The sequence below is a fragment of the Sturnira hondurensis genome, unplaced genomic scaffold (assembly GCF_014824575.4).
Source record: "Sturnira hondurensis isolate 20B ecotype Veracruz unplaced genomic scaffold, ASM1482457v3 Scaffold0020579, whole genome shotgun sequence".
NCBI classification, from domain to species: domain Eukaryota; kingdom Metazoa; phylum Chordata; class Mammalia; order Chiroptera; family Phyllostomidae; genus Sturnira; species Sturnira hondurensis.
This window is the reverse complement of record NW_028093210.1, coordinates 3,468,371-3,609,835: the sequence shown is the minus strand read 5'-3', so window position 1 is coordinate 3,609,835 and position 141,465 is coordinate 3,468,371. Positions and strand designations below refer to the sequence as shown.

The window sequence follows — 141,465 nt, the reverse complement described above, 5'->3', positions numbered from 1 at the left end:
TCAGGGTTTGCAAAAAAATAGTGAAAACAATGATCCCTCACAAGGCAGAAAAGAGGCCAAAACTTTATTTTCCAAGTGGACAGGGTGACTTCAGCCAGGGCTGAAGCACCCACTGGAAGAAAACACTGAATCCTCTTTCTGCCAATGGGCCAAGCTCCCAGCTCCACACTCTAGCAGGGATCCATTCCCTCCCCAACCTATACCTGTGCTCCAGTTTCCCCCACCCCTTACAACCCTGGGACATTTCAGGCGCTGTCCACACGTCCCCCATTCTCCTCCTCCCACCAGCCAAACTCGAAACGCCTAGAAGGGGGTGAGACACCCAGGAAAAACTCCCTAGAGAGTGTTGCAGGTCCCTACTACTCCCCGCCCAGTAAGAGACAGTCCCTCTACTACTCCCAATCCAATTCTGCGCTTAAGGCCCTTGGCAGGGGTGGACTTCTCTGTAACCACACTCAAAACATCGCCTAAACTGACTGGATCCCTCTGCCACCATCTGGTCCCCACACTGCCACAGCCAGTGAGTCTAATGTGGACAACGGATCAGATCTATTAAAACCCCTCAATGGGCTTTAACCCAGCATCCCCAGGGCTTGTATCTTCTTCCTAAGGGCACTTTTCACACTTGGAATTCATCTGCTCCCGAGAGTTTTGACATACGCCCACACCCAGCCCCGCCACCAGCCCACCCCTCTTGGGTTTCATCTCTCCGCTGTACCCGGGCTACGTCAGAGCTCGGTACAGTCAGGACCCAACAGCTGCTCAACAAATTAAACCGGGGCCCAGAAAGCATGAGCAATCGGGGCAAGATCATTCAGAGCACTGGTGACTGAGCCACCCCTCTGCCTGGGGCTTCTCCTCAACTCCCTGCCCCGGCCCCCGTTCCAAGACCTCTCTCATGTCAACCCCCGAACCCCGAGATCCAGACCCAGCAGGTCAACCGGAAGCGGCGCGTGCGAGTCTGTAAACACAGCTCGCAACGCCCCACCCCATTGTTCTTCAGCCCCCGCCTCCGCCTGCCACGTGACACAACCCCGTCTGCTCGGATTCCGTGCCCGCCCCCGACAACGTCTCATTGGGCAGCCAGCTTTGTTTACCTTATATGGCCAGGTCCTAACACCCTGCGGTTGCTCATTGGCAGAGATGCGGCCTCACTCATAGACGTCACACGGGACCGAACGAGGCAAATATACTGGGGCATTCTGGGAATACGAGTTCTGGGTCTCCCCGGAACTGAGTCCGCACGGTCCTGCAATCCGTACGTTTAAGGCCAGCTTTCCGGCAAAGCACAACAGATTTTGCGTGGGAACATGGAAGGGCCACAGGGAAGGAATCTCGAGTTAGCAAAGACTGTCGGCCTCGCTTGTCTCTCCCAGGCGCCATCCCTACCAAATCTCAGCAGTTCCTTGGGCCTGTGTACCTGGTCGAGCGCCAGACCGGGGAGGGACCCTCTCCACACGTGCGGGATGCACCGGGGGGAAGGGGGAGGGAGTTGAAGAGACTCGGAAGGCTTTCCGGAGGTGGTGATTTTGAGCCAAGTCCTAAAGCGTAGATTCATTTATTCACTGAACGAATATATACTGTATGCCCAATCTTCGAGGCCTTGAGGCCCAGTGCTGTGTATCTGTGCCACAATTGCCATAGTGCGCCCCTGACCTGAGGGTGCGCCCACTCACAGCTGTCAACCAGGGGCTCGGGAACCAGAGCCTTGACAAAGACTCCTGTGGCCTCCGCTCGCCTACACCCGTTAGTGTCAGGACAGGGGCGGGTCGGCTCTCTTCAAGGTCCGCCTCTGCACACAGTAGGTGCTAGGCCCGCGACTGCTCGACTCGCGGCCCCAATAGAGCGCGGGCGGGCGCATTCCGGACTACATCTCCCAGCATGCCTCCCGCGGCCTCAGAGCGAGGCGAGGCTCGGTGAGTCAGAGCCGCACAGTAAATATTTGTATTAGCCGGAGCCGGCTCGCTAATGGTGGACGCGTGAGCGGAGAAGCGCGCGGCGGCGGGAGGCCGGAGCGGGCATCGCAGCGGCGGTGGCGCCATGTCCGTGAACATGGACGAGCTTAAGCACCAGGTCATGATCAACCAATTCGTCCTGACGGCCGGCTGCGCGGCCGACCAGGCGAAGCAGCTGCTGCAGGCGGCCCACTGGCAGTTCGAGGTGCGCGAACCGGCTCGGTCGGGGGTGGGTTGGCCGTCCCGCGTGGAGGCGCGTGCTGCGGAGCCTGTGCGGTGGAGACGGATGCGGGTGCGCGCTCCGCCGGTCGCGCGCCAGGGTTCGGGCCCCAGCGCGCACACTGGGCGGCGTACAGTAGGGTCCGGCGGCGCGGCCGCGTCTACGAGGCCCCTGGATACGCAATTCCGCGTTGGGTGAGCAGGGGGAACGGCCTGCTCCCTCTGGGGCCTGGAATCTCAGACCCCAAGTCCCCTGGCGATGGGGATGCGGGGTCCCCCACTATTGTTCCGGGTAAGGGCAGGCCAGGGCGGGGCGGTGCTGGGGCCAGGACTGGTAGTGGGGCGGGCGGCCGGAAGGAGGACGCCCTGGCTTGGGCCAAGCTGGACACGCGCTGGCCCCCTTCTATCTCCCCGAGCCGCGGGGTTGGGGCAGGAGAGCCCTGGGGCCCACTGGCAAAGTAGCCCCGCGTGTAGGTCTGCGTGCCTTGTGGGCAGCCCGGAGGCGCGTGTGCCAACGTACATGTGCACTTGTATTTACGCACGCGCCACGCTGCGTGTGGGAATGTTGGCGTGTGTAAACACGCAGTCTACCCGGGGCGCGGGTGCGGAGTTTGTGCTCCTTGCACATACACGTCGCCGTGTTACAGGTAGTGTCTGTGCATGTACACTCAAATGTACAGTGCTGTTCTGGGGCTCTCCTCTGTGCTGGCAAGGACATCTACCTGCACCATACAGGCGCGGTGTGCGGTTCACTGGCTTTCAGTCAGCTGGGCAGGGGGTGGTACTACCCCAGTCTGGCCCTCATTCCCCAGGCCCCTGACCCATAGAGCACTAGGGCCCACGGCTTGTGCTGCCAAGAGGCCACCGTACCTAGCTCTGCAGCCCCAGAAATAATTCAGGATGGTATCTAGGGATGAGGCTGGAGTCCCTTGAACTCCATTCCTCACAGATGTAAGGAACCAGCCCCAGTCCAGTTGTAGTGTCTGTGCCCAGCAGGGCCCAAAAACCTGGTTCCCTGTGGGGAATCCGCCCAGGGGAGGTGTTTGGGCTTGAGGGAGGGACCAGGAGCCAGGGGAACTTCCTGAGGGCTGGAAGAGATTGGAATTCCCACCCTGAGTTTGGGACATTCTGGGAACCCAGTGGTCACCCAAAGGATCTTTGCACACCTCCTTCCTACCAGAGATCTGATGACTGTGTGGCCCTCACACCAAGAGATGCTCTTTTTCTAGGCAGGTCTCTTCCCCTTCCTGACCTCACTTTTTTCCTCTGTACCTTGGGGATATGAGTTGACCTCTAAGGGGTGAATGCCTGCCTCCCCATTCCCAGGCTGGCAGCCCCACCCTCCAGGAAGCTAGCTCCCTAATCAGCCCGATTGTGTCTGGGGCTGGATGTGGCAAAACTTGCAAAACCACATTCATGGCAGTTTGCTTGAGTCCCACATCAGCATACATGGCTCCTTTCCTGCATGGGGCTGGGCAGGCAGGTGTCCAGGGGACAGGCACTCTTTAGCTCAGCCCATAGAGCCTGGCACCAGCTTGATGGTCACTCAGGCAGTGCAGATTGGTGTTGATTGATCACAGGAATTGAAAATACAGTTCTGAGGATGGAAATGTCTGAAGAAAGACTCTGATCCCAGCAGGGGCAAGGGCAGCTTACAGACAGGGGGCTGTAATGACCCCCAGTGGTAGGACCCCTGTGCCCAGGGGTCTGTGAGTTTCAGTTTCATTGTCTGTAAAACAGGATATGGGTACTAGGAAGGTTCACTTAAGGTGAAAATGGGTCATGAGCCCCCAAACCTTAGGTCTCAGTGTGGGAGTGAGTGAGAGGTTCCTGGTGGCTGACCCCCTTCTGCCTTCCCAGCTTCAGCTGGCAGCCTATGGGCAGAAGGGCTGACCCAGCCCGCTGGAGGCTGTCTTTTTGGGTCATAGTCTCTGTGATTCAGGTGTTAATGGGGACAGAGGCTGCAGGGGGAGGGGAAACTTCTGCTTTAAGGGGTGGGACAGAGGTTTCTTCCTGGAATCCTTACACAGTGGCCTCTGGAGCTACTTTTAGGAGAAGAATGGTTTGGGTGTGTCCCTGGGATTCCAAAGGTGGGGCTAGGGGTCAGGAGGCTATGGTTAAAAATCAGTGCCCCTCTTCCCCTAGCTTCCACACCCTTGTTTGGAGACACAGGTAGGGAGTTTCAGCAGGAAATGCCCAGAATAATTCACTTGATTTTACTTTAAGAAAATTACAAAACCCCCAGGGAAGTCCTGGGAGCCAGGCTGGGTTTCTGGGTATATTGGGGGCAGGGGAAGAGATGGGCAGCACAGGGCTCTGGGGAGGCAGTCAGAGGGGGTGGTGATGGTGGGCAGAGTAGTAGGGGCTGCTCAGAGCTGGGTCTGGGACTTGGCAGAGCCTGGCAGACCCTTCACACACTTGATTTCCTCCCCCAGCACTTTCGCAAGAGCAGCTGGTTCCCTTATTTTCTTTGACGCCCTCCTGCAGGGGCTGAGCCCCAGGGCACACCAAATGTCGGCGCCTTCCTGGGGGCTCCCAGAGGCCGTACAGGAGCCCTCAGCCCCTTCACTCCAGTCCCCCAGAGCCTCCAGATGGCTGATCTTACCCAGACCACCTCTCCTCCCCCTTTCCTCACGGTCCTGGGTGTAAACCCCACCTCTGCTGTCCTCCTGCTCTGTCTGTCACCTTGAGAACATTCTGTTGGGGGCTCACATTAGCTGGACAGGGGGTGCAAACCCCGACCATCCTACTTCTGGCTCTCCCAGCTGGAACGTGGATAGCTCTCTGGGGGTCCCTGTTGCAAGGGAGGGGAACCTGAAAACCACCTAGTTCAGCCCCCTTGTGGTGCAGATGTAGAAACAGGCCCAGAGCAGGGTGACCCAGGGTGACTTGGTTATCCAAGGAGAGGGACAGGTGGGTCACAGACTCATCATCTGGGGGCCTTCACCAACTGGCTCAGAGGTAAGGAAACAGGCTCAGAGAGGAGTAGGGACTTAGCACCCATGGAGTTGGTGATAGCTGGGCTGAGGTCCCTGGGAGGCCTTCCTCAGGAGACGCTTAGACCCCACAGGTCTAAGTGCTGTGTGCAAAGTGGAGGCACCTGGTGTCCAGGTGGCAGACAGTGTCATGAGAGTCTCCACCATTCCTGCTCAAGGGTCTCAGGAAGTGGTGGGAGTCGAGTGGTGACAGGCACTCTGCCTCAGCTCACATCTCCTACTTGGTAGCCAGGCCCAGGGCTGCACCAAGCCTCAGAGCGCCTGGAAAGAAGGGAAGCAGCGGGGTTGGGCAGGGTACCAAGGGTGAGCTTGGGCTTTTCTTCCCACAGACGGCCCTCAGCGCCTTTTTCCAGGAGACCAACATCCCCTACAGTCACCATCACCACCAGATGGTAAGTGTCCCCTGCGGCCTGAGAGGTAGATACGCAGGGGTCTGCTAGTTCAAGCTGCTGTGGAGCTCTGCCTTTGTTCCCAAAGCTTCTACCCCTGGGATGAGCCACCAGCAGGTGTGCAGGACAGCCCAACTCAAGACCCCACCTTTCCTCTGTGAGCCCCTGGCTGGTGGACTGTGGGGGGAGCCAGGTGCATCCAAGTCGGGGCACAAAGTCTCCCAACAGAGGCTGGGCGTGTGTCTCCAGCTAGGAGCCAGTGGATAGCTCGGGGGCCTTCCAGAAAGGGTGCTTACTCCTGCCTCTCTGCTCTCCTCCCCACAGATGTGCACTCCCGCCAACACCCCTGCAACGCCCCCAAACTTCCCTGATGCCCTCACCATGTTCTCCCGTCTCAAGGCCTCTGAGAGCTTCCACGGTGGTGGCAGCGGCAGCCCAATGGCCTCCTCGGCCACGTCACCCCCGCCGCACTTGCCCCATGCTGCCACCAGCAGCTTTGCAGCACCCAGCTGGCCAATGGTGGCTTCACCCCCAGGGGGGCCACAGCACCACCAGCCTCAGCAGCCGCCCCTGTGGACTCCGGCACCCCCTTCCCCAGCGTCAGACTGGCCACCCCTGGCCCCCCAACAGGCTGCCTCAGAACCAAGGGCTCACCCTGCCATGGAGGCTGAGAGATAAGGGAGGCCCCTCCCCCCTCCCGGAGGCCTGGACCCCGTGGGGCGGGGGAGAAGACATCTCCACGGGCCCCCTTTTACCCTCCTCTGTCTGCACCCCCTTTCCCTGGAGCCCTGGAGGGGAGAGACTGGACCCCAGTGCCAGCACACAGGCTGCCCTCCAGTGCACGAAGTGCAGGCTCACAGTACCCAGCTTGCATGGATTTGGTTCAGTCATCTGGGTGCTCGTGGACAGAACTTCAGAGACCAAGCAGCCTTCCCCAGAGGACTCACCCCACCTCAGGAGTCCGCGGAGACTTGCCTGGCTCCTGCTTGGAGTTCCTTGGGGCCAGCAGACCTAGATCCCCACCCTCGTGAATGCAGAGCCTTCTCCGCATGTGTGCGTGTGGCTGTGTCTGTATTTATACGTATGTCACTATTCAAGAAGCAACCTAGTTGATGGGGCAGCTGGACTTTGCATGTTAGAGTGAGCCCCTGAGCTCCTTGCCCATCGTTCCCCTCCCCAGGGTCCTCTCCTCTCCTCACCCCTTAAACAGCCAGCTTTGCTGTTCCTTGCAGAGAAAAGGATTGTGGGAAACTCCAGGACTCTTCCCACCCATCCCCCGGCGCCTGCCTGCTGGGACTGCCTGCATGCCTCCCCCAGAGCCCAGGGGTGCCCCATACCCATTTCCTTTCCCCCTTTTAACAAAGGAGAAGAAAGAGTTCCAAACCACCACCAGGCTCTGTGGTCTTGCCTTGTATCCTCAGCTTTGCTGCCAGCTGGCCCTGTGTGTGTGGAGGGTGGGGGGAGGGCACAGACAGCCCAGAACAGAGGGCTATCCTCCAGTCCTGCCTGGCTTCACACTACTGTGTGTTGCTGTCTTTTCAACCACAACATGCCGTGGAATCTTCCTGTCTACCAAAGGTTTTTCCCGTGAAGTTAGTTTCTGGCCTGTGTTCCCAGAATCCCAGCCTCTGTCTGCCCACCCTTCCCCCTTCCTGGCTAGAGGGATCCTGACTTCCAGGGCTGACAACTGCCTTCCGGTCTGTCTGAGTTTCACATAAGGACCTTTCTTCCTGTCTCAGGGCCCCAGTAGTTGGCTGCGGGCTGGACCCTCAAGCCCAACCTCCAGCAAATGTTCTGGGTGGGGAAGGGCCCTCCCCTGGGGAGGCGCAGGCCGCAGTGCCTGTAGTCTGCAAGCTTGACAGGGATACACCGGCCTGGGGCAGAGTCCAATCAATGCTCAAACCATTGGTCACTAAGGAGACAGGCCACTCAGGGGCAGTGTACAGTGGATCCAGGCTGCTTCCAAGCTGGGCTGGGGCAGGTATCCAATCTAGCCCTAAGGAAGAAGCCAGATGCCCCACTCTGCCCTGGGCTGCCCACACTGAGGGAGAGGGTCCTTGTGGCCTCTGCAGTTCCTCACCAGCAGACCTCTTCCCTAATTGGGAAGAACTCGGTTAGCATCTCAGCCCTGTGTGGATTGTGCTGGGTTGGAGCATTTCTTCTATTTCAGAAGGTCTGCCTGGCACAGCTCGGCACTCGCCACCCGCCACCCGCCACCAACAGTCCTCTCTTGCTCCCAGGTACGGGGCTGAGCTTTCTGACAAGGATGCCTCTGCCCTGCTGGAATCTGGACAGGCCCGTGATGAAGCCCACCTGGGATGATTGTTTACTCTCTGGTTGTCACTGGAGACCAACCGCTGAGCCCCCACTTGAGCTGTTGCTTGCATCCCCAAAGTTTGTCCTCACCATGAAACCCACTTTCCAACAGCCTCTTGGAGTCCGGAGAGGGCACAGCTCTGCCTGGGGTACAGCTTCTCCATTCTTTTGGATGGAAGAAGATTCTTGGGAAACTGATATAGCCCCTTTTCAAGTGGCAGGAAAATGCTTTACAGAGGCAAGCATTTCTGGGTTACCAGCTGTGTGAGGTGAGCATGCCTGGGCTTTCCCAGAGAGCTGGCTACCAGGGTGGCTGTGTATTTTGGAACCATAGGAGACAGTGAACTGTGGAATTTGCAGTCCTGGAGACCGGGGGGCTTGCCCCCCGGTGGGCCCGCCCCCCGGTGGGCCCCTGCAGGTCTGTACAGAAGCGCACGCTCACTGTTCAAATGGGTCCACGGACCAACAGCATTGCCTGGGGCTTGCTAGACCTTGGGTCCCAGTTTAAGAAGCATCTCTGCGGTGCTGGTCCATTGGAGGTGAGGCCTCTTTCTGTTTGTGGAGACCTTGTGGGCTGGGCTTGGAGGTCTCAGAGGGTCACATTAGATTGGAAGGGACTTGAGGTTCCTGTAGATACCATTTTCCCACCCTGGGCCCTGTGGACATGGGTGCTGGGCCACTCTATCATGGGCATGGCCTGTACACTGTGGATGTTTGGCCAGCATCCCAGCCCTACCCACTAGGTGCCAGTGGCACCCTCATGCTGTGACGACCAAAAATGTCTATGGACATGGCGAACTGTCCCTTGGGGGTTCTGTGAGAAGACAAACAGGCCCAGACTCCTGGTCCCTCCATGTCAGAATCTCAGGGGAGGCCCTGACAGTATCATTTTAAACACTCCCAGGATATTACTGATTGACTTGTACACAAACTAAAAACCATTCAATTGCATACTTCAAAAGGGTGGGCTTTGTAGTGTGTTCATTATGTCAAAGCTGTTATTAAAGGTAAAATAGCTCCCAAGTGCTTCCAACCCAGCACAAACTTAGGAAGCACAAGAGTCCCCGGGGTACTTAAGGCAACAGTCTGGAGGAGGGCCCAGGGATCTGATTTTTAATAAGAGCCCCAGGCAAATTGGGACCCAGGGAAGGAGGAAGCAGAGGGTAGGGCTGGAGCTGGACCTGGGTACTCAGGTACTTCCCAGCAGTGCAGAGAGAGACCTGCTAGGTGTGCCTGGGCCCCCTGTCAGCATCTCAGGACAAGGGGGTGGCCGCAGAAGTGAGCCAGACAAACTCACGGGGAAGCCATGGGGGGGCCTACATAGCTGCCACGTGCCCTCAAAATTCGAGTGTGACACGGAGAACCTGGAACCTCCCTTAACTTCCCAAAGCCTGGAAGCTCAGGACCAAAACCAAAGGCATCCATAACCATCCACTACATATTCCAGTATAAACTGGCTGAAAAGCATAGGTTCTGGTGTACCAATGGAAAACGTATTTACAGCCACATTTAGCTGAATCTCAGATGTCTCTCGGGCACCTCCTGGGGAAACCGACCTTGTTACCTCAAAGTCTAGCCACTTCTGGGCTTTGGACATCTACACAATCACCAGACGAGCTCCAAATGACTGTTTCCAAAATTCCACTCTAAAAAACACCATTTGCACCCATGAATTTGCTTAAAGGAATGTGAGTTGATCTCTGTGTGTCTGATTTCTCAAGAGGAGATATGATGGTGTGTGGGGGTGAAGGTCTGGCCTCGAGGGTGACAACAGGTCCAGTGCCCTCTGGGCTGCCCTGAGACGATGGGACAGGGTTATCCTAGGGGGTTGCAAACTCACAGTCCCCTGATGTGTGCTGTCTGGCTGTCATGGTGGCTTGGTGTTTTGTTTTTGTCTGCCAGTATTTTCAAATTAGGAGAGTCTACATGAAAAGCCTCACTTCTGGCTTACCCTGGGAGTTTGTAGTATTGCCGAAGTTCCCATAAAGGCCACAAATGGCTGAAGTCAAGCATTGCGGCAGGGACACAGCTTGCCCTTGGCCGGCCAGCCCACTCCAATGGCCACCAGCGTGTGTGTGCGTGTGTCTCCCTTGGAATCGGCTGGAATCTGAAGGGGATCTTGTTTCCCCAGGAGGATTTGAAGTAGGTGCCTTGCTCCATGGGGTGAAGCAGCACCTGGCAGACGAATGACGACTCGGAAATGCTTTCTGGGGGCAGGCAGGGCTCCTCCTTCACACTGCTTTACAGAGAGACGGGCTGGTTCCCCTGCAACATTCCCTGGACGACAGGGATGCCCCTGAGGCTGCTGAAGGTCCCCAGGGTCTTCCTGGGGATCTCTGAGAACACATGCCGCTGAAGAAAGCCACCCTGTTCCTGAGGCTGGCTCCCAAACCTGGTGGGTGGGGCCGCTGTGGCTCTGGAGGTCTCTGGGGCTTTTCATAGGGGGACTCATCTGAGGACAGACCGGCTTTGACTCTGGTTGCTTCCCTGTGTTGGTGTCGGGGAGGCCATCTGGGTTGGCCAAAATGAGATACTTTGAGGCAGAGCTATTTCCAATTCCTGCATTTGGAAAGGTCTGGCTGCCTAGCACAGCTTATGGTTGGGCAGTATATGTATTTCAAATGAGTCTTAAAAGAACACCCCTCTTTTTAAGGGTAGGGATGCTGGGTCCTCCAGGGGACGGTTGGGGAGGGCCCACTTCCAGTGTGGCCGAGGCCTCTGAGAGCCTCTGGGAGCCTGTTGGCAGAGTTCAGCTCTGCTTCCTGGGGCCATTTCTCATCTAGGGAATTCTGGAGGAGACATTCTCTGCAGATCCTGGTGAAGCCATGAGCAAGAGGAGGAAGGAGAGAGGAGAACCCCTTCTCTGGCTATCAATGTGGGATTTTGGAGGGTCTCTGCCTAGAGTCCCTAAATTCAAAGTCAGGGGTCAGACCAAGATGTCAGGGCCCCTGCACAGAAGGCCCTCCCTCCAGTGCCTCGGCCGGCCGAGGCCTTCTGGCAGCCTGCTTCTGGGTACTGGTGGCGCCTTTTTCCAGTGCAACTACACACATTTGGGACACACGTTTGCTGCTGTTGGCTGTTTATACCATAGGATTGGTGGGTTCACAGTCACTGAAAGAGAGGATGTGTTCAGTGGCCTTTGACTTGCATCGGTGGGTTTGTGGATTTGGGGGGCAGGGTGGTTACCACCCAGCATCTCCATTCCAGCAGAACCTCAAGGCAGGACACGATGTTTGGCCAGAGACACCTCCTTCCCCTTCCTGCTGGCTCATTCATGCAGCCCCACATACCCGGCCAGTCCACATGACTTCCCCCTCATATGATAGATTTATCTCGGTCTGAAGACGGAAAGTTCTAGGGACCCCTCTAACTTCTAGGCAGACTAAGACAGTTGGTCACCCTACTCCCTGTCCAGCCTGGCCCTGCCTCTGTCCCAGATTCCGAACGTGGTCCCCTTTGCAGAGGAGGAGGCTGGACCTGCGTTCTTCCAACATCGCCACTCTTCGGACTCCATCCCTGGCACTGTCCACTCTCCAAGTGCTTTCCCTGCTGGCATGGGGGGCCACCTTCCTGTGGCAGCTGCCCTGGGAGTGGACACCGCACCTCCCAGGTTTCAAGGCCTTCAGGTCCCTGCCCTGGGGCTGGGATTAGGAGGCAGAATCCTTGCCACCTGGGACCAGGCCAAAGGCTGGCTTCCCCCACCCCCACTGGGGACAGGACTGTCTTCCCATGTCGCTCCTGGCTGGCTGCAATTGGGACTGTGGTTTCCTACCTTCCAGAGCACTGAGGGGTCCGTCAGAATGCAAATGGTTACCTGGTGACACCTGGACCTCACTCCACTCCCTGAGCTGCAGGAACCAACTAGGCACTGACTCTGATGTAAACCTGAGAAATGGCTGGGAAGGCAGCTTTGAGGGGCTGAGAGTCCTGCCAGGCGCCTGTGGGTGCCTTCATTGTCAGGGTTTTAGGGGACAAGGCTGGCATGGGGTGCTTCCCTAGGAACCCTCAGCTTCCTGAGTGCCGGAGCCTGGTCATGCTTCCCTTTTCTGCCATGGGGAGGTGATGGAAGTCCAGGTCCTCATCCCTGTGTACGACACCCGAGAAGTACAGCCTCATGGGTGGGAGCTGGAGAGCTGAGGCCTCACTGTGGGACCCTAGGCAAGTCACATCAATGTCCCTGCCCACAGACCCCTGACTGCCCACCACAGGCCTGGGCGGCTTGGGGCACTTTGCCACAGTGGGAAGGATGACAGGAGGGAAGACCGGTTGCAATTCTCTGCCGAGGGTCAGCTTCGGTGGCTTTGGGTGGCTCTGGGAAGCTGGCACAGCCACCCCCCACAGAAGACACCAGGCCTTTTACCCTCAGCCACAGTCAGAAAAGTGAAAGATGGAAAATTTTATTCCGGGGAGGAGTTGCCAAAAATACTCATCTGTGACATGGCCGTGGGGTCGGAGGCTGGGGCCGCAGTGCCGGTGCCCACAGCAAGCAGCGTAGACTAGAGTCGGGGAGCGGGTTTCCATTTGTACACCGTCCTTGGAGAGTTCTAGAAAAGAGAAGTCGAGGCTGGTAGTGGTCGCAGTGAGGAAGGGGTGGGGGACCGTTAGGAAAAGGGCAGGTGCACAGTGTGCCCGGACCCCAGGGGCCATCAGACCTAGGGAGTCCTGCATGCCAGCGCCCAGGCACAGCCCCGAGCCCCCGGTCCTCCCCCAGGGCAGACCCTTGGACTGCTCACTCCAACTCACCCCACCATCCCAGGGGCCTCTAGTGGATGGTGGTGGCGGTGGGGGAGGTCATGCCCTAACACTGCATAGAGGGAAAATTTTTTTAGTTTTTATGAGATGTGATAGAAGGGTCAGAACTACACTAAGGCCAGAGAGCACAACTAGACAAGCTAGGGAGCAGAAAGGGAACAAAACTGAGAGGGAGAAGAACAGGATGGATAAGCCATCCAAGGGGAAGAACCAGGCCAGGCACGCACGATGCAGGCTGGCGTGTGTGAGCAGTGCTCTGTGATCGAAGGAGGGCCACTCAGCTGTCAGCTTGGAATGTCTCGACCTCCCAGTTTGCTGCTCCCACCAGGCACACGGGGGTTAGTATGGGAACGGGTCACACGGGCGTGCAGGACCCCAGCCCTGGATGGGACAGAGTGGTCCCGTAGTGTTCCAGGCCACTGCCCAAGTTCCTCAGGGATTAGCCAGAGGTAAATATAAGTGGTCAACTTCTTTAGATGTTCACTTTAGAACAGTAATTAATGGTGGAAATAATCGACACAAAATTTTTAAAAGTGCCCACAGTAAAATTTGGTTCCCATGAGAAAATTGATCCTGGCAGATTCAATGGCCCGAGAAGAAAATGGACAGTGGTGGAAGCGGAGCCGGAACTGATACTGATGAAATCATTTCAGCAAAATAAAAAGGAAAGTGTTTGTGAAATCACTTCAACTGTGTCGTACTGAAAATTGGTCAAGGAATTAAATTGGCTTAGCGGAAAATTCAATCCAGAAAGCTGTGTTCTTCATGTCATGTGGGATAAGAAGCACTGTGCTGTGTGTATTTATAGGCAGACAGTGAAGACAGCCACCAGTCAGAGTGAGTCCTCCCTACGTCCAGGGCCCCTACACCTTCCTCAGGCCAGGCTCCGGCCTGTCTCTGCTGGGGGGCGGGGGGGGGGGGACGGAAGGGACAGTGCAGGCGCAGGGCACAGGACTCACAGGCTGTCTGGCTCCTAGGTGGGCCGCATGCCAGCTCGGGATTCGAGGCGCTGAGACCTTGGGTGCCTGGTGGACCCTGAGGCCTGCGAGGGGTCCTGCGGGGGCGGCATCAGCGGGGGCAGCGGGGGCGTAGACGGAGGCTGAGCTGGCATCATTGGGTGGGGGCTGGAAGTAGCTGAGCGGATGCTGGCACGGGGGCGCAGGGCTGGGAGGGGTAGGAGAGACCCATGATTTGTCTCAAGAACATTCTGGGCAGGGGCTGGCCTGACTAGGAGAGAAGAAGCCCCAAGATGGAAGTGCCTCACTGCCCATCCTTAGTCGCAGGCAGCCTAGACTTCCTGGGGGTGGAGGGAGCAATCCAAGATGAAGCACAACAGAGTGGATGTCAAAGTGGAGCAGAGCACCCGGAGGAGTCCCAGCTCCCGCATTCCCCTGCCGAGGTCACTCTGCCTCAGCTTCCCCCGCGCCCCACCCCCTTCAAATGGGCTGGCCATACCCACCACTCCTAGCTGGGATGAGGCCTGGGTGAGGTAAGGGGCAGAGTGCTTTGTACACTGAAAAGCACCCACAAATGCCTGGGCCAGGGCGATATGAATCAGGGGAGCTCAGTTCCCTCCAGCCTGGCTCACAGGCCCCAGCTGAGAGGCCCAGAGAGTGCATGGACTCCCTTATCCCACCTCTGCAGCCGACTGGACACCTGGGGAAAGACACCCAGGTGCCTTCCCAGCCTGGATGTCCAGGACAGGAAGCCTGGCTGAAGGGTGAAGCAGGAGCCCAGGACAGCTGGAGGCCTACCAGGGAGCTGGGTGCTGGAGGGGGCCTCTCTGGGGGGCCTTCTTCGGCACTGGCACACAGTATGTGAAAGGTGGGTGAGGTGGGCAGGCAAGCCCCAGTCTGGGGCTGGGGGACCCAACCAGAATCCCCCTTGGGCCAGGGAGTTGGAGGAGCAGGTACTCACAGGGGTAGGTGGCACCAAAGCGCTCATACAGGTTCCGAGTCGGGGGATGTGGAACCTTCACGGCTTGGTGGGAAAGAGAGGGGAAGAGACGGGAATGGGTGGCAGCTCTTGCGGAGCTCAGCCCCCCACCAGAACACTTGTCCTGCCCTCGGCTCCAGTAGAAACCTGTTCACTCCGGTGGGACTGCTGTTTCCCCCACCCCCCTGAACACACCTACCCTTCCCATTCCTCAGTGGAAGGACCTTCTCTCCCCACCTTCTCGGGCTTCTTAAAGTTCTGATATTAGAAAAAGGGGTTTTGAAGGTAACTCAAGGCCAGGGAGGAGACAGTAAGAAGACACAGATGAAGTGCTGGCAGGACTACTTCTAGGTTAGGTGTCTGGCTGTTCTTTAGGTCTTCCCACCCGGGGGGAGGGGCGGACCGCTGTGGCACTCTTACCCCCGCCCTCCTGTCCATCTTTTATGTGTATGCATATTTTAAGTAAAATTCGCATAATATATAATTTAGCATTTGACGAACAATTCAGTGGCGTTCATTCACAAGGTCATGCAGCCATCATCTCCATCCAGTTCCAGAACATTCTCATTATCCCAAAAGGAGACCTGGTACCCATGAGGCAGTCACTCCCCATTCTCCCCTCCCCCCAGCCCTTAGCAACTGCTAAGCAGCATCTGCTGATGTGATTTGCCCGTGCTGGGCATTTCATAGAAGGGAAACCATACAGTATGTGGTCTTTTGGGTTTGGCTCCCTCTTCCACTTTTCAACCCAAAGTGTCCCCTTCTCCTCGTCCAGCCAAGAACCACCATGACTGGCCATCCAGAATCCAGGCCAAAGGCTTCTGCAGGAGAAGACGTAGGCACATGCAGGACAAGAGGCCACAAGAGCAAAGATGAGGGAGGAGGAGGAGTGAGGAGGGTCTCAGAGGGGCCAGGCAAGACACGGGTCTGGAGGAGAGGGCCATGCCTGGCGCCCGGCGAGAGGTACAGGGCTGCTGTGCTCCTCCTTACGCAGGACACCAGTTGCTCCCTCTGCCTGAGCAGCTATGTCCGTCTCTGGGCGTCTCCTGACAATTCCTGCCTCAAATGTCCCTCCTCAGAGAGTCCTTTAGACCACCCACTCAGCAGGGACCACCCCCCAGCCGACCTGTCCCCCATCTCCATGTTTCATCTGACGCACTCACTGACCGACTCGGTCACATGTCACCGTCCTTCATGGGGTGAAAACCCTAAGGGAGCAGTACCTTCGGTGTGATGACAATGGGTTTCCCCAGCAGCTTCTAAAACACCCCTGGCACCAACAAGGGCTCAGGAGACCAGGGCCATGCGGCAGCAGGAGGTGCCACACAGGCTCCCTCTGAGAAAGGACTTGGTGCTCAGCTGTAGGAAATGCAGGGAACCAACAGCCTCCACCTGTTAGTACCTTGGGGCCCGGTAGTACTTTGGGGGTTTGTTAAACCTTCAGGGTTTGTTAGCGCTTCCAGTCAAAAGTGGGAACACAGGGCCCGGTCATCTGCTGGGCTCTCTGCTCAGAAGCTCCCCATTGGTCTGGCCTGGACCTTCTCAGGTCTGTGCGCTGTCTGAGGGTCTCTTCCTGCGCCCTCCCGCTCCTTCCTCCTCTTTGTTAATACCCTTCCCTTCCAAATCTCTTGTATCCCTAACTCGGTCATAGGGTCTACAACCTCAAGGACCCAACTGGTGCCACCTGAATTCCCCATGAGCCTCTGGGAACTATATAGCTTAGGTCATGCCCTTCGAGTCTGAGTTAAGAACCGCCACCCATGTGCTTTATGTGTTCTGCTCAAGAGCAAATGCCTGGCCGAGGGGTGCTCCTTGGCCCCCACTGTGATCCCCAGTTGGTGCCTGTATCCCTCCATGAGTCAGAGGTGGAACCTGCCAACCAGCCGACCAGTGAGATTGTCAAGCAGCCTCCTTGCAAGGTAAGGGATGTGGATCCAGGAGACAGATTCAAAATGGGGCCACAGTGAGGCCCAGGAGCCCAGCTGCTCGGCTGCTGACCCCGTGCTCTCCTGGATGTTCCCTACAACCTTGGACTCTGTATGTCCAAACACAAACTCACCACCTGACCCCAACATCGGCTCCTCTTAGGCTCGCCTCCACTTAAGCCAGGAGACTCCCAACGGGAGGGAACACCTGAGCTCTGGCAAGTAGGAAACATTCTCCGGGGGTTCCGGGAGGAGCATGCAGTCTGGGCAGAAGCCCGAAGGTGAGAAACGGGGGTTCACTGAGGGAGAGCGAGTGAGCAGTTCCATGAGGTTGAATGAAGGGGACGGATGAGGCCAGGGGGCCATGGGTCAGGGCAGCCCAGGAGTCCGGACTCTGAGGGCAATGCCCTCCTAGATGTCCATGCCCTCATCTCCGGAACCCGTGAATACATCACCTCATGCGGCACAGGGAACTTTACAGATGTGATTCAACCAAGGACTTTGGAGACAAGGAGATGGTCCTGGATTATCCAGGTGGCCCGAATGTAATCACAGGGTCCTTGTCAAGGAGGTCGGGGTGAGAGCAGGAGGCATAAGAATGGCCGTGAAAGTCAGAGTAATGCCCTCTGAAGATGGAGGAAGGGGCCGCATGCTAAGGAATGCAGACCTCCGGAAGGTGGGACCAGCAAGGCAACAGACTTTCCCCCAGAACCACAGAAGGAACCAGCCCTGGGCTAATTCTAACAGCTGGATAGCAGCCCAGAAGACTCATTTCAGATTTTTGACCTCAAGAACGAAGACAAAGTAATGTTGTTGTTTTGAGTCATTCCATGTCTGGCAATTTGTTACAGTAGCCATTCTGAACTGGGAAGGGGCCTGGCCAGGGGTGTGTTTTAGACAGTTCACCCAGAGCTGGTGAGGAAGGTGTAGGCCAGAGACGTCTCCTACTCCCTCGTGTCTACCTTCTGCCACCACCTCCCACCTGAGTCCTGCCCGTACTCAGCCTGCCATGGAGTCTCTGAAAGGCCAGCTTGCTGCCTACCAGCCTCAGCTTGCCCCCCTGCCCTCCTACTGGGGGCATCACTCATTGGGGATCAGCTGTTCCTCTGCCCAGAGATCCTGACCACAGTACAGGCGTCTGGAAACCACAGGCTAGCTGGACACCTCTCGGTGACCCCGTGGGGCTGGCAAAGGACTGGATGCACAGCAGGATTCGGTGGAAACTGGGATGAACAGGTGGATGCATCTGGGACCAGGCTGGACCCGGGTGGGGCTCACACTGGCTAGTTTAAGTTTAGACAATGATTGTTTGGATTCAAAGGTTATTTGGAGTAAATAAATGAGTGCTAAGAGCACACTAGTCAAAAGATCTGGCCAGGTAGGCTTCTAATGGATATTTAAGGCTAGTTGGATTTCTTCTCCCCCAACCGCCAAGCAGGATAGAGTAGCTGAGATGTTGTGACTCAGTCCTGCTTTGCAGGTCATGGGCCTTGAGAATGAATGAGCCGTGGGGAGAAACGTCCTTTCCTCTGGAGGGAGAGGGACGCTGTCCAGTGAATGAGTGGAGACACGGCCCAGGTGTGTAACGTCATCCTGGCCCCTCCACCAAGGGTGCCCTTACCTGCTGATTTGTGCAATGCCTCCCTAGTTTGTTGGGCCCTGGCAAGATGTCAGATTCATTGCTTCAGATTTTTCTAAATTCTCCCCCAAAGCAGCATCTGGATGCAGTCCCGTACCTCTTGCTAAGCTGCCCCAGGCCTGGCACTCGCAGCAACCAGCCTTGATTCACAGCTTGGCCTCTCCTGGTCACCTCCAAGCCCCACACAAGTAGCAGCCATCTACAGATCACTTTGCAGTTAGTGCTGTGTGACCCCAGGCAGAACACAGGCAGCAGCTGGTTTTGGATGTGCCAATCCAACAGCAGTCAAGGCCCCACTATAAGGGGGGTGCTGCACAGCCCACACAGTGGGCGCATCCTGAGGACCCAACTTGGGTGACAGCGGAGGCTGTGCCACTGGACCCCACAGGACACCTATGACTTTAAGCCACTCCATCAGGCCTGGGAAACACAGTAGCTCTACCTAATACATAAAAACAAACACAGAGAAGCTGCCAAAATGAGGAGACAAAGAAACATGGCCTTAGTGAAAGAATAGAACAAAACTCCAGAAAAAAAAACTAAACAAAACAAGAAAAGCAATCTATCAGATGCAGAGTTCAAAACATTGGTTACAAGAATGCTCAAGGAACTTAGTCAGGACCTCAACAGCATAAAAAAGATCCAGTCAGAAGCGAAGGATACACTAATTGAAATAAAGAACAATTTACAGGATATCAACAGTAGAGTAAATGAAGCTAAAAATAAAATCGGAGATTTGGGACATAAAGAAGCAAAAAACAAACAATCAGAACAGCAAGAAGAAAAAAAGAATTTAAAAAAAATGAGGATAGCATAAGGAGCCTCTGGGACAACTTCAAGTGTTCCAACATTTACATCATAGGGGTGCCAGAAGGAAAAGAGAGAAAGAATTTGGAAACCTATTTGAAGAAATAATTAAAGAAAACTTCCCTAATTTGGTGAAGGAGACAGACATACAAATCCAGGAAACACAGAGAGTTCCACTCCAATACACATCATAATAAAAATGCCAAAGGTTAAAGACAAACAGAATCTTAAAAGCTGCAAGAGAAAAGTAGCTAGTTACCTAGAAGGGACGTCCCATAAGATTGTCAGCTGATTTCTCAAAAGAAACTTTGCAAGCCAGAAGAGATTGGCAAGAAATATTCAAAGTGATGGAAAGCAAGGACCCACAATCAAGATTATTCCGTGCAGCAAAGCTGCCATTTAGAAGCAAGAAACAGATAAAGGGCTTCCCAGACCAGAAAAAGCTAAAGGAGTTCATCATCACCAAACCAGTATTACAGGAAATGTTAAAGGGTCCTCTTTAAGAAGGGAGAAGAAGGAGAAGACGAAGAACACTATGAACAATAAAATAGCAATAAATATATATCTATCAATAATTAAATCTAAAAACCAAAATAAATAAACAGAATAGAAACAGAATTATAGATACTGAGAACATTTTGATCATTTCCAGAAGGAAGGGGGATTGGGGAGGATGGGAGAAAAGGTGCAAGGATTAAAAAGTACAAATTGGTAGTTACAGAATAGCCATGGGGGGGGGGGGAAGTACAGCATAGGCAATAGAATAGCCAAAGAACATATATGCATGACCCCTGGACAAGGACAATGTTGTGGGGACTGCCTGAGGGAGTGGTGGGGTAGGCTGGGTAGAGAGAGTCAAAGGGGGGAAAATTGGGACAAATGTAATAACATAAACAATAAAATAGGGTTATAAAAAAAGAAGTCAGACATTAAATGTTAGTCACCTCATTGTTATCCTGCCTGGTGATCGATCCCTGAAGCCCAGCCTGAGTCCCCTCCCAACAACATTCATTGCCAGGCCCCCAGAAAGGAGCATTAGCATAGCAGGCCACAGCCTTGCCCCAGAGGCTATGTGGGATTTAAGATGGTTGTTCCACCCTCCTGGACCAGGGGGAGGCCCATACTGGATTGAAGGATAGCCCCCAAAAAGGTGTCCCCTGGAACCTGTGAATGTAACCTGTTTTGGAAAAAAGATTTTTGTGAATGTAATTAAGCAAAGGATGTTGAGATGAGAGCATACTGGGTTGAGTTGGGCCTTAAGTCCAATGACACGTATCCTTACAAGAGAGAGAGAGGAGAATACACCGTGAGCAGGACATGCAAAGATGAAGGCAGGGCCTGCAGCGAGGCAGTCACCAGCCCAGGAAGGGATGCCCCTTTTGGTCTTGCTGGCCCAGTGCTGGAACTGAATGGATGGGTTCCCGGGAGAAGCCATCTGGAGCCAGGGCCTCAACAATGCAGCGACCAGAGGACTGATTCCACACATGTGACACTCTCCTCTGGCCCAACCCTAGCCTGCCCTTGACATTAGAATACAGCCTTCGTGGTCTGACCAAGTGTCCTCTTTATCACGCCCGACCCCACCCCAATCTCTGCACCTCAGGTGGACTCACCTGTCTGACTGCCTGACCATGCCTGGCTGGCATCCGCTCCAGAGACTTTGCACCTGCTATTCCTTCCACCTGGACTGTTCTCCTCCCACCTGAGCCCTCCATCTAGAGAAAACTTGGTCCCTCTTCAGAGGCCTCAGGGCAGTACCCAGTCCCTCTCCTTGGGCCAGCGTCCCTTGTCACAACTCTCCCATCACCAACCCAGAATCCCACCTTTGGGGTGACCACCAGCACCCCTTCCTAGCCCGCATACTTTGTCACAAACAGTCCTAGTACCAGGGCCTTCCCTTCAGGTCAGTTATTCAGCCTCACCTTCAGTTATCTGCTTACAGTCTGCTTCTTCTACTTACATGGAGACTCCAGAGCATAACCATTGTTTTCACTCCCCTTTGTCTCCCTGGCACTGGGTGCAGTGCTTGGCATACAGTAGAATCTTGCTTTTGCAAGTGGCTGTGTGAGGACCCCCCCTCAGGCAGGGATGGTGCCAGCTCTGGGCTCTGCTTCCCAGGGCCTCTGTTTATGCTGGCCAGCAAAGCCAGGACACTAGGCAGGAGTGTCCAGGAAAACGTGATGCCTCTCACCAGCCAGCTCCTTCTCCACACTGGCCAGTGGCTGTGCCTCATCCTGGGTGTTCATTCGGCCCTTGTACAGGATCCCGTCCACTCCCAGGATGTCCACCTCGGCCTGTTGGATGGCCCAGGCCCCAAGTAAGAGAGTGCCTTTGAGCCTGTGCAGTATACACAGAGGCCCAGCAAAAAGAGCATGGCCCCCCCCCCCCCAGATCGCCCACCGTCCACCCTGCGGCCTGACTCACAGTATCATAGTCCAACACCTCAGGGTCCCCGTAAGGGTAGAGTGTTGACAGGTTATATGACTTGAGCTTGCGGTTGGCGTCATTCCCAGGGCCATCGCTCCAGTCCTCCTTGTCTCCGAGGTCCTGAAGCTGCTGCAGCTGCTGCTGTTCCCTTGGACAGGGCAGGAGGGTCAGCAACCACCTGGAGACCCCTCTACCCACAAGGAGCCTAAGGCTAGGCCCAAGGACCTGGCCAGTAATGAGGGAAGACGGGAATTTCTTCCAGCTGATTCTGGGTGGTGTAGCGGAGCAGGCCTGGGGCCTGGTGGGTGGAGAGAAGCAGGCAGAGTAGGGGCAGAGAAGAAAATCGAGGCCTATGTTCCCCCAGATCCCAGCCACCCCTGGAGGCCTGGTGTGACCTGCTGAATGTATGCTCTTAGCCTCTTGGTCTCCAGAAAGAATCAGGCAAGGGATATAAGGGCACGGGGCACAGGCTCCCATGTCCCTCCCTTTGTGTGGCTGTGGTTCCTATTATTCCCCAACCTGGGGGGTGAGAAACACCTTGAAGCCATGGATGTCCAGAGGGTGAGGGATGGGGCTGGGCCCCAGGGAGCCAGCTGGGTCTAGTGGAAACCCTCAGATTTAGGTGCCAGCTCTGCCATTTACTACCTGTGACCTTGGGCAGGTTGCTTAAGTTCTCTGAGCCTCAATTTCTTCAACTGTGAAATGGGATGATAATAGAATATACCTCAAAGGGCAAAGTGTAAGGATTTAATGAGGTCAAGTATGTCAAAGTGCTTAGCACAGTGTCTGCCCAACCACAGCAAGCCTCACTGCCTTTACTTAAGTCCTCCAGCGAGAAGCAGGCATATTAATCCTAGCTCATAGAGGGTTGTGAGATTTAAATAAGAAACCCTTCCCTAGTGATTCTTGGCTCATAATAGATGCCTAGTAAATATGTCCATTCCTTTCTTCTGTGATCATCTCACATGCCTGTCTGCTGCTCTGTCTCCCCAAACATTTCCCTAGCAGATGGCTGGCAATGCCCTGGGATAGTCTTTGGATCCTGGGACTAGAGTTTAGGTCTCTGCAGAGATACTGGGTCCCTAGTGTCTTCTGTGGGGCAGAACTCCAGTCTTCTCACCTCATCTGTTGCCGCTGGAGGTACTCGTAGCTGTTGGCACTAGCTGGACGAAGCCGAGACAGCAAGTGGGCTTTGCGGATGGTGATGAGGTGTCTGTTGAACAAGGGCTCAGTAGTAGGCATAGATGGCCAGCAGAGGGCGCTGGGCTCCCACCTTCTCCAGGAAGCCACCCTCGAATTTACCTTGAGGCCGCCCTACAAGGGCTCTGGGGAACCCCGATAATCTTTGTAAGTCATTTAAAAATGTTCCAATTATCATTTAAAATGTTCCAGTTATAAAAGTAAACACCAGACACAGACTGGAGGTGGTCAGAGCTTGTGGGCAAGGGGAATGGAAGTGACAGCTAACAGGTAAGGGATTTCCTTCTGGGCTGATGGAAATATTCTGGAACTAGAGGTGGTGCCTGCATAACATTGTCAATGTACAAAATACCACTGAAATGTTCTCCATAAAATGACTAACTTATGTTTTGTGTATGTTACCTCAATAAAAATAAAAATAAAACAGGAGCCTTCTCAGGAGCTGGACCTGTTCTATATCTTGATCCGCATGGGGGTTATGAAGGTGTCTACACACATACAAAACTCACCAAGGCCTGGCCGGTGTGGCTCAGTTGGTTGGAGCAATATCCTGTAATCTGAAAGGTGGCGTGTTCAATTCCCAGTTAGGGCACATACCTAGTTTGCAGGTTTGGTCCCCATTCGGGGTGCGTGTAAGAAGCAACCGATCAATGTTTCTCTCTCTCATCGATGTTTCTCTTACTCCCTTACCCTCTCTCTAAAATCGATAAGCATGTCCTTGGGTGAGGATAAAAGAACTTATTAAGCTGTACAGTAAACATTTACGTACTTTATTGTATGTATTCAAGCCACAATAAAATTTAAAGTAATACACATTGCCTGCACTTTAGAAAGCATATAAAAGCACAAATAAGCAAAAAAGCACTGTAACCATGTGACACATATTTTGATATGTGTCCTACCAGCATTTTTTCAATGTTTATATATATTTTTTTAAAACAAAAATGGGACTTCCGCCAAGATGGAGGCATAGGTGGAAACACTGTGCCTTCTCCCACAACCAAGTTTGAATAAAACAAAGGTTTGGAGAAACAAAGACACAACCAAAGGACAGAAAATTGAATTATACGGAAGTCCGACTACATCTAACCTTTCAACGGGGACGGTAAGAGGGGCGGAGCCAGCAGCGAGCAGGGTCGGGCAGGACAGGGCCCCTGACCCAGGCTCGCAGGCAGACGGGAACCAGTTGGGGTGTGGGGCAGACCGCAGGCGCATATTTGCGCACAGTGAGACAGACCACGCAGGCCCCAGGGGGCGAGGGCTGACGGCGGTGGCACACTCGCGAGCAGTGGGACGAAACGCGTGGGCCAGGTGATGGCAGCAACTGTGGCACCGGTGAGGGCGGTGGCGGCAGGCGGCGGACATGATGCCATAGTTCCTCTTTGACCCCGCCCCCACATACAGCGTCACAACCCAGCGACTTAGTTGCACGGCAATACAGGTGAGAGCCATTGTCGCTCTTTGACCCCGCCCCCACATACAACGTCACAACCCAGCGACTTAGTTGCCCTGTTCTAGTGAACATTTTAGGGCTCTGATCCTGCTATGGAACAGGCACGAACAACCCGAAAGATGGCACAAGAAGAACTCAAAGTCCAAGAGCCAATAACTCTCAGCGACCAAGAAATTGCCAGCCTCTCAGAAGCACAATTCAGGACACTATTTATCAGGATGCTCACAGAACTGGTAGATTATAGTCACAAATTAGAGGAACAAAGTCACAAATTAGAGGAATATATGAAGGCTAAACTAATTGAAATGAAGGGAGATGCACGGGAAACCAATAGTGATGGAAAGGAAACGGGGACTCAAATCAATGGAATGGACCAGAAGGAAGAACAAAACATCCCACCAGAAAGGAATGAAGAAATGAGAATTCAAAACAATGAGGAGAGGCTTAGGAACCTCCAGGACATCTTTAAACGTTCCAACATCCGAATTATAGGGGTACCAGAAGGGGGAAAGAAACAGCCACGAGTGGAAAACATTTGAACAAATAATAAAGGAGAACTTCCCCAGTCTGGCAAAGGAAATAGACTTCCAGGAAATCCAGGAAGCTCAGAGAGTGCCAAAGAAGTTGGACCCAAGAAGGAACACACCAAGGCACATCATAATTACATTAGCCAAGACTAAAATGAAGGAGAGAATCCTAGAAGCATCAAGGGATAAGAGGACAGTCACCTACAAAGAAGTACCCATCAGACTGTCAGCGGATTTCTCAAAAGAGACCTTCCAGGCAAGAAGGGGCTGGAAAGAAGTATTCCAAGTCATGAAATCCAAAGACCTACATACACAATTGCTCTATCCAGCAAAGCTTTCATTTAGAATGGAAGGACAGATAAAGTGCTCCTCAGATAAGGTCAAGTTCAAGGAGTTCATCATCACCAAGCCCTTATTATATGAAATGCTAAAGGGACTTATATAAGAAAAAGAAGATGAAAAATATGAACAGTGAAAGGACAGCAAACTCACAGTTATTAACAACCACACCTAAAACAAAAGCAAACCAAGAGGACAGCTAGATCAGGAGTGGAACCATAGAAATGAAGAACACATGGAGGGTTAGAAACAGGGGGGTGGGAGGGGGAGAAGGCACAGAAAATAGCATAGATGGTAGGTAGAAAATAGATAGGGGGGAGGGCGAGAATAGTGGGGGAAATATAGAATCCAAAGAACTTGAGACACGTGGTTATAAACTAAGGGGGGCAGAATGGTGGGGGAGGGAGGGTGTGGGTGGAAGGGATTGAAGGGGGGGAATAGAACAACTGTAATGGTATAATCAATAAAATATATAAAAAATGGGATCATAACACACCTACTACTTGATTTTCTCATTTAAGTTACTGCAAAACCTTTCCCAGGTCATTCATATTCTTCCTCAACCGTGCTAGCCAACATGGCAGCCACTGGCCACATGGCTGTTTAAATTAACCAAATTTAAATAAGTTTCAAATTCAGTTTCTCAGTCGTATCAGCCATGTTTCAGGTGCTCAACAGCCCCATGTGGCCAGTGGCTACTGCACTGGACACCGCAGCTGGAGATCATTTCCTCATCTCGGAAGTTCCTGCTATGTGGCTTCCTTTATAACACGCTCTGTATTGGCTGAATATACTGTATAAATCGCACGGTATGTATTACTTACAGTAAATGAATTTACTGTAACTCACTTACCACTTCAGGTTGTTTCCTTTTTTTTTAAACTATTATAACGAATACTGCAACTAGGTATCTGTTGTCTGAAAGAAAAATTCTGATTATAGCTCCAAAGCCCCTCCACGAATATGGACTGGCATGGGGGTATTGCTGAGCCTCACTGGTCACCAGGGCCAGATTAACACCACAGAGGCCGCGGACATGGTGAGCTCCTAGCTCTTAAACCAGAATATTGTCAGGTGGGTCCTCAAAAAGTTAACCACAAAGTTACCATATGACCAAGCACTTCCACTCTCAGGTTTACACCCAAAAGAATTGGAAACAGGTGTTCAAACAAATACACTGCATGCATAGTCATAATAGCACTATTCACTAAGGCTAAAAGGTGGAAACAACCCAAATGCCCAACAGTGTATAAACTGACCAACTATACGTGCGGCCTACCCATACAATGGGATATTATTCAGCCACAAAAGGAGCAAAGTACTGGCACACACTACAACACGGATGAACCTAAAAACACTACGCTCTGTGGAAGAAGCCAAGTACAAGAGACAACAGATTGTATGACTCCGTTTCTGTGAAATGTCAGGCATAGACAACTCTATAGGCAGAAGCAAATTCGAGGTTGTCAGGAGCTGAGGGGAGCGGACAGTGGAAGTGATTGCTTAGTAAATCAGAGGATTTGGGGGGGACAATGAAAGTGTTTTGGAATTAAAGGTGGTGGTTGCACATTATGGTAAATGAACTAAATTCCCCTGAATCATTTACTCTAAATGGTTACTCTTATGTGCATTTCACATCATCAAATAAAGTACTAGACCATGCAGATACATGTGAGGAATTCCGACAAAGTTCTGCTTCCCCCTATAGTTTTCTTCCATCATCATCATCATTATTATTATTATTATTTTAAATCCTCACCCGAGAGTATATTTATTGATTTGAGAGAAAGGGAAGGAGAAAGAGAGGGAGAGAGAGAGACCCAATACATTCTGCACGCACCCTGAGCAGGGACCAAACCTGTGACCTCACCATGTCCCGGATGACGCTCCAACCAACAGAGCTACTCAGCTAGGTCACACTATTTTTCTTTTGGAGTTAAACCCCATCTCTAGGACAGCGGGCACCTGGACAGTGCTGATGAAGAAAGGAAGGGATGGTGGTGGCTCGATCAGGGACAGGGAGCAAATGAAACGATGTCTACCGGACAAGTAAGTGGATGTGCCTATAAATGCTCCCAGAACAACGCAGGCACTGGGGGCGGTGGGCGGGAAGGGGCTGGGGGGAGGGTGAGTGTTTGTCCGTCCGAAAGAGGGTGTGGACACCCCCTGACGGCGGTACTCACGGGCCAGTCATCATCTCCACAGGCCGGTCGCAGGAAATGCATTTCACCCGCTCAAACAGTTTCCTGGAAGACAGCCATTCATCAGCTGTGGCACCCCAGTAGGCCCTGTGAGGCTGCCCCGTCCCCAGGCAGTGTGTGTGGGGGAAGGATGCAGGTCTGTCTGTGAATCAGGGCCAGGACTTCCACCCACATCCTACACCCACTGGCCTGGGCCAGCTCGGCTCAGTTGGTCAGCCTCTGCTGACCACCATTTGCGGCCACCTGGGGCAGAGGTGAGGAAATAAAAGTGTAGTGTATCTCCCTGCCTTAATCATAATTAGTGGAGGTCTTTAAAACCAGGGACCTCCTGAAAAGCTAACCTTCACAGTAGACACAGTAGCCTTCACAGAGGCATGAGGGGTGATCGGGGACAGGAGCTCCCCAGACATTGCATCCCTCTGTCAGGGGGTGCTGTGTGGATGGGGGTGGAGGGACCTGGCTGTGTTCCCAGATCGATCCAGGCTCCCACTTGCATGGCTCCTTCCCTCTCTGAACCTCCTCATTTGTGGCAAAAGAGCTCCTCCTGGAGCCCCTCTGCCAATCAAGACCAGTGCTCTCAACCCCACCCCAAACCTTTCCACACCCAGCTGGGAAGCCCATCCCACCTCCCATGTCCATAGGTCTGGAATTCTCGCTCCCAGAAGCCTCTGGGATCCCCCTCTTGTTTCCTCCCTGGAGGATCCCCCCAGTCTCCGCAAGCTCCGCCCCTACCCAGAAGGGGCTCACTTCCTGAAGCCGGCAGCGCTGTCGGGATCAAACCGGAGGCCTTCGATTAGCAGCTTCCTGACTAATTGCTCGACCTCATTTATGTCTTTCTTTAGATCATCCAAATCCCTGTGGACCAGCTGCAATAGCCAAAGGGAAGAAAAGAATGTTTAGTCAACTAATTCATATCCTGCTACTCTCCGGAAAAGGATTTGCAGTGACCTGCAAAGTTACAGAGTGTAACAAGATTAAACAGAGAGAGTGAGGTGGTTAAGGAGAGGGATCTGACAAGCTTGGGTTATGCTTTGTACCCCGTTGACACCCTAACGCTAGAAGGCAGCTGCCGCATGACCTTGCCAGCACGAAAGGCAAAGAAACAGCGTCAGTTACTGCCTCCAAGTGATAAAGCCAAACCTATGCTCAACTACAGGCCTGCGGGCCCGAGAAACATTCCTCCCAATGGTCCCCAGACAATCTGTATTCACACATTCAACACATAATTTAATGAGTGCAGCATATACATTCGATGGCATTTAATATATTCACAGAATTATGGGACCATCAAATCACCTCAGTGGATCTTGTAACATTCTCATCACCCCCAAAAGAAGTCTCATCCCCATTAGCAGTCACCCCCCATTTCATCCTAGACCCTCAGAGGTAGGCATCCACGAATCTATTGTACTTTGTAGATTTGCTTGTTCTGAACATTGCATATAAATGGAATCACACAATCTGTGGCCTTTTTTGTCTGGCTTCTTTCACTGAGTATGATGCTGTCAAGGTTTGTCCAGGTTGTAGCATGTATTAGTGCTTCATTCCTTTACATGGGATGAATAATATTTGATTTTATTGCTAGACTACATTTTGTTTATCCATTCATCCTTGATGGACATTTGGGTTGTTTCCACTTTTTAGCTCTTACGGATAATGCTGCAATGGACATCCCAAGTTTTTACACTGACACAAGTTTTCTCTTGGGTATCTATATCTAGGAGTGAAATGCTGCGTGGTATGGTAATTCTCCGTCTGCCTTTCTGAAAAACTGCCAGACTCTTTTGTAAAGTGGGATTTCTGAATTTTTAAAGTGTTCCTTCCAGGGCCCAGATTTTGGTCTCTAAACACCATTCCCCACTGAAAGGAACCAGACTCCACAGCGGTATGGCCGATTCAGGTCTGAGGAAGAGAATGCTGACAATCAGCCTGGAACAGCTTGTCGTTTAGGATATAAGACAGATATCTCATGACAGAGGGTCCAGTGGAAGGGCTCAGAAGCCAGCTCACAGGCCAAAGATGAGACCATATGAGTGACAAAATAAATAGTAACTTAATCAAATGAATTGAGTACTGAATGTATAAAACCCCATAATTCGTGGCAATGCTCACAAAAAAGAAATAAAAAAATAAAAATAGAAACCCTCATTGGCCACTGTGTTTTGGATGTGGCTATTTCCATCGGTATGTTAGCGTGAAAACTGGTCATAAAGGAAATAATTTAGCATTGTTTCTTTCTTTCCTTGAAGGAACCATATTTCAGGGTAATCAGCTCAAATTGATGAAGGAGAGCCCTTCACAGATTTCCAGCTGATGTCTGTGAAAGCTCGATCCGTCAGGCTCTCCTCTTCCCTCATTCTGAGGGAAGTCAGCTGTAGTGTTGTGAGGCTACCCAAGTGGCCTTGAGGAGTTCATGGGATGAGGGGTGAGGAGCCTTGCCACAGCCACAGAAGGGCGCCACCTTAGAAGTGGTTTCTCCAGCCCCAGATGACACCTTGACTGCAACCTCATGGGAGACCCAAGGCCACCCAGCTAAGCTGCTCCCAAATGTTTGACCTTCAGAAACTAGATGCTTGTTGCCTTAAGCCGCTAAATTCCAGAGTAATTTGTTATGCAGCAAGTGATAAACCTGCTACGGGGAAACTCACCTTGGTGCCCAGGTCCTTGCTGAGCTGCTCCGTAGACTTCTTCCAGTCATCCTCATTGGACACGACCCTGAATAGGATGCTCTGAATCATCTCGTTCATTTCCATTGCCATCGCCTCCAGGTCAACCCGGCTTGCTTTGCCTGCCAGGGTGCTCCTGTCGGCTTTCTAGAGAGAGGAGGGACTCAGGGAAGCAGAGCAGCTGGGGTGGGAGCAAGGGGAAGCTGGGGGAGATCAGACCACTTTGGTTAGTTTTTTCAAGTTGGGACCGTGGACATGTAGCCTTGGCTTAAATTCTATCCTGGGGCCTGTGTTGACTCAAAGACAACGGTCAGATCTGAGGCACGGTCTTCCTATGACAGAGAAGTTGGTGCATGATTTTTAAGTTCACATAACACATTGCCACTAACCCTGAGTCACTGAAAATAGGAATCGACGGGACAACTTTTGAGAAGCTTCCGCAGCCGTTCCATATGAACAAGACTCTGAAGTCTCACTGCCAGGATTTGTCTTGGCTGATTGATTCCATTCCCTAGGTGGCAGAGCTGGGGCTCAGGACCGGGGAGCAGGAGGCGGAGAGGAATCTGCTCACTCACCTCTTTCAACTCCTGCTCCATCGCATTTTTATCTGCCTTGCGCATTTCTAGGTCTTTTATTTGAGCTTGGAGAATCTAAGAACAGAAGCAAAGCACATGTCAGCCAACCTTGGAAGCCTTGAGGATAGTGCCCGCCTCTCAACTCGACCCTTGCTGTGGGACACTGAGGCCAGGTGGACAGCAGGTGGGGCGGGCACATGGGAAGGCCTGGGCTCCTGGACTCCTGGTGCCCAGGTTAGAAGGGAAGACATGTGGGGCTTGGGAGAAGCTGTCATGTGGGAGACGGGCATGGCAACTTCACTGCACAGGGAGGCAGACGTGAGGAGGGAAAGAATAAGCCAAAGTTGGTGCTTCAGCTCCCCAGGTGTTTCAGGCAAGTTCATCTCTTCTGGCCTGTAGTGAGGTCCCAGGAGAAATCCCAGGCTATTCACCAGCCAAGCGCTTACATGTGGCACACAGTGTGCCCCGCTGTTGGGGGGACACGCTCCCATCCCCGCGACTCCGAGAAGAACCAACTCCCCCTATCAACTCTGCCCTCTCCCCACTTACTGGGCCCTCACAGTGGGTTAGGAAGAGCCTCACACCCACTGGGCCGTGTCCCCAGAGGTCTCTTTTCCTCCAAATCGGAAAACAGGCTTCTACTTCTCCCTTCATATCTGGTCTTTCTCTCACCCTCAGCAACAGACCCTCCCACTTTTAACCGGCGTGTGACCTCCCAGAATCAAGACTACATTTCACAGCCTCCCTTATAGCTTGGAGTGACCCTTGGGGTAAACAGGAAAGTGGGCAGGTGTCCTTCTCACTGCTGGCTTGAGTGTGGAGTTCATGCATAGAGCACCAACAGCCACCTTGGAGCCTGAGGTGACCTTGTGAATGGAAATCACATATCAGGGAATTTGAGACCCCGCTGTAGATAATCATCTCTGACTTTCTTGTTTTTCTGAGATACCTTGTTTCAGTCAGTTATTTGGGGGGGGGGGGTTATGTTATTCAAAGTTGAACCTAATTCTAATTAATGCAAAGCTCCATCACATCCTCTTGCAAAGAGAAAGTAATGTTTTCTATCAAGTCAAAAAGAAAGAGTTCTGTTCTCACTTATTTTCCTGCTGTGTTTTTAGTGGGAAGCACTCTAAGAGATGCACTCTTAGGTAGTAGATATGGCCCTGGCTGGGTAGCTCAGTTGGTTAGAATGTTGTCCTGATATGCCAAGGTTGTGGGTTCAGTCCCCAGTGAATGCGTTAAAAAGTGGGACAACGAATTGATGTTTTTCTCTCTCTTTTCTTCCTTCTCTTTCTCTAAAAATCAATAGATAAACATTTAATAAGGCGATGGACATGTGCCCATCTTGACTGGGTGGTGGGGACATGGGTATGTAAATAGGCAAAAATTGATCCACCTCTTATACTTAAAACCTGGGCATTTACTGTGCATAAAGTATACTTTGATCAAAAATGCAAATACCACTGCTTACTCTCAGACACAGAAGAGCCTAGATGGTGTCTGTCCTGTTGGCTGCTGTATCACCAGGCCCTAGAAGGGTGTCTGGTGCAGAGTGAAGGCTCGGTAACAGTGGCAGAGTGACTCAATGAATGAATAAGAGGACTTTTTCCATCACCTGTTATGTTCATAACATTTTCTCACAGACGTCCAGGTAACGCAGTAACAGCTGCTCCCGATGTGTCTGCGTGCCCTCATTTCTCTACTGGAAGGGCTCCACGGGGCCGCTGATCTGTTTCACATTTCATTTAAGATATAGTTAATGAAATATGTGTTATATACAAAGTGTTTTCTTCCAGGTTTAACTTTCATAAGCAATTACTTCTTTGTTGTGGGCCCAAAGGACAGAAAGGTAGTTGAGACAGAGGCTGCCTGATCTACTTGGTGCTGGTGGTTGGGCCTCCTCCTCCGGAGTTTCTTTCAGCAAGTGACGACTACTAGGAGCCAGGTACTGTGACCTCGCCTCCCCCGTGCCTGCAGGGCAGGGTATAGTGCTGGGTACACATCAGACACGTTTAATAAATTGGCTCATCTCCACTGAAGAAGGGCACCAATACATGCCTCAGACATGGCAACCTGGCCTCTTTGAAGCAGTGACGAAAAAGGGCCCAGCGTTGGCAAGAGACGATGTTGTGCTTGTCCTTGGTGCTCACACAGTCCTATAGCCTTGGTCTCCTCCGCATGCACAGCGCCCCAGAGCTCCACCCTCCACCTGCAGGTAGGCTGGGAACCAGTTCCCTGCATGGAAGAAGTTCTTTCACAGTCTGAGTTGCCCTGTATGGGTCCTCCCCTTTTGGCCCCTGCATCCTACTCCATTCTACCCATAGCCCCCTGACAGGAAAGCAGAAGTCCTCCTGGAAACCGCCTCGGTTGGCCGTGTTTGGGACTTCTCTTTCTACTGTGGGAGAAGGTCATCTCCTGCTGGGAATGACTTTGGTCCCTTCTCCAAATGTCTGGCCCTGAGGTCCAGCTCAGAAGGTCAGAACCCCTCAGGCTCCTGGAGAAAGTGTCTGGTGGAGTGAGCCCCTGGTAATAAGCGTTCCGTATGGCCTCCACACTTTTCATGTCAGCAACTCTGCTATTCCAAAAAGGCCTTTAGGCATTGATCGGCCAGAAATGAGGTGGTATAGGGGAGAGTTGTGAATGATGTAACAGTTGGTGCAAGAAATCCTCTGAGTCACTGGATTCTTTCAACACATTTCCAACCTTCACTCTACGCCAGGCCCCCTTCTAGGGGTGGGCGGCCCAGTGGTCAACAAGAGGGACGCCATCCAGGCCCTTCTGTTTTCATGTGTGTGCACATGGTGGGGGAGGCGGGGTTGTTTGATTCTAACTGAAGTGTAATTTATGGGCAGGAAAATGCCGCTAACATGTCCACTGGTTCCCCTGCCTCCGGTGCATATGTGAAACCCTAATATGGTCCAATATCCCGATGAATTGTCCCTTCAGCTGCCCGTTCTGGGACCCAGACCTCCGAACCTTTAACTCATCCAGGCGAATATGGATTCGTTCCACTGCCCTGTCCAGCATGACGTAGTGATCCTTTACCACTGCTATTTGGTGGCCCCAGATTCTCTCGAGTTCCTCTTCCTAAAGGGGCAGAAACAGACATCCTAGGCCTCTGCTGCTGAGGTCACCATGGGCCAGATGGGGCTTGAAGAATGTACCAGGCCAGTGTGCCTCTGACCTGCCATCTTAATCACCACGGGGACCCAGGCCCATGCACGGGCGCCCCTGCACCGGCCAGAGCTGGCGGCTGGGCTGCTGGGCTGCTGGGCTGCAGTGCCTCCTCCGCCCCTCATTGCCCCAGGCCTCTTTTGAGCTACAAGACAGATGCTGTCTAGTTCTGGGGCATAGCTGGCCATCCGCTTGTCTCCCGTCATCATGTTCTTAGTAAAAGCTCTTTCTGCTCAAGACACTGACCTGCATCCTGGATTTCTGGAGATTGCCAACCTTTTCTTGCAGTATGTCCACTGTTGTCCCAATCTTGGCAGAGGCTCCCATACTAGCTGAAAGCAAAGGAGAGCGTGGCTGTTGGGGGCAGGAATGGGGGAAGATGCTTTGTTTAGGGCCCCACCTGCTTCTGTTCCGAGATGTTGGAGGCAGCGCTGTCCGATAGAGAGATATCACGCTGTGAGCTTGGGGGCCTTTGAGGTCATTTAAAGTTTTCTAGGAGTCACATTTTAAAAATCTAAGAAGAAGCAGGTGATATTAATTTTAATAAGACATTTAAACCCAATATATCTAAAATAATATCATTTAAATGTATAATAAAAATTATTGAGATATTTTACATTCTTATTTCTGTATTAAGCCTTCAGTATCCATTGTGTGTTTCCCACTTCGAGCACATCTGACCTTGAACTCCCCCCAGGTCAAGTGCTCAATAGCCACAAGTGTTTCCAGGTTATCATATTAGACAGAGCAGATCTAAAGAACATGCTCCAGAATTAACAAAAAACCCAGCAACCCAGAATCAACTCCCCTCCCAAAAAACACCCTGAGCAAAACTATAAAGTACCTTATTTATAAATATATTATTCACTGCAAAATAAAAAGGAAGATTTAACAAAAGAGGAGAGGGGTAAAAAAATACATTGTGGGGAAGGGGTCGGTGGAGGTGGAAGGGGGTATAGGTGAGGTAAATGGTAGTGAAAAAAATAATGTAAAAAAAGTATGCTATATCCAGTTCCAGATGAGAGGCCAAAAAACCTAATGTGCAAGTCAGCACTAGGGATGTATGAAAAAATGCAGCCATGGTATGTTTACAACCTAACTGTAGCTTTCTTAACAAAAATAGCAGCTGATCAGTGGTAGACTTTGGGCTATTACAGCTTTACACTTTAAATTTAAATTCGTTAAGCTGTGCTCCAGTATTCACTGATACCAATGTAGGTGGTTTTTTGTTTTGTTTTGTTTTTGTTTTTTATTCCAGAGAGAGGGGAAGGGAGGGAGAAAGGGAGGGAGAGAATCATTGATGTGAGAGAGGACCATCAATCAGTGGTTGATTGTTTCACTGGCCTCAGCTGGGGACCATGTACCCGGACCAGGAATCGAACCAGTAACCTTTTGGTTTGTAGAACGACACTCAACAAACTGAGCCACACCAGCCAGTGGTTCTTTGTAGCTATGCAAAATTCTTTTTCTTTTCGAGGTTTGTGGAAGAGTACTGCCCATCAGGGGCAGCACTGTACATGGGTTGGACTTAGGTTAATTCAACAATTATATTTGGCAGAGAGCAAAACAGCAAGAAAATGATTTAAAGAGGGTAGGGAAATGGATCTCAGAGTGGGTTCCCAAGCCAGCAACATTTCCCCAGGAAGGGTTAGAAATGCACATTCTTGCCCACCCCCCATGCCCCTGCCAGTAGCCTGAGTCAGAAGCTGGGGATGGGCCCCACAGTCTGTGCTTTACCAAGCCCCCCAGGGGTTGCTGAGGCAGGATCAGAGTTGAGAACCACTGAAGTGGGCCACCGTGTCCCTCCATACCCCTCAGTGAGTGTATTCCCATCGTGGGCGTGAAATGAAGCATAAATCTACTGGCCCCACTGCCACCCAGATGTGCCTAGGGTGTCTAGGCGTCTCCATGTTTGCCTGGCAGTTGTTCCTAATCCCAAATCGATCATTTCATCTGGGGCCTGTTCAGCACTGTTGGACACTCTGGAGGACCTGGATTTGTCAAAACACTATACAGTAGTACTGGCTTTTATGGGCGATTTTCAATACTGATTTTGACATAAAAGTTTCCTCTTTAAGCACCTGCTTTAGACTCAAAACTGCCCCTCTGTCCTAAGATGAGACCTCACTACACATTCATTTTAAAGGACAGAGTCGACTAGAAAGAGGCTAATGCTTACACCAAAGGAATGAACGGCGAATGGCTGAACGTAAATTTTGCTGGGGCAGTTAAACAAAGGAAAGGAGGCGCTTCTTAAGGGCCAGAGCGAGGGCCTGAGCCCTTTACCACCTTTCCCAGAGCCAGTCTGGGCCTACCTAGAAAATCTATGCGCTGTTCCAGGTTGGTTGACAGCTGGACAAGCTCTTCTTTCAGGGAGTCATGTTGAACAGGCATGTGGGCTATGTGGCTCATGGAATACTTGACGGCCTTCTTCTTGTCCTCAGGAGTCACGGCTTGTTTGGCCACAAGCATGGACTGGGAGAGGGTAGTATCGGGCGGGATGAAGACAGGAGCAAGTGGAGACGACCAGAGGTTGTCGTAGTCCATCTCGTGCAAGTCTTCCATCTCAGTGTCTTTAGGGAAGGCCACAGAGCCTGTGGCCCCACGGGAAGACCCAGCACCCACGACATCTGCAAAGACCCCCAGGGGCCCAGATGCAGCCACAGTTGTTGCTACCGTGGCCAGTTTGGTGGCGGGGGCATCCTTGACGACCTTGGCGGCGATCCCGGCTGCCCGGGCTGCTGAGCTCGCAGCAGCTGCATAGGCGGCGGCGGCGGCGGCTGCAATGGCAGCCGTGGTTTTCATATGCTGAAGGGCAGACTGGGGATCCTTAGGAGGCGTTTCCTTGGGGGCCTCAGCTCTGCGGGCTTCATCCTGAGGAGTTTTCTTGTGATCTAAGTAATCTTCTTCCCCACTTTCTGAGACAACTGGGAGCTCGTGCACCCCTGCACGGTGAGACTGTGACCACGACGGATGATGAGGCCAAGCAGAGCCAACCTCTGTGGCTCGTGGTGGGGCCCTCAAGCCTGAGGGCTGAGCAGACATGGGACCCACTGGGCCTTGGCTAGGCTGGATGTAACCTAAGTCCCAGAAAGGCCCAGGGGTAGGCCAGGGCACGCCTCTGGGAGGAGGCCAGCTACCAGGCATAAAAGGCCAGAATCCTGGTGGTGCAAACTGAGGGCTTGGGGCAGGCCCAGGGGCAGGCCCAGGTCCGAATGCAGGCTCAAGTCCAGGGGCAGGCCCAGGTCCGGACGCAGGCTCAAGCCCAGGGGCAGGCCCAGGTCCTTGGGCAGGCCTCGGTATGAATGGAAGCCAAGGTGCTAGTGTGGAGTCAGGTGTCAGGCGAGGCCCGGGCATGGCCCCAAGTGCAGGCATGGCCTTAGGCTTTGGCCTCAGCATGGAACCAGGCCTTGGTCCGGGTGCAGGCCCAGTCTTGACTTCTGGCCGATGCTCCAGCACCGGAGGCTGCCCCAACCCCTGGGCCCCAGTGAGTGGAACTGCCTGGGAAGACTCCTCCTCTTGTAGTTGCTCTGGGACCTGGTAATGCCAAGTGGTGTCCAGGAGCTTGGGGAGTTGGACAGCCTCTGAGACCTGGCTCGGACCAACGCTCTCGAGGTGCGTGGTGGTCTGGGGCTGGTCAGTCTCTTGGAGCTGATCTGTAATCTGCCACAGATCGGAATCCGACAGCTGTAGGGAAGTAGCTCCCTGTGGAAAAAGTAGTTAGGCTGGCCAGGGCTGCCCGAAGCCAGCTCAGCGGTCACCCCGCCTGCTCCCTCACACCCACTTCCCCTTCCTCTATCCTCCTTCACTTACTGGGGTGAACATAGCCTCGTGGAGGTTACTCCAGAGCACCAAGTCCTCAGTTTTGGGGATGGTGAGAATCTTGTTCTGGAGAGTAGCCTAGGGGGTAGAGGAGAGAGTTGGGAATGAGGGATGTAAACCTGAAGGGTATGATGCCCTTGGGTGACTCCCTCATCCGCACTGTCCTTCGCATGTGCAGATAAATGGGCCCTCCCAGAATGTGTTCCCCTCCTTTCCCCTCCCAGTCCTAGGCAGGCACCCCTGGGCCTGGAGGTCAGGGGACAAGGGCAGAAAAATGGGACGGAGGCCCTCACCACATCCCGCTGCAGCACGTTCATCTTCCGATTCTGCCCTTTCAAATCCTCAAAAAAAGTGGCTACTTTTTCCAGGTGCATCTGTCGAATGAGCCAAACCCATGGGTTAGGAGTGCAAGTTCTGGTCCCGGCCCTGCTTCTCCCACTGCTTAAATACAAGGACTTAGGTCTAGGTGACTAAGAGTTGGAGAAGGAAGAAAAAGTGTTTCCCAGAGAGTAAGAAAGGTGTGGAAAAGGGTTTTCTAGGCAAATAAGTTTGGAAAATGTTGGGCTTAAAAAGCCTTCCATGGGTGTTTATACTGTAGGACTTCTCAGAGCCTTTAATGGACAAATGTACATTAAGAATCTCCAAGAGGTAAGCTGAGTGGGCATTGTTTCTCAACAGATTTGTCCAAGGGTTCTTTTCGTGTTTCATGACGCAGTTTCCTAACAGTGCCCTTTTTCCTCAGATGGGAGCTACCTAGCCCAAAACTGAAGTTCTCACAGTTGCTCTGACAATCAAATGTGTACACTGAACTGTGTACTGGAGGCAATAACAAAATCGTGTAATTGGGAGGCTGCTTGTAACACCTCAGCCACAATACGAACCTGAGGGGTGTGTAGAGCTGGCTTCTGAACCCAGCTCTGACTGCTCAGCTACGAGATCACACTTCAGAAATTCCATGTCCTTCCACATCATGGTAAGGAGTTAGAACATGCCTGGGTTGATGTCCTTGTAGCTACAGAGAGAGCTAGCACGCAGGCCTGTGCTAGGTTTTTTCCACTTCTCAGTGTAAACAGAGCTTTCTAGAGGAGGAAGAGGTCCTCCTCTTTCTCCTAGGTTGATGGAAGGTTCTCTTTCTCCTAAGTTGATGGAACATAAGCCTGGAGTAGCCAAGACTTACGGAATACCTACCTACCTAAATATGAAGCTAACTCAAAGGAAAATCATCACTGAGAGAGAGGTGTTGATCTGGTATGACCACCTTGATCTAGCAGTACCTGAAACCATCATGGACTTTTTACCTAAGCCAGAATGAACTAAGTTTCTGTCCCTTGCAAATGGTGTCCTAATACTGCAGTGTGAGGAGCACAGCATGGTGGAAGCCATGGAGAGTTCAGGGGGATGAGCCGAGTGGCTGGACCCTGTCAGCTCCTCTCCTGCCCCCATAACTGTGTCCTTTGACTAATAACAGGCTTCCTAGGTTTATTCTGTCACTCATCCACCAGCAGTACGAACAGCATGGCCAGCTTGGAGGATGGTGGGGAGGGTCTACCTTGTTAACCATGTCCATCAGCATGTCCACATCCTTCCGGAGGGTTTCAGTGGTGGCCTTGAGTGCACGAATGTCAGTGAGCAAATCCTGCAGGGTCTTCATGGACTGAAGAGGGAGAGAACAGGCGAAAACACAAAGTTGGGTGTGGCTGGTGGAGAAGAAAAGTTAAGCTCTCTGATGATTGCTACTCTCTAAGAAGTGTTGCTGGCTCTTTTTTTTTTTAATTTTTTATTGACTGATTTTGGAAAGAGAACAGAAGGGAGAGAGAGGAACACCAATTTGTTGTTCCACTTATTTATGCATTGATTGCTTGCTTGCTTTTTAAAATATTTTTTATTTATGTTTAGAGAGAGGAAGAGGGGGAGAAGGAGAGGGAGAGAAACATCAATGTGTGGTTGCCTCTCACATGGCCCCCACTGGGGACCTGGCCTGCAACCCAGGCATGTGCCCTGACTGGGAGTCAAACCTGTGATGCTCTGGTTTGCAGGCCTATGCTCAATCCACTGAGCTATATCAGCCAGGCTCTTCTTGGCTCTTGTAAGGCCTAGGCTGAAATGTACTTAGAGGCAAGCAAATGACACATCAACAGTGCTCTGAGCTCTCAAGTAGCCTGGATGGGAAGGAAGCAGCCCTGTGTTTGAATGTGTTCAGTAACCAGGTGTCACTCATTACGAAGCATCAGCAAGGGAGTTACGATTAGATTTACATTTTTAAAGGGTCCTCCTGGCTGCAGTTGTAAATTGCCCTGGGAAGACAACAGGGGAAGTTGGAGGACCAGTGAGGAAACTTCAGGCAAGAGCTGGTGGGTGCAGTGCTGGGCTCATAGCTCCGTTTCACCACTGGCTACAGGCGCTGCTGCATTTTTGTAAGTCCTGGATTCCTTGATTATAAAATGGTCATAAAAATGTGATAATGTATATAAAGGGCTTAGTGTATAGTTAGGCATTTGGCTAACAAAAATAACACATAGCAAAATGACAGAAGTCCTTCTTATTAGTAATTATATTAAATGTAACTAGATTAAAATTTCCATTAAGTGGCAGAGATTAGCAGAACCAACGAATGAAAAAACATGATCCAAACTCGTGAGGCCGTAAGAGACATTTTAGCTCCAAAGGTACAAATAGGTTGAAAATAAAGGGATATAAAAATATATCATGCAACCAATATCCAAAAGGGAACTGGAGTGGCTATACCAACATCAGGCAAAATAGACTTTAAGATAAGAATTGTTACTAGAGACACAGAGGAACATTCGTAATGGCCAAAGGGTTCATTCGCCGGGATATACAATGAGCAAAACATATATGCACCTAACGATGGAGTCCCCCAAAAACATGAAGCAAAAACTGGCAGAACGGAAAGGAGAAAGAGACAACTCACCAAGAATGGTTGGAGACTTCAGTGCCCCATTCCCAATAACGGATAAAGCAACTAAACAGATCAGCAAGGAAACAGGAAGGTCTGAACAATGCTGTAAACCAATCGGACATAACGGTCGTCTATAGAAAACTTCACTTAGCGACGGCAGAATATACATTCTTTTAAGCACACATAGAACATTCTATAGGATAGACCACAATAGCTTGCCATAAAAACAAGTCTCGATAAATTGAAAAAGGACCGAAATAATACAAAAATACGTTCTCTGACCACTTGTAATACAATTAGGAATCAACAGTAGAAACTAGTAGATATTCACAGATGTGTGGAAATCAAACAGCGTCCTCCCAGATGACTAATGGGTCAAAGATGAAATCACAATGGAGATTAGAAAACATGTTGGGATGAATTAAAATGAACACAACACACAATAATTTATGGGATGCAGCTAAAGCAGTGCTCAGAGAGAAATTGTAGCTGGATGGGACTATATTAACAAGAGAGATCTCATATCAAGCCTAACCTCCTATCATAAAACACATAAAGCAGAGCAAACTAAACCTACTCCAAGTAAAAAAAAAAAAAAACAATAAAGTTTAGAGTGGAAACTAATGAAGTGGAGAATAAAAAATAATAGAGGAAGTCAACAAAACTAAAAGCCTGTTCTTTGAAATGATCAACAAACCCAGAAAAGACGGTAAATTTTACAGACAGTTCCATGATCGACAGCTGCGCACGAGAGGAGAAAGATTATTTTTTCATGAGGTGCTGCTGTTGTGAGCATATGTTCGTGAAACAATCTTTCCTATAAGTCAGCCGAGTGCTGCCTGGGAGCTCCTTGGCACCAAGGAATAGACGAGTCACACAAGGTAACTATGCTATTCACTCAGCTTTTATGGAATGCAGGTTCACTCAAAGTAGGATATCAACATACAATATCCTACTCACATTCTAACAATCTAAGAGAGATATAACACATACACACACAGCAATCAATAGGGAATAATGAACCAGAGGCCCAGAGTGTCAGTCTACAGGTTCAGGAGACAGCACGGTGGGCAAGGGAGTCATCAGGGTCTCCGGAGCCAAGTGAGCAGACGATGTCCTCCATCCAGCAGGGCAGAGCCTCCAGTGGCCAGTGCCAAGGGTGATCAGCATGGCATGGAGCATCTCTCTGGTGTGTGGAGCTTGGCTGTCTCAGCAGCGGTCTTGAGCCTGCCTCAGTCATGCCTTGAAAGTGGTGCACTCCACCCTTCTGGGTCTCTTAATAGGTACCATGGCAAGTGGGGAGTTCAATGACAAGTGGGGAGTTTGCTCAGGGGCCTATCTATGGGTGGTCCCGTTCTGCAGACAGGGCTGTTTTGATCACATCTGCAGATATCTGAGGTGTGTCTCCTTGCTAGATGTATCTAGTGTGACTTAGGTGGTTTCCCTCTTTAACCAAAATGTTAAGGCCGGCTGGCCGCCATCTTGGTTGACATGAGTGACTCCACTTTGTTTTGCATACTTCTCTTGAACAGACCAATGACACTTTATTAGTCCTGCTCTCCACAGTTGCTCTCTTATGACAGTCAGTTACAGGTTTCCCAACCCAGACCCAGCCTGCTCCTCACAAGCCTAGGGACATGCCCTGGACTCCAGTCCAGGGCGGAAAGGGCAGTGGAGGGGCACTGGGGAAAGGTCAGGGTCTGGACTGTGTTGCTGGGAGAATAACCTGGAAGGGCCCACATGGCCCCTCATACTGTAAATGGGGCTTGGACTGAGCCATGTTCAGGGGAGGTGAGCCTGGAAAGCTGCCCTTACTGGAAGTGGACCCCAAGGTGTGTGGAACACCCTGCAAGCACTTGCAACTAGGCTCGTCCAGACTTGCACTTATTCTGTCTTTCTTGCTCTCTGTCTCTGAAGGGGACTTTCAGAATGTCGATTCAGGTTGGTGGACCCAGTGCTTCCAAGAGGCCTGTAAAAGATCAGTGAGGGGGTTCGAGGCAAACAGCCCCTCAGACAACCAGCTAGACACACCTATGTGGCCAGAGTTTTGGGAAATGTGAATGCTAACACCCCATACCTTCCAGACAGACCTAGCAGTGCAGTAACACTTCCTGGGACCCTGGGGAGGGTGCTGCCAACCTATGAAATCTGTTACTGCTTTACAGAAACTTTGACCCTGATTCTCTAAATCCCCAAAGTGTCTTCCATGCCCTCGAACTTGGTTAGTAAATTCTCAAAAACCAACATAAATTTCAAATTATTTTAATTGTGGGATATATAGTAGGAGTTTTGGGTTGAGAGAGTAAAATTGGGAGAGAAATTTTTTTAATAAAGATTTTATTTATTTATTTATCTTTAGAGGAGAAGGGAAGGAGAGAAGGAGAGAAGGATCAATGTATGGTTGCGTCTCATGAGTCCCCTGCTGGGAACTGGCCTGCAACCCAGGTATGTGCTCTGACTGGGAATCGAACTGCGATCGTGTGGTCTGCAGGCCCACGCTCAATCCACTGAGCTACACCAGCCAGGGTGGGAAATTTTTTTTTAAAGATTTTATTTGCTTATTTTTTAAATATTTTATTTATTTATTTTTAGAGAGAGGGGAAGGGAAGGAGACAGAGTGGGAGAGAAACATCAATGTGTGGTTGCCTCTCATGCGTCCCCTACTGGGGACCTGGTCTGCAACCCAGGCATGTGCCCTGACTGGGAATTGAACTGGCGACCCTTTGCTTCACAGGCCCATGCTCAATCCACTGAGCTACACCAGCCAGGGATATTTACTTATTTTTAGAGAGAAGGGAAGGGAGGGAGAAAAAGAGGGACAGAAACATCAATTGGCTGCCTGTCACATGCACCCCCTACCAGGGACCCGGCCTGCAACCTAGGCAGGTTCCCTGACTGGAAATCAAAGCAACGACTCCCTGGTTCACAAGCCAGCACTCAATCCACTGAGCCTCACTAGGCAGGGCATCTACTCAGCGGTTCTCAACAGTGGTAATTTGGCCCCAGTGGGCATATGGCAACATCTGGAGTCATTTGGGGTTGTCATGACTATGAGGAACCCCTGGCAGCCTGATGGGTGGAGTCCAGGGATGCTGCTTACCATCCCACAGTGCACAGGACAGTCTCCACCACAAAGAATCGCCCAGCCCAAAAGTCAGTATTGCCAAGGGTGGAAACCCCCTGCAGTCAGTCTACCTGCTAAGTAACAACTTGATGCAGTGCCTGAGCCCCTAAATCTGGTGGTGGCATGACCAGGAGCACAGCCCTTGGGCTGTGCCTATGGGTCCTCCCAAACCTCTCAAGGAGCCTCCATGGTGCCTGCCCTGGTTTTCCAGGCACCATTCACCTTGACCAGTGCCCATAAAGGGCAGCTGAGAACACACCCAGCCGTCCCAGAGAAAGGAGGCAGAAGGAGGCCTCCCCTGCCAGGTGAGGTGACCCCTGCCATTAACATGGCATTTTGGCTGCCGACCTGACGGGGCGCAGGCTCTTAGCTGAGCAGCTTTCACCATCTGAGAACAGCTACCATGGCAGCCCCTGCAATGGGTCATCATGGCAACCCTGGCAACCTCAGCCAGGCCCCCACAAGGTGACTTTCTCTAAATTCCTACGTGCACAAACAGTCTCGAAGGCCTGCACACCCAGGTCTAAACTCGTCCGTCTGCCCCCTTCCTACACCGGTTGTGTCACTCTGGGTACTCCTGCGTTCTAGAAGCCTTCGTCCATCAAGGTAAGTAGAAGGCAGGCTGCCCTGAGGGGCTGGCACCTCTCCACCTTCTGAAGCCCTCCATAATCTGCCCTCCACCACCCATGCAGCCTTCTTTGTCTTCAGTACCAATTTGTGGTCTTAAAGTCTATCTTGTCTAATAGCATAGTCACTCCAGCTGAACTCTCATTACTGCTTGCATGGCTATCTTTTTCCACCCTTCTACTTTCAACCTATCAGTGTCCTTGGATCTAAAATGTGTCTCTTGTAGACAGTGTATGGGTAGAACACATTTTTTTGTTTTTGTTTTTGTTTTTAAAGATTGATTCTGCCAATCTCTTTGTGTGTGTGTGTGTGTGTGTGTGTGTGTGTTAAAATACACATAACAATATTAAAGTAAAAAATTCAGTGGCATTTAGTTCATTCACAAGGTTGTGCAATCATCATCTCTATTTAGAACATTTTCAACATTTAGACCACAGCAGGCAAACACAAGTCCCGCAGGCCGAGTCCGGCCCTCCACCTTTGTTACACCCAGTCCGGCACCTTGTTTCTACCCGGTGGCAGCGCTGAGCTCCTTGCCCCTAGTTAAGGACTAGTTACATTTATGCGGTCCTAAAATCACATTCGGCCCTTTGAAGGCAACCGCGCAGCCGATGTGGGCCCCCGAGAAAATGAGTTTGACACCCTGATTTAGAACATCCATCAGCAGTCACTCCCATCGCCCCCACCCCCAGCTCCTGGCAACCACTAATCCACTTCCTATCTCTAAAGATTTGCCTCTTCTGGACGTTTTATATAAACAGAATCAAGCAACATGTGGTCTTTGTGTCTGGCTGCTTCCACTGAGCATGATAACTTACGGTTCCTCTGTGTTGTCCATTTGCCTCTCCTGCCTGGCATTGGCCCACCTTGGCCAGACCGGACTCTACCTTCTCCCACCTACACCAGGCATGTTTTTTCAGGGCTCTAGGTGCCTGACTTTGCTGAGGCCCCGATCCACCTCAGTTTCCCTGCTCAGTTCAAATGTCTGAATAATAATAATAGTGACCACTGATTGGGCACCTAGAGTGTGTGGAGCTCTGTGCTAAGCAACTTCCATGCATTATTCCATTTTGTCTTAATTCTTGCAACAATCCTGGGAGAAAGAAACCATCACCACCTCCCCACCCTTTCCAGTTGGTAAGTGGCAGCCCCACGTACCTCTGCCTTTCCCTAACCCACTCTTCCCAAGACGGGTCAAGTGCCGGTTTCCTAACACTGTGACGCCGAGTGGGTTCCTTAACCTCTCTGTGCCTCCATTTCCTCCTCTGTAAATTTGGGATAATAATAGGATCTGCCTCACACAGTTGCTTTGAAGATTAAAGAAGCTAACAGACACAAGTATCTTGCTTACCTGGCGAACGACGAGGCCCTCCTTCCTGTGCTTGCCACACCTGGCCTGCTGCTCCACTCGCTGGCCGGGTGCTCTTTGTCTTGTGGCCTCCCTACCACCAGTCCTGCCTCCTTGGCTAATCTCTCCCCTGAGGCCAGACCAGCCTTCTCTGGGGCAGCTTAGTTCACAAAAAGAAAGACTGCACGCTTCCTGGATGAGAGCAAGAGCTTTTCCCTGGCACCTGAGGACCCTCAGGGTGGAGCCCTAGCCCACCTTCCAGCTCATCACTCATGACCCTCCTCTGAGGATCAGCCAGTAAGACTGTCCCTTGTGTCCCAAGTGTGCCCTGTGCTGACTGCTGTCACTAGCTCCTCTAGAATATCTATCTGCTGATCTTCTAGCTTCTTTTTCTTTTCCAGAACCATCTCAAGCCAATACCCTTCTCCCAAAGCTCTGCTCCCAGTCCCCTTTACAGCGCACACCTCAGAGCAGTCCATCCGTTTGATGGATGGTCTCCATCAGCCCCTGCGTATCTGTCCTCCATCCTCGCTGTACACTCGGGGCCTGGAGCCTGGCCCACAGGCACTGCGCTGACCACACCGCTCACCCTCCAGTTTAACCAATGGGAGAATGACAGGAGAAAGGGCAGGGTGCTTATGTCCCAGTATTCGGCGTCTTCCCCAACACTACCGGCCTTGATGGGTAAGCGCGTGCTGAGTGGGGAGGCAGGAGCTTCGCGGTCCAAGGTGGGTCCCGGGTCAGAGGCTGCAACTCCCCCCTGCTCCACCGTCACTGGCAGCAAAGTAATGAACGTTTCCGAGTGTCACTTTCTCACCTATACAGTCCAGATAGTACTCTTTCCCACTCTTCACATGACTACTTCCTGTGGATTTTTACTCACTCGCTTTCTGTTTGTCACCCTTGCTAAAACATGAACTCCTCTTCACCATGACTACCATGGCACCTCCCTCGTGGGTGGTCCTCAATTATTATTATTCTTTATTGAGGCAAGATTCACGTAACATACAAGGAACTGTTTTAAAGAGAACAACTTACTACAAGTAGCACTTACTGCATTCACATGAAACCACTGCCTCCATCTGGTACAAAACCTCCATCCCCCAGAAAGGAGATCCTGTAACCAAGATGCAGTCACTCCCCAGTCCCTATTCCATCCGGGCCCTGGCAACCACAAATATGCTTTTGTTTCTATAGATGTGCCCATTCTGGACATTTTGTATAAATGAAATCACACAATATGTGGTTGTTGTGTCTGGCTTCTTGCCTCGACACTTGATGAATGCAAGCTTGGAGCTTTGGTCTACCTGACAACCCAACGGGGAGGGCTCATCGCAAAGGGACACAAGGTGGCAAGATGCCTGGGAGGAGAGCAAGAAGGGGCAAGAAGCTTGTGGAGGCCAGGCAGTTTACCTTTTCAATGGCTTCTTCATTGCCTTCCACCAACTTCCGGAGCTTTATCAGCTGCCATAGGTCCTGGGCTGGCCGGCAGGCCCCCTGGCTGGCTTCCAGCAGCTCGGAGGTAGAGGGCAGTTCCTGCAGCGTGGCCAGCTGGCTCTCCATCTTGTCCATGCGGCTCACCACGTGGTCGAAGATGTTGCTCAGCCTCTTCATGGGGTTGAGGACGGGCTGAGCATCTCCTTCCCGGGGCATGAACACAGCCTGCGAGGACTGGAGGAAGTCCTCATCCCCCGAGAGGACCTTCTTGAGCTCAGCCATTTGGATGTGTTCCAGGATGCCATGGAGCAGGAGGTGCATGGCCTTGAAGTTCACCACACCACACTGTGGGATGGCGATGTTGACCAGCTCAGAGAATGTGAGTGAGAAGCTCATTCTACCAGAGGCGTTGGCTGGGATGGGGTTCTGGGCACCTTTGGGGACAAGTGGTAGCTGTCACTGGATCCACGAGCTGCACGAACAGATGCTCAGAGACCCAGAGAAGCTGCAAGTGACAGCAGTCAGAGGGAAAATGGCCTTTGTCCTGGCCAGAGTTCAGATGAGAGTTTTTTTGTTGCTAAGATACCAAAGAATGTGGCAGTGGGCATGCTTCCAAGGGTCTGAAGTGGGTCAGAGTAGGTATTCAATTAATAGTTAATAAATGTTTGAACAAAAGGCTGGCCTTTTAACTCAAGCCCTTTGATTATATAAGACCAATGACCCTTTCCAAGAAGCATGCCGGGAAGGAAATGGAAGTGGCAGCTCGCTCCTCGGAAGTCTCTAGAATTAGAAGAGGAGACAGAGTTCTTGGAGTTGGGAAAGCCCAGGTTTCAGGAACAGAATCTGACTTAAGCTGGTTGGGAGACAGTGGCCAAAGCCCACACAGGTGCTCCAGTTTCTGGAGGAGAAAGGTGAAAGGGCATGAGGCAGCCAGCTTTCATTAGGTCTGGATCCTGCCCGTGTCCCTGCCCTCCTGGGGACGTGAGTGAGATCCCACACTTTGCTGTGCTACCCCCTTGAGCTGGGGCTCACGAAGACCCCAGCGCTCTAAAAGCACTGGCCTGCTGCTGCAGAAATTGGAGGCTGCCTGGACCCCTGTGGGTTCAGGCCCTGTTTTCGTCAGTTCTCAGACAAGAACACGACAGTCTGCTAGGCCTGGTCTCCTAGGGAAGTCTGCAACGAAGGCCCCGACTCAACCTCTGGAGCCCCCACTTCTGGTTCACCCCCAAATTCCTGGCATATAGTACACACTGCTCATACACAGCACACAGCATGAGGCCCCCTCAGGAGTTGAGTTGTCTCAAGGTCAATCTTTCTCAGCTTCTCCACAGAAAAGAAAGCAGTCTCCTATCCACTTTGGGTTTATGCGTATGACTCTTTCTTAGCAGCAGTGTGACCTTGTATAAATGACCAGCTGGGTTTTAGGGGTGTTTCACAGCCCAGGTTCAGCAATCAAGGGCCCTGTCACCAGGGTCTGATGCCAGTCCCGATAGCCAGTTGTTTCTGATAACAGCTTATGTTGCAGGGAGTTGAGGGGTTCTGTCCAAAATCAAGTGCGGCAACTGCCCTGTGGGAGGGCTTGACAGCTCACCCTGCAAGACAGCAGAGGGCCTTGGTACACTCTGGTGGACACAAACAATGTCACAGAACACCAAGCCCTCTAAGGCTGCTCTGCTCCCATGAAAGGCCAAGACAAACCAGATCAGCTGTAATTATGGCTGAACTCAGACAAAAATAAGAATACTGTCCAAACTACTAACGTGACCAGATAGCCCCCTATTCTAGCTAATATGAGTAACCACCGCTTCTTGACCAATTAGAACTTTATCTGTTTCAATCCTTCTGCCTTCTATGTAAGATTGATTAAAATGTCCAGTCATAGAATTAGCCCTGCTTCCTGGCAGTACCCAATCCAGAATACTCCCTCTAGTGGTCACCTAACATGGGCTCAAATTCTATAACAAGTCCTTCTAACTTAACCCTCTTATGAGATGCCTCTGGATTCCCCACTGTGTTGCATGACCTACAAATTCAAGGGCTGCCTTGACCTCTTTGAGCCTCACAGGGCCCTGAGTTCCCCTGTTCCTCTCAGACATGCCCCCCCGCCCCTACCCGATAGGAGAGGCTCTTCACTCAGCTGGTTCCCCCATCAGCCAGACCAGCTGCATTCCACCCCATTCACATCTGAGGGGCTTCCATCTCAGTTCCCTGCCAGCTTGAGAAACTATTCAAACAAGCCAATCACCTCTTGCTGGGAACCGCCATGCCTGGTTTCAGAAGCTGTAACCCCCCATGGCTAAGGATGAGTGACAGACCTTGGGACCCTAAGCCACTAAGAACTCAAGGCTTATCTCCCTGGCAGGGGCGCTGCCTCTGCCCCCTTTTACTTCGCCCTGCCTGGCTCCCAGTGCATGTTCCATTAGCCAATGACGGGTAAGATTCATCAAGGGAAGGATGACCTAAGGCAGGCACAATCACCAGGGGGCCCTCAGGGAAGGACGTTGGGGTGGGGCTATAGCAAAAGGGGTGAAGGACCCTCACCCCTCAGCTTGGACATAGCCTAAGTCCTCATTCTGTCTGTAAGAAGTCTCCTAATCTCTTGGCTGCCTTACTTCCCCTGCCCAACTTAAGCCTGAAGCAATGCTGGAGGTGGGTGCAGCCCTGTGCTGGAAAGGGCAGGCTCCCTGGGGCAATCAGGCCTAAGAAAGAATCGATAAAATCATGTGAAACATGCTTTGCTAAGAATGTCCTCAATTTTCTGATAAGGGTCTGGGCAGAATTTGAGTTTGTTTCCCAAAGTTTTATGGCCCTTTAGCTATTTGACCCTGACTCTAAATAAGCCTTCATAGTTCTTTGTATGTTATCTATTGTTTGATCCTTACTGCCTGACAATAATTAATGAGTTTTACCTGTATTTCTGTGCAAAATGAACTCAATAAAAGCTCATTGAGGAACAGGGTCCTGGCCCTTCTCCTTTGAGAGATCGGCCACCTTTCCTCCCCAAGCAGATCATGTCTTGGTAGACTTATTCTCATCCATGGCAGATGGGGAGCTCTGCAGGCAAAGCTCCCCCACAACCTTCCCCTTGTTGGAACCATGGGCATCCCACCCCGTTACTACAAAGCTGCAGCCCGCTGCCCCAGCTAGTTCACTCTGTTCCTTAGTGCAGCCCTGAAGGACCCTGATGTGGTGTCCTCTCCCCAACTCTGTGAGAATGAGTATATGTGGCTGATAACTGCTGTCGATCTCACCTGTCTACTACTGGCTGTCACACTACTGAGGGCAGAGGTCCCTCCCACCAGCGGAGTGAAAGGGAAGTATCAGAACACGCACGATGTGTATTCTCCCTGTGGCAAGAGTCAGTAAACCCAACTTTGCCCAACTACGGTAGGTTCCTTTTTTTTTTTTGGTAGGTTCCTAATGGTCTTGGTTGGAGAGGCTGACCCTGTGAACTTATGAAAAACCTTGCAGTGTCCAGAGCTTTTTGGTTTCTGGAACTGCAGAGAAAGGGTGTGGAACTGCATTGTTATGGAACCATAAGCAAGACTCTCCTACTTTGGCAAGGGAAGATCAGGGGAAATGGGTAGTTTAGTACAGTCACACAGCTGTAGAGGTAAGTGTGAGGCCAGACCAAGGAACTGCCCATGGGCCTTACAGAGAAATGTGAGTGATGGAACCTGAAGCAATTCTTGGTTCTTGGCGGGTAGGCTGGGGACTAGGTACATGAAAGTAATGGCTGTTTGTCACTCTGGAGGAATGCCCAGCATCTAAAATCATTCCTGTGTCTGGAGAGGTCTCCCCTTCAACAGCCCTGTGGGAGGTCAAGTGTCAGTTACTAGTTCCCTAGGTTACTCTGAAGCTGGGGCATCAGCATTTACAGAAATGCCACAGTTGGTGCTGGCAGCTCCCAAGGCCCATGGAATACGTTCCTCCAGGATCTAGGAAAATAAAGCTATTAAATCTGCCTAGGTTGCCACAGTTCAGAGAGGTGGAAACTTAGCTCAAAGAGCCCAATCTGGTCTCAGGGCTTCAAGTAAGGACTACAAGCCAACAACAAGATACTGATATGTTTCCTGGCACCTGTCACTGGGCCTGACACTGACTCTCCAGTCTTTCCTTCAACCAGTGTTTATTGAGCACCTACCAGGTACCAGATGATGTTCTTAAATACAGAGGAGACCACAGTGAGTAGGTCTAACGTGGTCTCTGATCTCACAGAGCATGCAGGCTAGTGGGGGAGATGGACACTTATTTTACATCAAGGAAAGAAAATCACTGCAAGTAGCAATAGGAATTAGTAAGATATAAAACAGGATAAAATGAGAAGAGGGGATGGGCACTAATTTGACAGGGTCGTTGGGCTAGCCAGTCCCTAAGACGGCTCCCAAGATAAGCCTGGACTCACACACACTTATGTGGTCTGCTTCCATCCAATCCCAGCAAAACTGACCATGTACTTTACACACCAATGCATCTGTGTGCACACATGCACTCATTCATTTCACATTACAGAATGGCAAGATTTGGGTAAATTGTGTGTGTTGATTGATGTTGCTAAATTGGAACATGTATGACAACAATGCAAAGAAAAGCCAATGTGTTAGACTTGAAAGAATCGATAAATTTTAAAAACCATGTCATTTTAGGTCTGGAAATGAAATGCTTCACAAAACTGAATGACCTAAAGACCTGGCCACTCCATGGGATGTTCCTGGCTTCCTGGAGGTTTTGCTGGCCTCAGGGACGGACCCAGCCTTACTTAGGTCAACAGACAGCGGCTGTGATCTGGCACTGCTCAGTTCTAACAACAGAATCCTAATTCAGGCAATTTCAGAATGAACTTGTTCCTGGGATAGACTTTGAATGGCTAGTTGGAGCCAGAAACCAATTAACATGATTGAGTAGCACTTTTTTCCTCCCAAATAAATTGAGGTTAAAGATTACATCAGTTCTATAAATTGCCATTTCCATTTATCTGCTTTGCCCAGATGAGCTTTTTTTTTTTAAAAGAGAGCGACAGGAAGGGAGAGAAAGAAAAGAAAATCAATTTGTTGTTTCACTTATTTATGCACTCACTGATTGATTGCCTCTTGCACTTGCCCTGATCAGGGATCAACCCTGCAACCTTGTCATATTGGGATGATGCTCTAACCAAATGAGCCACCCAGCCAGGGCCCAGCCAAACCATTTTTTTGTTGTTGTTGTTGTTGGGTAAATGCCTAAGAATGATAACCAGGTGTTCTTTCCTCTCTTGCTCCAGAAAGAACTGAGAGGAGGAAGGACCGATGGTAAAGGATTAGAGATTGTGGTGAATGTCTGCTGTTTCTGGCTACCTAGTATCTGGACGTTCTGCTCACTTGAAGTGGGGGTGAAGATGGAGGTGGCAGATGTCATAACAAGTCCCTCTACTCAAAAGCCGATGATCCAATCAGATCTCCCCCACCCACTTCAGTCTTATTTGTGGTTACCTGTGGAAAATCAACGAGGCAACTGCTGTCCCTGGTTCTGAATTTCAGGACCAATACTTTTTTAAAAGTCTCTTCAAATGTAAATTAGCCCTGGACTAACCGTCTGGAATTTGTGGGGCCATCAGTCTGGGGGTGGTGGGTGGAACTTCAGTAACTCAGCCACTTCTCACGTTAGGGAAGATACCTGGTCGTAGACAAGCTCCTTACCTCCCTGAACCTCAGCTTTCTCAGCTCTGCGACGGGATTAACAGCCCTTATTCCATTGGCTGAAAGGCAGGTAGAAAGGGAAGGGAGTTTTCAGAATGCCCACAGTGGTTTTGAGGGTCCAGTGGCTGCATCACTGGGCAGTGTGGCTCACTAAACTTCCCAAGCAGGCTGTCTAGTCACCCCAGGCCCAGGTCCAGCTTCCTGGTTCCTACCTTGGGTTCCTTAGCCAGGGAACATAATTCTGTGAGCAACATGACCTTCCAGTCAAGTCCTTCTCTGCTCAGGTAACCAGAGTGAGTTTGTGTTGCTTGTAACCAAGCACTCCTGACTGGTCCAAAGTGCCTATTTGTAAGACTGGCTAAATATCACAGCCAGGAAAACACAAACAGAGCTCAGTGGTGAAGGTCAGTGTGTGTCTAGGTTATAGTCTATCAAAGCCTGCACTCTCTGTGTCCCCTGATGCCCACCCACAAAAAAGGGTATGTCCAGCTGGGAGGAAGGACTATAGGTGCCCAAATTTTTTGTTGGGGGGCATAAAATATTAGTTTACATTTACACCGAGACCTGGAGAGGGTACTGTCCAGCTCCCTTAACAAGACCTTAGACAAGGTTTTCAGGGCCTCTTAAAGATGCCCAAGAATCTGGGACAATCTTCCTCCCCCCAGTCACTTGCATCACATGTCTCATGAGGCCATATTGACTTTTCCTTCTAAATATCTCCTAATTTCACCCACTCCCCTCCTTGTCCACTACCAGCCCTGGCGTCCCTTGCCTAGGACAAAGACCAAGCCACTTGACATGGTCTGTTGTCTGCTTGGCTCGGGCCGCCTCTTGCCTTTTTGATCTCAACTCCAACTCACAGCAGTTCTTTCAATTTTCTGACCAAATCCCCAATCCTTCCTTGGCTGCTGGCAATCACCATTCTACTTTCTGTGTCTATGACTTTGACTATTTACTTAGGTACCTCATATAAGTGGGATCATACAGTATTGCTCTTCTTGTGACCAGCTAATCTCAATTAGCACAATGGCCTGCAGGTTAATCCATGTTGTAGAGTGTCATAATTTCCTTACTTTTTCTTTACATTTTATTTTTAAGAATATTTTATTGATTATGCTATTACAGTTGTCCCATTTTTTCTCCCCTTTATCCTCCTTTGCCCAGCACTCCTCCCTCCCACCAGCATCCCCTGCACCCCCCTCAGTTCATGTCCAAGGGTAGGACATATAAATTTCATGGCTTCTCCATTTCCCACACTATTCTTAACCTCTCCCTGTCTATTTTGTACCTACCACTTATGCTTATTCCCTGTACCTTTTCCCCCATTCTCCCCTTCCCCTCCCTGCTGATAACCCTCCATGTGGTCTCCATTTCTGTGATTCTGTTCCTGTTCCAGTTGTTTGCTTAGTTCATTTTTGTTTTTTAGGTTCGGTTGTTGATAGTTGTGAGTTTGTTGTCATTTTATTGTTCATAATTTTGATCATCTTCTTTTCTTTAGATAGGTCCCGTTAACTTTTCCTATAATAAGGGCTTGGTGATGATGAACTCCTTTAACTTGACCTTATCTGGGAAGCACTTTATCTGCCCTTCCATTCTAAATGCTAGCTTTGCTGGATAGAATAATCTTGGATGTAGGTCCTTGCCTTTCATGACTTTGACTACTTCTTTCTAGCCCCTTCTTGTCTGTAAGGTTTCTTTTGAGAAATCAGCTGATAGTTTAATGGGAACTTGTTTGTAGGTAACTCTCTCCTTTTCTCTTGCTGCTTTTAAGATTTCTCTTTATCTTTAATCTTGGATGATTTAATTATGATGTGTCTTGGTGTGTGCTTCCTTGGGTCCCATTTTTTTGAGACTCTCTGAGCTTCCTGGATTTCCTGGAAGTCTATTTCCTTCACCAGATTGGGAAAGTTCTCCTTGGTTATTTTTTTAAACAAGTTTTCAATATCTTGCTCTTTCTCTTCTCCTTCTGGCACCACTATGATTCAGATATTGGAACGTTTAAAGTTTTCCCAGAGGTTTGTTTCTTCCTTCTGGTCCAAATTGTTGATTTGAGTCCCAGTTTCCTCCTTTTCACTGTTGGTTCCCTGTATATTTCCCTTTATTCACTTTGTATAGCCTTCACTTCTTCCTTTATGTTGTGACTATACTCAGTCATTTCTCTGGGCATCCTGATTATCAGTATTTCGAACTCTGCATCTGATAGGTTGGCTATCTTCTTGTCATTTAATTCTTTTTCTGGAGTTTTGATCTGTTCTTTCTTCTGGGCCATATATTTTTGTCTTGGCATTCCTGTTAGATAGTAAGGGGCAGAGCCTTAGGCGTTCACCAGGGCGAGGCAACCCACTTCACTGCTGTTGTGGCTCTGTATGTGGGGGAGGGGTCAGAGAGGGAACATTGCCACTTGCTCAGCTCTTGCCCTACTTTCAGTCACTTTCCCCACTACCCACAAGCGAATTCCATCCTTCTGGTGCTGACTCCTGTGTGGGTGGGTTTGTATAAGTTCTAGAGCCCTGTGCATCTCTCCGAAGAACTTTCCTGTGAGGCTGAGGGTTTCTCCCACCACCACAACCCCCACAGATTTTTACCAGGAGAGGTTTCTTTTTCCATGCTGGAACCATGGGTTGCGTGGTCTGTCTCACTCCCCAGTTGTTCCTCCCGACTTATCCGCGCACGAATGTGGGACCACCTGGTCTGCCAGCTGCCACTTCACCCACCTGGTTAGCTGCCTTGACACACATCCTTTCCACCCCCGCTACCAGTCTGGATGAATGTTTCTTCTTTAATTCCTTGGATGCCAGACTTTCATACAGTTCAATTTTCTGGCAGTTTTGTTTGTTTTTCGTTTTTAAATTGGTGGTTGTCCTTCTTTTGGTTGTGTGTGGAAGCAAAGCATATCTACCTATGCCTCCATCCTGGCTGGAAGTCCAAAATTTCCTTTCTTTTTGAAGCTGAAAAATATTCCCTTGAATGTGTATACAGTACTACATTTTGCTTATCCACTCATCTGCCAGTGGATGACGGACAGTTGGGTTGCATCCATATTTGGGGGATTATGAATAATGCTGCCATAAACATGGGAGTACAGATACTTATTCAATTTCCTGCTTTCAATCCTCTAACCCAGAAGTGGATTTGTGAATCATATGGCAATTCTATGATTAAGTTTTTGAGGAACTGCCTCCAGGTGGTTGCATTAGTTTACGTTCTCACAAACAGTGCACAGGGGTTCCCATTCCTCCACATCCTCATCAGAATGTCCTATTTTCTGTTTTTCTGATAATAGCCATCCTAGTGGTGGCTTTGAGTTGCATTTCCCCAGTGATTAGTGATGTTGAGCATCTTTTCTTTTCTTCTTTTTTTAAAAGATTTTATTTATTTATTTATTTTTAGAGGGGAAGGAGAGAGGGAGAGAAACATCAATGTATGGTTGCCTTTTGTGCATCCCCTGCTGGTAGTTAGCCTGCAAGGAACCGATTTGCAACCTAGGCATGTGCCCTGACTGGGAATCGAACCGCGATCGTCTGGTTCGCAGGCCCGCGCTCAATCCACTGAGCTACGCCAGCCAGGGCTGAGCATCTTTTCATATGGTTGTTGGCCATTAGTATACCTTCTTCAGTCTTTTGCCCATTTTGAAATCAGGTTGTTTGTTTGTAGTTGTTGAGTTGCAGGACTTCTTTATATATTCTGGATATTAACAACTTACCAGACATATAATGTTCAAATTAATTTTCTTTCAGTTCCCTTGTCCTTGTTCTAGTCCCTCCTGCTACAGGCCCTTGGCACACTATGTCTCCCTGGCTGAAACATTTTTTTCCTTCCTTCTCATTTGAGAAAGAAAGCTCCCACTGATCTTTCAGACCTCAGCATAGCCATCACTTTCCGAGCAAGGCATTCCCCACATTCCCCTGGTTGTGGTAAAGGCCGCCTACTCTGGGATCTTAGTATTTCTCATGTCTTTCCTTTGCATGCTTCTCATGGTCATTTATGTGACTATTTGATTAGCACCGTTTGCTCCAACGACTCTGTGAGCCCATGAGGGAGATGATATCTTCTCTCCACCAGGCAATAGCCCCTAGCACATAGTAGGTGCTTAATAAACACTAAATGACTGGATGAATAAAACAGAGTCATTGGTGGACAGCCTTTTTCAAAGGAAGAACCACAAGTGGAGAACACGCTTCTTTTGGCTAAACCTCTGGATGAGCATGGAAGTCTGATTTCTACCTCCTGCCATAACAACATTGAGCTGCCCCTGTTGACTCACATAGGGTGGATTAAATAACACAAAAGAACTTAAAGGTAATCTGAAAATACACTATATGATCCTTAATAATATGTTCGTGGAACCATTGTGGTCAGAAACGGAATTTACAGTTTCTTTAATCCAAACAATAATACCACTAGGCAGAGATTACCCTTATTTTTGTTTTAGCTATATGAATACAGTTTATTATCCCACTGCCTTCTAGGCACCATTGTTTCTAGTGATGAATTAGTTATTAGTCATACTTGGGGTTCTCTTGTAGTGATGATGTAACTGAACCAAATCCCTCCCCCCCAAAATGGAAGTTCGATTGCCTGTCACCAAACTTGTGAGCAAAAGCCAGACCTGTGAGGCAGATTCTGGGATAAAAGGAAAGAGGTTGCATTCAGGTGTCGTATGGTCTGGACTCCTGTTTCAAAGCTCATTTCCTCCACAAAACCAAGACGGAAGGCAGTGTCCAGAATTCCTGTTCTATTTTAAATTACACTCTTTTGGGTCTGCAGTTAGCTGCTAAGCAGTCATCAGTCCCCATCCAGGTAGCTTAGCTTGTTCCCAGCTGCTGTCCATTTCACACTCCCTCCTGGAGCCTGTGTATGGAGTCTGAATGGCCAAGGGCCTGTGGCTGCTAGGGCTGCCAGGTTGTGTGCTCCCTGAGAGAGAGTGCACAAACACAAGTGAGCACATCACCAGGTGGGCAAGAGAGAGACTTCCCACTAGAGGTCACGGGCCACGTGGCTGCTAAGGCCACGTGACCCATGCAAAGAACAGGAAAGCGCACAGTGCGAGTATAGGTCATGAGCCAGAGTGAGCAAGAGCAAGAAAGAGGGCTTCTTCTTCGTTTCCCTGGGTTTATACTATATTAGCTTGGGCGAGGGATGGACAGGGTGCTCTCTTAAAAATGGCCAATCAACTTCACAAGCTTTGACACGCTTCAGGTGGGTCCACCTCCCAACCAATCCCTTCTTTCTCCAGGCTGTACTGATAGGCCTTTTGGTCTAGCACCTCCCCTGTGCCATTTTGACTTCTATGGTACTCGTACTTTTCTTCCTCTGGTCCTACCCCCAATCTGGTAAGGGAGGATGGGAAAGGGCTTTTCTTCTTCAATCCAATTACCTTGCTGGCCATCCACACATTCAGTGTGAGAACCTCCTCCTGCCGCCATCTTGGCTGAGGAGGGAGACCTAGTACTCTGATTCATTGATATCAGACTGTCTACTGGTATCAATGAATTATTTTTCTCTTTCTCTTTTCAAGATTATTTTTGCTTTGTCTCTTAACTATGATGTAACTGGGTGCTGATCTATGTATTTTTCCTCCTTGGAGTTTGTTGAGATTCTTAGATGTGTTGATTAATGGATTTGTTTGGAGGTACATTTGGGTTTTTTTCAGGCATTATTTCTTTAAATGTTTCTTCTGTTCCTCTTTTTTCTCCTCTCCTTCTGATACTCCCAATGTTTGTAATACTTAAAGGTGTCCTACATTTCTCTGAAGCTCTGTTTATTTTTCTTTATTCTATTTGCTCTTCATTTTATGGATTGCATCATCTCTACCAATCTAGCTTCAAGCTCACTAGTTCTCTCTTCTGCTAGTTCAAGCGCTGTTACTGTTGTTTTATAGATGAGGAAATAAAGATCAGAAAACAAGTAATTTCCTGAAGGTCACACTTTGCTAATAAGTGGCATGGTCAGGACTTAAATTTAACATCTCAGCTCTCTTCCTGCTTATCACTTATTGAATCATTTGTTCATTCAGCAAGTATTACTGAATGTTGACTATATATCAGAAACTGTTCTGGGGGCTAGCAAACCCCAAACAGATAAGAGTCCTGACCTCATGAAGACATTAAATGATGAAACAAATAGGTAAATGAAGTATTGGGTTGGCAAAAAAAGTTTATTTAGGTTTTTTCCACACAATGGCTCTAGTAGTACTTAGTTGTCTTTAACTTCATTTGAAACAATTTTGTTAGATTGTATTGTGACAGCTGTCATCTCAGAGTGCATTTAAAAAACTTACCAAATTGGCGAATTTTTGTGTAGCCATTTTAATACTGAAGATGGAAAAATATAAGCAACATTTTGGCATATTATGCTTTATTATTTGAAGAAAGGTAAAAACACAACTGAAATGCTCCAAAAAATATTTGTGCAGAGTATGGAGAAGGTGCTGTGACTGATGGAATGCGTCAAAAGTGGTTTGCAAAGTTTCTTGGTACTACTGACAGTTTGGCCAAATACTTCTTTGCTGATGGGGCTGTCTTATGCATTGGAAGCTGTTTAGCAGCACCCCTGGCCTCTACCCACTAGAAGCCAATAGTGGGAGACAGCTGACATACTCAAAATATCCAAATGAATAAGGTTATCGCTGAAAATGAAAAATGTGTCTTTTATTTTATAGAAAAAATTAAACAGACTCTTTGGCCAATCCAATACTTTAAATGATGGTTTAAGTGTTATTTAAAAAACAAAGCAGGCACAAAGATAATGGTGGCAGGTGCTCAGGTGTCTGTGGAGAGAGCATCCTTAGAGCTCCTTCAGGACTAGGATCTTCCATCTTCTTCTCTGTCTCTTTAGCACCAGACCACAGAGCTCAGTACATAGGAAGGAGCTCAGTAAACATTTGCTAAATGGATAATAGGTGCAAAGGAGCTGTCAATTCTCACGAGCCATATGAATGATAGAAACATTACATAAGATATCTTAACATTGAAACCATTTATGTTTCTGTTTAGAATCATTTAACATTAACATTTGAAGGTCTGGCACACCAAATGTCGGTTAGGATGTGACCAGAACATTCAGGTGCTCTGGTGGAGTGTGAATTGGTAGAAGCACTTTTACAAAACAACGTGGCAGCGTCTATAAAGCTGAACATGGGCATGTGCTACGACCCAGCCATCCCACCCCTCGACAGGCACCCAACAGAAACACGCTCGCACCATGCACTAGGATGCCTGTGACAGCAATATCATAATGGCCAAAAGTTCCCGTGTGGGAATTACCCAGATTCCCCGTGAGCAGTAAAACAGACAAACTGTGATATAGTCACATAATGGATCAACATACTGCGATGAGAATGAATATTGACAACCGCGTGTCACAATATGGATGACTTTCATAGATATAAAACTGAGCAAAAGAAGCCATTTTGAAAAGAGCTCATCCTGTATGAATCCATTTTTATAAAAAGTACAAAAATGGAGAAAGCTAATTTTTATTGTTAGAAGCCAGGAGCGTGGGGATTCTGGTTTGGCCTAATGGTTGGAAGGCAGCGTGAGCTGCTGGGAATGAACAAATGAATGGGCACATCTGCCACGTTCATTTAGTGAAAATGCATCGTGTTGTTCACTTCTGATAAGTGTGTTTTTTTGTATGAACTGTTTGGGAATCTGCAACAATCCAAACAAATCAGTGACCCAACCATGCGGATTCCACAGGGTGTGGGTTTCCTTCCTGTTCTGTGCTGAGCGTAAAGACAGATTTTTGTAAAGAACAGCCTGAGCATGAGCGCTTCCCCTTTCACCTCGCGTGTGTGCTGGCTCGCACTGGCTTTGGTAAGCAGCTTGGGCAGTGAGAGACCGTCAGTCTAGGATCACAAGAGCGAGGGTCTGCCAGCCACTGGCTTTGCCACTCTAAGCATCCTACACCCTCCATTCAACTTTAGCTAAATGTGCGCAGGCTCCTAGTGGGAATCAAGAGCAAAAGAAGTATGTGTACGTGTATAAAGTGCTTATACTGGAGGCTGGCCAAAAGGAAGTGCTCAGGGATGCTAACTGCAACTTCCAAAATGATTACATGATTTCATTTGAGGCTTTCAAGGCCAATGATAAATCAGCTTGATAAAAGGAGGGGGCTGAGGAGGAGGCAGAGGATTATGGGAGAGAGGTACCCTTCATGATGTTCAGGCTCTGCTCCAACAGACAGAGCCCCTTTAGCCACCTACGGTGTTGGTGTTGCGTTACAAAAGCTGCACACCACGTGCTCCAACTGGCTCCAACTTGTAACAGAAGACACAAAAACAGGAGAAAAAAATCTTCTCTTAGGAGTAGGTCATGTGACTCCTTGTGGGAGGGCAGTGAATGGGAGGGGTACAGAGCAGGCTGCTTGGGTGGGGGTGGGGGATGGGAGGTGGTCACACTCTGTCTTGTTAACCTGGTGCTGGTTGCACTAACAAGTGAGGTCTGTGAAAATGCATCACGCTCAATACTTAAAATACATGCCCTTTTCCTTATAGGTTTCAATGTAGGAATAAGTCCTAATGTTAACTCAGTCACAGACCTGAAGCAAAGAGAACTGAACTAGAGGGACGAACATTGTCCCCAGCACTCAGTAATGCAGGCACCAAGAAGGGCAGACAGACAGAATTCACCACATTCCCAGCGCCACCCTTTTGCCAGCAGATGGCACTGGTTGCAGAGAAGATGGAAGAGGGCCCTCTCTCCCCATCTTTGGGCTGTTTTCAGCACAACCTGGGAGGTAAACAGCTGTCAGGAACTCCGTGCACTAGCCCCATTGAAGCAACCGGTTCATCCTGCAGCATTAGGATGCGCTGGTGGCAGGGGCCACCAGGTGCAAAGAAACCTGTCACTGATGGCAGGCATGCTGGGTCAAAAGTGCTCCAGCTGCTCCAGTTATGGTAAAATCTGGACTAAAAATAAAGGGCAGCTGGCTCTGTAGTACAGGTGTGAGTCTTGGAGGCCAGGAAGGAGCAAGTGACATGGAAAGAGCCATGTGTGCATGTTCACCTGGAGAGCAGGTGTCTGCAGAAAGCGAACATTCCCCAGGAAACGGTGAGACAAGCAGCTGCACTGCAAGACTGCCAATGACTCCTCCGGGCACAGTCGTAGGCTCCTGGTCTCCGACATGCCCCGTGAAGCTTCTCACAGCAAACGAGATGGATCAGACCAATCCAGCTCTGCACAGAGATGCCTGCCTTTAATCTGTTGCTTCATTATCTGTCTGAACTCTTCCAAGTTGCTTTGGCTATAGTCCATCCTAGTTTTATATTTTTGGCAACTGCTTAAGGTATAATTCACATTTACCCATTTCAGTGTATAATTCAAGGCTCTTAATATTCACAGAGTTGTGCCAACATCATGACGATCAATTTTAGAACATTTTCATCATCCCTAAAAGTAAATCCCTCACCCATTAGCAGTCAACACCCCCTCCCCTATTTGCCCCAGTCCTGGGCAGCGACTCATCTTCCTGTGTCTGTGGGTCTGCCTATTCTGAACATTTTGTATCAATACAATTGTACAATACGTGGTCTTATGTGCCTGGCTTCTTTCACCGAGTGTCGCATTTCCAAGGTTCACCCACGTTGCAGTGTGCGTCTGAGCTTCATTCCTTCTTATGGCTGAGTAATATGTCAACGTATGGACAGATCACAGCCGATGGATTGTTTCCACTTTTTGGCGTTGGTGTGAACAAACGCTGCCGACATCTGGCAACAGGTTTTCATGTGTACGTGTTTCCATTCTCTTGGGCATATTCCTAGGAAAAGAGTTTGGGGCGAGGAATGCTTAACCTTTTGAGGAACATTTGCCTTTAGCTTTAAGTGCAAATATAACTCACCTATCTCATTTATTCTTTGATTCCTACTAACAGCAAGTGGGAGATGGCAGCCCCATTTGTGCGTGTGCGTGTGTGTGTGAGGGAACCATAAAGCTACCATTTGCGCAGAATGCCAGCACATGCCAATCACCACGTAAAGTGACCTAACTGCAGGGAGCCATTCCATCTTGCAACAGCCCTATGGAGCTGGCATTATCTTTATCCTCATTTGGGGGTTAGAAAATTTAAGCATTTTTTAACAAGGCCATACAGCGATGTGGCCCAAGACCGGAACCCAGTTCCATCTCAGTAAACCTTAAGCTCTCATTGGCTCCCAAGCCCTCTGCTTTTTGGTAGACTCTGGAGGATCAGCTAATTTTTACTCGGCTTTCAGGGTGGTGAGGTTTGCATGTCCTGTACTACTTGACCCTCCTGCATGGGACACTGTGGACCACTCTTTGCCTTCCCTCTTCTCAGTCTCTAGTGTCTTTCCTGTATCTATCCCAGAGTCCCTTCCTCTCCTCAACAGGTCTTCCCACTTCCTATTCCTACATTTTTCAAACTGCGTGAATAGTCTGCTTAAAACACAGATCTGGTCGTATCACTCAGGTTAAAAGTCTCAGTGTTCCCCATCACTACTAAACAGGGTAAATGCTACCTTCCATAGACTGATTTGTAAGACCTTGATCTTTCTCCACCTTCTATCCTCCCACGTCACACCCTACAATCCCACCGTAAAGAACTGTTTGCAATTCCCAGAGACACTCTGCGTGTCATTTCTCTTGAACTTTCACAACCAGTTCTCACTGCTTGGAGTGCCCTTCCCCACAGAACTCTTACACATCCTTAAAGTCCCAACTTCAATGTCCCTCTTCTCTCTGAAGGGTACCCATAGGAAGTGTCTCTTCCTATGGGTACTCCCTCCTCAACCTTTCAAAGCACTTTGGTTTGAAGTCTTCAGCACAAACTATTGGATCAGTTTCCTTAGCTGGCCTGTGTGCACTTTGAGAACAGAGACTGGGATTTATTCCATTCTGTATATTTCCAGAACAAGATGTCGCTCGGCTGCATGAGCAAAGTAATATATATTCTGCATCTGCACTGTCCAATATGGTAGACACAAACCTCATGTGGCTAATGGGACGTCCTGCTGTATTAAAAACACACTGGGCCCTGGCTGGTGTAGCTCAGTGGATTGAGCACAGGCCTGTGAAGGCTGATTTCTACACGATTGTGGTTCGATTCCCAGTCAGGGCACATGCCTGGGTTGCAGGCTAGTTCCTAGCAGGGGACTCATGAGAGGAAACCATACACTGATATTTCTCTCCTTCTCTCCTTCCCTTCCTCTCTAAAGATAAATAAATAAAATCTTAAAAAACACACACACTGGACTTCAAAGAGTTAATGTGAAAAAATGTAAAATATCTCTGATGATTTTTATATGATTAAATATTTAAACAGTATTTTACATATATTGGGTTAAATTAATATATTACTTAAATTTAACTCAAATTTAACTTGCCTGTTTCTTTTTACTTTTTTAAACATGGAGAGTAGAAAAAATTGAATTACATCTGTGTTGGTCTCCCAGCTTCCTAATTGCTTCTCTTGGTACAAACCATTCTTTCCACAGCAATCAGAATGATTCTTTACAATGTCAATCAAATCGAATACAATCGAGTCTCATTATTAGTAGTTATGGTCCATAAATTTGTCACAAACACTGAATTAGCAAATATTGAACCACTGCACCTGAGACAATACAGGGTAAGGTTCCTGCCAGCCTTTGGTCACATTTGCATATGGATCAATACATAATCACATTAATGAGTGTCTCTATTTAAAGACAACTGTTTATTGATTCGGTAACACTGGACTCAACGTAATGCACGTCTGTAGGAAGCTTATCTAACACACCCATTTTCTCTGAAAGGCACATCACAGCCTTCTTGCGCTTAGGAACACTAGGCAGCGCTTCAGCACTATGCTTGGGAGCCATTTAAAAAAGCAAAATAGTGACAGACCGACTCAGAGCAGGCTGACAGCTCTGGGAGGGGGGTAGGGGGTGAGGTTAGGTTGAAGTTGAAAAGAGTAAAAGGGGGATAAATAGTAAGGGAAAATACAATAAAAAAGAAACTATTTTTAAAAATCACCGACCAAAAAGCATAACAATGAGAAAAATATGTGGCACTAAAAATACATGAAAAAGACCCTTTGTTCCCAATATTAGGGCTGAAACAATAAGAGTATTGCCTTATTAATCTCAGCTAGGAAAGTGCATATCAGGCGACATAAATCTTTTCCACTCTATGCATGTCTACAGAATGAATGTATAGCGCCTAAACTCAGATACTGCCTGGAGAAAGGAAGGTACGCTTCTTCTGATTAATGCCCTGGTCCTGGCGTGGGCAAGATGGAGAGCTAATAGGTTCCTTCCCCTATATTCCAGTCACTCACTCACTAGAATAAAGGGTCCCTAGGCCCTACCGCTTGCCTCGTGCAGGCGAAGCGCTCCTGACATCATCAGGACTTGGCACATGTCGCCCTAGCCCCTCCCACACCCTGACTTCATGGCCCCGCCCCCGTGACGCCACAAGCCTCGGCCCTGTTTCAAAGCCTGCCTGCCCTAGGACGGACAGCGCGCCGACGACCTGCGGAGGTCGTAGTTACTGCTGCTGCGGCTGCTGCACGAGCCGGGGAGACGGTGAGTCAACTGAGCCCTTGGAGTCGGCCTCTCCCAGACCCCCCCGCGAGCAGGACTGAGCGCTCCTGCCCCTCGTGGGGAGGGGATGACCTAGGACCACCGACCCCCTTGCCGCCCCCGCCCGCGGCGCTCGCGCAGTGCATGGTGGACACTGTAGTCCCCATGGTGCGCAGATTGCGTTTGGGGTGCACGGATGGACTATATCTCCCAGAGACCTTTAGGCGGGTGGTGGGCGGTGTGCGCGTAAGCCCCGCGGGGCTTGAGGTCTAGTCCTCTGAGTTGTTGGACCCCGGCCCCTGTTGGCTTTCCTCGGACTTGAGTGCTCGTGGTCTTGAGGTAAAGGGACAGAGGGGTCGGCGCAGTGTGTCCGTCGCCTTTTCCCAGGACGCTGATGCGATCCAGAGAGGTCCTTGGGGTTTTGACGTACTGTTGCTGGGCTGGCCGGCCACCCGCGGAGCTGCAGTGACTGCCGGGCCTGGGTGGGCGGAGGGACTCCGTGCCGCGGGGGGCTGCCGGCCCCTGCTCCCGGCTTATCACAGTTCCCACATCCTGTTGTAAGGCTGGCTGAGGAAACACCATGGTCGGTTTTCCGCTGTTTTCTCAAGGAAAGGGGATTGTGAGGAGAGCTTTGGCGATGAAGAAGTTCTTGCTGAGCTCCTCGGTGACCCCACTGTCTGCTGCGATCTCCTGGACCAGGTTGGGAGGCAGTGGCTTGGCCTGGCTTTGGGCTCAGTTTCATTGCCATCCATGATCTTGGTTGAACTCACGCGTCATGTGAGCCTGGGTTTGGGGACTTAACTCGTTTACGGTTGTGTGTGTGTGTGTTTTTCTGTTTTTCTTTAAATGTTCCCAGGAGGCCTCTCAACAGGTGTCAGGTAAGGAGCAAGCAGCTGTAAGTTTCTCTAAGAGTGGGCCGAAGATCTCTGCATCGGAATCACTGAGGCCCTCGGTAAAAAGGCCAATTCCTGGGGCCTCCTCCTAGAGGTTATGGGATGTGGTCCAGGACTCGCTGTTTAATAAGCTCCCCAGGCACACCTGAGGCTGAGGACCTCTATCCTGGAGTGAGGAGGATGGAGAACCCGGGGTATAGCATTTATGCCAATTTTGTTTGTATTCTGTGGCATGCCACTGGGCAAGGCAGGGCAGTGCCAAGACAAGTGTGTATTGGTATTTTGTTTCTTCCCTCAAGGCTAACCTAAGAGTCAGGTGGGAGAGATAGGCCAGCTCTGCCTTGTTCTCTGCCCATGAAAAATTTCTAACATATAGAAAAGTTGAAGAAATTTTACAGTGAATACCTGTAGAACACCATCTAGAATGTGTAACATTTTACCATATTTTATCATAAATCTAACCAACAGCTCATCTTATTTTTTTATGTGTGCTAAAGTTGCAAACATCAGTCTAGTTCCCTCCTAAATAATTAATCATGCTTATAACTGAGTAGAGTTTAGAATAATTCTTGCTTTTTTTTTAACTAACAGAAGCCCTGGGTATTTGAAAATTTGTCTTCCATGCCTGAGGAGCTGGAGGTTTTTCCATGGACTGGGCCTTGGGAACCCAGAAAAGAGCTTTACATGGTCTCTTAAAAAGATTTTGAAACAGTGGTTTTAAATCACCCGAAGAGCAGAAACGTGGATTGTGTGGCGCAGAATAATCAGGAACCAAAGTTGTTTTGAGGGGAAGCTAATGGAATGTGCCCTGATGGCCAGGTTGCCCCAGCAGATCACATTGGCAATAATTGATTTCTGTCATTAGTTTGCATCCCCTGTTTCTGCTCTGTACACTATAAGCTTGCCTGGTTTGAAAGCAAGAAAGCTGCTGGTTTTGAAAGCTGCTGGTTTCGTATGTTTTTTTAAAGCTCTAGGGGAACAGAGCTGCAGAGCCCAGTGGCTGAATTTTAAGTCCCTTGGATCCAGGTACTTTGTTCTCTGGCCACACACTATCCCCTAACCAGGGCTGTCCAACCTTCTGGCGTCTCTGGGCTACCCATTAAATGTATTGCAACACATAATCACAAAAAAAAAATCTCATAATATTTTAAGTAAATTTACGATTTTGTGTTGAGCCTCATTCACAGCCATCCTGGGCTGCACGTGACCCATGGGCTGTGGGTTGGACACCCTTGCACTTTTTTTCAGTTGTCTTATAGGGACAGAAGGGACAGGTCCTGTGAAAATACATCTCCACTTTCAAAAACACGTATTTTACTCATAGAGAACACAGAGAAGTGTGGCAGTTAAAGTTAGGGCATCTTATATTGATGTTTCTGTCCTTATGTGGAGGAGGGAATCTTGCTGGTGGGAAGCAGTGGGAATTCCTACAGAAAAATGTTGGTCCTTAGTGGAAGGAGACAGGAGAGCCAGGCCAGCAGTGGTGGTGTGAGCTTTACTGTGCCCCATGAGGGGACTTGAAAATGGGAGTGCACAGAATGGAAGTGTGCTTATATCCAGGATCCCAGAAGAGGCTGCTGTGTCCTCTCTGCACAATCAGGATTCTCCCAGAGTGTCTCTGGGAAGGCAGCCCCCTGCACTGCAGTTTAGTGCTGCGGAGGAAAGGGGTTGCTAGGCGGGGGCTTTGAGCAGAACCGCTCCCTGAGAGGGCCAACCACCGAGGGATGTGCAGGTCTGGTCACTCCTGAGCCTGCAGGCCTCCCCCCACCTACTGCTACTCTGGGAATCAGCAGGCTCTCGTGATAATGGTGGGATCCTGGGACCAGAACTGCCCAGAGTCAGCAGACCCCTCTGGAGGCTTTTCTGTTACTTCCAAGCTGTGATACAGGCATTTGCCTTCCCAGAGCCTCACTTTACCACACCTGTGATAGGTGAAAAGCAACAACTGAGGCAGGTGAAGACCTGTACTCCCGGTGTGGGCTGCAAAGACTAGGGTTCCCTAACTTCACACAAAGTACGAAACCGTCAGTGCAGGGTAAGGAAGTCCAGGGGCATTCTGGTGCTTTCCATGAAAGCAGTTATGATGTGTTTCCAGAAGACATTTCCCATCACCTTTCTGGTGCACCTAGTCTGTAGGTGCTATGAGCCCTTGTGTGGTCTGTCCACTGGGAGATCCTATGCCATCTATTTTTACCACAAGGAGGTGTCATGAGGGTCCAGTAAGAACTGTGAACATGCCAGACACATAATGTGTTCAGTAAGTCTGAATTCAGCTCTGAATTCAGCTCTATGCCAGTGTCTGCATTTTTCCTTCAAGGAAAAATAGAGGCCAGGGAAGGTGGAAGGCAGTAGTTTAAAAGCATGGATGAGTTTTCGTGGGTGAGGTCTGAGGAGAATCCTAACCCCTTATTATTCAGGAAGAAGGGAAATATGGTTATCATAGTGTTAATTAGCAGTAGCCTTACAATTTACGAGTTGAGAAAACAGCAAGGAATGAAGTTTCATTTGCAGTGTGTGCCCATTGCCTGTGCTGCGCACCCCCTGGCAGTGCTGTCCCGTGTTGTCATCATAGCAGCCCTGGGAGGTAGCACCTGCACCAGAGCTACTGAGTGACTTGCCCAAGGCTGCTGAACAATGGGGGACAGGGCTTCAGACCCAGCACTCCCAAAACAAGGGGGAGGGGCCAAGGAAAATGTGGGCTTTCCCAGCCCCAGCATGAAAACTCCCTGGAGTTGACCATGACTCAAGAAAGGATTTGGGTTTTTTCCCCCTCCTGTCTGAATTTTTGGCCATGAACAAAAGCACTTTCATCAAGAAGTGTGGACTGCACAGGGCTGTGCTCTGGCCCAGTAGGTTAGGAATAGTAGGGTGGGAAACCCAGTTAATTTAATGCCAAACCTCATGGATTTGCTTATTTAGCAAAGCTGTGCCATGTGCTCATACAAATGGGAGAGTCCTAGTGTCTGGTTGGGGAGAGGAGTGAAGGTCAAACGATCCCCTGGCGGGGAATTTCAGGAAAGGGTCGGGTTTTCTGGAAAGAGGCTGGGAGACTGGGAGACTGAGAGAAGGATCTGTGGAGGGATCCGTTGGTGGGGGCGGGGTGGATTTGGGGAAGGGCAGATTACCGTTTGGGGAGGCTGTCATGCGGTGTGTCAGAGATCTGGAACACAGGGCCAAGTCCAGACATCTCCTTGAACCTGACCAGTAGATGAGGTAATGGGTCTGAGAGCTTTCTGAGCATTAGCAATACTTGCTGACAGGTCAAGGATTAATGTGCAGAGAAAAGTCTGGACGGCCACTCAGGCATCCACCTTGGTGGTTGGGGTCCTGCTGACTGAAACAGGGCCCACAAGATGGGGAAGAGAGCTCCTGCCCGGGAGCACCAGCCAGGCTGTGGAGGGACTGGCCCCAAAGACTATTGCTGCCCTCGCAAGCTGCCAGTCTGCCTGGAGAGGCTGAGCCCTTGACCGCAATTTTCTCTGTCCCCCCTTTTCTTAGTGACTCTGTTGGCCCAGACAAGGAACCTCTGTCCACCTTCCTGCAGAGCCTTAAGCAGGGCCCGCCCAATTCCCTGAGGCCTCCTCAGTGCCCCACACACAGACCACCCCTTGTCTCACTGGGAGCACCTGCCATCACGAATTCTCCTTTGGGTTTTGCTGAGTACCTTTTGTAAGTTCCTCTCAAGTGTGAGCTGGCTTCCCAGCTCAATTTGCAGCAACCTGAGAGTTGGAACCACAGGTGATTGACTTCTATGGAATGGCTGAATGACAGAGTCAGGAATCTTACGTTTTTCCAAGTAGGTAGTTACTTGAAAGAAAAGAGAAATAAACTGGGCAGTGGTGCTCTGCTGAATAAAACTGGTTCATCTTAGAACTAGAATTCTGTGCTGCTCCAGGCGGAAGGCCTCACGTGGTCATTTGACTATGTGACCATCACTTGTCACTTGGCCATTACCCCCTCCGCCTTATGCTGTGTTGCTTGAGACTTAGGCCACAGTGTTTGTTCCATGTAGACAGCTCAGGTTACACATATGTTTACCTGCTTTGCCTGGGGAGCATGGAGGCCGCACTGTGGACCATTTCCCCCAAGTGTAGTCCAGTCAAACTGGCCAAGAAGAAGCTGTGCCTGCTGTAGGTGGGCCAAGCACTGCAGGTTTCCCCACCTCCAGCAGCCACCTATTGATATCAGGACTTTTGGGGACCCACATTAGCACACCAGGCATAGTACAGGAAGTGGAGAGCCATGGGACAACCTGATTTTCAGGCCCTTACCTCACTAGGAGGGAAGGTGGGCGTCCTTCAGTAGCTGAGGACCTGGCCCATCTCCCCATGCCACCCCCTAAGTCCCTCTGCCCTTAGCTCCTCACACTCTCCTGGCACCCAGTCTGCCCAGCCCCTGGGCTGTGTGTGTGGGCACACTCCAGACCTCTATGCTTAGCCCCTCTGCCTAGACATTTCCACAGCTGTGCACAGGGCTTGCTCCTTACTTGTCTGATCTTTGCCCAAATGCTCCCTGCTCAGAGAAATCCTCCCTGCTTAAAACAGAAGGCCTCAGCACTCCTTTTCCTGCTCTTCATTCCTCCATGGCAGCAAATGTCACTGCCTGCTGTACCATTTTACAGCCCCTCGCCCACCCCCAGCATGAGTTCCATTAAAGCAGATGGTGAAGTGCTGAGTTGTAGGGCCCGTGGTCTGTTTGTGATCTGTCACTCCAAGTGCAGAAATACAGTTCTGAATACAGGGTTGAATTCCCAAATGAACATTCATCGGTTAGGTTCTAGTCAGTCGGCCCTACTCTGTATAGTCCTTGAGTGGCCCGTGAGCTCAGAGGCACTGACATGTTCCCTGAGGAGACAGCACACGTACTCCTGAGTTCCGTTCCCCTTCACCAAGATGAAAGCAGGGGACAGGTCATTTCAGTGTTTTGTCTTTTTGTTCTGTGTATGTGAAATCCGCGCAAACTCCCATGATGGAATTTCACCCTGCAAAGCACTGCGTTGGGAGTGTAAAATCCTGTTCAAGCATATTTTGAAAAACATGTTGGTGAATGCGTGAAAAAAAGAGGGCAAAGGTAGGTGTAGTGGAAGGGACGTTGGGCGTGAGTCAGAGCACGTCTTGCAGCCAACGAGCAGCCAGTGGGTGCTTGGTGGAGATAACCCACTGTTATCTCCAGCACTGTACCTGGTCCTGCCTTTGGAGGGTGCTTAGTCAGTGCTGGAAGACTGAATGAATGTCAGATAGGACTTAGGACTTTGTGATTTTTTCATGAAGTTTCCAGACTGAGGAGTGGTCTCCTGATGTATGTGAGTCATAGAGCAGTATACACACAGCTAAAAATAAGGCAGTCTAGGATACAGCGTGAGCTCTGGCGTTTCCAAGGAGAAGATCCAAAATAGTTCTTTAATTTTGACTTGCAGGAGTAAACTCTTCAGGTCAGATGTCCATTTAGAGTGATGTAAAGTTAGTTTCACTTTCATATACTATTTCATGTAATGTAGATTTCCCCCTATTCCCTCACCTTTGGGACTTTATGTCCTTGTCACAGTTGCCAGCCCTACGTGATCATCAGTGCAGGTTGGCTGAACACCCCCCGCCACTGGGACCCATTCGCTGGACTGTTCTGTTTTTCTCAGGTTTTTTTCATTGGTTCTGTCACACAACTTCTTACTATGTGCCCCTTAAAAGGGTGTTTTTGGCAACATACAACCATTGTAATAATGGGGTCTCATGCCAAATTCCATGTTTTGCCGTGTATACTGCACACCCACATTTTATGTGTGCATTATACACGGGATTATTATACCCATGGTACGTAATCATTGTACACGTGTATAATGCACACCTGTATTTTTTCCTCAAAAAATTTGTGCATAAAGTGTGCATTATACACGGCAAAATACAATAATTACTTACCTGTGACATGTCTACTGCTTTTTCGCTTTTTTGTTTGGACTAATGCTATCCAGGTGGCCTCTGGAATCATGCCACACTGGTGCTAAGGTTACTACAACTAGTGTTGTTCACCCATCAGTACTTTGTTTAGAAGAATTGAGATTGTCCTGTAATGTTAGAAAATGAAATGATGCAGAGACACAGCCCGCAATGTTTTGAGGGAAAACGAGGGAGGCTCCAGTAGATGTTCAGGTAGATACAGCAGCTTTGAGCATGTGAAAGCAGAAAGGCAAAGCCAGTTTCTTGGGAACATAGAGGTTTGCTCTCCTTCAAGGCCTGGGGGAACTTGGGCAAGACCTGGCTACAGGCCAAGCTCCTCCCCTGGGCAAGTGAGGCCCGCAGGCATTTGTGTCTGAAATAAGACGCTTGCAGCTGGGTGGTAGGGACAGTGTAGTGGCCACGTGGCTTGGCTGCACTTAAAGGCCTTGAGCCTTTTCCTGAGTCTCAATGGTGTGTCTTGGTCTCAGATAACTGATTAAAATAGAGTCAGTCCAAAGACTGTTTTGTGTCCACTTCACAAAGGCAGAGGTAAGGAATTACTCTTTTCAGGGTTCCATTTTGATTGTCTCTGAGTGAGGCTTGTTTAGACTCATTGNGTTTGCTCTCCTTCAAGGCCTGGGGGAACTTGGGCAAGACCTGGCTGCAGGCCAAGCTCCTCCCCTGGGCAAGTGAGGCCAGCAGGCATTTGTGTCTGAAATAAGACGCTTGCAGCTGGGTGGTAGGGACAGTGTAGTGGCCACGTGGCTTGGCTGCACTTAAAGGCCTCGAGCCTTTTCCTGAGTCTCAATGGTGTGTCTTGGTCTCAGATAACTGATTAAAATAGAGTCAGTCCAAAGACTGTTTTGTGTCCACTTCACAAAGGCAGAGGTAAGGAATTACTCTTTTCAGGGTTCCATTTTGATTGTCTCTGAGTGAGGCTTGTTTAGACTCATTGCATTTCTAAAATTAGTCTGCATTTTAGTTACCAAGTCCTGCCTGTCCAACAGGCACAGACGACTTGTTTATTCATAGGTGGGTTCAGCTGTGTCTGTTTCACCATCCTCTGCTCTTTGTTCTCTTCTGTCTGTACTTATGTGCCAACAGCAGAATGCAGAACCCAGCTCTGGGTCCTGCCCTGCCGAGAAGGCAGCCCTGAGGGCTGGAGAAGAAGGCTGGGTAGCAAGTCAGAGGCCTGGGCTGGCCTCCCGGCCCAGGCTCCAGCTCGTGGCCTCGGCAATCCCTGCAGCCTCATCAGTGTCCGTTTGATTGTGTCTTTGGGGATTTTCTTACCTGCCCTCGTCTGTCAGTTTTTGACCCGTTAGCTTTCCAGGTAAGGTCTCGAGGCTAGAACTACCTTAGATGGCATTTACATCTCAATGACAGGTCTAAACCCTCAGTTTTACTGGAACCCCAGAAGGGGACCTGGATAAGAGAACTGACTCATGCTACCAGACTCCTGTGAGAGCGGTAGAAAAACCATAACACCATCCAGTGAGAGAGGAAAGCAAGCAGACAGCCCAGCGCTCCTTGGAGCATTTCTCTTCCTACTGGCAAAACTAGATTGCAGTCAGTCACCTCTCTGGACTGAGGAGGAGTTCTCATTTATACACTTAGCACAATTATAGTGTCCGTTTTGAGGAAGGAACATCAAAGGAACTGCTTATACAAGAAAAATTAGAAACTATACATAAATACCAAATTTCTGTATGTGTATTTATGTATAAACAAGTCATCTAAAATCCCACTACCCAGAGAAATCACTGTCACTTAACACTTGGTCCGTAATATACAGATGATGGTGTGTAATACACAGATGACCCTTGAACAGTGCAGGGGTTCGGGGCACCAGCCCCCACACATGTCATCATAAATCCATGTATAACTTTTGACTCCCCCTGAAACTTGACTAACAGCCTACTGTTGACCAGAAGGTTTACAGATAGTGTGAGCAGTCAACATATTCTGTATGTTTAATATACTGTATTCTTACAATAAGTAATCTAGGAAAAAACTGTTAGACTCACAAGGAAGAAAACACACAGTTATGGTGTTTATCAAAAAAAATCTGCAACGGGGACACTCGCAGTTCACGCCTGTGGTCATGGGTCACCTGTGCGTGTGAGTGCGCACTTTGAGAGCAGAGCTGCACCACATATGCCACTTTTGTGTTCCTCTGTCACTCAGCGCTGTGTCAGGACCATCTTCCTGTCAGTAAAATAGACCTGTGTTATTTTTACAGGGGGGAGCACAGTTGCATTGTCTAGGTAAACCAGATGGCTAACCAGTCCCTTTGCTTGAACATTGAAACATTGACACCTGAAAACATTCTTCCATGTGAATCTTTGCTCACGTGTTCATCTCTAGGACAAGTCCCTGGAAATGGTAATGAGCCAGAAAAGAATGTGGCAAAACTGTCCTCAGAAACGTCATGCCCCCCCCCCGCCCCCCGCTCTGCTGTGGCCCATGTGCTGGTGATGCTCTGTCAGGGGAAGTCAGTGGCTGGCCAAGGCTTTGACAGAAATTCCTTGCGATGTGAGTCGTGCGGTTATTATTGTCATCATCACGGTGCCTAGAAATTATGATGCCTTTTAGTTTACAACCATTCTTTGAGTCCTGTCTGCTTTTGATTTCACTTCTAATTAAGAGCGATCCATGTAGTCTGTTCTTTTTCCTTGTGTGCCCACTTTCCCATGCTCTGCTTGTGTCTCCATAAATACAAGTGATGCAAACAAGTATTTGTGTTTACTGAACACGGTGGCATGCTTTGAGCTGTGTGCTCTTCGTACACAGCCTCATGTGTGCCTCATCACAACTCTGCAGGTCAGGGCTGTTGCTGCTCTTTCACAGATGAGAGCACAGATTCCGGACAGGTAGCCTGGTGGCTGGCATGGGACCTAGTTCTAGTGGGGAGGATTCTGCCCTCCCAGCTTAGCCTGTGACCTCAGGGCTCAAGCCTGGCTTAGGCTGATGCATTAGCTCCGCTGAGTTGTGATACTTACTGATTGGGGAGGACCTGCAGGGCTGGGCGGGAGGAGAACAAACATGGGAAAACAAGATCTGCTTTCTGGTCCTTTTCATGTCTTGTTTTGAAGTATTAAGAATTCCCAAGGCGTCAGAGGCACCTATGTTCAAGTGTAAAAGTAAATGGTTCACAGCCACCCACAAGTGATGCTGTCTCAGAGAGGGATTGTCTTTCTCATCCTGCTTCCGTCGGGGAGGACAGTGGAAGATGGACTGTGTTCAGGATTTCCCAGTCCTGCTGGTGCTAGGATTCGGCAGCCCCAGGGCCTGCTCAGCAAGCCAGTGGCCTCTGAGGGAGGTGGTATGAGCTAGAGAAAGCCAAGCCCGTAATGGGAGCTTTTCAGTTACAGAGCACTTGTTTATAGACTGTTTCCTGTCCCCTCGTCGCCTGCTGGTCTCGTTAACTCTGCCTTCTCCTCCCAGCTTGGTTGGAGATGTGCCCTGACTTTCACATGCGATCTGATCTTTCACTAGACTGTTTCTGTATACCCCTCACTGGTCTCACTTTGCAAGTAAGTTTTGGGTTTTTGGTGTGATTGTAACACCTGTCTCCCCCACTTGATTGTATGCTTCTGGAAGGCAGGGACTGTGCCTCTTACTCCCTGCCTCTTCCCCAGCTTGTATTCTGCACAGTGGGTGCTACAGATTATCTTCATGAGCAGACGGATGGTTATTCCCGGAGACAGCACTGTCCGTCTTCCGAGGGCCTCTGTTATCTGTTAAGTGGCCACTACACAGACTGCTCTTCAGCCCCAACTGGGGGATGTGAGGGGATAGGACAGGATGTGGTATTGCCCAGCAGCCATTCCTGGCAAATAAGTGCCTTGTTCTAAGGGTACCTCATGCTGCATGGTTCTTCATGGCTTCTCCACATCCAGGTGTCAATTCTCACACAGCCTCCAAGGTGGTCACTCGGGGTGTGGATGACAAAGTCACACCTGGGCCAGGCCTCCCAGGAAAGGGCAAGTCCCACTTGGACCTGCGCACTTCACAGAGGCGGGTGCGCTCTCCTTACCCCATCCTGTGTGTGGCCCTGGAGATCCCTGGAACCTAGCAGGGTGTGTGGTTTCCCTCTGAGCCTTTGCTCCTCCCGCAGCAGTGGGCACTTCTGTTAAGCAGATGGAAGCTGCCTTTCAGTTTTCCCAGCAAAACCCAAAGCCCTGCTCTTGGCCAGATGCCTGAAACCTGCCTCCTGGGGACAGAGGAGCCCCTCCGAGGCCAGCTGGCATCCTGGTGCCATGGCTGCAGGGAGGGTGAGCCCCTCTGGGGAGGGGTAGGAACAGGCCAGTCCAGCCCTGGGAAATACAGCTGCTGCCAGCCAGCATCTCAGGTGGGTGCCCAGGGTCCGTGAGCAGAGCACGTCGCTGATCATGGATATCCAAGGCAGCCAACCGAGAGGAGTGATGGCCCTGTAGGAGCATTGCTGTTGTCTCTTCCTTTCCAAAAGTCTCGGGAGCAGAGCCTCCACTTGGCTGTGCTGCACATGAACTCTGCTTGGCTGGCTGAGCAGGCTGGGTTTGATTACAGGTCCCCCAGGATCCTGTGTGGAGCACACGCCAGGATCCCTGCTGTTGTGGGAACAGAAACTGCCCTGGCAGAGGCTCTAGTGCCTGTTTTGTTTTCTTTCCTGTTGGAGCCCTTCGCCATGAATGACAGTGAAAGTGGGTGCTGTTTATTCAGTATTCTTGTGTGCTAGGTCCTGAGCTGCTGTGGGCATTTCGCTTACACTGTTTATTGTAAACCTTGCTCCAATCCTGAGAGGTAAATGGAATGACCTCATTTACAAATGAGGAAACTGAGGCTCACTGAGGGCACACAGCTAGGAAGTAAGGGGGGGAGCTTTGTCTCAACTAATCTGATGCTTCCTTTAAAGCCTTGCACGTTGAAGCAGGCATCCCTGGGGTGGGGCCTTGGTGCCACAGCAGCAAACCCAGGGACTCACCAGGACAGTGCCCTCAGTCTCAGGGCGGTTCCTCTGCCTGCAGGAGCTCCCCTGTGTTCTGTGGGGGTTCGTTCCTCCAGCACAGCATTTCTTTAAAGGTGAGATGCAGTCTCCTGGAGCTTTCCTGAGACCTTTGGTTGCTGAAGGTCAGAACTGTTGTATTTCTATAAACATTGAGGTGATACCGTTCTGTTGACCTTTTTCATTGTGTCGGTGTTCGTGTGGATGTACAAAAGCGGTGGGGAGTGAAAGCACCGCTGAGCCCCACCCAAGGCAGGGGCACTAAACTCCACTAGTCACTGTAGCTGTGTTCACCACATGCGTACGCACACATGTGCCTGTTTCGTCTCAGAAAAACACAGTAACAGTCTTTAGCTTTATTGAATCTTGACCCTTGAGTGCACATTTTTTAATCTGTGCGATGAAATATGAAGCCCACAGAAAGCATACATGTGAAGTATGACAGCTGCCTCCGGGAAAAGCACAGGTGCAGTCTGAGTTGCAAGCTGATGGACTAGCTTTTTTGCCGCACTCCGTATCTGCCGTCACTCAGACTTAGGGAGTGAGCAGACATTTTCTTGAAAACAAATGAAGTGAACCTGCTGCTTCAAGGAAAACAACTCACCTTTGTTGTTGTTTTTTTATGTTGGCCAGTGATAGATTTGTTATTTCTATTTGTTGCCAGTGATAAAATGTGAGCTTTCAAGTAAAAATTCATTAGAATTGTGGTAAACTTGTATCTGTCATTGTGAGCCTGAGAGCTTCCTGCTACCCTCTTCCCTGAGCACGGTGGTGATGCCGACAACGCGAGTTTTCGAAGGGGATGTTGCATAATAAGATGTGTCGGCGTGGCTGATGTGCATAATTTGGGCTCGTAATTATGAACTAATATTTTCCAGTGACCCATGCATGCTGTTACAGAATCATGCGTGTGTAAAATGTCCATTGCAGTGCAAGGTAGACCAATGAGTTATAATGCAACAGCATTATGGGTTCCATATTGCAACCTTTAAGAAACTAGCACTTGTCAAATTTGGGTTTAGTGTTGAAGAATGTCTGCAGTTATCTGGAGAGACTGTTCAGACACTCCTCCATTTCCAACTGCTTCTCTGGGGAGGCTGGGTTTTCCTGAGGTACTACAGCCAAAACCACGCATCACAGCAGATCGGGTAGAGCAAGAGCCATGCGGGTCCAGCTCTCTTCTCTGAAGCCAGACATTTAAAAGGTCTGCAGAAATGTGAAAAAAGGCCAGTCTTACCACTAAATTTGTTGCAGAAAATAGTTATTTAAAAGTTATTTCTGTTAACATGTAATGAGTTTATTATTTTTAATGAATTAATAAATACTTTTTAAAATTCCTCATTTTTGACTTTTAATATGGTAAATACTGATAGATAAAACCCACAGGACAAATCCTTTTTGGATTCCTCAGTATTCGAGTACGAAGAGGGTCCTAAGACCGAAAGGTTTCAGAACCACTGCTGTAGCAGAGCTGGAGGGAAACTACGTTAGGAGATCTGCCTCCTTGGCGCGTAAGTGCCCAGTCCTGTGGAGACTGGTCTCGGTGTCAGACTGCCTCTCCCCACCCTCTCAGACTGACCCTTCCTCCAGAAGGGGGTGTTGGTGCCTTTCCTTGACAGGTCCTGTCAGGGGTGAAAAGAGTTGGGGGGCCAGGGTTGGCACCCCCATGGCAGTGTTTACACTGCAGGATTGTTTGCAGCAGTGGCTGTAGCCAGGGAGGAGCATATCCTGCTGGCAAGGGCTCAAGCCCTCCCAGCTCCCACTGGGAGCCTGCCTGGGCTGCCTCAGGCTGCCGTTTGGCCTGGCTTTGGCCCTGGATCAACACCAGTGTTCTCTGTAGTGAGCGATGAATAGTTGGGAGCAGAGCAGAATGCCAGAGGCGTTTCCCAGGGCCCAGAGGTGTCTCCCAGGGCCCAGAGGTCTTGTGCTTTGCCCTTCCCTCTGGGAAATGGGGGGACCCAGAGGAGAAAGCAGCTAAAATCAGGCACCAGAAGGTGCAGACTCTGTCCCTCCTCATGTCACCAGGAATCAAAGCTGCCCTTCACTGACCTACCCTACAATTGTACTCTTTTTAAGTTTTTGTTTTTAATTATGCAGATAATACACAAATACCTTCTTGTTAAAAAAATAAAAGCCTGCTGCTCTTGACTGTGCCTGTCAAGCGTCAATCCCAGACGCGGAGATTTCAGCCTGGAGTGTTCCTTCACCATCTCTTTGGTTTCTGTCCATGCATGCACAAAGAGAACTGTCTAGACTTCGGTGGGTTTGGGGTTTTTTTGAGACAAAATTATAATTCACAACCATACAATTCACCCTTTCAGCGTGCACTCACAGTTCAGTGGCTTTAATGTCACAGAGTTGGGCAGCCATCACCACTGTCTAATTCAAGGGCATTTTCATCACCCTTGTAGATGAGCGTTTTCACAGTAAAGCATTCTTCTCCCCTGCACAGCAAGTCTGCCAGGTACTGGGCACGTGTCGTCATCACTGCTCTGCAGGCAACTAGCCAGAAGGCAGGGGTTCTAGTCCCAGGTCCCTAGGAAGACTGAGGCTCAGGGAGGATCCATGACTCACCCAATTCAAGGCCAGGGCTACTGACTACAGAGTTCCACGCTCTCCGTGCTCCCCCCGTTTTCCCATTAACTGGTGGACTGACAGATCCTTGCTGCTCTGTGAATGGGAGAGGGGGTGGGGTCTTGGGTTCTTGGCCATCCTGGCACCCCATTGGAAGACTACATCCTTTCCTTGAAGCTGCCACTTTCCTCAGTGACTGCCTAGAGTACTGTGTTGGATAAAAGACAGGGCCTGGGATTGGGGTTGAGGTGGGGGGTAATGAAGCAGTTTTGGTTGGTTTCATGGCCCCATACCTTAAAATCCACAGCACGAGTCTCAGAACATCACTTTCATCCTCACACCTCAGAAAAACCCGCACCAGGTCCCTCCCAGCTCACCTGGAAGAAATTCAGCCGCTGGTCTGTGTATGTGAGGACTGATGAGTCTGTGAGACGTGGCTGATGGAGCTGTATGAAGATGCCAGAGAAGGAGGGGCTAAAGCTGGGCTTCTAACATTGGGGTGCAGAGCAGTGGCTGCTGGGGTGGGGTGGGGGTGGCTTTGCAGAAAGTGCCTGGCCCTGTGCCTGCTAGAGCTGTCCTGCCATCATGCCTCCACCGCCGACCCCCAGTGCCTGGCCTTGGGAAGGTGAGGTGAGACTGCAGTGGGAGTGGGCAGGCAGTGGGTCAGTAAACAGACATGGAGATAGACTTCACTTGATTTAGGGTAATTAGAATAATCCCTTCCTACGTAAAAGCACAGTGGGTGCTAGGCTTGAATTTGGTTGTGGGTGCACAGAACAGATTGAGCCTCAAAGGGCACATACAAGCCCGTCCCCTCCTCCCTCCTCTATAACGGATTCAGAGACCACTCATGGCCTCCGTCTCCTAGACACATCACCCCCTTCTCCCTTGGGTCTCACCTAAGTCTCTCCCCCAGCTCCCCTGGGCCTCAACCTATGGCCCCTTTCCTTCTAAAAGTTACCTTGCTGACCCCTTCAAGGACACAGACCTGTGATATGAATGAGTAAACAGCATGGGAAAGCTGCAGGCTCACAGCACGCACTTGGGGCCCCACAGTGCCTTCTAACTCATCAGCCACTCACCCCGGGCTGCCCCCCTGCTCTGGACTGTTCCTTCTAGGTGAGGCTTCGGCTTGAAAATGCAGTTGAGGGGACATCAGTCGTCTTTGTTGGATCCTCAAAGCCCCAGTAGCCCAGCCTCTGCCTTACCCACATTTCTGAAGCAGCTCCGTTTCCCAAGGGCCAGTGGCCTCTCAAGTAGGAGCCACTGGGGCTGTGGCAGCGTATCACGTGTTTCAGTGTTAAGTGGGAAATTTCCCAGCACCCCCAGAACTGGGCCTGAAAACAGGTAAATAGAAATTGAAGGTTCACAGGAATTCCTGTGAATTTAGATGAAAACATCTAAAATTTTGACTTGCAAGGCCACGTGACCCAGGACATGTAACTGAGCTGGGTTGACTTTCTCTGAAATGGAGGTGCCGAAGAGCTGACGTAGGCTGGTCTGACTGAATTCACACTGGTTCCGTGTCACAGCCACAGCTAGGGCCCAAGGGATGCTAACCGCATTCTGGTGGTGGTGAAAGATGACCCTCTAGGCACCGCCTCAGCGATGTCTCTTGGACTTCTGCAATCTTGCAGGGCTTGGGCAAGAAGTGTGTTCTTGGAACATGCTGTCCTCAGCCTGTTTTGGGTGCAATTCTTGCTGTACTTTGGTGGGCCTCAGGCAGGTGTGTGGTGCTGTTACACAGGGACTTCAGGTAAGACTTTCCTGACTTAATGTGCTTCGGCTCTCTGAGAACACGTCTGCCCCAGTGCTCATGGGTGAGCCAAGAGGAGCCAGGTGCTCATCAGACCTGAGGCGGGTGCAGTCTGAGCACCACGGTGCCTTCTCTGTGCCCTCACAGCTGTGCGTTGGCTGGTCAGCTGCTGAGCGATCAACTGGATCTCTAGCTCTGTTCTGAATTTTTTGCACTTTATTATTTTGATTGAGTAATACCTTTGTGTCTACAAGATCCAGAGGGTGTAAAGGTTGTACTGTGTAAAGTCTTTTGGGCCGCCGGAGGAGCTCCTGTCTGTTTAACGATAAGCTTGGGAAGGTTTTCAGACAGTTCCCCATTTCTTCACAATTCACAGTTACAAGATCTAAATGGGAGGCTAAGAGGCCTGCCTTAGGTTTCAGGGGCTATAAGTTGACTTCATCGAACTCCCAGGACCCCAGGCCTGGCTGTCCTCTGCTGGCAACTGCAAACTCACGGGTCTCATGGCCCCTTCCTCAGCCTCTCATCACCCACACTCTGGCACCGGCCCAGCAGTGAAGTTGCAGGGGCTGAGACCTCAGTGGCGCGTATGTGTTTGTAGCTCCATTTGTGCAGTATGTGTTTTTATTAGAAAACTGTTTGGCTATTAGACATGTGACTTTTTAAAAATACCGCATTTCTGTAGTTTTTATTACACCTTAGACAATAGAGGTTTGTTTAGTTGTGTTTTAAGATTTTATTTTTAGAGAGGGGGGGAAAGGGAGGGAAAAAGAGAAGAAAAGAAACATCAGTGTGTGAGCGAACCATCGATTGGTTGCCTCTTGTATGCCCCCCAGCCGGGGAGCGGGTCCACAACCCAGACAACCTTTCCTGACTGGGAATCGAACGGGTGATCTTCCAGTTTGTGGGAAGACTAACCAACTGAGCATTTGGTTTTATATTGGAAGGCAGGTGGTAGGAAAACTGGGGTTTGAATTCTGGAGATCTCCATGAGCCATTTTTCAGAAACTGTTCTCCTTCATATTTAAGGGTCCCACCCGTAGGCTCTGCCGCGGTTCAGAAAGGTAGCTGGGGTGAGTGTGGGTGTGGGGCGGGGAGCAGAGAGAGGAGGAGCAGGGTCCTGCTCCTCGGGGAAGGGACAGGAGAAGGGCGTGTGGTCAGTGCCTGGAGTGGAAGCGCCTCCATGTATGTTCTGAGCATCAGTGTGGCCTGCAGCAGTGCCTGCTGTAGGTGCAGAGGACAGCTCAGGGTTGGGTAGACACCAAGGGAGGCCTTTGCCTTGTGAATACCATCATTATGCTGTTGGAATTTCAAAAGTAGAATTCTTGTGTTCTGGAAGATAATAATTAGATCTAGGGATTTTAAAAAAAAGATTTTATTTATTTACTTTTTACAGAGGGGCAGGAAGGGAGAAAGAGAGGAAGAGAAACATCAATGTGCGGTTGCCTCTCATGCGCCCCCTACTGGGGGCCTGGCCCACAACCCAGGCATGGGCTCTAGACTGGAAATCGAACCAGTGACCCTTTGGTTCCCAGGCAGGCATTCAGTCCACTGAGCCACACCAGCCAGGGCAGATGTAGTGATTCTGATGAAAAGGCAGGCCATGCAGGCATCCTCAGAGGTGATGCCTGGTGTGTGTGCATGCATGTGCTCCCTGGGTGTGGAGGGGGTTGGAGGATCCAGGCTGTTTCCTCCCTCCTGTTACCGAAAGGTGCTCCAGTCACTCACCTAGTGCAGTGCAGCTCTTCCTAACCTACTCAGAGCATCCCCAGGGCCTGGCCACTTCCCTGGTGAGCTGGGGCTGCATAGTGGACGGTGGTAAAAGTCTCTTACCTGAATCTCAGCACAGGATCCAACCAGATGAGCCCAACTGTGAGACACTTGCAGAGGTGTCAAACTCATTTTCACCAGGGGCCACATCAGCCTCGCTGTTGCCTTCAGAGGGCCAAAATAATTTTGAGACTGTATAAATGTACCTACTCCTTAACTGTTAAGGAGTCGAAATTACATTTGGCTCTTTGAAGGCAACAGAGAGGCTGATGTGGCCCTGGTGAGAATGAGTTTACCCCTGCACTAGAGGGACATAGGTTGGGAGTTTGTGGCAGGTGCTGGCCCTTGTTCTGACAGACTCGTATATTAACAGACTCTGTATTACAATTTCCTGTAGACACGAGTCAAGCCTCTTAAAGAAAGCTCCTTTCTCTCCCATTAGGATTCCTGAGTGGCTCTCCGCCTGGATGGGGGTACCTTTAGTGGTGTTCTCTCAAGCCTCTGCTGCTGCTCCCTGTTCTTGACCCTGTGCTGCTGGAATTCACCTGCCGCTGGCTGTGGGGGGTAGGAGGGTCACGCAGGGTTCTGGGTTTGCTCTGTCTCTAATATGAATATGCCACGTGACCTCGGACAGGTCCTGTCTCTTCTTGGCCTCCATGTCCTCAAAGGATAATTACAACCAGCAACTCACAACTGCAGGCATATACTTTATATATAAACACTTAGAAGATGTTCTGCTTCATGGTGGCTAAAGAAATAAAAGTAACCAAATGTCATCTTAACATTACAGATTGTGATAGCAATATCCAAAGTTTGCACTGTAAATTGTCATCACCCTTCACAAAAGACATAAAATGTTGATACTCTTTGACCTGATAATCTCACTTCTGGCAAGTTTAGCCCAAGGAAATAATGCAAGAAATGGAAAAGGCATTGGCCAGAGGTGTTCCCTGTCTTTTTTTCTTTTTTAATGAAAATAACAAGTAGCATTCTAAATATCTTAGGGGTCAGTCAGGTAAACAGTGATGGGCCCATGTTAGGGAATATTAAAATCGATAGTCATGGGGTCTTGCAGGATGGAGGACATCCACACGTTAAAAGGGCTGAAACTTGTTTGTTATGACAGCCACTGTATAAACACATAGGTGCCTCTGCATTTCACCAGCAGGGACATGGAGAGAGTCTGGCTGCATTAAGATGATCAAATTGGGCAATTTTGTTTTCCCTCGGTCTTTAAATGTTTTATTGACAAATAATCACATACTGTAGTTTCCCCATGTAAAGTATGTAATCCAGTGATTCTGTTATATTCACAGAATTGTGCAACCATCATGACTCAGTTTTAGGACATTTTCATCACCTCACAAGGAAACTCTGCCCTTGCTGTTCTCTGCCCATCCATCCCTTGGCCCCTGGCAGTCACTCATGCCCTTTTCTGTCTGTATGGATTTCTGTTCTGTATGTTTTATATAAGGAATCATGGCATATGTGGTCCTTTGTGTCTGTCTGCTTTCACTGAGCCTGTTTGCGAGGTTCATCCATGTTGTAGTGTGTGTGTCTTCATTCCTTCTCATAGCCGAATAATATTCCGCTGTGTGGATATATCCAGTTTATTCATCCATTTATCAGTTGATGGTCGTGATGTTTTACACTTCTCAGCTATTATAAATAATGCTGCTGTGAACATTTGCGGACACGTTTTTGTGTGGATCTACCTTGGAATGGAATTGCTGGGTCACACGGTAACTCGTCACGAACTGCCATTCTCTCTGGCAGATGCACTGTTCTCACCGCTGCTCCCCGGCCCCCATCAGCGTGGGGGGTTCCAGTTTCTCTACATAATACTTGCTGTTGTCTTCTTCACTTTAGCCATCCTAGTAGGTGTGAAATGGTGCCTCATGGTGGTTCTGATTTGCATTTATTTCCCTTTTGGCTAACAGTGTTCAGCCTCTTTTCATGTGCTTATTGGGCATTTGTTTATCTTTAGAGAAGTGCCTTCTCAGATCCTTTGCCCATTTTTTAATTGGGTTTTTTTTTGCTAAGAAGTTAGAAGAGTTCTTTATATTTTCTAAATACAGCTCCCTTAGCAAATACATGATTTGTAAAAATGCCCCTCCATTCTGTGGGTTGTCTTTCTACTTTTTGGATGGTGTCCTTTGAAGCACAGTTCTTAATTTTAATGAAATTGAATGTGTTTTGTAGCTTGGACTTGGTCCCTCTGGCCCTGGCACTGATTCATCAGATTGACTGTAGTTTAAATCTAGTGACTCCAGGCTTCCTCTTCCCTGGAGGATTATTTGGGGCCCCCCAGCACTGTGTGGTTCTGAACTGAGCACTGTTCAGGAGGGAGCTGCATCCACTAGGGGAGCCGCTTTCACTGGATCTTCTGTGCCGTATAGAATCTAAACAGGTGCTCAGTGAACAAACATTAGGAAGGAAATGAGGAAAAGTGTTCCGCTTAACTGACCCCATCTTCCTTCCCACCCTGTTCACCTAACAAAACAAAGATATGCAGAGACACTGCCTTGTACAGTTGCCTCTGAGTGCCGCTGCTGGGGGCGCTGGTCTGGGCCCATGGGGAGAGGATGCAGAGGACTGGCCATGGCCCAGGAAAGGGCAGCTGTGAGAAGGGGAAGGGGAACCTGAGGAGTATACAAGGAATAAGGCTCCTGCACAGGTGTCCCCAAGCCAGGTGGGCCAAGTGGCACTGCAGTGCAGGATCTCACACTGGTGGGAAGGGAGAATCCTGTGTGCATGAGGCACTGGTGAGCCATGAGGCCTTCCTTCCTGTGGCTGAGGTCCTTGAGCATAGCGCCCAGTCCTCAGAGGCAAGGGAGTAAACGTATCCAGCTGAGATAGGGGGGATGAGAGGACCAGGTGAGGAGGGACAGTACTATGCTGGGCAGCAAGGGGGAGCCAGACCAATGAGGGAGGGAATCTGGCTTCATGGAAGCCAGGTGTCCAGGTCCAGTCCGGTCCTGTTGCTGAGGGCGCTGCCCTGTTTTCTCCCTGAAACAGCTCCCCAGAGCCTCAGTCCACCCAGGCCGGCACTAGAAGGAGCCTCATCTCTCTACCAACTCTGAGTACCTGGGGTTAGAGGTAAAGTCTCCCAGATCCCCTCCTACAAGGAGGCTGGCACAACACTGAGTGTTAGGGGAAGAGAGGACTAGTGCCTGAACCTCAGTGGAGAGCCCTAGATTAGGTTCCTGATGAGGGCAGGGCTCACCTGACCAGGCTTCTGTCCTTGCCTGGCTGCCCTCACTTATCCTCTTTCACACAGGCAGTGCAGGTGACCACTGAGGTTAGTAGCTTGAGAGATGTGGAGGATGGTGGCCCTGGGCTGGGCACCTGGCGATATGGGGCATCTCAAGGACTAGAGGTAACATGGTAACAGCTTTACTGAGGGGAAGTGGTCCCAGCACATCAGCCCTGCTTTGCCTAGTGTGAAGATTTACAAGGAAGAGTAAAAGGTGACCTGAGCCCCAAAGGCAGGGACACCTGCAGTAGGAGCCACAGGAGGCTGTGTGCTAGGGCTCAGTGAGCACGGCTCTCTGAGGACTGCCACACGCCACGTCACGTATCAGTGCCTACCGGCAGTAGAGGGGGTGGGAGCATAGTTCACTTCTGGGTTTTTCCTCCAGATTCAGAAGCCTCGAAGATGTCTCATGACCCTCCCCCTCCTTATCCTGGAGGCCCCACAGCCCCGCTTCTGGAGGAGAAAAGTGGAGCCCCGCAAACCCCAGGTAGGGTTCTGTGCTCCTGAGTCTCTGTCTGATCCTAGCCCTGTCCCTCGCCCGCTGCTGAAGTTGCTCATGGAAGAGCCCTTCCACTGACAGGGCGGCTGGCGCCCTCTGAGCTTCCTCTCCCTGCTTTTCTCTGTCCAGGCCGAACCTCCCCGGCTGTGATGCAGCCCCCACCAGGCATGTCGCTGCCTCCTGCAGACATCGGCCCCCCACCCTATGAGCCACCAGGTCACCCAGTGCCCCAGCCCGGCTTTATCCCCCCACACGTGAATGCAGATGGTGCCTACATGCCTCCAGGTAAGTTGGGGATTCAGAGGGGAGCTCAGGGGTCTGCCCAGCCCAGTGGGGCTGCTACCCAGCCTTTGCTGGAGGCAGGCTGGTGTTCCGTGGTATTTACTGCTGGGGCAGGGGGACTGATTGTGGGCATGGAAGGTGGACATGAGAAGGTATCCCAGAGCCAGGTGTTACTGTGAAAGCACTGTGGACAGTCCAGAGGAGGCCAGGGCCCTGCCAGGAGGAGGACTGACATGTGGGAAGACGCCTTAGAGAACCGTGGCAGGTGCTGTGGACTCTTGGGTGCCATAGAGGCCACTTCCTGCCAGAGACCTGAGTCCATGGTGGAGGCTTGTTCACCCAGCAGCTCTTCAGAGGGACTGCTTAGGACAGTGAATGGCCCAGGGCTCCTGCACAGGTGTCCCCAAGCCAGGTGGGCCAAGTGGCACTGCAGTGCAGGATCTCACACTGGTGGGAAGGGAGAATCCTGTGTGCATGAGGCACTGGTGAGCCATGAGGCCTTCCTTCCTGTGGCTGAGGTCCTTGAGCATAGCGCCCAGTCCTCAGAGGCAAGGGAGTAAACATATCCAGCTGAGATAGGGGGGAAATGGGGGCCTTCTTCTCAGGTCTCTGCCATGTCTGGCTCGGTCAAGTATCTTCTCTGTTTTGGTCCCCATGGGGCAGGGACCAGGAAGGGCTAGAAGGATGTGGATGGTTACCTTGCCCTGGGCCTGGTCCCCAAAGCCTCAACAATGTCCTGGGTGCTGGGGGCCTTGGGGCTTTGTGCTCACCTCACATGGAGCAGGTGACAAATCAGTGACCTGTCTGCTCTTTTTTGCTGTTCCAGGTTTCTACCCTCCTCCAGGCCCCCATCCACCCATGGGCTACTACCAGCCGGGGCCCTACCCACCAGGGCCCTACCCTGGCCCTGGGGGTCACACAGCCACAGTCCTGGTCCCTTCAGGGGCTGCCACCACGGTGACAGTACTGCAGGGAGAGATCTTTGAGGGCGCACCCGTGCAGACAGTGTGTCCCCATTGCCAGCAGGCCATCACCACCAAGATCTCCTATGAAATTGGCCTGATGAACTTCGTGCTGGGCTTCTTTTGCTGCTTCATGGGGTAGGTGGTGTCGGTGCTTGGGGAGGGGGGCAGTGGGGGCTCTGCCTGCCCACCGTCCAGCTGGAGTAGGTCTGGTGCCCTCGGCATCTTTTCAGGCCTCCCAATCTCTGATTCAGGTGTGACCTGGGCTGCTGCTTGATCCCGTGCCTCATCAACGACTTCAAGGATGTGACACACACGTGCCCCAGTTGCAAAGCCTACATCTACACATACAAGCGCCTGTGCTAACGGAGCTGGACTGGACCCCGTCAGTCTGGCCCCCTGTGCTTTGCTCCCCACACTCAGTGGCTCATGTCCCCAGTCCCACTTGGGGGTGGAAGCTGTTCCACTGCTCCCGTAGAAGTCTTGTCCTCTTTGCCTTGCCCTTCCCTGAGCATCTGACTCTGATGGCAACAGTTCTGTTGGACATAAGGCCAAGGATCAGCGAGTGGCAGGGAGCTGGCACTGAGCGTGTGTGTTGCTGGTTTGCTTGGTGTTTGTGATTAAGAAGATAAACTGGGAAGGGCCTCCCTGCTGGGGTCTCACTCCTCTATTTTTGTATGAGGTACAGGTTTGGTCCTGACCATCCTCAGGACCAAAACCAGCCAGAGCAGTGGCTCATTTTCCAGACCTGGGCCTACAGTTGGACTGTACCCATAGCTAGGTTCTGATCTGTTGGGCTGGAAGTGGGGATGTGAGCCCAAATAGGCAGGGTTGTGTGGCCAAGGTTTGTTTCTGGGTTGCTAGAGTAAGGTGTGATGGGCACAAGCAATGAGACTGGCCCTCAGAATTCTCAGGAACTCAACACCTTGTCTGAGTGCCCAGGAGCCACCTGGAATAAGAGAGAGGTCAGTACAACTGACGTTCATGGGATAAGTCACCAAGGGAATTGCCTCTGGCCCTTGCCCAGCTCCTTTTCTGGCTGTGCCTCTGTGATTGTCTTTACGGGGGCCAAAAGGAATGCCCAGCTGGGACCAGAGATGGCAGATAGGGCCCCTCCCTGTGGGTACATCGAAGATTTACAGTGCTCTCTCTTTGGATCCTCTCGTGAACACTGGGCCCTTCACCCAGGCTGACTCAGTCACTGTTTTTGCTCCAGGCAGTACAGCAGGAACAACTGTAGCACTGGATTGGGGACCAGGAAGGAGCAGCAACCACAAGTGGCGGAAGTACCCTGGGGGATGCTAGTCCTGCCCTGGGCCTGAGGCCATGCTGTCTTTATTTTCTGAATGGTTTGTCTGTGAACTTGCTCCCGTGGACCGCTGTACCCTGCTGCCACCCTTCTCTCCTGGTCTCACACTGCCACTGCATGGCCTTTTGTCACTGTGAATTATGGCCAGTCTGTTTGTAGATTCTCATTAAATTGGTCCTTTCACTCCCCTGCCCTGGGCCTCTGCTCTCTTGCCTGGCTTCCTTCTTTTGCAAGGGAAAGAGGGTGGGGCTACAGGTAGTCTAAGGGCAAGGCATTGGGGGTCGAGTCTTCAAGGTCTCAGTGCTTATGCTATACTGACTGCTCATGAATGACACTGGCACTTAAGTACCTAATGAAACCAAGCTAGAGTTAGTGTGGACAAGTCTTGGCATTCCAGCTATGACTGGGCCAGGGCATGTGTTGGCTCCCTTACTATCTGATACTGGTTTACCCACCTCCACATCACAGCATTCGCCCACGAGAGCTGGAGGCTGGAGCACCCCAGCTCAAGCTCAAGCTCAAGGTCAGGGTCATCCTACCCAGGAAAGAGGTAGCTGTGTTCCTTCACATAAGACAGAGGCACTGGGGCTAAGGCTTTTGGGGGAGGCAGGGCAGCTAGTTGGGCCCCAGGTTTTAGATCAGCTTTGCCCCTACCTTCATCCTAACTGGGGAAGTAGGTAGGCTTGGTCCCAAGTTTAAAATGAAAGTTTCCCCACCGTTTAACCCTTTTGTGAATAAAATGTTTGCAGATCCTCAATATATAAAACAAGTAATAGATTCCTATTAATAAAATATTTAAGTTCATATTTCTGTTTAAGACAATCAACTATTACATAATGTGGATACATGGTTTTTAATGATTATTTATAAGGTAACCAACCAACAATCTTGGAGGACAACAGGAGGGGGCTCTCAGGCACCAGCGAGGATGACATCCATGCCAGGAAGGAGGAGGCCGCTGTCGATGAGTCTCCTTTTTATTGAATGCTGGAGCATGACACAAGTTGGAAGAGGAGCATGGCCGTGGCTGGACACATCCTTTTTGGGGGTTTCTGCTGAAAGGGATGAGGACTGGCTCCCAGGACCTTGGCAGCAGAGTCTGGGTTCTGTCCCCCCACTTCACCTCCAGGAGAGCCCTACAGTAGAGCAGGAGCATCTGGGGGCCCCCTCCCTTCCACAGAACTACTGCAGACTGGCCTGGTCCTGGCTGGTTGTTCTGCCCCCAGCAAGGGAAAGATACCCACCCAAATGCTGACACAACAGAAAAAACTAAAGCAGCAGACCTCAGGTGAGAGGTGTGGGCACCCAGAAGCACAGCTGGATCCACAGGTCCAGGCCAGTCCACTGAGCAGCACTAGCTGTTCCCAGTGCTACAGCCTGCGGGCTGCAGGGAGGGTAGGCCTGCACCCAGCTCAGCATCTGGCCCAAAGAGGACACTAACAGGCAGAGGCTTTAGTGTCTGGCTTTTATTGGATGCTTTTCTCAAATCCAGCATATTTTTTTAGATCACCTGAGGTGGTGGTTTTGTCACAGGTGGAGGTTGAGACAGTCCAGCAGTCACTCAGGAGGAGGGCACCAACATGATAATGATGGGTCTCTCACATGTAGAACCAGGCCAAGAGGCCAGCAGCCAGAGCCACACTAGTGGCCAGAATGAGCTGGAGGCTAGGATTGCTCAGCACAGCGAGGGCTATTCGGAAGGGACAGCTGCTACCCTCCAGGGCACCTGTGTGGCAGCACCAACAGGGAACATGGCATCAGTGGGAACGTTGACACCCATGCTGAGAGGGGAGTTTGTGGCAGATAAGACCTACCTCTGTCTTGCATAGCAGCATAATAGGGGCATTTACGCACATCTCCTTTCCCATTGTGCATGGGGAGCCCATCCTCCAGGGTGTCTTTGGCAAGCAAGGAGCCAGCCTGGTCCAGTTCACTGAATATCTGCAGGAGCAGAGGATCAGCACCATTACTGGACTGCATACACTGTGCTTTCAGAGAAGCCTCTCCTGCACAGAGGAGCTACAGCAGGCAAGGCTTGCTCAGGAGTGTAAACCAGCGAAGCAGCAGCTCCACTCAGGAACAGCCACACTGACCTGGCACTTCTCCCTAGCACAAGCTCTGGGAAACAGGCCCATACCTGTGCTGACCCACTCCCCATGGTGGCTGACCATGGTGGATCATCCCTGGGCACTGACCACACACTGCTCACAAGTGACATGATCAGGAAACAGATGTAGGAGCAAAAGTGCTGACCCAAAACACTGAGTACTGCTACTTCCCCAATTCCAGCCACTGGGTATTTTGAAGGAAGAAATAGAAAAAGAAATGGGGAAGAACGAGGCCCCAGCAGTGGTATCCCATCCTGAGTGTACCCTGGAGACCTGCTGATGTCAGATTAGAGGGTAACGGGCCTGTGCTCAGCCTGGCACTCTACTCCCTCACCCCCTCCAGGGCCACTTTACTGGTGCTGAGGGCTGGCCTGGGTTCTGGGAAAGAATCACCCTTACCAGCCTCGGGACCATCTAAAGGGACTTGTAAACTGATTTATGCTCCTCATTCTCCTTCGTTCTCTGCCTGAACATAACGAGCAAGACTTTTCATGGCAACCCATGCTAAAAAGGAAGAACTCTATTCCTCAAAACCAGAATCCTGTAGTGAGAAGGAAGGAGACAACCCCATGCTCCCCAAGCCCACGTCACGGTAAGGCCTCAGCCTTCCCAAAATACTACACAAAGGCAGTCTGTCAAGTAAGGTGGAGCCACCACTAGGCTCCTGCTCTCTGTGGCCTATTTGGTCCCTCAACTTTCTCTTAAGCCAACTGCAGCACATCTGTCCTAATGCACCAAAGCCTATTTGAGCAGCTCTGATCAGCTCACGCTGAGGCCCCTTCCCACCGGACCCCAGCAGTACCTGCATGTTGTACTCGAAGGCCTTGTTGGCCTCCTCCACGATCTTCTCTTTGGTTTTCGGGTTCAGGTCCAGAGCATTCATCCTGGCCCTGTAGAACTGTTTGAACTGCTGTGCATTGTCCACATTCTCAAACAGGTAGAATTGGGTCCCCTCCCCTGTGCTGGGGAGTTTCAGGGCCCGTTGGGCTACCTTCTTGAGCACCTGGCCCCCCGAGAGGTCCCCCATGTAGCGGGTATAGGCATGGGCCACCAGCAGCTCTGGCTCATTCTGCCCCACATAGTGGATCCGCTCCACGTATTTGTGGGTGGCCTCAGAGCACTGCACCTGCTCCTGCCAGTCCTCACCAAAGAAATACTTCATGTCTTTGGTCAGCGCCTCCTTCCGGTGCAGCTCCATGGGGAAGTACAAGGGGGCAAAGGCTGGATGGTCCTTGTTGCGGTCCATTTCCTCCTCAAGGGCTGAGTACGTGAAGTAAAGTGCAGTAGTGGCCAGCTGTTGAGGGTGATAGCAACAAACAATGGAAAGAAAGGGCTGTGGGTCTTGGCGTGTATGTAGCTCCTGAGCCCACCACCGACTGCATCCAAGCAGCTGCACTGGCTTGCACAGCAACTCTGGTTCGAATCCCCAAAGGCCCATTTTTATATAGTGAATTATTTCATACACCTAGGAAACTTATGTTTCTTAAAGGAATGACATGAATTCTTTGGAACATGGATACTTTTGCTTTCTTTACAGCACTTTTGTTACCCACTTAAGCCATGAAAACTATGGCCTGACATCAGAAGAGTGGAATATAAAAAAGCCTCACTTTCCCACTGGGGCAACTCCAGGAGGACCCTCCTCATGGGACTAAGCCCCTGTTAACCTGACCCCATCCATGACTGAGGCACAAACCTTAAATAGCTCCTCCTTGATGTTGCCTTTCAAGAAGTCCTTGACAAACTGGGTGTTTTCTGCCCGGTCATGTGCTTCCTTGGTCCCTTCCTTCAGGAGCTCAGAGAGATCGGCCATCCTGTGGAGCAGTGATTTTCAAACTTTTTCATCTCATGACACATAAACTATTTACCATATTTTGCCGTGAATAATGTGCTCCCATGTTTTTGTGTGCATTATATACAGGGAGTTATTATACCCATTATTGTACCCATGGTATGTAATCATTATACCCATGTATAATGTACATTCTTATTTTTCCCTCATAAATTTGGGCAAAAAAGTGCACATTATATACAGCAAAATACAGTGCTAAAATTCAGCACACCAAAAAATAAATTTTTTACTAATCTAACAAAAAATAGGTATAGTTTTGATTTATAAAAAGTGACAGTAGTAGTAATAACCTACACTTTGCTCCAAAGTGACTTTTTTTTAATCCTCACCCAAGGATATGTTTACTGATTTGAGAGAGACAGACAGACATCAATGTGAGAGAGAAACACCAATCAGTTGCCTCCTGTATGCTCCCCAACTGGTGATTGAATACACAACCTGGGTATGTGCCCTGACCAGAGGCCAAACCCACAATCTTTTGATGTACAGGATGACATTCCAACCATGCCACCTGGCCAAGGCACTCTACAGTGACATTTTAAAAAAATCAGATGCCTATACTTATATATAAGGATTTCTGGTACCAAGGATTAACCAGACGTAACCTTATTATGCAACATGACCAATAAAATGCAATTCAATTATATGATCTATATATTTATGGTTCAAGACACAGCAGTCACATGGGACTGCTATTGTGTTGACCGTTACCATTTTTTTTATTTGACAATCTAAGGGAAAAGAGGTCAGTGCCCCTGATTAACAAGGTATTACATGGTTTAAAAATTCTTGTAGCACGCATGAATTGAAAATCACTGCTATACAAAAACCAGGTACATGCATGCATGCACATGTGTATGTATGCATGTGTAAATTAGTCCCTCCCAGCTCCAGGGTGTCTGGCTTGCTAACTTGTAACCTGGTAGGTAAGCAGGGGCTGCTGAGAAACTCGACTCCAGCCTAGATGCAAGGTCTTGCCAGGAAACACAGGGCAGGCAGATAGAAGTCTGCTTCCAAGAGCTTGAGTGAAATGTGGGATGACGGTAACCTACTTTAATGGTGTCCCTGTCTCTCTTAACCACCCAAATGAATGATGCTTTGTTTCTGTGGCCACCTGGTACACAAAGGAACACACCTCTTATCCAAGCAAGCATTTGCTGACTTCCCCAGGGAATAGCCAGTCTTTGGGAATGTCACCCCTAGAATGCACACCATTGTGAAAGACTGACTGTGGATCTCCTGGCCCAGCCTTGCTGCCTTCCTTCCACCTTGGACCCTCAGCCCCTTTGGCTGGGTCCAGGTGTAGGATGAGAATAAGATAAATGCTGGGAAGGACAGAGCCAGGCAGGACCTACATGTGTGCTGCTTAACAAAATTACACAGGATGGAGTTATGCTGACACATGCCAGTACCAGACAAGGCACAGAACACATGACCCTAAAGACGGTGGCACTGGGCAGGGGCTTCTGTGTACACATAATCCGTCTACCAGAGTGAGAAAAACTTGGCCTTTCACAGCCCAGCCCCCCTGGCTTCTTCAGGAGATTGGCTCATGCTGCCAATTGTTCAATATTAGCAATCATTTCCAGATATAAAAAGATCTTTGCCAATGACAGGGATATAATGAGAAGAATAATGAACAGTCCTGGCCGGTGTGGCCTGGTTGTTTGGATCGTCCTCTTGTAACTGAGGGGTTGTGGGTTTGATTCCCAATCCCTAGTCCAGGTCCAAGTCCAGGCATATATAGGAGGCAACTGGTCGAAGCTTCTCTCTTGCATCAGTGTTTCTCTCCCTGCCTCTCTCTCTAGAAGCAATGAAAAAAATGTCCTCAGGTGAGGAGTTAAAAAAAAGAAGAATGAAAAACAGGCCCCAGTAACTTGAGGCTTAGAGGAACAGGCCCTACCCAGTAAAAAAACAAACAAACAAACAAACAAACCCCCACGAAACACCTGGAGTTGGAGTTGGAGTTGCTCCCACATTCTGAGGGTCTCGAAGATACTGGAAAAAATCTTCTAGATGCCAACTTTGCTTCTAATTACTATTTCTCTTTTTCAACCCAGATGACAAAACGCTTACGGTTTTCAAAGTAAAAAGGACCAGGAACACCATCAAATTCTGTTACTCGGCACCCCTAGCAGTGCCTGCCCTGCCTCCCTGGGGACACACAGCGAGAATACTGAACAGTGCAGGGTACTATCTGCTATCGTAGCCAAACATTTCGGGGGCCACAGCAGCACAGCTCCTGACTGTACCCCAGTGCCTCCAGTACACACAGCCAAGTACTCTGGGCATGGCAGACCCTGGCTCAACACAGCCAGCCCTCATCACTCACCTGGTATGGTTTTCTCTTTCCGGGGCTCCAGAGCTCTCTTTCTCTGACTCCTCTACCCCATCTGAGGTCTCCAGTTCCACTGACATTGTTTCCAAGTGTGGTTCTTGCTGCCCTTACTCCTCTGGCCCTGTAGAGACACAAGGATCTGATGATGTGGCACCCATGGCAGTCACTTTCCCAAGTACCTGCTGGCTCTGCCCTCCTTGAAGAGTCACCCACACACAAGAAAACACTGAAGAGTGTTTTCTTTCTAAATAAAGTACTGCTGTTTCTGAGACAACAGTCAAATATGGACAGAATTTGATTATGGATGGTGATTAGGTAGCAGCACTGTATCAATGTTGAACTTGGTGGGGGGGTTTGTACTTTGATTATGTAAGGGAATGTCGTTTTTTTTGTTTGCTTGCTTACTTATTTTTTTACTGATTCTAGAGAGGGGAAGGCAGGGAGAAAGAGAGGGAGAGAACATCAATGTGAGAAACATCGATCACTTGCCTCTTGCACATGCCCTGACCAGAGACCAACCCCCCAACTCAGGCATGTGCCCTTACTGGGAATTGAAACAGCGACCTTTCCATTTGCAGGACAATGCCCACCAACTGAGCCACACCAACCAAGGTGAGAATGTTCTTGTTTTAAGGAAGTACATACTGAAGTAGTCAAACGTAAACGGGCAAGCCATCTGCAATTTACTGTCCAATGGTTCAGAGAATATTTGTGTGTGTGTACATGCATACGCATACAGAGGGAGAGGGAAGAGAACGTACGCAAGTAAAGCAAATGAGGCAAAATGCTTATGGTGAACCTGTATAAACAGTACACGAGAGATCTTTTTTTTGCATATTTGAAATTATATGAAAATTAATGACTTCCGCCAAGATGGGGGCATAGGTGGAAACACTGTGCCTTCTCCCACAACCAAGTTTGAATACAACAAAGGATGGGAGACCAAAGACACAGCAAGAAACAGAAAACTGAGTTATACGGAAATCCGACAACCACTAACAGTTCAACGGGGACGGTAAGAGGGGCAGAGCCAGCAGCAAGCAGGGTCGGGCAAGACAGATCCCCCGACCTAGGCGCGCAGGCAGCCCGGAACCAGTTGGGGTGCAGGGCAGACTGACCTCGGTCGCACATTCACGCACACTGAGACGGACCACACAGGCCCCAGGGGGCGAGGGCTGACGGCAGTGGCACACTCGAGTGCAGTGGGACGAAACACTCGGACCCAGTAACAGTGGCAGCTGCAGCACCTGTGGGGGCCGCGGTGGGAGGCGGCAGACTGGACGGCATAGTTCCTCGTTGACCCCGCCCCCACATACAACGTCACAACCCAGCGACTTAGTTGCCCTGCTCTGGTGAACACCTTAGGGCTCGGATCCTGCTACGGAATAGGCACGAACAGCCCAAAAGATGGCGCAAGAAGATTCAAAGTCTCAGAGGCAATAACTCTCAGCGACTGAGAGATTGCCAGCCTCTCGGAAGCACAGTTCAAGACACTGTTTATCAGGATGCTCACAGAACTAGTTGATTATAGTCACAAATTAGAGGAACATATGAAGGCTAAACTAATTGAAATGAAGGGAGATACACAGGAAACCAATAGTGATGGAAAGGAAACTGGGACTCAAATCAATGGAATAGACCAGAAGGAAGAACGAAAAATCCAACCAGAAAGGAATGAAGAAATGAGAATTCAAAAAAATGAGGAGAGGCTTAGGAACCTCCAGGACATCTTTAAACATTCCAACATCCGGATTATAGGGGTACCAGAAGGGGGAAAGAAACAGCCACAAGAGGAAAACTTATTTGAACAAATAATACAGGAGAACTTCCCCAGTCTGGCAAAGGACATAGACTTCCAGGAAATCCAGGAAGCTCAGAGAGTGCCAAAGAAGTTGGACCCAAGAAGGAACACACCAAGGCACATCATAATTACATTAGCCAAGATTAAAATGAAGGAGAGAATCCTAGAAGCAGCAAGAGATAAGGGGACAGTCACCTACAAAGGAGTACCCATCAGACTGTCAGCGGATTTCTCAAAAGAGACCTTACAGGCAAGAAGGGGCTGGAAAGAAGTATTCCAAGTCATGAAATCCAAAGACCTACAGCCAAGATTGCTTTATCCAGCAAAACTTTCATTTAGAATGGAAGGACAGATAAAGTGCTTCTCAGATAAGGTCAAGTTCAAGGAGTTCATCATCACCAAGCCCTTATTATATGAAATGCTAAAGGGACTTATATAAGAAAAAGAAGATGAAAAATATGAACAGTGAAAGGACAGCAAACTCACAGTTATTAACAACCACACCTAAAACAAAAGCAAACTAAGAGGACAGCTAGATCAGGAGTGGAACCATAGAAATGAAGAACACATGGAGGGTTAGCAACAGGGGAGTGGGAGGAGGAGAAGGGGGGAGAAGGCACAGAAAATAGCATAGAGGGTAGGTAGAAAATAAATAGGGGGGAGGGCAAGAATAGTGGGGGAAATGTAGAATCTAAAGAACTTGAGACACGTGGTTATAAACTAAGGGGAGGAGAATGGTGGGGGAGGGAGTGTGTGGGTGGAGGGGAATGAAGGGGGGGAATAGAACAACTGTAATGGTATGATCAATAAAATATATTTTAAAAAATTATATGAAAATTAAACATTACTTAAAACATAACATATCGATGTTTCTGGCCAAGATGGAGGCATAGGTGGAAACACTGTGCCTCCTCACACAACCAAGTTTAAGGACAACAAAGTTTTAGTAACAAAAACGCAACCAAAACACAGAAAACTGAACTGTATGGAAGTCCAACAACAACAAACCGTTCAGCCAGACCAGTAACAAGGGCAGAGCCAGTGGCTGGTGGAGCAGGGCACACAGGAAAATCGGCCAGATGGACCCAGGTGCCCAGGCGGCGGTTGGCAGATCCCAGGCATGGGGTGGCAACAGGCGGACCCAGTGAGGGCCCAGGGTGGCTGGCTGACCACAGTCACACATTTGTGCACAGATAAACCAGCGAAGGAGAAAGCAGTGAGACAGACCGTGCAGACCCCAGCAGCTTGCGGGAAGGAGCAGAGGGGACCACCATCACCCCTCTCTGACCCCGCCCCCACATACCGCATCACAACCCAGCCACTGGGTTGCCCCACCCTGGTGAACACCTAAGGCTCCGCCACTCATACATAACAGGCAAAAACAGACCAAAACATTATGGCTTAAGAACAACTTAAAGCCCAGAGCCAACAATTCTAAGCAACCAAGAGCTAGCCAACGTATCAGATGCACAGTTCAAAATACTGGTGATCAGGATGCTCATAGAACTGGTTGATTTTAGTCACAAATTAGAGGAACATATGAAGGCTAAACTAACTGAAATGAAAGGAAATGCACAGGAAATCAATAGTGATGGAAAGGAAACTGGGACTCAAATCAAGGTAGTGGACCAAAAGGAAAAAAAAATGACCAAACAGAAAAGAATGAAGAAACAAGAATTCAAAAAAAATGAGGAGAGGCTTAGGAACCTCCAGGACATCTTTAAACGTTCCAACATCGGAATTATAGGGGTACCAGAAGGGGAAGAGGAAGAGCGACAAGTGGAAAACTTATTTGAATAAATAATAAAGGAGAACTTCCCCAATTTGACAAAGACAATAGACTTCCAGGAAATCCAGGAAGCTCAGAGAGTCCCAAAGAAGTTGGACCCAAGAAGGAACACACCAAGGCACATCATAATTACATTAGCAAGATTAAAATGATGGACAGAATCTTAGAAGCAGCAAGAGATAAGGGGACAGTCACCTACAAAGGAGTTCCTATCAGACTGTCAGCTGATTTCTCAAAAGAGACCTTATAGGCAAGAAGGGGCTGGAAAGAAGTATTCCAAGTCATGAAATCCAAAGACCTACATACACAATTGCTCTATCCAGCAAAGCTTTCGTTTAGATGGAAGGACAGATAAAGTGCTTCTCAGATAAGATCAAATTCAAGGAGTTCATCATCACCAAGCCATTATTATAAGAAATGTTAAAGGGACTTATCTAAGAAAAAGAAGATAAAAAATGTGAACAGTGAAAGGACAGCAAACTCACAGTTACTAACAACCACACCTAAAACAAAAGCAAACCAAGAGGACAACTAGATCAGGAGTGGAACCATAGAAATGAAGATCACATGGAGGGTTACCAACAGGGGAGTGGGAGGAGGAGAAGGGGGGAGAAGGTATAGAAAATAAGTAGCATAGATGGTAGGTAGAAAATAGACAGGGGGAGGGCAAGAATAGTAGGGGAAATATAGAATCTAAAGAACTTGTGACACGTGGACATAAACTAAAGTGGGGGGAATGGTGGAGGAGGGGGTGTGCAGGGTGTAGGGGAATAGGACAGCTGTAATGGCATAATCAATAAAATATATTTAAAAAACATAACATATACAAATAATCATAGATAGAGCTTTAAAGAAATAAAGCACAGCAGCTCTGACTTGGCAGCAAGCACCTTTGCACCCAGCCCATCCTATCTGTTAAAAGGTGGGTGGGCCCTGGCTGGTGTAGCTCAGTGGATTAAGCACCAGTCTGCAGACCAAAATGTTGCAGGTTCAATTCCAGGTCAGGGCACATGCCTGGGTCCCCAGTTAGAGGCGTGGGATAGGCAACTGATTGATGTTTCTCTGGCACATCGATGTTTCCCTCCCCCTCCCTTCCCCATCTCTCAAAGATAAATAAATAAAATCTGGAAATAAAAAAGGTGGGGTGGCCTCATGCAGAAAGCAGTAGAACAGGGCACTAACTAAACCATCACTAACTAGACCATTAAGCCAGGCTGTTCTTAATAGCTCCACTCTAAAGCAGAGCAGGTCAAAAGGTACCCAACAACCTGCATCAGCTATACTGAATCACCAAGCAAGCAGGCTTTCCCCAGCCTCCTCCAGACTCTGCTGGGCAGAAGGAAATAACACAAGTTGGCTAATCAGTCCTGCTGCCTGCTGCCAGGACTGGGCCTCTGTTAGCCAGGGAAACATGGTCCCACCATGTGACAAGCTCATCCTTTACCCTGGAGGCCTCCACTCTTCCAGTGCAAAGGGAGAGCCCCTCTGGGGACTTGCCAGATGAACAGCACAGGTGCACCAATAACGAATTAAGTAGCTCACAAAATCAGAACTACCAACAATGATAGCCCATAATCCTGAAAATTTAGCTGACTGCTGTTATGTAGACCAGCTAGATGTAAGAGACTTAAAAATGCTTTCAATTCGGTTTTGTCTATTCAGTTAGCATCTCTTTCTTGTGAAACTGGCTCGAGATAGAATAGATATATTTATTTGTATATAACAAGATTAGATCTAAAATATCATTTGTGATAAAGCAGTTCCAAGTTTTAAGTTCTATCTTGGCATTTTTGCATTTGGCCGAACTAACAGAAGTTGATACAAAATATTCTGTGGCTCTTTTCTTTTTCTTGTTGTTTAATCTTTATTTCATAATCATAAACAACTCTGCAATCCAGCTAGACTTGGAATGGGTAAGGAAAATTTGAAACCCAATGAACCGCGGCAAGTACACAAAGATTATTCAATGTTCAAAGCAGATGGGGGTGAAGGGGTGCTCTCCTGAGCTGTAGAGGGAATGGGCTGGTGGTTAAAATAAAACATGAGTCAAATTTATTAGAATTGTCCACAGTCAGTAATGGTGATCTTCTTGCTGGTCTTGCCAATGCTGGACCCATAGCACTCCATGCCTGTCACAACATCCATGCGTCTTTCACGTGGCCAAAGACCACACGCCTGCCGTCCGGCCGTTCAGTCTAGGCAGTGCAGATGAAAAACTGGGGACTGTTTGTGTCAGGTCCAGCATTCGCCATGGAAATATGTCAGGACCTGTGTGCTTCGGGATGAAATTCTTATCACCACATTTCTCCCCATAGATGGACTTGGTGCCTGTGCCACTGTGGCGTGGAAAATCACCATCCTGGCACATAAATCCAGGAATAATTTTGTGAAAGCAGGAAACTTTATAACCAAATCCTTTCTCCCCAGTGCTCAGAACATAAGTTTTCTGCTGTCTTTGGAACTGTGTCAGCAAACAGCTCGAAGAGGACGTGGCCCAAGGGCTCTCGGTCAGCAGCGAAGTCAACACTATGGGGTTGACCACGGCTGGGCGCCAGATCTGGGGAGGCAGTGGAGGCTGCAAGGCGGGGTGTGGCTGGTTCCTAATTTGTCATCTTATTGGATTTTTCCTTCCATTTTGATTCTTTATCCTTTCCAAAAAAAATACTCTCCATTCATGTCTAATTCATGTTCACTTTCTTCACTAGAAATATCTTGCTTGGTATCCAAATCTTCTGAACAAACTTCCACATAATCTTCATCTTCTGAGTCACTTTCAGTTTCACATTCAACTCTATCATTCTCATCACGGGACTCGAGTAGCATTCACTGAAGTTCTTCAACATCGCCTGGTTTATTGATTGATATATTTTTCTAGCCATTTTCAATGGTAAATTTAAACAAACACAACACTGAACTTCGAAGTTTGTGAAAAACAAAACTACTACACGAACACTGACTTCAGAGTTTGTGGTATATAAGATATAATTTACTGTTGAACATTACACACACTTACAAAACACATAACTGACATCTTAAATGTTACAGCTTAACATTAGTCATGTACAAACACACAGCTAGTCATGACCTTGAACCTATGTACCAATATATGTAACATTTAAGAAGAGTTTGTTTGTATCTCCGTTTGTATCTCTCAGATCAGCCGTCATGACCTCTGCGGGATTAGAAATACCAGAAGGAGAAGGGGCTTCAACATGTGCCACACTGGCATTGTTTTTTCCTCAGTAGCACTTTGTGCCAGTATCCCGTCAGGTCCATCTTCCGCCCACCCTCTTTTGCCTAAGAGCTCCTAATTCCATCCTCCCAGCTTGCAGAGGTCCCGACTCTGCTCCAGGGCCCTAAAAATAATAGGTTCTCAACAAATACTTGGTGAGTGAAAAAATCCAAAGGAAAGAGGCAGGCAGGCATACAATAGCTCATGCATACTGCTAACAAAACACAGTTTTTAAAAAACTACACTGAAGCCCCTGGCTGGTGTGGCTCAGTGGATTGAGTGCCCCAAAGAGTTGCTGGTTGATTCTGGGTCAGGGCACACGGCTGGATTGCTGGCTAGGTCCCCATTTGGGGGCATGCAAGAGGCAACTGATCGACGTCTCTCTCACACATTGATGTTTGTCTCCGTCTCTTTCTCCCTCTCGTCCCCTCTCTCTAAAAATAAATAAAATTTTTTTTTTTTAAAAAACATCCTGAAAAGTAATCTGCTGCCTGATATTTCAACAGTTTTCCAAACTCAAAACATGATTTAATGATTTTGCTTTGAGGGGAAAATAGATGCAAGCATATCCCCCCAAATCAGCATCAAGGATATTAAGTCCTGCCCTGGCTGGTGTGGCTCAGTGGATTGAGCACGGGCCTGTGAACTCAAAGGTCGCTGGATTGATTCCATGCCTGGGTTGTGGGCCAGGTTTCCAGTTGGGGGCGCACAAGAGGCAACTGACCCATGTCTCTCTTTCTCCCTCCCTTCCCCCCTCTGTAAAAACAAAAATCTTTTTTAAAAAGGTGGGGCCGGGGGGAAGCATACAAAGTCTTTAACATGGGCTAAAAGCACCAGCTGCTGGAGGTAGGGTGTGGAGAACATTCTTGGCTCAGTCTCAATACATTCAAACCATACTGGCTGGGTGCCAGGAAAGGTAGCCTCTGTCCATCCCTGTGGTCTGGTCACTGTTCCTCAAAAGAATGACCACAGAGTATGGCATTCATTCAGAAGCCACCTTGCAATATCAGAAACAATTCACTTCATTCTCTGAAAGGTCACATATCCTCAGTCTGACCTCCACACTCCAGTCCTTTCCGTCTTTGCAGGAACCACCGGAATCCCTAGACAGCCCGTTGGAGGGCAAATCACAAATGTAGGAACCTTCTAGACTTTAATCTCTATCAACAAGAAGCTGCCCCACCCCAACCTACTCCTGGCAAACACAATCAAATGGTCCCCAAAGATTCCACTCTGGGTAATACCTCCAGAAGTATTAACAGTAGCTACACTAAAATGGTTAAGTAGCCATACACAGCATTAGAAAACAACACAGAGTAGGACTATTCCAATGATGGTAAACAACAGAACCCTGAAGTCACACAAAGAAAAGTTGACATAAACTTATTTGTTTAAAAAAGGACTGCCCTGGCTAGTGTGGTCAGTGGATTGAATGCTGGCCTGCAAACCACAGGGTCGAGGTTAGATTCCCAGTCAGGGCACGTGCCTGGGTACCCAGGTCCACGGTAGGGGGTGCGCTATGGGCAGCCACACACTGATGTTTCTCTCCCTCTATTCCTCCCTCCCTTCCCCTCTCTAAAAATAAATAAATAAATATTAAAAAACAAAACAAGGATCAAAAATACTGACTACAACTATTTGAAAAAAGTATATAAATATACTGGTAGTGACAGGAAGGGAATTTGGAAAGCTACAAATGTTACTTTTTATCAGTTGGCAACTCCTTCTAAGTATAAAAGGAGTATTAGTCACTTTAAGTATAAGTGACTAATGGTCTTGAAAAGGGGGAGGGAAAGGTAGGGAGAAGGGGCAGAGATGGAGAGGAATCAGACCAAGCAACCCAGCTAAGACCCTGCACTGCACAAACAGATCAACAGGAAGTTCCCTGGGCCCTACACTTTGTAAGAGCAAACTCTTACAAATTCTAAAATGTTTGATCTGCCCCCTCTCCCCACTACTACCAGGAAGCTGTGACTGTTTATAAAATCTACCTCCACAACTCCTTAATTCCTGCACTCCTAGCTGTTCACCTGATCATTACTGGTTTTCACTCCCCCACCTGATCTGATAGAAATGGCAACAGCATCCCTATCACCAATGTCCCTTCCAGCAGATCCAGAACACTCTTTTCAAAGATTTTGCCTCTGATAAACTACAGGTCTAAGGCACAAGGGCTTCTGAAAAAGACACATTCAAAGATGTTCAATCCTCCTCCATGGAGACTCACAGAAAAACTCTGAAGAAGGTCAGTTAACTTAGTGCACCGTTGTCAGGGGAAACCATTTAAGGCCTATATTATCACTCATTCCATATCTGGTGATACAAAAAGGCATGATAAAGACTTCAGCTATAACAATTCTGTTTTGTATTCCTGTTCTTTTTCTTTGCCCTGGAAACCAGTTGCTGAGCTAAATAGGCCAGCACTAGAGAGGAAGGCAGGTGACAGGGGAAGGCAAGGCAAGGCAACGAGCTCCCTAGAATTAGAACAATTCCCCCTGACTCTGAAATTGTGACACTCCATAGTGACCAGCTAATGTGCCTCATCAGATGCCCACAACATGAGCTAGTGTGGTTATCCCACACGTGCAGAGGAGAAAACAGCCAGAGGAAATTAAGTGGCTGCTTAGACTCCTGCACTGGGTCCCCTGCAGCTCTCTCTCCACTTAACAGCTTGTGGTTGGGCATCAGGAGGCCTTACCTACCTCCCAGAGAGCTGTTAGTGGCTCAGAATTCACTCCTGTACTGGCATCACATTAATAAAAGAAGATTTCTTTAAAGACAGAAGTGATTATTCTTTGGCTTCCACAAGTGCCCTTGTCACATTTCCCCAGTTAAACCAGAAGCTTCCTAAGGGGTAGAGCACCAAGCCTCTGTCAGACTCAGTTTTCTCCAGGTCCAGTGCCATGTTCCAAATCACTTAGAGACATCAACTTCAGTTATAACTGCTGTAGATGCACAAATGGATTGCCTACTGAGAAAGCTTGCTAAATGAAAGGAGAGGCTGTGTGGATAAGAAAATACTGATTAACTTCCGCCAAGATGGAGGCATAGGTGGAAACACTGTGCCTTCTCCCACAACCAAGTTTGAATACAACAAAGGTTTGGAGAAACAAAGACACAACCAAAGGACAGAAAATTGAATTATATGGAAGTCCGACTACATCTAACCGTTCAATGGGGACGGTAAGAGGGGCGGAGCCAGCAGCGAGCAGGGTCGAGCAGGACAGGGCCCCCGACCCAGGCGCGCAGGCAGACGGGAACCAGTTGGGGTGCGGGGCAGACCGCGGGCACATATTCGCGCACAGTGAGACAAACCACGCAGGCCCCAGGGGGTGAGGGCTGACGGCGGTGGCACACTCACGTGCAGTGGGACGAAACGCGTGGGCCTGGTGACGGCAGCAACTGCGGCACCGGTGAGGGCCGTGGTGGCAGGCGGCGGACAGGACGCCATAGTCCCTCTTTGACCCCGCCCCCACATACAGCGTCACAACCCAGCGACTTAGTTGCCCTGCTCTAGTGAACACTTTAGGGCTCTGATCCTGCTATGGAACAGGCACGAACAACCCGAAAGATGGCACAAGAAGAACTCAAAGTCCCAGAGCCAATAACTCTAAGCGACCGAGAAATTGCCAGCCTCTCAGAAGCACAATTCAGGACACTATTTATCAGGATGCTCACAGAACTGGTAGATTATAGTCACAAATTAGAGGAACAAAGTCACAAATTAGAGGAACATATGAAGGCTAAACTAATTGAAATGAAGGGAGATGCACAGGAAACCAATAGTGATGGAAAGGAAACGGGGACTCAAATCAATGGAATGGACCAGAAGGAAGAACAAAACATCCCACCAGAAAGGAATGAAGAAATGAGAATTCAAAAAAATGAGGAGAGGCTTAGGAACCTCCAGGACATCTTTAAACGTTCCAACATCCGAATTATAGGGGTACCAGAAGGGGGAAAGAAACAGCCACGAGTGGAAAACGTATTTGAACAAATAATAAAGGAGAACTTCCCCAGTCTGGCAAAGGAAATAGACTTCCAGGAAATCCAGGAAGCTCAGAGAGTGCCAAAGAAGTTGGACCCAAGAAGGAACACACCAAGGCACATCATAATTACATTAGCCAAGACCAAAATGAAGGAGAGAATCCTAGAAGCAGCAAGGGATAAGGGGACAGTCACCTACAAAGGAGTACCCATCAGACTGTCAGCGGATTTCTCAAAAGAGACCTTACAGGCAAGAAGGGGCTGGAAAGAAGTATTCCAAGTCATGAAATCCAAAGACCTACAGCCAAGATTGCTTTATCCAGCAAAACTTTCATTTAGAATGGAAGGACAGATAAAGTGCTTCTCAGATAAGGTCAAGTTCAAGGAGTTCATCATCACCAAGCCCTTATTATATGAAATGCTAAAGGGACTTATATAAGAAAAAGAAGATGAAAAATATGAACAGTGAAAGGACAGCAAACACACAGTTATTAACAACCACACCTAAAACAAAAGCAAACCAAGAGGACAGCTAGATCAGGAGTGGAACCATAGAAATGAAGAACACATGGAGGGTTAGAAACAGGGGAGTGGGAGGAGGAGAAGGGGGGAGAAGGCACAGAAAATAGCATAGATGGTAGGTAGAAAATAGGTAGTGGGGAGGGTGAGAATAGTGGGGGAAATATAGAATCCAAAGAACTTGAGACACGTGGTTATAAACTAAGGGGGGCAGAATGGTGGGGGAGGGAGTGTGTGGGTGGAGGGGAATGAAGGGGGGGAATAGAACAACTGTAATGGTATAATCAATAAAATATATTTAAAAAAATAAAAAAATAAAAAAAAATACTGATTAAATTCTAAAATACAGTCCCCCAACTTTATTTGGTTATCTCTCTAAATTAACTGGTATGGAACTGGTTTTATCTTTCTTCAGATCTGACTCACTCCCTTCTTTCCTTCTAACTTTTTTCCCTCACCCCCCTCTTTCTTATGGTCTGGATTTTCTAATGACTTACTTGTATTTCTCAAGCCTCTGAGCTGGCTCAGGCTATTCTCACATCTTAGGGCCCAGCTGGGCTAACTCCTGCATTTATCTATCTATGCTGTGTTTTCCCTGTTGCTCCTGGAAGGCTCAGGGTCTCCCCTGCAGTCCCTGCCCTCGGATGCTCTCTCTTCACCAGAGCTGCGCACTGGCTTGCCAGCACCTCTCTGAATCCTCCATACAGGTCCAGTTCTACATCCACTAACCCTGGGCCTGTGAGGAAAGGCAATCCGTTAGGCTCTGGCTCCTTTTCTTAGCCAGTATTGGAATTCACAAGGCCTCTGCTTTCTTTTGTCTGAAGGCTGGCCTATGATAATTGGTACAGCTTCCCTCCCACAGCCCATGGGTGGGTGTGGGTGTGCGTCCTCTCCACTCTTTAGGTTGAACAAATACCTCTCCATTGTATACATCTTTGTCTATGATCTTACCCTACCCACTATACTGTGGTATTCAGGAGAGTCACAGTTCAAAAATGATGTATTACCTCCCACAAAAACCATGTGTTATACGTGCCCCATGAATGTTTTTGCTGGTAAAACAGAGAATACAAGATTCCTAGACTCTCCCTATAATCTCTTTAGATTACAGGATCTGTTTCTTCTCTCTTTAGATCCCCTAAATGCTTTTCCCCTTTAAGTGAGAATACTTGTTTCTCCTCAACAATACCATAACAAAGCTAAGTCAATTCTGAATGGTGCCACTTACTCCCGTAAGGCTTCAGCAGATATAATCAAAAAGGTTGTTTACCCATCTGTTAGGAACTGCCCTGCCTGGTTTCAGAAGCTATAACCCTCCATGGCTAAGGCTCAGTGACAGACCTTGGGACCCTAAGCCACCAAGGAGACAAAGCTTATCTCCCTGGCAGGGGCACGGCCTCTGACCCCTTTACTTCACCCTGCTTGCCACCCGCCATGCATGATCACATGATTGGTTAGCCAATGGCAGGTAAGATTTCTCAAAGGAAAAATGTCCTAAGACAGTCATGATCATGAAGGGGTCCTAAGGGAAGGCCTTGGGGGGCTATAGCAAAAGGGGGTGATGGACCCTCACCGCTCGGCTTTGACATAGCCTGAGTCCTCATTCTGTCTGCAAGAAGTCTCCTAATCTCTTGGCTGCCTTACTTCCCCTGCCCAATTTAAGCCTGAAGCAATGCTGGAGGTGGGTACAGCCCTGTGCTGGAAAGAGCAGGTTCCTGGAGCAATCAGGCCTAAGAAAGAATGGATAAAATCCTGTGAAACCTGCTTTGCCAAGAATGTCCTCAATTTTCTGATAAGGGTCTGAGCAGGATAAGAATTTGTTTCCCCAAAGTTTTATGACCCTTTAGCTATCTGACCCTTACTCTAAATAAGCCCTCACAGTTCTTTGAATGTTATCTATTGTTTGATCCTTACCGCTGGACAATGACTGATGAGCTTTACCTGTATTCCTATTCAAATAAACCCAATAAAAGCCCACTGAGGGCTTTTATGACCTGTATTCCTATTCAAATAAACCCAATAAAAGCCCACTGAGGAACAGGGACCTGGCCCTTCTCCTTTGAGAGATCAGCCACCTTTCCTTCCCAAGGAGATCGTGTCTTGGTAGACTTACTCTCATGGGTCGGATGGGGGGGGGGGGCTGTAGGTAGAGCCCCTCACATCACTGAAGTTCTGTTTCGAATATCTATCTACATAGAAAGAGTAAATTCTAACATTCTTATACCCCTTAATGTGATCTGGGGAACAAAAACACTGGGGCTACTATGGAGGGAGCAGGAGCAGAAGGGAGGAAGCCAGGGGCAGGAAGGTGCATCTCTTCAGAGCTTCCACACCTCTCCAGCTCTCTTCACTTTTCACCTATAAAATGGAATGAATACCTGCCCAGTGTTCAGATACCACAAGACTATTGGGAAGATCAAATAAGACAATAATTGTGAAATCACTTTATAACAAATGTTATTATTCAAATGTTACCAAAGGAGTTGAGAATGAACCCAGATCTGTTTACCAGTTGGTGTACCTATCCTAGGAGGCACTTCTGGTGAGCTTTTCAGACCTTACTAGGACACCAAGAAACTCTCAATAAGGAAAAAAGCCCTGTTCTTGGTGCAGTGGGAGATGTACTTGTTATCCTTCTCAGTGTTTAAAACCCAGCACTTTTAAGGATACACCCTACACCAAGGGCCAGTTTTGCATCCTTCCAGCAAACAGATGTGCTGAGGAGGTACAACCAGTTGTCTGCCTTAGGTAAACAGGCAGACCTAAGGCAGGATGGAATGCCATAGGTAGGAGAGTGACTGTGGGTTTACTAGGGCCACTCCTGGGCTTCTCCTTACTGTTGATGGATGCTATAGACCGAGCTCACCTTCAGAAATGGAAGGGCAGCATAGGTCCTGCACAGAGGAAATGGTCTAGAGCTAGAAAGGTTTGTGTCTGAGATTTGGATTCCCAATGCTTAAGCAGCTCATGACTGTAAGGTATGTCATAATCTCAAAGGCTGTGTTCCCTCATCCATAAAACAGGGTAACAAAACTCTCTCTGCCTCACTTTCTCAAGAGTGCTGTGAAGTGTTAAATGAGCTAATGTGTATACTAAGTATCTCATGTAATGCTGCCTCAACTGCTGATAATCTCTTACTTAGACAGTTGTGCCCTGGCTGGATGGCTCAGTTGGTTGGAGTGTCATCCAGTACCCACAAGGTTGTGGGTTCTATTCCCAGTCGAGGCACATACCTAGGTTGCCAATTCTACTCCTCACTCCTGGTCAGGGCACATACAGGAGGCAACCAATCTCAATCTCTCTCTCTCCCCCTGCCTCTCTCAAATCAAAAAACATCCTCGGGTGAGGATTTTTGAAAAAGAAAAAAAGAAAGCTGTTAGCTAGGTGATTATGAAACACCGAGGAAGAATGAAAAATCCAATGACTACACTGATAATTCTGAGTAGGTCACAACTGAGGACTCCTGACTCAGCCTGTGGCATTAGGAAACAGGAACACCTGTTTTTTCCAAGATGAGACATGTGACCATGGCAGCTAGAAAACCCACACTGCAGATGCTATGCTGCAGATCAATGCTGGCTAAGCCAGATATTGGGAGCAGTGGATAGGGTGACTCAGCTCTAACCCAACAAGGCACTTGATGAGGGAGGCATCTCAAAACTCAACATCTAGGTCAACAGCTCCTCACTTTATAAAATGGCCTGGGGATCTCTAAATTCTGGTGCTGCCAATCCTCCAGAAATTTTATAGATAAGCTTCACCCTTTTCATTTTAATCACAGGGTGAACAGTTCCACAGTTCACTGAACGAATGACTATTAATCTCTTGATAAAGAGCAAGTTCAGACACGAGTCCTGGAAATGCAGGGATTTTAGAGACACAAAGCTCTTGCATCAGATTTACTAAACACACAATTGCAAAACAACTGCTAACTAGTCTAAGAGCATTAAGGGCACTAGCCTCTTAGTAACCTCTAAAACTGACACTGCGCAGGAAGTCCAACACTTCTCTGGCAGGCTTTTCTTATTGGGAACGTGGTGTGCTCACTGCTCACCTTTAGCATGCTCAAATGTAACATTCAAAGCAGACACCAGGAGAGAACCTGAAACACAGAGAAGAGCTCAGAAGGGGCCAGGAGTGCTGTTGCCGGTGCTAAAAACCAGTCCTGATAAAGAGCACTTCCTGCTATGAATGAAATAAATATAAGACCTTTCCTCTACTGAGTGCCACCCCACCTTATATAAGAGGACTAGGCCTCAGGGCTGAGAAGATAAAGACACTTTAGAAGCATGAGAAGCATCTGGGCTGTAGCCTCAACTGAACTCTAAAATGGTCAGGCCAAGATTTTATAAGAACAAAGCCTAGACACCACACATCCCACAAGGGTGGTTGTAACAGAGGAAATACTGAAAAAACTGTGGGTCACCCTGAGGTACCAACAAGCAAAGATTATCCCCACTTTGAAACAACCTTAAAAGCATGTGTCCTGTGATCTAAGTTGAGTCCGTCATATTTCCTTTCACTTCGGTGCAACAACTGTCATCTACGGTTTCAGCTTCTTTCACAAAAGATGAGTACGAATAGCATTTGGAGGTGGAGGGAGAGAGCAGGTGGATTAAGTAGATTAAGACCTTTCTGCTAAATTTCCATTTTGGAAAACCTAGAAGTGTTACCTACTGCCAGGTACTTTCCTCTCTACAAACAGGCTTGATGGAGCCTTAAGAGCATCCCTGAAGAGGTGCAAGGCCCTCAAGTTCACCCAGAAGAGGGTGGTGCAGAGAAAGAGAACCAGACTAAAGTCTAACAGATCTGGACACACCAGGCTAAGCCACTTTTGAGCAGGGACCCACTGACTACAAAGAAATTAAGATCAAGCCCTGGTTGGTGTTGCTCAGTGAGTGCCGCAGGTTCGATTCCCAGTCTAGGGCACATGCCTGGATTGTGGGCCAGTCCCCAGTAGGGGGTTCATGAGAAGCAACCACACACTGATATTTCTCTCCCTCTCTTTCTCTCTCTCTTCCCCTCTCTAAATAAAATAAATAAAACCTTTTCGAAAAATGAAATTAAGATCAAGAGAATTGAGTAATATGGACAAAGTCATTCAAAGAGCTAACAGTCAAATTGGGAGCAAACCTGAGTCCTTCTGGATGCAAAGTGATGCCTCTCATGTCCCCAGCTAACATGTGAGATGAGTATGATGTCACCACAGACTACTAGCAACATGCAAAACAAGGTTACACAACATTGCATTTACATGTGCAGTGGATGGGTTTTCTAAACCACTGAGTGCATTTTTTTTTTAGTATGAACGTGAGCTCAATCCTATGATTTCTGAGAAGCAAATGCTTGCTTCCCATTCGAAGATTCAGAAGCTGCTGCTGCCATGTCCCCCAAAACACTCACTTTGGCTTTTCAGATTACATGACAACCAGAGAATACTTTTCTCTGAGAGCCCTACTTTCATTGACTAGCAGGGCAGGCCAAGGCTGGAGACAGTCCCAAATGGGTGGATGGCACTCACCACCACTTGGTGCCTAAATAGAAGCAGCCAGACTTGCCAGACCTTGGTAGACAATGAAGCCAGATGCTTAGGGGCATCCCTACACCAGGGGAGGTCACAATTGGGTTTGCACATCTCTATAGCACCCATTACCATAGTAACTACGCAGAAATAGAATATCTAGTTTCAAGAATCTGAAAGTGTATCCTCTAAATGCTGAGTGTTTAAAATCTCTTCAGTCCTATCTTTCTGTTTCAGACCTACTGAAAATACATAGTCTGTTTTAGAAACAGTACTGACAGATAGGAAGCATGTCAACAGCTTTCTTTTTAAAAAAAAAATTTAAGCAAATAGAAATAGAAGAAACATTAGGTTAAAATCCCTTGATAAAGACAATCTACCAGAAATCTTCGTATTTAACAGTGAAATATTTGAAACATCTTTGTTCAAGTCATCTGTTTTCCTCTTGGCAGTTCCCCTACACCCAGAGCCCAGAGCTGTCCAACTGCGTCAGTGGGGAGGAGGATAGGGAAAGAAAACCTGGTTACTTTTCAAAAATATATTCTTATTATTTTCATCATCTGTTCCAGAAGCGTGCTTGAAGAGCCAGTCAGGGTGGTTCACTGCAAGTTCATAATGGCAAAAACCCAGAAATAACTCAAATGTGCCTAAATTCTTTTCTAAACCACTAAGTAAAATCTATAATAGAAACCTTCCCTGGATAACTAAGTAGCAGTTAAACTGAGTCAGAGTAGGTCTGTATTTATTGACCAAGGAAGACCTTTAAGACATAATGTTGAGCTAGAAAAGCAAGTTGCAGACTGGCTGATATGGGATGATAGTATTTGACAACAACACCAAATTGGTCCTCTGCAGGGAGTACACATCCCTGAGTTCAAGAGTTCAACCTCAAGAGTTCAACACAAACTTCTCATAAGATTAGCAACTCCAAAGGCCGAGGCATTGGTCAATCTAACAAGGTGGCTCCTATCTCTCACTTTGGACCCATAAGGAATCTTAACATGTTTCCACAGGCCTACAAAGTGAGATATTATTCCCAGGCTTTTCCACAATGACTGCCTAGATTCTGGCAGCTAAGGGGTGGGGGGTTGCCTGTGGAGAGGGAGCAAGAAAACAAGCCCAGAGCAAGAACTGGTAACTCACAAAAGGCTGGCCCGTCCTGCGCAAGCTTATGTTCATGGCAGCGGCAGCTGTTAGACTTACTTAGAGGAAGAGGCTCACCTTTTTTTCCTTTTTTAGTAACAAACTACATACTCGCAACACTCCTCAAACTATACTTAAAAAGTGAAAAAATATAAGTGGCTTAATGATTATTTAGTAAAATGCCCTTAAACTCTCTTGCTAAATACTCTGGCTCTTCAACGAAGCCTTCTAAGATTGAAAGGAAGAAATAACAGATCATATTTTGTGACTCTGCTTGGTCTGACATTCAAACTCTGTATATAGAGCTATTTCTAATTGTCTGATTAATGGCTCTCCAGTCATGTGTTTTACTTTCTTCACCACTATGAAACTCTCAGGACACAGCCTCCCCATAACAGCTGCTGACAGTAACTCAGTGTCTGTATAAGTGTCATATGTGACAATTAATTTAGACAAGTCTTTGTATTTCAATAAACATCCATCTAAAAGTTTCTAGAAGATGGGTTCGATAAGTCTATAATAGCAGGCACATGCACATAAATCCCTTCTGCACAGCCCATGTGCTGATGTGACAGCAAAGGAGTTGAGGCAATGAATGAATTGTATGTTGGTCTCTACAGCCAACCTGTGACAGGCATCCAACAAATGTTACCTAAACTAAGTCCAGCTGAGAGAATCCACCAGCCACACACAAGCTGAGAGGCTGAGATATGTCTAGTTGTCACATGCCTGGGTGGGTGGGCGAGTTGAGTGGGGAGGGAGGTTTAGGTCGTGCTACTGGCATCTAGTGTGAGGACAGGGATACTGCTCAACATCCCACAATGCACAGAAAACACAAGCACAAGTACACACACCCAGCACCACCACCACTAATTATCCAGACCAAAATGTCAATAGCACCAAGGGTGAGAAATCCTGCTCACACCTCGGAAGCAGTGCTTCAACTTTTCTTGGAGCCATCCCATTGGCCCTGTGGGTTGTCTTGTTGCCTCAACCCTTCTTGTCTGTCTGGGACCCGGTTGGTCCCTTCTTTCCATTTCTTCCTGCTTCCATTTCTGATTTTGGATAAGGAAGTCCTGTTTGTCTGCCTCATACAGCATTGCTGTTCTTGTCCCCCATTCTACCTCACCTCCTGTCAGGAGCCAGCCAGCAACCATCCCTTGACACGGTGGGGATGGTTGAGATGCATCTGCAAGGCAGAGGCAACTGTGGCTGGATTTCCTGTCTATCTCTCCTTTCACGTTTTAGGTGGTGGGATTGTTAGACACCTGCATTTCAGGTCCAATGATCTGCATAATTCCAATGAAGTTGTACAAAATAATTTCTTGGCCAGAGAACAAAGTTCCCCCCTAATGAAGTAGCCCCTGAATATCTAAAAGTTGATGGCGTAACAGCCCCTCCTCTACCAGGAATATATACTAATTAGAATTAGGCAAAGAAACAGGAGAAGCTGGTTAGCTACTACAAACTAAGCATGTAAAAACAATTACCAAGGAGTCAGAGTCCATAGTACATAAAGAAACATTTTAGACAGAAAGATAGGTAGCTAAGTTAGACATCACCAAGGCCTTATAATGAATTTCCTAACCTCTGCTTGGTCTAGTGTAACTTTTGCCCCATGTCAAATTATAAGACCTTTAATAAACAATAAGACATTCAAACTCTGTATATAGAGCTATTTCTAATTGTCTGATTAATGGCTCTCCTGGTCGAAACAACTTCTGTTTAACATCACTGAAACTATGGAAATTCTTGTACTTTTCCTGGTTACCTCTGTATTGTTTTTTTCTGCTTAACTGATCACGCCATGCGCCTGTTCCTTTAATGTTATACAACAATCTCTATAAAAATAAAGCCTAAATCAAACTCTGTGAGTTCAGTCAGACCAACAGAGGCTCGCTGTTCTCCGGCATCCAATCGGGTGTCTGACTCATCATTTGTCCCCTGCACCGTCCATCCTTCAGGGACCCTGAACCCTGCCGAGGCTGGACCCTGGCAACCTCCCTCCAGATGGGTAACACCTTTAAATTCTACATGGGGATATGATTTCTATAGTTTAAGGAACTTATCAGCCCTAAGCCAGTTTTCTACCTACATACAGCTCAGGGACCCTAGGCCTTTGGCAGTCTCTTCAGGCTCTGTCTGAGCAGCTACCTGGACTGATTATTCCAGGGATTAACCTGCAGTGCTCACCACTGACCAGGCAAAGGTAACTGACTACTGGAACCGTATCTGTTATTTGTTGAATCTGTGTCTCAATCTGGGCCATGCAATTTTGTTTTTAACTTTAAATTGGTTTTGAATTTGGTCTAGAGCTGGCAAATTAAATCTTAAAGTATGAATGCATGAGTGTGTGTGAGATATTTTGTTTGGTGATGTTATTTGTTTTAAATGATTTGATTGTAGCAGCCTGAGTTCAATTCCCAGTCAGAGTTTGTCCCATCACTTGTTTGCTGTGGCCACCCTGAAGGGGAAGAAAGCCCCTTCTCCTTTTTGTAGTTTGCCTCCTTTTAAGAGTGTTTGAGGCTCCTTCCCTTCCCCAACTGTCTTCATCTCCAGTCATGTTGTGCTTATGTTCCATCCCAGCACTACTGTCTTCTATGAAAATCTGCCACCTTAAATTCAGGCATTCTTCTTCTTCTTCTTTTTTTTTTTTAGATTTTATTTATTTATTTTCAGAGAGAGGGAAAGAGAGAGAGAAAAACATCAGTTGGCTGCTTCTTGCACACTCCAACCAGGGACCTGGCCCACAACCCAGGCATGTGCCCTGACTGGGAATCAAATCAGTGACCTTTCAGTTCACAGGCTGACGTTCAAGCCACTGAGCTATACTAGCCAGGGCAAGTTCAGGCATTTCAGAGCCATTCTTTTTGCCTTCTGAGCTTTTCAACTGTATTGTGTATACTCGCTTTCCATTTTCTGTTGTTTGTGTTTGCCAGGTCTCTCAAAAACAGCAAGAATGCATTCTATGACTGACTACAATTTTAAAATGGCTTTAAAAATTCTTACAGCATACAAAGCTTTAGTCGTCTAAGCAAAATCTTACATCAATAAACAGGCTAACCCAAACACTTTTCAGAATCACATGGTTTGGGGCAGTTAAAGTTTGGTTTGGTTAAATAGGCATATCTTTAAAATCAAACAGCATCAATAAATCTTTTATTCTACCTGGGGTTTATTAGTTAAATAAGTACATTTTATCTCTATTACAAAACTTGTCAGCAAGAAAAATAACTTGGTATGATAAAATTTTCATAAGTAATCTAAACTTAATTGTTAGGGGCAAGTAAATTAAGTAAATCTAAATGGGATAAAAAGTTTCCTTTAGGCTAACCTTTTAGCTGTAATTATACTGTAGTTAAATAGTTTTATACATCTCTTTGGTAAACTGAAACTTTAAAGATTTGCTAGCTACATTAGACTTCCACCAAGATGGAGGCATAGGTGGGAACACTGTGCCTTCTCCCACAACCAAGTTTGAATACAACAAAGGTTTGGAGAACAAAGACACAGCCAAAGAACAGAAAACTGAATTATACGGAAGTCCGACAACAACTAACCGTTCAATCAGGACAGTAAGAGGGGCGCAGCCAGCAGCAGAGCAGGGTCAGGCAGGACAGATCCCCCGACCTAGGTGCGCAAGTGGCCCGGACCCAGTCAGGGCGTGGGGCAGACTGACCTCGGTCGCACATTCGCGCACAGTGAGACAGACCACGCAGGCCCCAGGGGGTGAGGGCTGATGGTGGTGGCACACTCGACTGCAGTCCCAGAGCCGATAATTCTAAGCGACCGAGAGATTGCCAGCCTCTCAGAAGCACAGTTCAAGACACTGTTTATCAGGATGCTCACAGAACTGGTTGATTATAGTCACAAATTAGAGGAACATATGAAGGCTAAACTAACTGAAATGAAAGGAAATGCACAGGAAACCAATAGCGATGGAAAGGAAACTGGGACTCAAATCAATGGAATGGACCAGAAGGAAGAACAAAACATCCAACCAGAAAGGAATGAAGAAATGAGAATTCAAAAAAATGAGGAGAGGCTTAGGAACCTCCAGGACATCTTTAAACGTTCCAACATCCGGATTATAGGGGTACCAGAAGGGGGAAAGAAACAGCCACGAGTGGAAAACTTATTTGAACAAATAATAAAGGAGAACTTCCCCAGTCTGGCAAAGGAAATAGACTTCCAGGAAATCCAGGAAGCTCAGAGAGTCCCAAAGAAGTTGGACCCAAGAAGGAACACACCAAGGCACATCATCATTACATTAGCCAAGACTAAAATGAAGGAGAGAATCCTAGAAGCAGCAAGAGATAAGGGGACAGTCACCTACAAAGGAGTACCCATCAGACTGTCAGCAGATTTCTCAAAAGAGACCTTACAGGCAAGAAGGGGTTGGTTGGAAAGAAGTATTCCAAGTCATGAAATCCAAAGACCTACAGCCAAGATTGCTCTATCCAGCAAAACTTTCATTTAAGATGGAAGGACAGATAAAGTGCTTCTCAGATAAGGTCAAGATCAAGGAGTTCATCATCACCAAGCCCTTACTATATGAAATGCTAAAGGGACTTATATAAGAAAAAGAAAGAAGATGAAAAATATGAACAGGGAAAGGACAGCAAACTCACAGTTATTAACAACCATACCTAAAACAAAAGCAAACCAAGAGGACAGCTAGATCAGGAATGGAACCACAGAAATGAAGAACACATGGAGGGTTAGCAATAGGGGAGTGGAGGGGGAAGGGGGGAGAAGGTACAGAAAATAGCATAGACAGTAGGTAGAAGATAGATGGGGGGAGGGCAAGAATAGTAGGGGAAATATAGAATCCAAAGAACTTGAGACATGTGGTTATAAACTAAGGGGGGGGAGAATGGTGGGGGAGGGAATGTGTGGGTGGAGGGGAATGAAGGGGGGGAACAGAACAACTGTAATGGTATAATCAATAAAATATATTTTTTAAAAAAGATTTGCTAGCTACATTAAATAATAGATATTCATTGAATGTCTAGACAACTTCCAAATAAAACAATGACATTAATAATAAACATAGATTTATCTACTTTCTGCTTTTATAGAGAAACTAAAGATATTCAGACTCATTAATAAGCATGTTTTGTATCACATTAAAAATTGTGCTAGGAGCCCTGACCAGTGTGACTGAGTTGGTTGGGTGTTATTCCGCAAAGTAAAAGGCTGCCAGTTTGATTCTCAGGACACATGCCTAGGTTGTGAGTTTAGTCCCCAGTTAGGGCACATGTGAGAAGCAACCAATCAATGTTTCTCTCCTATCAATGTTTCTTTCCCTCTCTTTCTTCCTCCCTTCCCCTTTCTCTAGGAATAAATAATTTTTTTTAAAAATTTGTGCTATGAGGAAATACATTTTTAGAAATTATTCAATGTACCCATACAGATATCAATCTAAAGAATACTAATTGCTTACCTTTAGTTGTCACTAGAAATTGAGATTCCTAAGAGTTAAGATTTCTAATTAAGATGGAAAATAACTGTATGTTTTTAGTAACAGAAGATATAGGGTATGGAAATATATTTTTTGAAGGAATTAAAAGAACGAATTTTGTCCTAAAATAAGGTTGGTTATTTATGAATGAGTTGAGAAGAGACAAATTAAGAATGAGGAAGCTGTAGGTTTGTGAAGAAAGATCTTGAGAAGATTTTTTGATATGGTTAAGAGGAATTAAAATGAAAATTTAATTAACAAATTTATTTTTTTTCTTTTTAAATTTTATTTATTTATTTTTTAGAGGGGAAGGAGAGAGGGAGAGAAACATCAATGTATGGTTGCCCCTTGTGCCTCCCATGCTGGTAGTTAGCCTGCAAGGAACCGGCCTGCAACCCAGGCATGTGCCCTGACTGGGAATCAAACCTCGATTGTCTGGTTCGCAGGCCCACGCTCAATCCACTGAGCCACGCCAGCCAGGGCCTAATTAACAAATTTAAATATCAAAAGTACAAAATTGGGACAACTGTAATAGAACAATTAAAAAAAGTAAGCTAATGAAGAGTAAGAATTTGTTTCTTTTTCACTCTTAAAAGAAGTTTTCTTTATATTATTCTATTCCAGATATTATAGAAGGTGTTCTACCATGAAACAGTTGATTTTTTAAAAAGATTTTATTTATCTTTAGAGGAGAAGGGAAGGAGAGAGGGAGAGAAATATCAATGTATGGTTCTCTCGTGCGTCCACTGATAGGAACTGGCCTGCAACCCAGGCATGTGCCCTGACTGGGAATCGAATTGCAGTTGTTTGGTTCGCAGGCCCGCACTCAATCCACTAAGCTACACCAGCCAGGGCTTGAGTTGATGTTTTATTAGAATAGTTTTCTATGTTGTGATCAGATCCTTGACAATAGTTAAGAAAACAACCTACTGAATCTTAAAAACTCAAGTTGTTAAACTGCACTTTTTTACCTTGATACCTTTTCATTGTCACTTTAGGTATACATATAATATGGTTTCATAGTGATATATAATACTATTTAGTCAAGTGTCCAAAATTCTTGACATATTTTGACAAACTGCCTAAAATTTAAGTTACAGAGGCTTGACCAGGAAATAACTTTGGGGTGTTCCAGAAGGTCCCCGGAACACCTCCAAAGATTAGTTTTCTCTCCTTACAAGAGAATTGTGGGGTTGGCCAAAAAGTTCACTTGGTTTTTCTTTTCAGTAAGATGGCTCTTGCAGTGCTTAGTTGTCTTTAACTTCATTCGAAGCAATTTTGTTAGACTGTATTGTGACAGCTGTCGTATTAGCATGCATTAAAAATATATCAAAATTGATTTTTTGTGTAGCCATTTTAATACTAAAGATGGGAGAACATAAGCAACATTTCTGGCATATTGTGCTTCATTATTTCAAGAAAGGTAAAAACATAACTGAAATGCAGTGTATGGAGAAGGTATTGTAACTGATCACACAAAGTTCCATGCTGGAGATTGCTCACTAGACAATGCTCCAGGGTCGGGTAGACCCACTAAAGTTGATAGCGATCAAATTGAGACATTCATTGAGAACAATTAACATTATATCACATGGGAGATAGCTGACATACTCAAAATATCCAAATCAATAAAGTTATTGGTGAAAATGAAAATTGTGCTGTTTATTTTATAGGAGAAACTAAATAAACTTTTTGACCAATCCAATATTAAACTAATTAGGCTTACTTTGTGTGTTGAAATTACATGGGAAGCACTGTCAAATTTAAAAAACCAATAACGTTGAACCTTCTTTATGTTTTAGTTGTATGTTATAAATGTTCCAGAAATATATGTAAAATTGTGGAAATCTGAGATGTCTCCACCATTTGATAACAGCATCGTCTAAGATGCTGTTATCAAAATTGAGGGACACAGTTAAAACAACTGAACCTGAGTATCAGACTGTGGTACTAGTGTATGAGTTCATGGTTTATTTGTTTGTTTGTTTTCAAAAATGACCCCTCACTGGACACTTTTGCTGTCCTGATGTCCTTGTAACATGGCAACAATCTACTCCTGAATCAGAAATTAAGATGAATGAGCAATGGCTATAAATTAAATGAATAGTCAGGGCTATGGAAAACCCAAGATGGCCACTTGGTTCTTCCTGGCTCCCTGGCATTTTTCAGTTTTTGCATTCCTTCATCCACCATAACACAGTTAAGCTGGACTTCCTTCAGCTGCCACTTAGTATGGGTTATGTTCCTGTTGTTGTATGTTTTCCTGGATAAGTTGAAGCTTTACTCTGCCACAAGGCTGAGGCCCCCAAAATAACAAAGAAATTGTTAGAAAATATAATTCCCACTTGGGGTGTGCCTACCAAAACCTCTAGTGGTTAGGGCACCCAGTTCACTGAGCAAATCATGTGAAACTTAATGGACAGACTTGCAAACTTCTTGGAATTATGACTGACCCTGTCACCCTCAGTTATCAGGCAAGGTCCAAAGAACTAATGGAAAAACTGAATTCAAACACAACAAATTGAATTACACAGGACTGAATGAACTGATAGGGAGGGTTACAACTTGATGACTTTTTAAAAATTTAATTGTTGTTCAAGTACAGTTTTCTGTCTTTTACTCCCATCCCAGCCTACCCCCCACCCCCCTGGTAATTTTATGACTTTTTGAAATATTGCTGTTTAAAATCTTTTGTTTCCCAAATAGAAGGAATTTTCCTTATTTACATCTCTATAAGCAGTATTGAGGTGTTTATTTTTTTTCTCTGATCCCTCCAGACTTTGCAAACTCTTAATGAGTATTCTTATTTTCATGGCAATATGTTTGTTATGATAAATTCAAAAATGTTCCTTTGGTAACAGGACACAACTGAAAACTTTTGATGAGGCTCTGACTGGAACTGGAATGCCATATTTAAAAGACATATGCATAAACTACGAATGTCCCCAGAAGGCTCTAGGGAAATTAGGATTGACTTTGCAGTCTAAGAAAAACCCTTTGGAAAAACAGCCTGGTACCTTACATGGTTCTTTCCAGGTAAGAGTCTTTCCAGGTAAGTAATAAAGGCTGCTTTCCTAGGAGATGGAAAAAAAAGAACCTCAAGACATTTTGGGGAACCTTGAGAACTATAGGAATCCACGCAAATCAATAGTTTTTATAGGCAAATGCTAATAGCAACTATGTGGCTTAGCTTCTTAGCCCCGAGAGGCCAATTAGAGTACAATCTAAGGAAGACTTTTATTATCTCTTACAGCACTTGTGTCCTATTAAAATGTTTGTTTCCCAGATTACAGCTGACTTATCTGTGTCTCCTACTGCACAACAAACACAGAGTACTCAGCTAATTGGAGTTTGCTAAGTGACTGAATGATTTCCAGAATGCAAGGTATTCTCAAAAGGTATCCTCAAAGAGCAGATAACAAAGGAGATAGTTAAAAGTGAATCTCAGAAATAAGAAAAATGGCTGGCTAGTGAGTAAGCATTTTTGAACAGTATTTTTACTAAAAAATTGCTGCTGATAAGGGTTGAGAGATGAGATTGGCCTTGGAGGGGGCCAAGCATGTGCCGCTTTGTGATCGGTAACTCACAAATATTACACTGCATTAATTTTTTAATTTAAATTGTATTTATTATTTACACTATTACAGTTGTCCCCATTTTCCCTCCTTTGCCAGCCACATCTACCTTCTACCTCAGGCAGTCCCCACGTTGTTGTCCATGTCTATGTCCATGGGCTCTGCACATGTTCTTTGGCTACTCTATTCCCAATGCTGTATTTTGATCCCCATGACTTTTCCGTAACAACCAATTTGCACTTCTTTTTTTTAATTTTATCGATTATGCCATAACAGTTGTCCCATTTCCCCCTCTTCATTCCCCTCCCCCCTGCACACCCCTCCCCCCACAATCCCCCCTTTAATTCATGTCCTTGTCACAAGTTCTTTAGCTTCTACATTTCTTATACNTCCATGTCTATGTCCATGGGCTCTGCACATGTTCTTTGGCTACTCTATTCCCAATGCTGTATTTTCATCCCCATGACTTTTCCGTAACAACCAATTTGCACTTCTTTTTTTAAATTTTATCGATTATGCCATAACAGTTGTCCCATTTCCCCCTCTTCATTCCCCTCCCCCCTGCACACCCCTCCCCCCACAATCCCCCCTTTAATTCATGTCCTTGTCACAAGTTCTTTAGCTTCTACATTTCTTATACTATACTTGCCCACCCCCTGTTTCTTTTCTACCTACCATCTATGCTACTTATTCTCTGTACCTCCCCCCCTTCTCCTCCTCCTACTCCCCTGTTGCTAACCTTCCATGTAATCTTCATTTCTATGGTTCCACTCCTGATCTAGCTGTCCTCTAAGTTTGCTGTTGTTTTAGGTGTGGGTGTTAATAACTGTGAGTTTGCTGTCCTTTCACTGTTCACATTTTTTATCTCCTTTTTCTTAGATAAGTCCCTTTAACATTTTATATAATAAAGGCTTGGTGATGATGAACTCCTTGAATTTGACCTTATCTGAGAAGCACTTTATCTGCCCTTCCATTCTAAATGAAAGCTTTGCGCCCTGGCTGGTGTAGCTCAGTGGGTTGAGCTCAGGCCTGTGAAGCAAAGGGTCGCTGGTGCGATTCCCAGTCAGGGCACATGCCTGGGTTGCAGGCCAGGTCCCCAGTGGGGGACACATGAGAGGCAACCATACATTGATGTTTCTCTCCCTCTCTATCTCCTTCCCGTCCCCTCTCTCTAAAAATAAATTAAATATTTTTTTTAAAAAAGCTTTGCTAGATAGAGCAATCTTGGTTGTAGGTCTTTGCCTTTCATGAGTTGGAGTACTTCTTTCCAGCCCCTTCTTGACTGTAAGGTCTCCTTTGAGAAATCAGCCGACAGTCCTTTTTTTTTTTTTTAAATCTTTCAATGCCTTCTGCCCTACCAAGAGATGCCCCACTTTTGCTGCCTTTAACACCTCAAAACTTGGTGTGTTGACCTCAGACCCCACTCTGCTCTACACAGTCCTGCGAGTCACAGTCTTTTGGATGGTTTGTAAGGAGTGGCTCTTGCCCAGGGCATCAAGAAGACTGAAGCCCTTCCCTTCTTCTAGTAGGCTGCGGCGGTAGGTGGCCATCTCAACCTCCAGCCTGACCTTGATGTTCGGCAGGGACTCATATTACTGGGCCTGGAGCTGCCCCTCTGCCCAGGTCTGGGCCAGCTCTGACTCTAGGTGCAGCAGGATCCCACTGAGTTGTTCCATCTGCATGGCGTAATGCATCTCCACCTCCCTCAGGCTGTTCTCCAAACTGACTTTCAGATTCCTCATTGAGCCCAGGTCGATCTCCAACGACTGGACTGTATGTCTCAGCTCCATGAGTGTCGTCTCAGCAAGTGCCTATGTCAGCAGTCTGCAAGTGACCACTGTGGTGCTCTCTTCAGTCTGATGGGACCAGTACTTAGCTCCTCTCAGTTCTTCCGAGCCAGCTCATCATACTGGGCCCAGATGTCTGCCATGATCTTGCTGAGGTCCTGAGATTTGGGGGCATCCAGCTCCACAGTCAACCCATAACTGGCAATCTGGTTTTGTAGACTATTTACTTCCTCCCCATAGTTCTTCTTCATGAAGAGCAGCTCCTCCTTGAGGAGGAGGAGCTTGATCTCTGCCTCCAGCTGCAACCGAGTAATACTGGCGTCATGAATGACATTTCAGAGCCCATTGACGTCATTCTCCACAGACTGGCACATGGCCAGCTCTGTCTCATACTTGACTCTGAAGTCACCAGCAGCAAGATGGACATTATCAATCTGCAGAATGATGCAGGCATTGTCCGCAGAATTTGCAAAGATCTGAGCCCTCAGGTCTTGAAATAGTGCCCCCCAGTCCCTGACCTGGGGTCCCTTCTTCTCTAAGTGTTCCTCTATTTTGATCTCCAGTCTCTGATTATCAGCCTCCAGGCTTCTCACCCTCTCCAGGTAGGAGGCCAGGTGGTCATTCAGGCATCTCATAGTCTCCTTCTCACTCTGGATGCCCCCTATGCCCACCAGACCCCCAGCTGAGAATCAACTCTGCAAGGGCCCACTCTACAGAGCAGGACTTACTTCGGCAAGGCACTGGTGCCTGCTGAGTCCACCCTTGGAGTGTGTCAGTTGTGGAGGTGGTTGGGTGGCAGTGCTCTAATGTAGTCTGTAGAGGTCCACTGGGTGCAAAGGCTCTGGGGCCTACCAGGAAGTACAGGCCAAGGTCAACCAACACCTGTATTCTGTACAGGGCCACCCAAATAAGCTACAAAGCAATCTGCAGTTGGCTGCTACTTGTGCTGGGCTTAGAGGTGCCCAAGCAAGTCTAAGCTATAAACCAAGGACAGCTGCTTTGCCACTTGTGCTGGGCCTAGGGCTACTTAGCTATAGGCATGAGGCACACTGAGGCCAGATGCTGTTTGTTTGAGAGAATTTAGGAAAATCTGAATCGTAAATCTGAACCATGAGCCAAGACAAGCCATTTGTATAAAAAAGCAACTGGAAATAACCTGGGTTGGGCAGAAAGTTGGGCGGAGTGAAGCCTCAGGGAATCACCAGGGTGGGGCAAATATTGTGAGCCGGGGTGATGGAGTCTCTGATATGGCACCCACCTGCTGGCTTTATGGCTCTGTGTAGGGAAGGCTCAGAAAAGGAACAATGTCCTCTGCCAGCACTTCTGTCTGGGAAAAAGCTGCTCTGATGCCGCACAGTTCAGTTCCTCCCTGTATTTCTTCAATGCCTTTCAAGTGCTATTCCTGTGCTGGAGCTCAGAGGGACTGAATCCAAGTAAGTCTGTGTGTGAGCCCTTTAGGAGAAACTGCCTGAGACTTTGGCAATTGTCTTCCACAGCCTCAATTCCTGTTGGTTTTTAAAGCCAGAAGTTATGGAAACTTATCTTTCTGACACTGGAATCCTGGGCTGTGAGGCCTGGTGTGGAGTTGGGACCCCTTACTCCCAAGATATCCTTCCTTATTTTTATCTGCCACACGTGGGTGTAGGACCAGCATGTTCCATGTCTCTGCCCCTCCTACCAGTTATGATATAGTTTCTTCTTTAATTCTGTAGTCGTAGAACTTCCATTCAGCTCAATTTCTGATGGTTCTGAATGATGGCTGTTACTGTAGTTTAGCTGTCATTTTGAGGTGGCTGTGTGTGGAGGCAAGCTACATTTACCTATACTGCCATCTTGCATTGCATTGGTTTTTAAACTGGCTTCCTTACATCCCACAGGTAACACACAATTTAGATTTTATTTTAAGGACTTTGAAAGCCTGATTAGGAGCAGAACATTCTTACTTCCTTGCCCTCCCCTATTTTGGAAGAAATGGATAGACAAAATTTAACATCAAACTAACAAATGCTTGACTGCACTCCTTCACCCCGTAGATGCACAGGTCACCTGATACTTCCTGATGTCTGCCTCTGAGAAACCTTTTCCCCCTGTTGGCTTTATAGAAGGGATTAACAGCAGTGTTCCCTCTTGTTTGTTACTACCCTAGGGAAGGGGTCTACCTGAAGAAGGCATAGCTGTACAATCTCCTAAAAAGCCCACATCCTGTCTCTAAGCACATTTTGGGGGAAATACACCAAGGCATTAAATTATCATTAATCACAATGGATGGAGATTGTGATTTGGAGGTAGATTCTCATGTGCCTTCAAATACTACTTAGAGCCCTCTCCCAACTCACACTCCATTTTGCTTACTGATTCCTACAGTGATCACAATTTACTGAAAAGAAAAAAACCCAGCAGTTTAACACTGTAAAATGAAGTAACAGCCATTCCTTGAGGCAGCCCCCACAAACTGCATGAATTAAAGATACATGAAGCAGGTGCTTATAATTCCCAAGAGGTCCACAGAAGTGACCAACATCATTGTCTCTATTCATCACTATTGAGAAGAAATTCAAATAGTGCAAAACATCCACTGTTAACTATGGTCATAATTAGGCAGGAATGAATGAGTAACTTTAGGAAAAAAGAAGATAAACCAGATGGGAAGGGAAACAGCTGAACAGCTTATAGGCCAAGAAAGGCAGAGAATCATGTGCTCCAGGGCTCTGAGAGGTATGTTCAACCAAACCCTACACAGAAGGCCAACACAGAAGGCAAGTGCAGTGAGTGGAGTGTCCACAGTTAAACTAGTAGGGGAGGGCTGGGGACTCAGGAGGTCAGCTCCTGTAGCACCCTTGGAACTCTGAGCTCAGCTTCATTCAATGGCTGTGGTCTAGGGGGAAGAAGCTAAGACACTGGCTTTGAAACAGACAGCTTCTATTCCCTGCTGCATAGCTCTAGGTGACCATAGCTCTAGGACAGTCTCTTAGGCATCTATGTCTAAACAACAGAGGGAAGCTGGTCCTGGAATAAGCCACTGTTCCCAGAACTGCCCAGGGTTTTCTGGTTGCCAAACCAGGGCTCCATATACTCTTTCATGCCTTATTTCCATTATTTCAGCAGCTTCTTGAGACATATCCTGACTTGGCAAAAAGCCTCTGGTTTCTGTGTCTTCAACTCACCCCATCCACAATACTCCTACTTCGCTCTAACTCTGTATCAGCCACAACTGACAGTAAGGTCTCTGAGTACATACCCAGAGCCTCACCCACACTAGTCAGTGAGGGTGTTTAGTTGCCCTGTTCCTGGGAACCAGATTGGAACATCACGTGTGTGTGGGAACATGCTGTCCTCTGCACAAGGACTCGTGCATGTCCCGTGACAGTTGGTTTTCAGTGAAAGACTGTTCACAAAAGAATCCTAGCGTTTCTGTCCTTATCTTCCACCCAAATACCTCCTCATCTGAAAACACAAATTCAGAGAAGTGTATTTCTGGAGATGGGTAGGAAGGGTATCTGCCAGAATAGAATAATTATTCATCTTTTTTGGTTGCAGATTCCTTTGAGAATCAAATGAAGGCTTTAGACTCTCACCCCAGGACAATCACATGTTTAAAAATGCTGCCTATGCCATTCCAGAGCAACCATAGGTCCCTACAATTCACCCATGGACCCATAATTAAGGTTAAAAATCCTAGTTTTAAAAAAGTCCCTTTATGAGAGACATTCTCTTTCCAGGTAATATGTTTTCAGTGAGACCCCTGAGTGGCTTCTAAAAAGAGGTATCCCATTTCTTCGGCCTCCTTTCTTCTTTCTCTTCCTAGCCTTTCACCTAACTGCAGCAGGTTCAGTTCAAGTTCTGTCTTTTCCGTTTCTCAGCTTTTCACCTTCCTGGCCTCCCAGAATACTGAGCATCAAAACAACAATCATAAACTTTCCAAAGTGATTTTACTGTTTCATGTCCCCAAGGTGACTGCCAACTCCTAGTGAACAAGGACTGTGCTGGGTTCGTTGTTTTTTCACACACCCCCGGTGCCAACACGCTGCACACCACAGAGGTACATGCTTGCCAAAGGGGCAGATATCACTGCATCTTTGTCCCTCAGCCTTTAGGCATTTGCACTTAAAAATTAACTTCTTTAAAATCTGGGCACACGCTCTGGAAAAGCCAAATTACAAAGGGCAAAAAAAACCATAACATGCAGTAGCTAGTCACTCCACTTTTGACTTGCAAACACAAAAAGTCTTACAAAGCAGGACAAACATGACATTAAACACTGGAAATTTTGCTGAAGTTGACAGAAAGCCAAGTGAGTGGTAGAGAAATGGTGTGTTTTAAGTTATTTTCTAATTACTAAGCAAAAAAGAAGGCCTGACTCTCCCTTACCTTCCTATAGGGAAAAAAACCCCAAAGGAGTGGAGGTTTAACACTATCTCACTACATCTGCTTTTCTCATCTGCCTTTAGATACTACTTAGAGCCCTCTCCCAGTCCACACTCGATTTTGTTTACTGATTCCTTGCCTCCACCTGCCTGTCCTTGAAATAGTTCTAAGTGGTAACAGTTCCTCTGCAGCAGTACTGGTCTTGCCAGAGGGAATAGCAGATCCAGTATCTAGGGAAGGGCAGGCTACATTTGGGCATGTGACACATTATTGTCAACAAACATTTATATTGATCATGTGCTCTGTGACTACAAAGAAGCCTAAGACCTTGTAGCTTTGAGTAGCTTTCAAAGGTGGGGGCGGGGGGTGGGGGTGGGGGAGAACACAAGGTATACCACAGTAGAAATACTAATTGTGCAATACCGACAACAGTGCTAAAGACACAGCCTTATGTTCTAGATTTACCAGGACAGTTCTGGTTCAAATATCTCATCCCAGTAACCAATTCCTTCAGTACACCTATGTGCTCAAACTCCGGGTCTCAGTGCTTCACATAAAAAATACGATCACTACAATGACTAATGAGACAGGACAGCTAACTAGGTTAGAGGAAAGCATGACTGCAGATTGTTTAATCATACTAGCACCTTCCCACAGCCCTCAAATAATTGTGGGATTGAATATTAGACAATAAAAGTTGAGTTTTCTGAGACTGAGAGAGAGCTCATCAGGAGAAAGGCAGGAAGCTAGGAGTATTTCAAAAAAAGGCAGGTGAAGTGCAAGACACCCATCTCTGTTAGGCCACTCTTCCTAACACCTTTTTAAAGCTATTGAGAATTATAACAATAATTAAGTCTATGACACTCTTGGGAAGGAAACAAATCTATTCATGTGACAAAAATGATTTTTCCCCCTAAGCAGAAGGAAGAAAATATCCACTAGCTTGGCCTCTTGCATACCAGCTGACAGCAACTATTACCACGCAACAATCGCCCATGTCTTTCCTCTTCTGCTGTCCCCTTCCTCATGCATCCCACTCACTTACTTCTCTACCCTCTTGCCAGTCCATTCCTTCATCTTCACAGCCTTTACTTTAGACAATGGGGCCCAAACAAGAACCACAGAGAAAATTAAAAACAGATTCATGGGCCCAAATTTACTAAAATAAAAAGATTTGGAAACCCATTTTAGATCAATAAGCAGCATTTAAGGCACCAAAGATTTTAAGACTCATCAAGTACTAACCTCATTTTTCAGATACAGAAACTGCAGCTCAGAAGGTTTAAATGTTTTCTCATGATCAACTATATACTACCAAAACTTCCTTTTTGGGGAGAAAAAAACCATTTACTTTTCATTCTAATATAAATGAATATGTATGTATTTGGATATATATACATGTTGGGAGCCACCCTGCCTGGTTTCAGAAGCTGTAATCTGCCATGGCTAAGGATGAGTGACAGACCTTGGGACCCTAAGCCACCAGGGAGACAAAGCTTATCTCCTTGGCAGGGGCACCACCTCTGCCCCCTTTACTTCACTATGCTTGGCCCCAAGTGGATGACCAGTTAGCCAATGACAGGTAAGATTCCTCAAAGGAGGGATGACCTAAGACAGGCACAATCATGAAGGGGCCCTCAGGGAAGGATTTGGGGGCTATAGAAAAAGGGGGTGATGGACCCTCACCCCTCGGCTTTAACACAGAATGAGTTGTCATTCTGTCTGTGAGAAGTCTCCTAATCTCTTAGCTGCCTTACTTCCCCTGCCTGACTTAGGCCTGGAACAATGCTGGAGGTGGGTTCGGGCCTAGTGTTGGAAAATTCAGGTTCCCTGAGGCGATCAGCACTAGGAATGAATATATGAAATCCTGTGAAACCTGCTTTGCTAAGAATGCCCTCAATTTTCTGATAAGGGCCCGAGCATGGAATGAGTTTGTTTCCGAAAGTTTTATAGCCCTTTAGCTAACAGACCCTGACTCAGAATAGGCCCTCAGAGTTCTTTGTATGTTATCTATTGTTTTATCCTTACTGCCTAACAATGATTGATGAGCTTTACCTGTATTCCTGTGCAAACTGAACCCAATAAAAGCCCACTGAGGAAATGGCTCTTGGTCCTTTTCCTTTGAGAGAACAGACACCTTTCCTCCCCAAGCAGATCATATCTTGGTAGACTTATTCTCATCCATGGCAGATGGGGGGGTGGGGGGATGGGGGTTTAGGGGGGCCTGCAGGCAGAGCCCCCCACCTATACATACATATGAAACAAAATCACCCAGTGTTGAATAGCTGTTTGAATTAAAATGTTTACAAATTGATTAGTTAAAATGATTATAAGTTGATTAAATTAACTGATTCAATCTTTTTGAAATACAAACAAAAAGGCAGTGTATCTATAGACTTTATACAGGTTCAGATACTCAAGCATATACTTGAAAAATGAACACTCCTCAGCACCACATCATTTAACAGTAAGAATACAATTCTTACTGCATAAACAAGACTAAACAGTCCTTGGATTACTATTAAAATACTTGCTTAAAAGATATACAAGGTGGGGCAAAAGTAGGTTTACAGCTGTTCATATGGAAAAATGATACAATAAATAATACAAGAATAAACTGTGTTTCATGTACTCATGACTATAAACCTACTTTTACCTCACCCTATACATCATATAGAAAAATGCATTGTTGCTAAAATTACACCAAACATTAAAACCTATTCACTGCTAAGAGCCTCATAAGTTTAATTGGTGTTTTGAAATGTCTAGTTAAAAGCTTAGAATAAGGTAAAGTCTTGAATATAGATGTGGTTGATATGACAACCCAGAGAGTTCCTGGCTCCATTTCAGTTGACCATGATTGCAATTTAGATGCAATCCTCTGATGGACTCTTGGAAAATGGCTTCCCTCTACAATATCTATACAACTTTAAATTATCTATAGTTAATTCCTTTAACCATTGTTCTTTATTTTTTAAATTAGTTTTTAGAGAGAAGAGAAGGGAGGGAAGCACAGAAGGAGGGGAATGGAGAGAGAGACAGAGAGAAATATCAATTTGCTCCACTTACGTATGCATTCACTGGTTGAAGTACCTGCCCTGACTGGGGATGGGGATCGAACATGCAACCTTGGCATATGGAGCTGATGCTCCAACCAATCTGCCCAGCCAGGGCAACCATTGTTATTCTTAAATGGAAAGACATTGGTCATTCAAAAAGGATTTCTTGCAAAATATATAAATAAATGTAAATGCATATTCTTTAATGTATGTAATGTACTAAACCAGACTGTCATGGGCTACTATATTTCAATACTATGTCAAATTTATTAAAAATTTAAAAAGAAAATTTCTGAGATTCAGCTGTCTTCATTAGTTGGCTTTAAAATGTGTAATATATGGGAGACAACATCTAATAAACGGAATTGATGTGGGAAAGAAACCCACACAGTGAATATTACAGAGCACCTGAGTGGTCATGAGAATGAGTTATTTTCCAATATATATACTGAGAGAGAGAAAAAGAGAGAGACACCAATCAACCTTGGTATTAGCAGTTATATTAACTGTTTCAATAATGGCAGTTTTTCAGCAATGCAAAAACATTCTGAGAAATTGTTCAGACTGCAACGAGAAAGAGATTTTAGCCAATGTTTTTGCATAAACAAACCTAACAGATATAATAAACTAAAAGCAGGTAATATTCACTGTGTTGAACACAAAAGATGTAATCCAGATCTGTTAATTCTCCCAATGACCACTATCAGAAAAATAGACTGCATTAAATCAGCAATTTTCAACCTTTTTTATCTCATGGCACACATAAACTAATTACTAAAATTCTTCAGCACACCAAAAAATATATTCTATTTTTTGCTGACCAAAAATAGGTATAATTTTGATTCATTCACACCAGACAGTTATTGTTGTATTGGCTGTTGTCATTTTTCATTTGACAATCTAAGAGAAAAGAGATCAGTGTCCCTGACTAAACAGTCAAGTGTTGCATGTTTTAAAAATTCTTGTGTCACACCAGTGCCCTATTAAAACTGCCCTATTAAATGTCTATTGATAACTTTTTGGTCAGCTATGGCCAATAATGTACTTGGAGGTAATTTATAATTTTTCATTTCTTTTCTGTCCAAGGTGTTCCAAGCTAAATTTTAAAGTTTTACACTAAAATATATAATTCTCATTATTTTATTTTCCTCCTAGGGGAGTGATATGACAGTTTTTGGTGCAATACTGATCAGAGCCCAACTGAACTCTGAAATCCAAAGTCAGCTTTTAAAAGAAAACTAAAAACCTATTAAGGTAGCCCAAAGGTCCCAGCTGTCTAGCTTTGCTTTTCCACCATCTTGAGGAGGGATGAGCTAAACACAATAATTATACTTTACTTTCTATAACTCCTCTTTTCATTGGCATTGACATTTCTAGAGCTCATACTCCTGACTTGAGGACTCACAGCATCTCACTTTATTGGCCCAAGCAACGGAAAAAAGCAAATAAGTAAGGCAATGGGGAAATCACAGTGTTTCCTCTTCAAATCCTCTTAGATGAGGTCACTCATGAGTGTGTTTACAAGACCCCTCAAATTCCCACATCCTCACCAGTGTTCTGGCTTAGGCACACTGTACTTGAAACCTTTTTTCCAACTTCACCAAGTAAACCTGTAAATGCCCAATTGAACTGTGAGTTTCTGGTAAGCTTGTGTTGTTTTGTTGTGATATTTATTGAAAAAAAAAACAAAGAATAAAGCACAGATTTACTAATATGTATTCCCTATCCTCCTCCTCCCAGAAGAAAAACTAAAATTTTTAATATGAGAACTGAAATTTAAATATAAACACACTGGTTAACATCATACCAGAAATTCAATATCCAAAACCAGTAAGTTTCCATTTCCTTCCACTTGGGAGGACAGTTTTAGGGCGTGGGGAAGACAATTTAAATAACAATCCATTTCAATCTCTACAACTCTACAACTCTTTTTTAGGAAAGACCATGGGATCTGAAGCCAGTGACCGTGTTCCACCTTCTTGGCTGTGGGATGCAGGTCAATTCACTTAACCCGAGTCTCATCACCACCCCATTTACAAGTGGGAGAATTATCAACCCACAGGGTTCTGGAAGTGGCTGAGAATCAGAGGCTTCCTGAACTATATACCATGTTTATTTTCTGGTTCACAGAATCATAACATAACAATAATGGATAACAGCCACAGGCCACAACAACCAGTTCATCAGACAAATTTAAATGTCATGACAGACAGGCCTTGTGTGGAGATTGTGCAAGGCGGTCCTGGCAGGTCTTACATCTAGAGAACCATGCCTATGAGATGATAGGTAAGCTCCTCACCCAAATTAACTGGCTGCCCCTGGCGTTGATCCCTCCCAATTTGGCGCTCTCCACTGTGGGGGGCCGCGGGTCATTCATGAAGTCATAAGTCACTCAAAGGGCCCTTAGGACTAAGATGAGTCGGATGGAGGGCAGAGCCATGGCCCAAGACATGCCGCCCAGCCGGGCACCCATCTCCGACTCTAAGGCAGGTCTGGGTCCTCGCGGGCCGCAGGTACCCTGACTCGCCGGCTGGGAAGTCAGTAGCTGCAACGTCCACCGGAAACGGCAAATCCACGGGCTGCGACCCCGGGGACACCTCACGCACCGGCACTCGAGATGCCAGAAAGGAGGATCCAATGGGGCCCAGCGCAAACTGACCATTCTGACTTCCCCAGCCCTTGGAAACGTCGTCCATGAAGCAGACTTCCCCCAACACCCAACCACTTCTCCGCTCACCCCGCTTCCGCCGCCCCGGCCCTGGCCCGCTGGGCCTCCCTCAGACGGGCACTGGGGACACAGACAGCTCCCAAAGACCGGGGCTTGTGGAGGCCCACAGAGGAGATCGGAGGAAGCCCGGAAGGACACGGGCCACTCACCAGCCTCGGATCCTTTCGGCCGTCCTGTCTGCCGTCCTGTCTGCGACCACTACCACAAGCGTCGGTCAGGAAAACCCTCAGAAGTTGCTACCACCCCAGTCTAGTGGGCGGATGTAAGGGCAGCTCGAGGTGCGCACGCAGCGGGAGGCGGGGCCTGTAAGGGCACGCCTCTGCGGCGGGCAAGCAGCTCCTCTGTTGATACCCGGGTCTGCCCCAGAACTCGGGTGCCTCGGAGTTAACCAATAAGAGAAGGTGTTTATGAGGCTTCCTCGAGGCTAGGTGCTTTTCTTAACCGTGGTTACCGCGCCTCTTCAGGCCCATCGTGCTGGGCTCCACCTGCACTTTCTGTTCCAGCCGCAGTGGCTTCCAGTCATTTCCTTACCCATTTTACTGGCTGCAGATTAAGNCTCAGAAGTTGCTACCACCCCAGTCTAGTGGGCGGATGTAAGGGCAGCTCGAGGTGCGCACGCAGCGGGAGGCGGGGCCTGTAAGGGCACGCCTCTGCGGCGGGCAGGCAGCTCCTCTGTTGATACCCGGGTCTGCCCCAGAACTCGGGTGCCTCGGAGTTAACCAATAAGAGAAGGTGTTTATGAGGCTTCCTCGAGGCTAGGTGCTTTTCTTAACCGTGATTACCGCGCCTCTTCAGGCCCATCGTGCTGGGCTCCACCTGCACTTTCTGTTCCAGCCGCAGTGGCTTCCAGTCATTTCCTTACCCATTTTACTGGCTGCAGATTAAGTGACTGGCTTGTAATGTCCACTGTCGGCAAAAGTGTGGGAAGTTTACAGTGTTTGTTAGAGTTATTAGGTGTCCACGAAAGAAATTCCAAACCTAAGAAAAGTTTAAAGAGTTTATTAGAGCCACGTATTCTAGGCTAGTCCCAGAAGCCAAAGTCCAAAGGATAGAGATAATGCTCAGGGAAACAGCAATTTTGCAGTTTATTTTATTTCATGTAAGAAAGGTTACATAAAATCCATCAGTAGAAGACTAAAGAGGTGGAGGAAGGTAAAGTGGGAAAATCTCTAGGATTGAGTAGAAAGTAAAATGGAGAGATACATTTTTTTTACATTAGTGAGTGAAGGATAGTAAACATTTAACATAGTTTACAGAGGTATACAGGTGAAAGATAATAATGAGGAATGTTGGGGTTGATTCCCACACCCCACCCTCACCAGACTGGGATATTTATCTTTGGAAGTCTTGAGAAGAAATGATTATAACATTTTAAATACATTGTTCTAGATGCACATAAACATGGACAGGGCTTGTTCAAGGAATTGGTAATCTATCATATGGGCCTTAGGACAGGACTTCCCACCATAACCTGGTCAGTTAGGAATGCTTTGATAATCAAAACATCCTGTGTGTTTACTTTCAGTCAGTGAGTGTGTCAGACTTGCTAAGATAGCCCCTTTTTTGTTGACATGGGGAAGGAGGGAAAATTTGGCGAGATCTGTTAAAATTTAGAATGGGCATTCTCTCTGACCCAACAATTCTGGGTGGGATCACTTGTATTACCGAACTCAAAGGATTCACTGCTTGGGGTGCTCTATTCAAAAATGCGAAAGAGCCCTGGCTGGTGTAGCTCAGTGGATTGAGCACGGACCTGTGAACCACAAAAATGCGAAAGAAAGGATCACTGGTTTGATTCCCAACTAGGGCACATGCCTGGGTTTCTGGCCAGGTCCCCAGTAGGGGGTGCATAAGAGGCAACCACACATTGATGTTTCTCCATCTCTTTCTCCTTCCCTTCTCTCGAAAAATAAATACATAAAATCTTTTTAAAAATGGGATGTGGTTGTTGCAAGTTTTATTTACTGACAAAGGGGTTATTTACTGACAAACCCCCTTGTCACTGACAAAGGGGTTCTTGCCACCCTCACCACCAAGATAAAATCAGTAGAGGAGATGAAACATTTAAAATTAGAGGTTTTCTGAAATCAAGGTGCAGGAAAAGGAGAAAGGAAGAGAGCTTGATGCAACTAACCATAGCTTAGCTCCGGAACTGCTGCCAGGGGTCTGGCTTATATAGGGCTGGTTCATCACGCAGGTGCAGAGTAGATTTCTTTACTTTTCAGGTTCCAGCAGCTGGTATCTATCTGGGCAAAGAAGAACTCTTTGCTTTCCAGGTGTACAGAGCAGAGCTCTTTGGAGAGTGCCTGAAGGAAAACTTTAAACTTATTTAGGAAAGCCTTAAAAAATAACTGAAAAGCATTCCTATCTATTTAAAAATTTCTGCCCCAGGGAAGGAAGACTACACACACACACACACACACACACACACACACTATTTGGTCAATTACATATTGATTTCTTCTTTGCAGTTAACTACATTCATCTGGTTGAGTTCCTTTCAGCTCATCCTGTTTACTACTGTATCTGCAAAACGCTATGCTAAACTTTAACATTTATCAATAAATAATATTTAGGATTTCCCAGATCCTGAGAGCTTTGTCCTATCTAACATTTGTGAGAATTCAAAAGGACACAAACAAGGAAGATCATTGCAACACATACCATGGTACTCCATTTTGGTGAAAACTTTGAAACAACCTTTAGGTCTATCAGAAGAAGATGGAGTAGGGTTTGACAGGGCACATAAATTCAACAGAGTTGAAGATGACCAAAAGAAGGACAACAAATTTAAAAACAGAAAACAAACAGAACCGATAGAAAGTTGAATTGTATGGAAGTTGGACAACCAAGGAGTTCAAGAAGAAACATTCATCCAGACCGGTAGAAGGGGTGGAGACATGCAGCCAGGGTGTCGTGGACACATGCTGGCAAGGGGTTGGCTGGTGAAGCAGGCAGCCCCACATTTGCAGGTAGATAAACCAGGAGGAACAACTGGGGAACGAGACAGACCATGCAACTCAGGGTTCCAGTGTAGGGAAATAATGTCTCAAAACCTCTGATTGAAAAAACTTATGAGGGTTGAGCCTGCAGGAGAAACTCCCAGCCTCACAGGAGAGTTCATTGGAGCTATCCACAGGGTCCTAGAACATACACATGCCCACCTACCCAGGAATCAGCACCAGACTGGCCCAATTTGCTTGTGGGTAGCAGCAGAGGTGACTAAAAGCTGGCAGAGAGCTGAACAAGCAGCACTATTCCCTCTTGGACCATCCCCCACATGCAGCGCCATAAGGCAGCAAGGTAGGTTGCCCCACCCTGGTGAATACCTAAGGCTCCACCCCTTGCTACCTAACTGGTATTGCGGAGACCAAAAAAAAAGAGGCCCAGATGAAAAAACATATCAAAGCTCCAGAAAAAAATACAACTAAGCAACAAAGAGATAGCCAACCTACCATAGCTTGAAAGACTGGTAATCAGGGTGCTCACAGAATTGGTTGAGTTTGGTCACAAAATAGAGGAATAAGCAAAGGCAATGAAAAGTGAAATAAAGAAAAATATATAGGGAGACAACAGTGATGGGAAGGAAATCAGGACACATATCAATGGTTTGGACCAGAAGGAAGAAATAAACAGTCAACTGGAACAGAATGAAGAAACAAGAATTCAAAAAAATGAGGAGAGGCTTAGAAACCTCTGGGACAACTTTAAACATTCCAACATCTGAATCATAGGGGTGCCAGAAGAAGAAGAGAAAGAGCAAGAAATTGAAAACTTATTTGAAAAAATAAGGAAGAAGAACTTCCCCAATCTAGCAAAGGAAATAAACTTTCAGAAAGTCCAGGAAGCTCAGAGAGTCCCAAAGAAGTTGGACCAAGGAGGAACACACCAAGGCACATCATAATTACATTACTTAAGATTAAAGATAAGGAGAGAATCTTAAAAGCAGCAAGAGAAAAGCAGTTACCTACAAAGGAATTCCCATAAGATTATCAGCTGATTTCTCAAAAGAAACCTTGAAGGCAACAAGGGGCTGGAAAGAAGTATTCAAAGAAAGGCAAGGACTTACATCCAAGAATACTCTACCCAGTAAAGCTATCATTTAGAACAGAAGGGCAGATAAAGGGTTTCCCAGATAGGGTCAAGTTAAAGGAGTTTATCATCACCAAGCCCCTTATTATATGAATTGTTAAAGGAAAAAGAAGATAAAAAATATGAACAGTAAAATGACAACAAACTCACAACTCTCAATAACCAAACCCAATAAAAACAAAAACAAAAACAAACTAAGCAAGCAACTAGAACAAGAACAGGATCAGAAAAATGGAGATCACATGGAGGGTTATCAGCGAGGGAGGGAGAGGGGAAGAAAGGGGGAAAAGGTACGGGGATAAGAAGCATAAATTGGAAGGTAGAAAAGGACAGGGGGAGGTTAAGAATAGTATAGGACATGTAAAAGCCAAAGAATTCATATGTATGACCCATGACATGAACTAAGGTGGGGCTGGGAATGCTGGAGGGAGGAGAGGTTCAGGGCAGAGGGGAATAAAGGGGGGGGGATGAGACAACTTTAATAGCATAATCAATAAAATATATCTTTAAAAAATTCAATACAGCTGTGCCCAATTAAAAAGGAAATGTAACCCTGACAGATGTGACTCATTTGGTTGGACATTGTCCGGCAAAGCACGTGAGGGCAAATGCTTGGATTGCAGATTCAGTCCCTCGTTGGGTGCTTGTGAGAGGCAGTTGCCTAGATAGAGATATCAAAGTTTCTCTCTTGCATCAATATTTCTCTCCCTTTCTTTCTCCCTCCCTTCCCCTCTCTCTCTAAAAATAAAAATAAATTTGAAAAGGAAGGGTAGACACTTCCTGAGAAAGGACATTAAGGAGAAGGGGGAAAAGCAAGTCTTAGGAAAATATAAAAATATATTGTATGTAATTAACAACCTAGAAAACAAATATTGAACTCTAAATCATATTCAATATTTAGAAATGTTGAGTAATATGTGTGCTGAAGTGTTTAGGGGAGAAGGGTACTGATGCCTGCAACTTACTTGAAACGTATAAAAAAAAGGTAATGGATAGATGTTACCATAGACAGTCGGTTGGTGCACTGGGGATTCTTTCCACCAAAATGGCAGCAGGTGGAGGTCCTTACACTAAGTGTGCCGAAAGCTAGGAAGGTGGATAGGGCCAGATTAATTTACTAGGTATTTATTGAGTTCCTATTAAGTGCTGTACATTGTGTCTGGAGGGAGAGATATAGTGACAAACAAAACATGGGCCCAGCTTTCAGGAAGGCCTCAGTCAATCTGATAGAGACAATCCTGCCAGTGGGATAGAGTGGAAGAGGAGTAGTGCCTAGCCTACGGGTCAGGGATGGCTTCCTGGAGGAAACAATGGTTGTATAGAGCCTTTGAAAAATTATATATATTTTCCATTACCATTTATCTCCCTTATACCCTCTTCCACTTCCATGCACCCCCTCTCCTCTATGTAGAGTCTTAAGGAATGAATAGGAATTAGCACAATTAGCACTATTGAAGGAAGTGGGAGGAAGGTATTCCAGGCAAACTTTGCAGTCTGAGCAGAGGCATAGCATAACAGGGTGTAGAGGAGACCTCAAGGTATTTATCCAAGATAAGCACACAGATGACATCTTCATTTATAAATGTAGTAAACATAAAAGTATATTTATTAAAATAAATATATACACCTTATTATAAAAACCAAGATTTTACATAAATAAAATACAGACTCGGGCCCTGGCTGGCGTAGCTCAGTAGATTGAGCGCGGGCCTGAGAACCAGAGGATCTCGGTTCAATTCCCAGTCAGGGCACATTCCTGGGTTGCAGGCCGGTTCCCTGCAGGCCAACTCCCAGCAGGGGACGCACGAAAGGCAACCATACATTGATGTTTCTCTCCCTCTCCTTCCCCTCTAAAGATAAATAAATAAATAAATAAAATTAAAAAAAATACAGGCTCCCACCCTGGCCAGGTACACTGATGGTTAGAGTGTCATCCTGATAAGCCAAGGTTGTGGGTTAGATCTCCAGAGTACAGACCAGAAGCAACCAATGAATGCATAACTGGAACAACAAATCAGTGTGTTTCTTTCTCTCTCTAAAACTAATTAATTAATTCAAAAATACACATTTCCTCATGGGGTATCTCCACCACTAGATTCAGTCAGTTTTAGTTTGAGTTGCCTGTAANGCACGAAAGGCAACCATACATTGATGTTTCTCTCCCTCTCCTTCCCCTCTAAAGATAAATAAATAAATAAGTAAAATTAAAAAAAAATACAGACTCCCACCCTGGCCAGGTACACTGATGGTTAGAGTGTCATCCTGATAAGCCAAGGTTGTGGGTTAGATCTCCAGAGTGCAGACCAGAAGTAACCAATGAATGCATAACTGGAACAACAAATCAGTGTGTTTCTTTCTCTCTCTAAAACTAATTAATTAATTCAAAAATACACATTTCCTCATGGGGTATCTCCACCACTAGATTCAGTCAGTTTTAGTTTGAGTTGCCTGTAAGTCCAATGCCTAGAAGATGTTTAGACAACCAGTCAGTCTACTTTGTGTCAGGTACTATTTTAGGTGCTGGAAATTCAGCAGTGAACACAGACAAATACTTGCTGCTCCGAAGCTGACATTTTCAGATGAGTCCATACTATTTTGCTATCAGCTTTTCTTAGTCTGACATTTAGATGAGTATCAAGCTCTTGTGGTAATATTAGGTCGTTAGAACCCTAAGCAGCAGGACTTGAACCTCCCCAGAATCACCCCAAAGATCTCCTGGCCAGGGCCTTGACCTCTCACCCACAGCCACACCTTACATATTTTGGAATGAATGAAAAAACAAATGTTCTTAGCCAGTCAGAATAACTATTCAGAAAAGGAGTGAGAGGATCATTTTTGAGTTTTAGTTGAACACAAAAAAATCTCACTTTTCTGTATAAAAGAATTTAAATTGTGCAAGTAGCAGCCACCTCAAACTTGAGT

The 141,465-nt window shown here is 47.8% G+C and overlaps 4 protein-coding genes and 1 pseudogene across 10 annotated transcripts; 2 read left to right on the top strand and 3 right to left on the bottom strand.

The window, feature by feature from the left end:
* The first annotated feature begins 1,923 nt into the window (after positions 1–1,923).
* UBALD1 (UBA like domain containing 1) lies at positions 1,924–9,572 on the top strand. Its single transcript, XM_037029856.1, has 3 exons — positions 1,924–2,160; positions 5,500–5,562; positions 5,884–9,572. Exons 1-3 carry the CDS (start codon positions 2,041–2,043, stop codon positions 6,235–6,237), a joined length of 537 nt encoding a protein of 178 aa, XP_036885751.1. The 5' UTR covers positions 1,924–2,040; the 3' UTR covers positions 6,238–9,572.
* A 2,762-nt stretch (positions 9,573–12,334) lies between these two features.
* CUNH16orf96 (chromosome unknown C16orf96 homolog) lies at positions 12,335–47,366 on the bottom strand. The gene is made up of 17 exons (XM_037029855.1): positions 46,750–47,366; positions 38,867–38,971; positions 37,611–37,691; positions 37,309–37,395; positions 35,811–37,200; positions 33,742–33,827; positions 33,298–33,408; positions 30,322–30,396; positions 29,729–29,893; positions 27,828–27,946; positions 27,063–27,125; positions 22,481–22,573; positions 21,358–21,508; positions 21,125–21,227; positions 14,545–14,607; positions 13,587–13,791; positions 12,335–12,419 (listed from the first exon to the last, which is right to left on the bottom strand). Exons 1-16 carry the CDS (start codon positions 47,167–47,169, stop codon positions 13,601–13,603), a joined length of 3,303 nt encoding a protein of 1,100 aa, XP_036885750.1. The 5' UTR covers positions 47,170–47,366; the 3' UTR covers positions 12,335–12,419; positions 13,587–13,600.
* A 17,502-nt stretch (positions 47,367–64,868) lies between these two features.
* CDIP1 (cell death inducing p53 target 1) lies at positions 64,869–89,987 on the top strand. 6 transcript variants are annotated; one of them, XM_037029953.1, is made up of 7 exons: positions 65,181–65,307; positions 85,894–85,974; positions 86,517–86,618; positions 86,760–86,915; positions 87,739–88,012; positions 88,129–88,259; positions 89,091–89,987. In XM_037029953.1, the coding sequence occupies exons 3-6, from the start codon at positions 86,534–86,536 to the stop codon at positions 88,238–88,240; spliced, it is 627 nt and encodes a 208-aa protein (XP_036885848.1). In that variant the 5' UTR covers positions 65,181–65,307; positions 85,894–85,974; positions 86,517–86,533; the 3' UTR covers positions 88,241–88,259; positions 89,091–89,987. The 6 variants fall into 6 exon arrangements, with proteins under 6 accessions (XP_036885845.1, XP_036885846.1, XP_036885848.1 ...); XM_037029950.1 differs by lacking the exon at positions 65,181–65,307 and adding an exon at positions 64,869–64,971 and having other exon boundaries at positions 88,129–89,987; XM_037029948.1 differs by having other exon boundaries at positions 88,129–89,987.
* A 159-nt stretch (positions 89,988–90,146) lies between these two features.
* On the bottom strand, positions 90,147–134,737 carry HMOX2 (heme oxygenase 2). Of its 2 annotated transcripts, XM_037029946.1 has the most exons (7): positions 116,893–116,928; positions 109,435–109,475; positions 95,476–95,602; positions 92,988–93,105; positions 92,094–92,585; positions 90,998–91,124; positions 90,147–90,909 (listed from the first exon to the last, which is right to left on the bottom strand). In XM_037029946.1, exons 3-7 carry the CDS (start codon positions 95,559–95,561, stop codon positions 90,782–90,784), a joined length of 951 nt encoding a protein of 316 aa, XP_036885841.1. In that variant the 5' UTR covers positions 95,562–95,602; positions 109,435–109,475; positions 116,893–116,928; the 3' UTR covers positions 90,147–90,781. The 2 variants fall into 2 exon arrangements, with proteins under 2 accessions (XP_036885841.1, XP_036885842.1); XM_037029947.1 differs by lacking the exons at positions 109,435–109,475; positions 116,893–116,928 and adding an exon at positions 134,601–134,737.
* Positions 110,888–134,100, bottom strand: LOC118975800 (keratin, type I cytoskeletal 18-like; annotated as a pseudogene).
* Positions 134,738–141,465: the final 6,728 nt, after the last annotated feature.

Bases quoted from the DNA above. Each gene is read 5' to 3' on its own strand.
- UBALD1 (XM_037029856.1), top strand. From the start codon at position 2,041: ATGTCCGTGAACATGGACGAGCTTAAGCACCAGGTCATGATCAACCAA. The intron at 2,161-5,499 runs GTGCGCGAACCG...TTCTTCCCACAG, and splicing joins CGGCCCACTGGCAGTTCGAG to ACGGCCCTCAGCGCCTTTTT. The intron at 5,563-5,883 runs GTAAGTGTCCCC...TCCTCCCCACAG, and splicing joins GTCACCATCACCACCAGATG to ATGTGCACTCCCGCCAACAC.
- HMOX2 (XM_037029947.1), bottom strand. From the start codon at position 95,561: ATGTCAGTGGAACTGGAGACCTCAGATGGGGTAGAGGAGTCAGAGAAA. The intron at 92,586-92,987 runs GTTTGTGCCTCA...CACCCTCAACAG, and splicing joins TCAAGGAGGAGCTATTTAAG to CTGGCCACTACTGCACTTTA. The intron at 91,125-92,093 runs GTACTGCTGGGG...CTGCTCCTGCAG, and splicing joins CCTTCGAGTACAACATGCAG to ATATTCAGTGAACTGGACCA.
- CUNH16orf96 (XM_037029855.1), bottom strand. From the start codon at position 47,169: ATGAGCTTCTCACTCACATTCTCTGAGCTGGTCAACATCGCCATCCCA. The intron at 38,972-46,749 runs GTAAACTGCCTG...CTCCCTCTTCAG, and splicing joins ATGAAGAAGCCATTGAAAAG to TCCATGAAGACCCTGCAGGA. The intron at 37,201-37,308 runs GTAAGTGAAGGA...CTTTTTCCACAG, and splicing joins ACGAGGCTATGTTCACCCCA to GGAGCTACTTCCCTACAGCT.
- CDIP1 (XM_037029951.1), top strand. From the start codon at position 86,534: ATGTCTCATGACCCTCCCCCTCCTTATCCTGGAGGCCCCACAGCCCCG. The intron at 86,916-87,738 runs GTAAGTTGGGGA...TTGCTGTTCCAG, and splicing joins TGGTGCCTACATGCCTCCAG to GTTTCTACCCTCCTCCAGGC. The intron at 88,013-88,128 runs GTAGGTGGTGTC...TCTCTGATTCAG, and splicing joins TTCTTTTGCTGCTTCATGGG to GTGTGACCTGGGCTGCTGCT.